This window comes from Xyrauchen texanus, chromosome 7, assembly GCF_025860055.1.
Source record: "Xyrauchen texanus isolate HMW12.3.18 chromosome 7, RBS_HiC_50CHRs, whole genome shotgun sequence".
Taxonomy (NCBI): Eukaryota; Metazoa; Chordata; class Actinopteri; order Cypriniformes; family Catostomidae; genus Xyrauchen; species Xyrauchen texanus.
The window spans coordinates 38,216,988-38,338,883 of NC_068282.1; the positions used below are offsets into that span (position 1 = coordinate 38,216,988).

At 38.4% G+C, this 121,896-nt stretch overlaps 2 protein-coding genes across 4 annotated transcripts; both read left to right on the forward strand.

Moving 5' to 3' along the window:
* The first annotated feature begins 38,600 nt into the window (after positions 1 to 38,600).
* Positions 38,601 to 76,187, forward strand: mylkb (myosin light chain kinase b). The gene is made up of 17 exons (XM_052130817.1): positions 38,601 to 39,468; positions 40,798 to 40,914; positions 41,017 to 41,082; positions 44,903 to 44,944; positions 45,301 to 45,428; positions 53,473 to 53,629; positions 55,623 to 55,928; positions 56,031 to 56,066; positions 56,513 to 56,603; positions 56,727 to 56,930; positions 60,453 to 60,670; positions 60,761 to 60,884; positions 61,556 to 61,708; positions 65,492 to 65,615; positions 65,821 to 65,911; positions 66,426 to 66,560; positions 74,480 to 76,187. The coding sequence occupies exons 1-17, from the start codon at positions 38,808 to 38,810 to the stop codon at positions 74,746 to 74,748; spliced, it is 2,922 nt and encodes a 973-aa protein (XP_051986777.1). The 5' UTR covers positions 38,601 to 38,807; the 3' UTR covers positions 74,749 to 76,187.
* Positions 76,188 to 80,268: 4,081 nt separating this feature from the next.
* On the forward strand, positions 80,269 to 118,511 carry fmnl2b (formin-like 2b). 3 transcript variants are annotated; one of them, XM_052130814.1, is made up of 28 exons: positions 80,269 to 80,791; positions 82,847 to 82,930; positions 86,192 to 86,272; positions 90,479 to 90,555; positions 90,667 to 90,750; positions 93,092 to 93,241; positions 93,339 to 93,447; positions 93,729 to 93,805; positions 94,530 to 94,623; positions 95,553 to 95,627; positions 95,737 to 95,847; positions 96,190 to 96,339; positions 96,619 to 96,720; positions 96,866 to 97,208; positions 100,565 to 100,756; positions 105,653 to 105,673; positions 105,846 to 105,970; positions 106,375 to 106,577; positions 110,386 to 110,620; positions 110,837 to 110,905; positions 110,994 to 111,074; positions 111,179 to 111,308; positions 112,189 to 112,352; positions 112,544 to 112,645; positions 112,764 to 112,865; positions 115,347 to 115,470; positions 115,724 to 115,839; positions 117,024 to 118,511. In XM_052130814.1, the coding sequence occupies exons 1-27, from the start codon at positions 80,672 to 80,674 to the stop codon at positions 115,813 to 115,815; spliced, it is 3,297 nt and encodes a 1,098-aa protein (XP_051986774.1). In that variant the 5' UTR covers positions 80,269 to 80,671; the 3' UTR covers positions 115,816 to 115,839; positions 117,024 to 118,511. The 3 variants fall into 3 exon arrangements, with proteins under 3 accessions (XP_051986774.1, XP_051986776.1, XP_051986775.1); XM_052130816.1 differs by lacking the exon at positions 105,653 to 105,673; XM_052130815.1 differs by lacking the exon at positions 117,024 to 118,511 and having other exon boundaries at positions 115,724 to 116,570.
* Positions 118,512 to 121,896: the final 3,385 nt, after the last annotated feature.

Here is a 121,896-nt window from a genome sequence, read left to right on the forward strand (position 1 = left end):
TAAGCTACTTACGCAATAGGAGAGACCTCTCGAGAGGGAATCACTTTTAACATTGTCAAATTATGATGCAGTTCACTGTTCAATACGATTAAATACTTAATAACTTAATAACGCTGTTTATATCCCATCAGTTTTATTATTCAGTTTTACCCACCTTTGTGGCACGGAGGTTGGACGCAGAGCGCAGATCCTGCAGCACGTCAGGATCAGGACTACTCAAGTGCAGATCTTAAGTGCCGTGGCCTGGTGGACTTCATCATCCAGCTCAGTGGGTCCGAGGGAGTAGTCAGACTGGCCGTGAGGCGAGCCGCACTGACCTCAAGCCTGGACGGAAGTCAACGAGCATGCCGGGGTGGAGGGCGGTTGATGGGGATCTACACTGTGAAACCGAGTCCGCTGCCATCTCCAAATCGCCTCCATCGCCAGCCGGGTCACCCTCAATCCCGTGGGAAGAAGGACCGATGCTGGGGGTGGCTTTCCTTTTTAGGAAGGAAAGCCGCGACTGCAATGTTGCCATGGTTAAGTTCTTGCAGTGAGAACAAGAACCATCCACAAACGCTGCCTCAGTGTGATCATGGCCCAGACACACGAGGCAGCATCTATGACCGTCAGGAGCGGGAGAATATAACCGTAAGTCCAGGGGAGGGACATGCAAATTCTGTCTGCCAATTTCTCATTGGCCTTTTCTCAAGTTCAGAGGTGACCAAGGCCTTCAAGAAAGTTCCCTAGTGTCGCTTCATTTGACACAAAGTCAAGTGAGCGACAGCCAGGGAACTCAGTTGTACCCTTGTTCAATCAATGCTAAGTTGTTTCATTTCACCCATTTCCTACAGAAAAGCGGAAGTGTTTGTACTGCATTCACACCCACTGCTCCACCCACTATGACGTATCTGCAGTTCTGTTCTGGCCGTCTGTCTCGGATGAAACTTACAAAATAAAAGACTGTTAGGTGTGCGCAGGGCATCGACTGGAAGTTTTGTGGTGTGCACTTGGTCGACTTTTGTACAATACTGAGTGCTTATCCAGATGTTCCATATTTAGGTCAAGCAAGCAGTCATTAAATACAAATTACAATTCTGTCCTTGTGATATTCAGCCATTGTTGACAGATAACAGAAAACACATCTTAATGCTTTCTCTCTTGTAGGCTACCCCTTTTAAATGATAAAGAAAACAGTTGGGTCAAATGAGACCACAAATGGCAGGCCTAGTCTTTTTATTCAGGAAGCGCAATCTTCATTCCGTAGTCATGTTTCATAGATTCTGTGGCTATGTGTGCTTTATAAAACAATGGCAAATAACTTTGAACTATTGTTGAACATCATGCATAAACCTCGATGCGCGATTGGTTTGAAAGGTGCTGATTGATCTGCAGGTCTCCATGGACATATAAGGTTCTGGTGTCACAAGAAGAAAGACCACACAGGCTGTTCTGTAAACAGTGCCTTCCCTAAATGAGAGCCTTTCCATTCTCAGACACAAAGTGTATAGCAGCGTTTCTTTGACACTGCTCTGTGGACATGAACATTCAGGGATGTCCTCTCTCCTGTCACACCCACTGTTATTTTACTGTCTGTTTCAGAGTGTAAATGAAGGTATTAAAATCATAATTAATCATACAACAGAAAGGAGGAAATTTGGAAAGTAAAATGTGTTAAATAATGTTAAAAGAAATGTGTGACTTGTGTGCTTCTATCCAGGGCATCACTGAGACTTGAGAGCAGGGCCGGCTCTGTAAATCTGGGGGCCCTAAGCAGGAAATTTTGGGGCCCTGCCTTGCAGTGAATAATGGAGTTTTGCCACCGCAAACCAGTAACTGTATACAATCTAACCCCAATTTAACAAATCTTCAATAAAGTTGTTGCATATACTACAGGTGTTGCTGGAGTCTCGATCTTTGAACTTCTTTTCCCTTTTCCACACTTTAAAAAGAGGGAGAAGTTAGACCAGTAATTTCTTTGCTTCCTTCTAAAGTGATTTAAACATTCTTGCATTGATGTATCAAAGAGATTACAAATTCTACAAAAGATTCAAGTTTGAGTTGGTATTTATTTTTTATATATTCCAACTACAAAAACACTATTTCAGCGAACAATCATTAGCCAAATAAATGTGCATATAAAATGCAATGAATGATAAATTAATTAATCAAATAAATAAGCAAATAATATAAATAAGAAAAAAGGAAGAAAATAAGTCTAAACCCCCCCAAAAAACACAAACTTTCACTTCACCCCATCTGCTTTTTATTCCCTGTTCCTTCTAATGAATTTTTCTCTCAGAATGTGTGTCTTCTTGCTTTTTCAGATGCAAAGTCCTCTATAATGTCATCATAGGACATCTTGCTTCCAACCTGGTGGTTGACACTGATGATTGACAGACCACTGAGGCGTTCTTGTGCCATGGAGGACCTTAGGTACGTTTTTATAAGCTTCAGCTTCAGCAACATTATCCATTGTGGTATGCCGCTCGCTGTGCTCTACTGAAACAGCAGTAGAGTCACCTCCTCCAGCTGTTGAGATTATAATATAATCATTAATACAGTATGCAGATTAGATAAAACACATTCATCTTAAATTAATATAGAAGTACAATAAGACAACATATTGAATTGTGATTATAAAACAAAAAATTGTATTGGCTAGAGGACAATTAGCTATGTTGAAGTTGCACACAAAACTATTCAAAAGAAAGGTAGTGGGACATATTTACTTGTGTCATCTCTGGTGTCAGCCTCCTGAGATGTTTCTCCACGACCACCAAAATATTTAAGAATGGCTCCTCCTGAGAAAGTGAAATTTAGTTTTTTACATTGTGAGCAGAAAATAATGTTAAAAGTAAATTAAAAGAAATCAAAGGTTAAATGATATTATTTAATTATTGGTTGATTAACTCTTATTTCATAAGTTCATATTTTAAACCTTCACAGCATGGATTGAGACATTTTTCACCTTTTATGATTACATACAGTAATACATTCTTACCTAAAATGTACCACAAATCCATTTTGCTTTTAGATATCTTGTATCGATCATCATTCAATAATGTTTCAGAGAGGACACAGAGTGCTTTAGCTTAACAATATATAAAATATTTCATATTAGTATATAGATTAATGTTTATTAATAATCTTTAATTACATATTCAATAAAGACCAGAAGAAAAAGCTTGTATTTAACCGCTTTATTTTAAACTTCATTTTGATTTTGACTGTCAAATTATTGCCCTTTCTCTTCTTTTTTACTTTCTTTTTCTCTAATGTTTAATAATCAAACTATTTTTATTGTAATAAGTGTCTATTGAGACAAGTTTTTTTCTTTCCCAGAACTAGTGTAGGTGGGTCATGTAACGTTAACTGTTAAAAAGAAAATGCATTCATAGGAGCTGGGTCTGTCTCTTCGCGGTCTGTAGCCCAGAGCTGGGCCTGACGGCTGGACTGGACCATAACGTTACTGCAAGCAAGCAATGTTGATTCAGCATAATTGACGGACAGCTACCGACTTTTTTCATTAGTTACTCTGTCTGTATTACAGTAATGACTAAACATCAACTTGCAAATTAAATAATAATAAATAATAACTAACAGTTTAAGGACGTGTCCGTTATTATTAGGCCTGAGTCGCCTGGTGTAACGTTACCAAGCCTTAACTTAAATTACATTATTAAAAATGACCTTACCTTGCATATGTCTCTTCTCATCATCATCCTTCTTCTTTTTCCTTTTTTCTGCACCCGATGGATAGACTCGTTTCATTTTTCAAAGTTCATTCGGTCAAATTTCAAAGTTCAGGGAAGACAACGATTTGACAGTTGGTTGTTGACTTAAACCCTTCTTTTACTGTCTATGCTTAAACCGCGGCGACGCCGGCGACTACCATCTGTAGTTAGGGGGCCCCCTAGTGGTGGCGGGGCCCTAAGCAGCCGCTTAGTTCGCTTATAGGGAGAGCCGGCTCTGCTTGAGAGGCCTGTATGGTTATGTTTACAGTAGATTTAAAGGGATAGTTCACCCAAAAATGTATTTACTCACCCTCGTGCCATCCCAGATGTGTATGACTTTCTTTCTTCTGCAGAACACAAAGATTTTTTATAGAATATTCCAGCTCTGTATGTCCATACAATGAAAGAGAATGGTGGCCTGAACTTTGAAGATCCAAAAAACACATAAAGGCAGCATAAAAGTAATTAAGTAATTAATTATGACTCCAGCTGTTAAATTTATGTCTTCTGAAGCAATATGATAAGTGTGTGCGAAACAGATCAATATTTTTTCCCAGTTATTCCTTAGATGCAAGAGTTACCTTATAACCAGAACATGTAATGAAAGTCCTAAAGATTTTATGTGGTGGCTTTGAAATAACCTATTGAAAATGCAGATTTCTTAATGTTGGTGGAATGAAAACTGTGATGAAAATGTGGAAATGTTATGTTTATGTTCTTCAGGCACCATCTTTTGTCCCGTTAGCTCTTATTATTGTGTTTGTCATCTGGGTGCTCTCAAATGAAAGATGAATCAACTCTGGCCTGCTTTTTAACAAATCATTATTTTGTACATTTAGCAAAACTGATTGCAAAAAAATCAACAGATAACTAGTTTACAAGTTAGTGGCCTGTGCAAAAAGTGTGTGTGTGTGCGTGTGCGTGTGCATGTATTTATCACTTTGTGTGGACCAAATGTCCCCATAAGTATAGTCAAACCTGAAATTTTTTATGGTTTTAAATCATACTAAATTATGTTTTTGAAAATGTAAAAATGCAGAAACTTTTCTTTGAGGGTGAGGTTTAGGGGATAGAATATAAAGTTTGTACAGTATAAAACCCATTATGTCTATGGAAAGTCCCCATAAAACATGGAAACCCAACGTGTGTGTGTGTGTGTGTGTGTGTGTGTGTGTGTGTGTGTGTGTGTGTTGGGGTATGTGGTTTACATGGACAACACACCAGACTTTTCACCTGGGCTACCCGGACCTAAGGGTAATACGAGGACTATGCCAAAGTCCTCATAAATCAAAGAGTGTAACTGCATGTGTTAGTGTCTAAACAACATAAATTCTCTTTTTCTTTGAAAGTCCTTACCACTTGACCTGATTTTGAGTGTATCCCAGTGTATCAGAACAGCGACCCCCCGCTGGGTTCTATATTGCAGTTTCATACACATTTCTGATACACACGGTGCATTTTGGCGGGACATCTTGTGATTGGCTGGTTTACGCACGTGGGTGGTACCAAACGGAAGTCGACTGGAAGGTCCGCCCAGAGCATGGCCCAGAGACGTCGCGCTAATTAAAGTCTTTAATGGACCACACCTTGGAATTGTCAGCTCGACGTCATGAATTTACTGGATTAAATACATACAGGTAATATTTATATTTGTAAATATAGTTGCATTTTTGCATGAATAAGAATTTCCTTTTCGCAAGAAATTGTAACTTGTAAGTTAACGTTACTGTAAAATGCTATATATTTACTGCAATGTTAGCTGAGCTAGCTTGAGTGGCTATCAACATGTACTGCTGATTAAGCCTCAGGCTAAAGAGGTGGAGGACAGTAGGTAGAGATGAGGACAGAAGAAACATTGTCAGCAGGTCAAATTTGGTAGTTTTGTTTTTTTTTAATGAAAGCTAACTAACGTTAGGTTAAGTTGAGCTGTACAGCTCATGGCTTAACGAGCAGGGTGTAACGTTAGCCTCATGGCCGCGTTTACGTGATGTGGATCATGCCTGCAGAGAGGAGGACTAGTTGGAAGCTCTTTTTTTTTGTGGAATTGGAACAAAAAAGAACTAAGAGGATGTATTGATATCATCTTTGGTTTCCCTGGTCTGTAAGTCCTAAGTTGATTAACAAGTTTATGTAACGTTAACTGCCAGTCTGTAACTTATCCACCTGTAGCTTTTATAATTGCTGAGGTCTAGACCTGGAAGCCTTTTAACTTTTACTACAGTTATTGTGTTTTTTTTAGATAATTAAATTATTTCTTAGTAGCCCTACATTATTTTGTTTAAATATGAAGATGCAGTGGCATAGGAAGGCTGGAAAAGATCTCATTAATATGAGTACTTTCAGGCCATTTAATAAATGTAATGTTTATGATGTTCTGTTGGTGTACTAAACCTGTAAGATAAATTAATTGGGACCTTTAGTAACCGACCACAATGATCAATATACAAAACATGAGGGGTAACAGACCTGACATGTATCTGGTGCAGCATGAAGAGTTTTTTATATATATATATATATATATATATAAATAAGTTAAAAACCGTGTTTACTGTTAATATAGATCTTTACACTTTCATTTAGTTTGCTGAGTAGAGAAGCAGTAGTCCCATGGTTTCTATGCCAGCACATACTTACTGAGCCTCCTGCAAATGTCTGGGTTTATACTACTTTCCAAAGATATGACTATGTTGAATCTAGTAAACTTGTAGAGGGGATGGGACTGCCTTTTCTCTAAAACAGCCTTTACTAATTCTAAAACCGATCTAATGCCAGAAGCATCACAGTGATAACATTTCATGCCCTGGTACTTTTTAATGTCATAATATCTGTAATTCATATTGATCAAAGAAACCAAATTTAAAAGGACTTTGCACAATGTGAAACACAATGTGAAATCCATTACTGTTACATGAAGAAAGATAATATGTAGAGAGTAAGATATAAAGAAAAGAGAATATGACAAAATATGTATCAATTTAAGATTTTATCCTGGAAAACTAGACAACACTTCTGTTAGTTAAAACTTTTTTCTTGCTACCTGTCTGTTATTTTTTGATAATAACACTGAGCTATATGGTCTATGAAGCCTACTAGAGATTCGCTCGATTTGTTTTTTTGATTAGAGAGATTATCTTGGTAAGTGACTTTGTACAATCAGAAAACCAAGTCAGTTGGAGGCAGGATGAAATTTAGTCTGAATGTGGTCCAGCACAGCTGGAGATTAAAGCAACTGTCATCCTCCTGTTATGTAGTACAGACTCCCAACAGCCTGTTTCTTTGTGAGAAATATGTTGTTACACTTTTTAATGTTTTCTTAAAAGAATCAATAAAATATGCATGGTGCAGTTATTAGCACATCATTTGGCTTCTGTACAGATACATAATAATGTACATTACTAATTTACCCAGACTTTTGTTTTCTGATCATGCTTGTCCCAGTGAACATTGTAATCCTGACAATAACTTTTGGTAATTTAGGCTGTGATACTTGAAAACAGTAAACATGCAGCGGCGTAGACGCATTAATCCAAAGGATGATGCAAGATTTTATGTTACTGCTGAAAGTGACAAAGTGGGACTTGACATCAAGTACATCAATGCTGAAAAAGGTAAGTTGAATCTTCTGATTGTTTAATCATGATTCAACTTTAATATTTATCACTAGGGATGCACCGATATGAACATTTTGGCCGATACGATAACCGATAATTCTTTACATTTGAAAGCCGATAACCGGTATATTGGCCGATAAATCTAAATTAAAATTTTGATATACTTTGATAGCCTGTATACAATATCAAAAGGCTCACCATTAAAAGCCTTGTCTCAAACACTTTTATATATACAAGTACAACATATACAATACAGTATAGTTTGAACAAGATTCCTTAACTTTTAAAATTAATTTTACACTCCTATGGGCAACTTTCTTCATTAAAAAATGGTAAAACTTTATAATAAGGGTTAATTTTGTTAGCATTAGTTAGCATGGACCAACAATTAATGAACACTTCTACAGCTTTTAGTAATCTTAGTTAATGTTAAGCTCAACATTTTATAAGACATTTTTAAGAAAGTTGTATCTGTTAACATTAGTCAATGCACTGTGAACTAACATGAACACACATATTTTATTAACTAACAATAACAAAGGCTATTGCTCTCTGTTAGTTCATGTTAGTTAATGCATTAACAAATGAGACCTTATTGTAAAGTGTTGCCTAAAAAAAAATCTATTGCCTAACAAAAAATAAAATACCTAAATAATGCAAATAAGTCATTGGATAACATTGGGATGCATATAGCCTAAAGAAACAAAATGCTTGTGCCATCGATCAATAAAATGGAATCGCCTCCGCAAGGACAATAAGGAAATTATTTTAATCAAACCATATCGTTGATGAAAATAATACGAGAACAAAATAATGTTAGTTATTAATTATAACACAATGTTTTTGAAAAAAAATAAACATTTTTAATATTACAGTAATAGTAAACATCTTTAATAGCATGCTTAGTTACTGTTTCAAATGACATTGATGTATGAGCTGCGCGCGCTGAAGCTGAAGAGAACGAACGTTATCGAATCGCTTTGCTAGAAGGTTAATCAACTCAGCGGTTGGTGAAGAATGCAAACCCAAAGAATTTACAAATTTATTAAAATAGTGAATACAATTATAATCATATGACAGTCCCAATCATAGCTTTTAATATGTTGCATTGTTGTTTAATCTGCGCGCGCTGAAGAGAACGAGCACCGGGAAACTGAAGAACTTTTCATGCAGGTTGTTTAAATCCACGAAACGCATCATATGTGAGATTAATCAGATATTTATATTACATCAGCTTTATATTACGACTTATCTGCACAAAATGACTTGAATGCACAATCGAACTTGTGCTGGTCATAATGTGTAGGTAAATCACTGCGGTCAAGTGGGCCGCGCGTTGAAAATACACGGTCAAGCCAGCCGCACATCTTTTTTTAGTATGCGCGTCTAATCGTGTCCTTACGGTATGGGTGCTGAAAGAGGTCAAACTTGATTTTTTTGACTCTATTTTCTGCTATTTTCCATCTTATTAGGGCACAAATAATTTTTTTTTTTTTTTTACTATTTTAATGTTTGTATGCCTAAATATGATTAACATTAATTATTACATAATTTATTCATGTTCATATTCATTTTAATTATCATACATCCTTAATATTTTTACATTTTTATTTTTAATGTTTATATATATATATATATATATATATATATTATGTATACATTAATTATTATAATATATTTATTAATGCTAATGAAATCTGTAATATTGATGTTAATTATCATACAATTATTTTACATTTGTATTGTTGATTTTAATGTTTGTGTATATATAAAGTATACATTTAATTATTATACATCATGTATAAATGTTTATTTATTTATTTAATTTTTTCATGTTAATGTAAATGATTAATATGATACAACAGGCTTTTGAAACACAAATGATATTTAAAACACAAGCACACACACACACACACACACACAATTTATATATACAAGTATGTTATATTACTGTATAGTTTTGGAGGAAAGGCAAACTCACCTCACACATCAAAGTGCATTCTATCACTTACACCATGTCCCATGTTCAAGCACTCATAAAAAGTGTTCCTTCAAAGGTTTGCTCATTCTTTCAATATATTCCTGTTCAGAGTGACTCTGACTATTACTGTAATTATTTTCAAGTCATTTTACTGTATAGTTTTGGAGGAAAGTAAAGGCAAACTCACCCCAATCATCAAAGTGCATTCTTGCACTTACACCATGTCCCATGTTCAAACACTCATAAAAAGTGTTCCTTCATAGGTTTGCTCATTCTTTCAATATATTCATGTTCAGAGTGACTCCTAATATTACTGTAATTACTTTCAAGTCATTTTACAGTATAGTTTTGGAGGAAAGTAAAGGCAAACTCACCCCAATCATCAAAGTGCATTCTTGCACTTACACCATGTCCCATGTTCAAACACTCATAAAAAGTGTTCCGTCATAGGTTTGCTCATTCTTTCAATATATTCCTGTTCAGAGTGACTCCTAATATTACTGTAATTACTTTCAAGTCATTTTACAGTATAGTTTTGGAGGAAAGTAAAGGCAAACTCACCCCAATCATCAAAGTGCATTCTTGCACTTACACCATGTCCCATGTTCAAACACTCATAAAAAGTGTTCCTTCATAGGTTTGCTCATTCTTTCAATATATTCCTGTTCAGAGTGACACTGACTATTACTGTAATTATTTTCACGGTAATTTTACTATGTAGTTTTGGAGAAAAGTAAAGGCAAACTCACCCCAATCATCAAAGTGCATTCTTGCACTTGACACCATGTCCCATTTTCAAACACTCATAAAAAGTGTTCCTTCATAGGTTTGCTCATTCTTTCAATATATCCATGTTCAGAGTGACTCCTAATATTACTGTAATTACTTTCAAGTCATTTTACTGTATAGTTTTGGAGGAAAGTAAAGGCAAACTCACCCCAATCATCAAAGTGCATTCTTGCACTTACACCATGTCCCATGTTCAAACACTCATAAAAAGTGTTCCTTCATAGGTTTGCTCATTCTTTCAATATATTCCTGTTCAGAGTGACTCTGACTATTACTGTAATTATTTTCAGGTAATTTTACAGTGTAGTTTTGGAGGAAAGTAAAGGCAGACTCACCCCAATCATCAAAGTGCATTCTAGCACTTGACACCATGTCCCATGTTCAAACACTCATAAAAAGTGTTCCTTCATAGGTTTGCTCATTCTTTCAATATATTCCTGTTCAGAGTGACTCTTAATATTACTGTAATTATTGTCAAGTCATTTTACTGTGTAGTTTTGGAGAAAAGTAAAGGCAAACTCACCCCAATCATGAAACTGCATTCTAGCACTTACACCACGTCCCATGTTCAAGCACTCATAAAAAAGTGTTCCTTCATAGGTTTGCTCATTCTTTCAATATATTCCTGTTCAGAGTGACGCTGACTATTACTGTAATTATTTTCAGGTAATTTTACTGTGTAGTTTTGGAGAAAAGTAAAGGCAAACTCACCCCAATCATCAAAGTGCATTCTTGCACTTGACACCATGACCCATATTCAAACACTCATAAAAAGTGTTCCTTCATAGGTTTGCTCATTCTTTCAATATATAATATATTCCTGTTCAGAGTGACTCTTAATATTACTGTAATTACTTTCAAGTTATTTTACTGTATAGTTTTGGAGGAAAGTAAAGGCAAACTCACCCCAATCATCAAAGTGCATTCTTGCACTTACACCATGTCCCATGTTCAAGCACTCATAAAAAGTGTTCCTTCATAGGTTTGCTCATTCTTTCAATATATTCCTGTTCAGAGTGACTCTGACTATTACTGTAATTATTTTCAGGTAATTTTACTGTGTAGTTTTGGAGGAAAGTAAAGGCAGACTCACCCCAATCATCAAAGTGCATTCTTGCACTTACACCATGTCCCATGTTCAAACACTCATAAAAAGTGTTCCTTCATAGGTTTGCTCATTCTTTCAATATATTCCTGTTCAGAGTGACTCTTAATATTACTGTAATTATTGTCAAGTCATTTTACTGTGTAGTTTTGGAGAAAAGTAAAGGCAAACACCCCAATCATGAAACTGCATTCTAGCACTTACACCACGTCCCATGTTCAAGCACTCATAAAAAAGTGTTCCTTCATAGGTTTGCTCATTCTTTCAATATATTCCTGTTCAGAGTGACGCTGACTATTACTGTAAATATTTTCAGGTAATTTTACTGTGTAGTTTTGGAGAAAAGTAAAGGCAAACTCACCCCAATCATCAAAGTGCATTCTTGCACTTGACACCATGACCCATTTTCAAACACTCATAAAAAGTGTTCCTTCATAGGTTTGCTCATTCTTTCAATATATTCCTGTTCAGAGTGATGCTGACTATTACTGTAATTATTTTCAGGTAATTTTACTGTGTAGTTTTGGAGGAAAGTAAAGGCACAATCAACCCAAAAAGTGCATTCTTACAGCGTATTTATTGATGAAATATAAAATAATTTTCAGAATTACGTTTATACAATAACGTTTATACAAAAAAATCTTGATCTCCGTTTTGTAATTAAAAAAATAAATAAGGATCTGGATTTCACTTTTATTTAGGTAGTAAAAACAAACTAGAATGTACATTTCCTTAAGAAAATGTGAGTGGTGCTTGCCGTGGCAAAACTCGTCAAATAGCATTTTGTAACTGCTGAGATATGTGTTTTTTTACTCGGTTGATAGGGTACCCCCATCTGGTTGCTAGGCAGTTACCATAGTGATATTTATCAAGTGTTCTTGCTATCCTGAGTAAAATCAGTCAACCCGGAAGTCTGTACGATGTTCTGATCCAGAGATATGTGATTTGTTTCTTGGTTGCTAGGGTAACCCCTCCTTGTTGCTAGGCAGTTACCATAGTGATTCTAATCAAGTATCTTTGCCATCCTGATTGAAATAAACCAACCCAGAAGTCTGTACGTTTTTGTAATGCAGAGATATGTGATTTGTTAGTTGGTTGCTAGGGTAACCCCATCTGGTTGCTAGGTAGTTACCATAGTGATACTTATCAAGTCTCCTTGCCATCCTGATTGAAATAAATCAACCCAGAAGTCTCTCTGATTTTCTGGTGCAGAGATATGTGATTTGTTAGTTGGTTGCTAGGGTAACCCCATCTGGTTGCTAGGCAATTACAATAGTGATACTAATCAAGTCTCCTTGCCATCCTGATTGAAATAAATCAACCCAGAAGTCTGTACTATTTTCTGGTGCAGAGACATGTGATTTGTTACTCGGTTGCTAGGGTAACCCCATGTGGTTGCTAGGCAGTTACCATAGTGATACTAATGAAGTCTCCTTGCCATCCTGATTGAAATAAGTTAACCCGGAAGTCTCTCTGATTTTCTGGTGCAGAGATATGTGTTTTGTTACTCGGTTGGTAGGGTACTCTGTTTAGTTGCTAGGAAGTGGCTTGGCAGCTGCCAATCATGAAACTCCAAAGGCTGCTTGTCAGTATGAATGATATAAACCAACTCCCATGCCTCTGTTACATTCAGAATGGATGATATCCCTCTATGGATTTTGGTTGCTAAGGTGCTCGACAATGGTTGCTAGGGAGGGGCTAGGAAGTGTTGAGGTGATTCATGATTGGTTGTTTGTTGTCCCGAGTCAAACGAGACCACCCTTGTGTTTCTATGACACTTCTATCCGGAGATATCCCTTTGATGTCTTTCATTAGAATTCTATAGGACTTGTTGCTAAGGTGCTTTAAATTGTTGCTAGGGCGTGGCTTGATAGCTTCACAATGATCCCGAGAGACTGATTGGTTGTCTGAGTAAAATGAGCCCGCCCCTTGTCTCTATGACACTGTGATCCAGAGCTATGTTCAATACAATATCCCTATGCAATGTCATTTCATGGGCCGTCCTACACCATTGTAAGTCAATGGGGCAACTTTGGGCAGCTCCTGCCCCCAGGGTGCAACTTTTACCCCATATTGAGGTATGCTCTACAGAGCCTGCCAGCCTCTTCAAATGTGGCAAATCACACGTTTCTCATGAAATTCTCGCTCGGAGCTGTGACTCGTCAAAGTTTGTCGCAATGTTAAGTCTATGGGATTTTTTCGGCCGCTTTTTTGCCCCTGGGGCAAATACCGTACCCGATCAAGCTTATAAAAGTCATTCCACACCTCTCCTCAATAGGCCGCATAATTTGACGCCTCACTCAGGGTGTGTGACAAAGCTGCGGGACAAGTTACGCCTGAACTTTTGTGTGGAAGAATAATTATTATTATTATTAATAATAATAATAATAAGTATGGCGAATAACAATAGTGATGCCTTGCCTTTGGCAAGCACCACTAAAAATAAGTATGTGAGATTACAATAGTGATGCTTTGCAAGCACCACTAAAATAAGTATGTGAGATTACAATAGTGATGCTTTGCAAGCACCACTAATAATAATAAGAAAAATAAGTATGTGAGATTACAATAGTGATGCTTTGCAAGCACCACTAATAATAAGTATGGCGAATAACAATAGTGATGCTTTGCAAGCACCACTAATAAGTATGTGAGATTACAATAGTGATGCTTTGCAAGCACCACTAATAATAATAAGAAAAATAAGTATGTGAGATTACAATAGTGATGCTTTACAAGCACCACTAATAAGTTTAAATAGGATTTCAGTAAGTTGGCTCTCACAAGCCAACTTAATAAGTTTAAGTAGGATTTCAGTAAGTTGGCTCTCACAAGCCAACTTAATAAGTTTAAGTAGGATTTCAGTAAGTTGGCTCTCACAAGCCAACTTAATAATAAGTATGTGAGATTACAATAGTGATGCTTTGCAAGCACCACTAATAAAAATAAAAATAATAAGTATGTGAGATTACAAGTGATGCTTTGCAAGCACCACTAATAATAAGTATGGTGAATAACAATAGTGATGCCTTGCCTTTGGCAAGCACCACTAATAAGTATGGCGAATAACAATAGTGATGCCTTGCCTTTGGCAAGCACCACTAATAAGTATGCAAGAGAACAATAGTGATGCTCTGCCTTTGGCAAGCACCACTAATAATAATAAGTTTAAATAGGATTTCAGTAAGTTGGCTCTCACAAGCCAACTTAATAATCATACATTTTATTTATAGGCACCTTTAATACTCAATGACACCTAACAAGCACAGTATCGAATGGTTATCAGAAGACTGCAGTAGGCTACAACCTAATGAAATTTAAACAAGAGTTTTATAAACAGAATTACAGAAATATGGTGTGATAGGTATTATGTATCCTGTGTTATGACATTTCACAATAGATACAAATGCAAAAATGTAATTTTAAGTAATAAAACAAAAACCTAATATGAGAAGATTATTTTAGGTGTGTGCATTAGTGTGCAGCAGCCAGTCAATGCCCGCAGGTGCCAAAGCCACAGTAGACACTTGCAGTCTGATGGGTTGTACATGAGTACAACAGCATGCCGAAAGTGGTGTTGCAAGATGGACATAGTTGTTTTCTGAAATAAGAAAAGCAAATAATTAATAAAAATGTGATCATATTCAAGGACAAGGACATGACACTGCATAAGTATAATTTTTCTTTGTGTTATCAACTCTTTCTCCTTATCTCTATGATGTGACACTTGCTGTATATGGATTTTCATTTAGAAAGATCATTTTAAAGTTCATCTCAATGCCATATGTTTGTAATGATTCTGTCAAGGAGGAGGGAAATGACAAATTCCAGTTGAGCAGATTCAATAGACTGCAGATTAAGGTAAACATAAAAAAAACAGTTTTGCAGACTTAATCATCAGAAACAAAGAAAAACACCAACAACAAAAGAAACATAGACATAAGGATATAAAACGTAGACATAAGAAACTAAAGGTGAGGTTGTAACCATTAACCAAAAGAAATTACTTCTCAAACGGATGATGAACATAATCATTTCTTATAGTTAAAAACAAGGTTTTCACTAAATTAAAATGACAATAATACGTAAAATGCAAGAAGACATTGTGTATATGCTGTATTTCCATGTAAATTTGTCCACTACTGTATATTAAATACTGTAAGTTAATTATGAATACAAAATAAGCATGGTATGTTTGCACAACAATGACTTCAAAAATGAAAATAATTTAGTGTTTAACAATGGCACAATTAAATGAAAATTGATACAGTAATAGTCAGGGTCACTCTGAACAGGAATCCATTGAAAGAATGAGCAAACCTATGAAGGAACACTTTTTATGAGTGTTTGAACATGGGACATGGTGTAAGTGCAAGAATGCACTTTGATGATTGGGGTGAGTTTGCCATTACTTTTCTCCAAAACTATACAGTAAAATGACTTGAAAATAATTACAGTAATATTCAGAGTCACTCTGAACATTAATCAAATGTAAGAATGGGCAAACCTATGAAGGAACACTTTTTATGAGTGTTTGAACATGGGACATGGTGTCAAGTGCTAGAATGCACTTTGATGATTGGGGTGAGTCTGCCTTTACTTTTCTCCAAAACTATACTGTAAAATGACTTGAAAATAATTACAGTAATAGTCAGAGTCACTCTGAACAGGAATATATTGAAAGAATGAGCAAACCTATGAAGGAACACTTTTTATGAGTGCTTGAACATGGGACATGGTGTAAGTGATAGAATGCACTTTGATGATTGGGGTGAGTTTGCCTTTACTTTTCTCCAAAACTACACAGTAAAATTACCTGAAAATAATTACAGTAATATTCAGAGTCACTCTGAACAGGAATATATTGAAAGAATGAGCAAACCTATGAAGGAACACTTTTTATGAGTGTTTGAAAATGGGTCATGGTGTCAAGTGCAAGAATGCACTTTGATGATTGGGGTGAGTCTGCCTTTACTTTTCTCCAAAACTATACAGTAAAATGACTTGAAAATAATTACAGTAATAGTCAGAGTCACTCTGAACAGGAATATATTGAAAGAATGAGCAAACCTTTGAAGGAACACTTTTTATGAGTGCTTGAACATGGGACATGGTGTAAGTGATAGAATGCACTTTGATGTGTGAGGTGAGTTTGCCTTTCCTCCAAAACTATACAGTAATATAACATACTTGTATATATAAATTGTGTGTGTGTGTGTGTGTGTGTGTGTGTGTGTGTGTGTGTGTGTGTGTGTGTGTGTGTGTGTGTGCTTGTGTTTTAAATATCATTTGTGTTTCAAAAGCCTGTTGTATCATATTAATAATTTACATTAACATGAAAAAATTAAATAAATAAACATTTATACATGATGTATAATAATTAAATGTATACTTTATATATACACAAACATTAAAATCAACAATACAAATGTAAAATAAATGTATGATAATTAACATCAATATTACAGATTTCATTAGCATTAATAAATATATTATAATAATTCATGTATACTAATATATATATATATATATATATATATATATATATATATATATATATATATATATATATATATATATATAAAATGTAAAAATATTAAGGATGTATGATAATTAAAATGAATATGAACATGAATAAATTATGTAATAATTAATGTTAATCATATTTAGGCATACAAACATTAAAATAGTAAAAAAAAAAAATTATTTGTGCCCTAATAAGATGGAAAATAGCAGAAAATAGAGTCAAAAAAATCAAGTTTGACCTCTTTCAGCACCCATACCGTAAGGACACGATTAGACGCGCATACTAAAAAAAGATGTGCGGCTGGCTTGACCGTGTATTTTCAACGCGCGGCCCACTTGACCGCAGTGGTTAATCTCCCTGTTCTGGACGCGCTATTCCACAACAACGCGCTGAAACGGCAACTAAACCCAGAGAAATCACAACGTTTTATTACAATAGTGTTCTCATTATAATGGCATGTATATGACAGTCCCAATTATAGTTATGAATGTGCATTGCTGTTTGAGCTGCGCACGCTAAAGATAAAGATGATCACAATGAAGCGCTACTGCATCGTTTATTAACTCAACCAAACGCATCCTATATATATATATATATATATATATATATATATATATATATATATATATATATACACACACACACACACACAAAATAAACATATTACAACTTACAATGGCACAGAATGCTGCGAATGCTCAAGAGAACCTGACTGTGCTCGTCATGAAGGCTTAACTCCATAGACGCGCTCTTTCCGACACAACGCGCTCGCGCTGAAACACTGGCGAACAAGAATTCACAACATTCTTTTGCAGGCGTGCTCTTATTATAATGTTATGAAGCTTATGTGACAGATTTGTGCTGCACATGTTGCACTGAACTGTATTCTTCCTTTTCGAAGTGAATCCAATCATTCAGAATCATCATGGCGAACAGCGGCATCTCTCAACTGAAGTAAATAATCTATTATTTATCAGCTTTGATATATCGGCCCAATTTTCTTATCGGATGGATAACGATAATGTCAGAAAAGACCATGTATCGGCCGATATCGATATGTGGTCGATATATCGTGCATCCCTATTTATCACTTTTTGCCTCTTATTTGTTGTTTTGTCTTTGATGAATTAGGTCGCGGCATCTTCACCTCTGTACCATTTGAAAAAGGAGACTTTCTATTGGAATACAGAGGTGATCTAATAAACAAGCAAGAATGTGAGAGGAGACAGAGAATTTACCATGACCATCTCAAAGTGTTTATGTTCGAGTTCCATTTTAATGGAAAACTGTGGTGGTACGTATATGTCACTGGTTAATCTAATCACAATTATGAGTCTTTTTCTCTTTTCTCACGTCAGGTTAATTTACATTGCATTAGTATAAAACTGATATTTTTGAAAATGTTACTTGTGTTTTTGTAGTGTTGATGCAGCAAAAGAGGATTCGTCACTTTGCAGGCTTGTGAATGACAGCCATATAAACCCTAATGCCAAGATGAAGTACCTCACTGTGCAAGGGAAGCCCCATCTCTGTTTGTTTGCAGTTCAAGACATAAGTCCAGGAGAGGAGATCACCTATAATTATGGTGACTCAGACTGGCCATGGAGATGCAAGGTGGTCCAAATTTGATTTTGTGAAATTGATAGTTCTCATATTAGAAATGCTTTAACCATAGAACATTTCACATACCAAAATACTGTACATTTTCCATCTAGCTTCAGGTGGAACATGATTGTTATAGCTTTTGTTAGCAGTTTGTTAGCACCACCTACCCAGCACACCATAGCAAAGATGATACTGACCATTACAGACTGGTTGAACAAAAACAATGAAGTCATCAAATGCTGTGTTCATCAGAGTATATTTTTCATAGTCCACAGTCTACAATATATATTTGTTCCCCTTTTTACAGGGCCTTGATGATGAAATGGCTCCCAAGATTTGTGGTATCACAAATGATACTGAAGAGGTATATCTTCACAAAAGATAACTTTTAATAAATATCTTACTCTGTTAATATCAGAAAAGGTGTCAGTGAGTTTTAAAGCAAGGTTTCTTTCTGTCAACAGTAGAAAGGGTTATTTTTTTTATTCAGATGTCAAATATCCTCTCTAGTATCACGTTCCCAGGACTTTCTCTTTATTGTCCTTTGTCTCTGCTTCATCTTCTACAGCCGACCACTGAGAGCAAGTGCATCCATACAGCCGTCAGCCACCCTAATCAGACTAGTCCAGAGCTCGGCCCACTCACCAAGGTTGGAGAGGTAAATTAAATCTGATGTACAACGTAATGAAGTAACTTGTGGCAAAATGTTAAATCTACCAACCTATTTCACTGTGTGTGTGTGTGTGTGTGTGTGTGTGTGTGTGTGTGTGTGTGTGTGTGTGTGTGTGTGTGTGTGTGTGTGTGTGTGTGTGTGTGTGTGTGTGTGTGTGTGGTCGCCTGAGTAGAACATGCTTTATGTGGACAATGAAATGGAAGGACATTGTCTAAACATGCTTTCAAGCTTCAGTCAGTTTAATATCTGAGTGTATGTGTATCAAACAGTGAACCCCACCCAAATATGACTTGGGAGGTCCTTACAGTTTAGAGGGTCTTTTCACCAGAGTCATCACTTTGGTTTTTAAGAACAATTGGATTGTCTGCATTGGATCTGTATGTTAGTTTAATGTGAATGCTAAGTTGTTTGGTTACTTGTAATTGATAGGCACCCTATTAGTTATACTCTGGCACCGAGGCTAACCACAAATTCCCCATATACATTTAAAACATTTGAAGAAGGTATATCTTAATATAGGATATGCTATAAATAAGCTGCATATAATAAGATGTGCTATAAATAACAAAATACAATGCAATAATATGTGGTATAAATAAATACTACAATTAAATTTTTCGCCAACAGTGTCAAAAACACCGCCTTGTGTGCGCAACAGTATCCTCCTTGGACAAGTGTGTTCATTGTGTGGGACCCGTATCTTCCTTCAAGTGGCTTGGCTATCGATGCACAGGTTAGATATTTAGTGAATTAGTATAGAGTGTACATGTGTTGTGCTCTAACCACTTAAATAGACCTGCAGTGTTAACATTATTTTACACAAAATGTGTTACAGTTTGTTCAAGGGTCTGGCATAAATCCTGCCTCAAGCAAATTAAAAGAGATGACTTTAACAGCACAGCACAGGTGAGTATCTACTGAGTGAGTGTTGAACTTGATCTATAAGATTCAATCACCATGTAAAATAATGTGCTTTCTCACCAATTCAGGCGCAGCAGTCTCCTAAGACTTCTGATGATGATCTGCTGTCAGATCAGCACACAATTCCACACCCAGAATTGGACCAAATATCATCTGATGATGCTGAGGACATGTCTGACAAGGAATACATACCTGACTCTGAGTCAGAATATGATGATGAATATGATTCAGATGCCAGCATACCCTTACAGTCAAGTCAGGCAAGAGCTTCACATATTCAAGTAAAACCAGTAATACCTGATGTTGGAACATCTTATGGGTCAGACACAGGCACCCCAGTTGTGCCCAGTATATCAAAATGTTGGCCACCCCTTAAAAATAAGATGATTCCCAATACTGCTGACACATCTAATTCAGAGAATTCCATCAAAGACTCAGAGGAAAAGCTAGCGGATGAAGCTGTGACTCATGAACAAGAATTACCACATCTGATTATGAGTAAGAAAAATTACTGTTATGTTTGTGGTAAGCCACAAAGCAAAATTTCCCGCCACCTGAAAACACACAAGACACAAACTGAAATTGTCCAAGCATTTTCCCTTCCTGAGGACTCAAAAGAGCGCAAGATATTATTAGAAAAAATGAGGAATAAGGGAAATTTTAAACATAACATGGCAGTTTTGCAAGATGGAACAGGATCACTGAAAGTGAAGAGAAAGCCCAAAGCTAAAGCACTGGCAGGAAAGTTTATTCACTGTATGTATTGTCAAGGGATGTACATACGTTAGGAGCTTTGGAGACATGTCCGCAGATGCCCCTTTAAGCCAGAAAACGAAGATTTGAATGACATACCTGGGAGAACCAAAGTACTAGGCTTGGCTGTAGCTCTGGAGTCTACATTGTGTCAGCAGATCTCAAGTGGAGTGTGGAAGCTCCTTAGTGTCATGAAACAAGATGAGGTGGCCTCAGTTGTGCGAAATGACTTCTCTATTATTCAGTTTGCCCAGTCACTCTACAACAAACATGGACAAGACCCTACAAAATATGAATACATTCGACAGAAGCTCCGTGATGTGGGCGTTTGTTGTTATGCCTGCGTACAGAATTCTCGGTACATAACCTAGAGGACGCTGTTAAACCTGCTAACTTCCAGAGAGTTGTGCAAGCAGTAAAGAAAGTTTCAGGTTTTGATGAAGAAAAACACTCGTACCAGAAACCAAGCCTTGCGCTGAAACTCGGGCATACACTGAATAAAATCGCAGACATTATTCATTGTAGGGCACTCATGGCAGAAGATGAAGTACTGATCAAGTCCGCTGACGTATTCAAGAAGTTGTACACCTCCAGGTGGTCTGAGTTGGTGTCACACAGTGCCCTGAACACACTGAGTGATGCTAAATACAACAAAGCATCAACATTGCCCTTCACTGAAGATGTTCAGATCTTTCATAAATACCTTGAGAAATCTGCAGAAAGTGCCTTCTGCAGCTTGAAGGAAGAGGCCACCACTCAGAACTATGCTCAACTTGCAAAACTCACACTTGCACAAATCATTGTTTTCAATCGAAGACGTGCTGGGGAAGTTTCAAAAATGCGCCTCAAAAGTTTTCACGAAAGGGACAACACAAAGCTCCATGAGGATGTTGCACTGGGGTTGTCGAAGACTGAACAGAAGCTCTGTAACTATTTCAGCCGAATTGAAATCATGGGGAAAAGAGGCAGAAAGGTTGCAGTTCTGCTCACACCAAGTGTGGTGGATGCTTTGTCACTACTTGCCAGTAGAAGAACCGAATGTAGCGTTTGTGCCACAAATGTTTTCCTGTTTGCAAGACCAACGTCAATGAGCCACTACAGAGGACAGGACTGTTTGCGTGTTCATGCAAGCCAGTGTGGAGCAAAGCACCCTGAGTACCTCAGGTCAACACAACTCAGGAAACATGTGGCTACACTTTCACAAGTCCTTAATTTAAAACACAATGAACTTGATCAGGTTGCAGATTTCCTGGGTCACGACATCCGTGTTCACCGCGACTTCTACAGATTGCCAGTTCCCACAACACAACTGGCTAAGATTTCCAAACTCCTTTTGTCAATGGAGAAAGGAAACCTTTCCAGCATGCAGGGAAGTCACTGGATGAGATTGAAATTGAAGGTTTGTACAGAAATTAGCCCTTGTAGATATTATCTGAGTTTTTGTTTTTTCCTTTGAATGTGAATTTATCTAGACTTGGAGTAGTAAGGATCCTTTTCCAAGAAAAAAAAAACCCTTTCATGTCCAAATATGAGTCAAGGACTACCATTTAGAAATATAAACTTAAGTTTACAGTATGGCTGAACAGTAATTAGGGCCCGAGCACCGATGGTTTATGGACCCTCTTGGAATTGCTCTGTTTATTCAAAATTATGTTTGTGTAGGTGCAGTCGTATTACATTAAATATTAACATATATTGTGTAATCGTTTTACATGGATTGTTTTTCTTATGTGCTAATGGACCACATTAAACAAACAGGTATAATAGCTAAAAAAAAAAAGTTACTTTGCAAAAAGTGGAATGTACAAAACCACAGGCCTACTATTTTTTCCCTAGGTCTTTTTATTTGATGTGGCTATTTCAACCATTGTGGCTATTTTCGTGAGTTTTATCAGAGCTGTAAATTATTTGAGTAAATGTAATAAGTTATTACTTACTGTACTTAAGTATCTTTTTTGGCTACTTTGTAGTTGTACTGAGTACCAAAGATATTAGCTACTTTTACTCTACTTGACTTCATTTAGAATAAGTAAATGTACTTTTTACTCCAATACATTTGTGATGAGCAATGCAATGTACATTTTGCACGACACCTAACTTTTTCCGCAGCAGTCTGTTTCTGCTATAAAGAAGTGATATTTCCATCCAAGTGGCATTGACTGAACTATGTTGTGCGTTTTGGTGCTTAATCACTCAAACTTGTCAACAAGTTTACTTTACGTGAATGCGAGTGCATTAGTAGGTGCTAAATTGCAGACGTTTGGTTTAGGCGATGAGGTCATGACTGCAGCCAGTGATGAGTCCAAAACCAGCACATCCAGTGCAAGTAGACTTTGACTATTTAATTTTACTTAACATTATTTCATTTGTCCACTATATTGACAAGGCCTTTTTGAATGATATTGTTTTATGTGCGGCCTTTTTGTGCACTTGAGCTTACCTGAGACTTGAGAGTTTGTAGAGTTCTTAAAGAGAGTTCTTAAAAGAGATGGTTCACCCAAAAATGAAAATTCTGTCGTTTACTCACCTGTTCCAAACTTGTCTTTGTTCTACTGTACTAGTCAATGGCTGGCGAGATCTGCTTGGTTACAAAAATATATAAAATAACTTTGTGTACAGCAGAAAAAAGAAATGTATATAGGTATGGAACAACTCTACATGAAGACAGAATTTTCATTTTTTGATGAACTATCCCTTTAAGAGGCTGTTGTGTCGATAGCCGCGTAGCGCCACGTCTTTAAAATTCGAACACATTATTCTCTGAGGGTGCACACACCGGCGGCACCATTCGCCGTCTGTCCGCTCAGGAACTTGTTCAAAATCCAGCCAAGCCATTTACATAGTTTTATATTAAATTTACATTTATTTGTCTCAAATCGTCATTGTGTATATACTGACTTCACCCTGTGCTGCAATATACATTTAGTTTTACATTAATTTGCAGAAATCAGTTGCTTGAATGAAAATTGCTGATGTTATTGGATTTTCAGGTGATATTCTCAATTCATTCAGTTAACATTCAGATAAAGTGTTCAGACTGCAGACTTAGCAACATTTGTATTTAATTGTACAGTACAATCATAACATAGTACAGACATTATCTTAATTCCATAATGTCATTAAACTAGGGGTGTAACAGTTCACCAATTTCCCGGTTCAATACGATACAGTGATGTCATGGTTCGGTACGTTTTCGTTACAGCAAAAAGAAAGAAATGCCAGAGAAATTTCCAATTTATTAAAAGAAAAATTATTTTTAAATAAGTGTGACTTTTCCTACATCTTGAAACTTTTAGTTTTATAAATAAGGGTAATCTTTGAAGGATGAACAAATAATGTTTTGGTCATCACATAAAAAATAAAAATAATTTTATGTGATAATATTTGAGTTTTAAAGTGCTAGAAAGATGTGTGATGTACTTGCATTTGACCATTTCTGCCAAACTTCCATGATTACAAGTTGTTCATTCATCGAACAATGTTTCTCCTGGTTTCCACGTCAGTGCTGTTTGATCCGTTAATAGCCGAGAAATTTGAATGCTTCTCACAAGATCTCGCGGCGATGTTATTACTTCAGTGGCGAATTAAAATGCTTTGTTTATTGGATCTCTTAGCGCTTTGTAGTAACAGTGTCCCTTGATCAAGATCGGCTTGCGCTGCACTGACATTGGTCCAAACTGATAGTGATAAATGGTCCGTGAAGCACAAAAAAATTATTAGCGCAGTTTCGTTTCGCTTTCATTACGTTTGCCATTTGATGTTGCGCAACTTTTGTAGTGGTCTCGCCAGCGGGGATTTTGGCCGGCAGGAAAAATGGTCCAATGAATCGTTCGGTTTGTAATGGGTACCGAACCGAAAGCCTCGCACCGAACGGTTCAATACGCATACATGTATCGTTACACCCCTACCTTAAACATAACAATATTGCTGGCCATAAACTGAGAAAGTGCGCGTCCGGTGTGCGATACCTTGATTTGTCCTAGACGCGGCGCTGTGCTTCTCTTCCGGTGTGCGACCCCCTTAAGACTTTTACAGTAATTTTTGCTGCAAGGTATCTGTGCTTTTACTCAAGTATGTTTTTAAGGTACTCTTTACACCTCTGAGTTTTACTAATTCTATTTTCCAGATGAGATTGCGTTAAGTGACGTTGAAGACAGTGGGAGCGAATCTGATAACAGCAACACAGATGTCACAGCATCAGAGTTTGGAACTGTGGAGACTATGGATTTTGACTCTACAACCACAGAGCAAGACCATGACATGAGAGGCTTTGGTATGTTAACTCACTTCATAGTCACTGTTGATAAAATGTATTTTTTCCTGTGACAAAAGTATCTTGTTACATTGTGTGTTCAACAGGATCAGTGTCATCCACAGTAAAAGAGAGTGTACCTCCCTCTGAAGGTAAGATTCAGATTCAAGAGGTTTATTGTCTGCACAGAAGAGAAACAGTGGTTTATACCGTACAATGAAATTCTTACTTTGCCCAACTCCCTTAACAGAACAGTTCATTTAGACAAATACACAGCACAAATAGAATAAAGTAAAAAAAAAAATAATAATAATTTTATATATATATATATATATATATATATATATATATATATATATATACACAAATACATACATACATTTAGTGCCGATAGCCATTCAGACAAGTCACAGTATCCTCCTTTGGGAGGGGCACGATGGAGGTGGATTTAAAGCAGGTGGGGACCGAGTGGTGACAGTCGTGTGTCCAGTATGCCCTTGTTGGCCATAGTACCTCCCTTTCAGCTGGTGTTGAGGGCTTCGAAGTGAGCTGTTTGTTTTCTGTTTGCAGTCTGTGATATGTTGCAGACCTTGCCACATGCTCCCAGGATCAGCAGTGGTGTAATATCCCTCAAGCTTCAGTCTGTATGGTTTCTTGGCCTGTCTCTTTGATCTACGCATGTCATATCTGGCCTTTTTCTAGTCATCAGTGTCACCCAAGACACATGCAGCAGAGCGCGCACATAGCATGAACCACACTTCAGTTAATCCAGGATTTGTCATTGGGGTAGGTCTTGCAGCGTTTAGTGGGGATAATTTTCTCAGTGTATTTGTGAATGTAGCCAGTTACAGCTGCAGCATATTCCTTTATGTCCACAGTAGGGCTGGGCGGTATGGCCAAAAAAATCATATCTCGGTATTTTTTGGTTAAATAGCGATATACAATATATATCTCGGTACTTTCTACGTTTTTCTATTTGGATAAACAAAATCTGTATTTATTTAAAAAAAAAAAAATATTTCACATCCTGCTCAATGATATCCAAACAATGTTGATATATTGAAGGATATTATGGATACAAATATAGTGAATGTAATGTAGGCTATGCAATATATTATGTGCAAAAAGGTGGTTAAAATCACATTACATTCTAACATTGTAACATTACAATCTAAAAACAAAAATAATGCTTTTGTTTTTAAAATAACTAAAGGCTAAACTAAAAATGAAAATAAAAACAAAAGCACAAACTAATTATATTAGCCTGCATTTGATTACCCCATTATAATGGTCACTTTCATAAAAATATACTTGTAGGTTTAAAATTCCACATATGGCACATTTATTGTCTACAACAACAAATATTTTAGCAATATGTATATTTTAGTCAGAATTATTGCGCTACTTATATTGTGCTGCGTTTGTTTGGCGCGCATGCGCACGACGGCGCTCGTTCACGGAAGCTTGAATTTTAGCCGAGATTCCCTTGCAGCTCGTCCTCCTGACATTGAAATGGACATATTTGTTTGACTTTCTAACATTTACAGATGGAGAATATACCTGTGAAATGTAAGTTAAGCACTGAGGAAAGCACCACATCTCAAACGCATTAAACAGCGGCAGTATTATATGTCAGTCAGTATCTGTTGAGCATCTGACAGGACAAGCTGCTTTAAACTTGTTAAATATCTTACCAGTTATTTTGAAGCCCTTAATATAAGCTTGTGTCATGTTTAGGACAAATTGTACTATGTACTTTCACTGCAGCAGCTCCTCCGCTATTTTTCTTATGTGCTCGTATCAAACTACTGTATCGATATAAACGGTATTGCCTCATTCCATATCATTTAAAAAAATAAATCGATATATTGTACAAACTCGATATACCGCCCAGCCCTAGTCCACAGTACAGTCCCCTCTCAGAGAAGGAGTTTTGAACACACCCCGGTTTGTACTGTTAAAGGGGAATTTCGGTCAATTTCAACATTTAGCTGTTGTTTGTAACTTTGGAGTGCTGTCAGTAAAGATAAAAATGACAACAATCAGTGTTGACTACAGTGTTATCTTCCTTTTAAAATTTGCACACAGTTGATTGAAACAGGGCAAGTAAAGAGGCTAAAAGCATTTTTAAAACCTCTTCGAAATGTCATTACAAGTGCACAGCCATGTGAAGTGATTCCTTCCACGTGAACACAGTAGAGCTTAGATTCTCTGCCCGAGCCTGACCCGACCCGCGGGCCAGGCCGGGCCGATATTTCCCGCCACTATGCTCGGGTCGGGTCGGGCCCTTGATTAGGGATGCAGCGATTACCGGATTTCACAATTAACCGCGCTTTAAAACGTCACGGTTAATTAATCGTAAAGACTATGCTACACCGAGTGTTTTGCACGGAACGGAACTTTTGCAACTAACACAAAACGAAAACAAAGTTACACCAGCGGTGCACCAGCTTAAAGTGCCGTGCTCATCAGCCACTATGGCAGAGGGACTAAGCAGCGACGCTCTATTTCCACCGAAAAAACGCCTTAAGGGCCCGTTCACAGATCGCGTCTTTTGCGCACTCAAGTTCGTTATTTCAAATGTAGGCGCGCGGTATGGTATACGCGCTCATGGAAGCGACGCGCTCGTTTTTCCAAGCTCGTCCGGCGCCGCATCGAGATAAAAACATCTCTACTTTTCAGAATGCCGCAAGCGCACCGTAGGTCAAGTGACAAGAACCAACAGAGCAACGACAGACGCCTCCGGAGCGCAACCGCCCTAGCGCTTTGGAAAAAGGAGAACGCGGCGAGCAACTTTCAGCTTTCAATGGAACGTAAAAAAACAACAACAAAAAAACAGCGGAATGTTTTGGTTACGTAAGTCTGTGGAAAACAAAATGTTACGTGCTCTCAAGAGTTTCAGTCAGTGAACATTTAACTTAATATCCTATTGCTTTCTCCTGTCTGTGTTGAGTAGCCTAAATAGGCTTTGTAGTTTTAATATGCCCGGTGTAAAACACTAACATAAGATCAGGGCCGTGTAGACTTCTAGGACTACCAATTAACGGCATTTCAGTTATTAATAACACTGCATGAGAGGTTCTCAGTTTCTTTCTATAATTTTTACTTAAACTTCAAACAAACAAACCAAAATAATGAGATTATAATAGGCTAGATGATTTTCTAAAGGCACATGTAAAATTTGGATTAATAATTAAAAAAAGAGTATTAAAATAAGTACAATAATAATGGAGCTATGGTGTGGATAACAAATATTGACTATATTTGTTTTCTTTTAAAAGAAATGTATAGTTAATATTTAGATTACATTTAATTCAATAGAGCCAATTATTTTGTATATTCTTATTTTCATTGGGATTTATTATCCCTTTAGTATTATTTGTGTTTTTATGTCAAAGACCAACAAGATATTGTTTTCATGTTTTCAAGTTTTCTACCTCAGGTTGAAAATAAATTTTGAACAAACTAAACACTTAATAATTTTGTGATCTATTTCAATCAAAGAGCCCTGCAGCCTTTGGCTTAATTTGTTATTTTTAAAAGAAAAATGCTGGATGTTTACAAAGCACTTCTCTTTAATTCCAAAGGAAGAGATTGATTATTGTTTGTCATTTTATAATTTTGTACTGTGTTGTGGCAGCAATAAATAACACATTAAAATCTAGTGTTGAGTGTTCATGTGATATTATACATTAGTAGTGTTGTGAAATTAATTGATGCATAATAATCGTGATAATCGTTAAATCGTGATTATTTCTCAGACAATAATCGTACTTACAACATCTGTAATCGTTGCATCCCTACCCTTGATCAAGCACGTCACGCGCAGCGTCTCGTCCACTCGCAGCGTCTCGTCCACTCGCACGCTGTATTGTGCAAAGGAACAGCCGGTGTCTGTTCCTGTTCCTGTGCCTGAGCCGGTGTCTGTTCCTGTTCCTGTGCCTGAGCCGGTGTCTGTTCCTGTTCAGGTGTCTGTTCCTGTTCCTGTTCCTGAGCCGGTGTCTGTTCCTGTGCCTGAGCCGGTGTCTGTTCCTGTTCCTGTGCCTGAGCCGGTGTCTGTTCCTGTTCCTGTGCCTGAGCCGGTGTCTGTTCCTGTGCCTGAGCCGGTGTCTGTTCCTGTGCCTGAGCGGGTTCCTGTTCCTGTGCCGGTGTCTGTTCCTGTTCCTGTGCCTGAGCCGGTGTCTGTTCCTGTGCCTGTGCCTGAGCCGGTGTCTGTTCCTGTGCCTGAGTCTGTCAATCATTGTTCATTGCACTCAGCTGTTTCCCGTCACCTTGTTAGTGTCTGTGTATATATACCCTGTCTGTTTCAGTGTTTGTCACGGAGTCTTGTATATTGTCCCCACACTTCCGTTGTGCTTTCGAGTCTGTTTTATAGTGTTTGTATTTCATGTTTTTGGATTGCCTTTTTGGATTTCGACCCTTGCCTGGACTAGTTGTGAGTACGGATTACCCCAATAAATTAACTGCACTTGGATCTCTCTCTCTCCTGTGTGGGTTTCGTGACAGTGTCGGGCTCGGATACAACGTGCACGGGCTCAGGTCGGGTCGGGCTTGATTTTTTTGGGCCCGATCTAAGCTCTAGAACACAGGGAATCTGACTGCAGTAGATGTGAAAGAAATGCATATAAGTGATGTTAATTCAGCCAGCGCACTTACCTTCATTTACCACTGGAAAAACAGGAGGTAAAAAACAGGAGAAGTCCAAACTAGTCGACATACCTCATTAACTGCTTACAGAAGGGAGGATTCAAAGGAAACATCAACAACTCTTCCATTTAAGAAGAGTTGTTCTCATTCTTTAAGCTTCGCTTGTGTGCTAGTTGCGTTTGTGAGTGAAACCGCATTATGCAGTGTATGCGATTTTGCGTCTGTTTATAACTTCCGGTTAAACAGTTCTGCCATAATAGGCTCTATGCATGAATGCTGCTGACGTATTTCCGGTAGAATCTCAGCCAGCGTCTTTACTTCCGCATAGCGCACTCTATAGCGAAGTGTACTAGCGGCAAAACTTTAATAAAATTAATTTCCACAGAAACGAGACAACGATTTTAGAAACTGATTCGCTAGTTGGATTTTGCATGATATATGAGAATACTCTCCCTCAAAGTTGATGTAGCTCGAAATATATAATTTAAAGCCCTTCTCTTTCTTACTATTATGTGTGAAAGCTAACTGCCTCACGATATTGTTAACATCATTCACGGTAACCGTGGGAAGTTCTTGTAAACAGCGAGTGTAATTTGCCATTATCTCCACCTAATGCAAAAAAACGACTACTGACGCAGCACCGGATGTAACTGGGCGGGCCAAGACAGAACGCGGAAGCGATCGTGCATACAGCCTATTAGTTCCGCCTAGTCAACGGTAACATATGACCATATTTGGACATCCGCTACAATTTGCGCTGGCTGAATTAACATCACTTTTATGCATTTCTTTCACATCTACTGCAGTCAGATTCACTCTTCACGCGGAAGGATTCATGTGCCAGGTGAAGTGATTGTGTGTGTGTCTATGTGTGAAGCCATGTGAAATGTTTAATGACATTTCGAAGATGTTTAAACTAGGGCTGTGCAATGATTAATCGTGATTAATTGCATCCAAAATAAAAGTTTATTTTACATATATATCTGTGTATGTGTACTGTGTATAATTATTTTGTATGTATAAATACACACATGCATGTATATAGTTAGGAAAAGTGTGTTATTTAAATATAACGTTTATATATAATACAAATTTTATATATATATATATATATATATATATATATATATATATATATATATATATATACATATATACACACACAGTGGGTACGGAAAGTATTCAGACCCCCTTAAATTTTTCACTCCTTGTTATATTGCAGCCATTTGCTATCATTTAAGTTCATTTTTTTTTCCTCATTATTGTACACACAGCACCCCATATTGACAGAAAAACACAGAATTATTGACATTTTTGCACATTTATTAAAAAAGAAAAACTGAAATATCACATGGTCCTAAGTATTCAGACCCTTTGCTGTGACACTCATATATTTAACTCAGGTGCTGTCCATTTCTTCTGATCATCCTTGAGATGGTTCTACACCTTCAATTGAGTCCAGCTGTGTTTGATTATACTGATTGGACTTGATTAGGAAAGCCACACACCTGTCTATATAAGACCTTACAGCTCACAGTGCATGTCACAGCAAATGAGAATCATGAGGTCAAAGGAACTGCCTGAAGAGCTCAGAGACAGAATTGTGGCATGGCACAGATCTGGCCAAGGTTACAAAAAAATTTCTGCTGCCCTTAAGGTTCATAAGAGCACAGTGGCCTCCATAATCCTTAAATGGAAGACGTTTGGGACGACCAGAACCCTTCCTAGAGCTGGCCGTCCGGCCAAACTGAGCTATCGGGGGAGAAGAGCCTTGGTGAGAGAGGTAAAGAAGAACCCAAAGATCACTGTGGCTGAGCTCCAGAGATGCAGTCGGGAGATGGGAGAAAGTTGTAGTAAGTCAACCATCACTGCAGCCATCCACCAGTCGGAGCTTTATGGCAGAGTGGCCCGACGGAAAGCCTCTCCTCAGTGCAAGACACATGAAAGCCCGCATGGAGTTTGCTAAAAAAAAACACCTGAAGGACTCCAAGATGGTGATAAATAAGATTCTCTGGTCTGATGAGACCAAGATAGAACTTTTTGGCCTTAATTCTAAGCTGTATGTGTGGAGAAAACCAGGCACTGCTCATCACCTGTCTAATACAGTCTCAACAGTGAAGCATGGTGGTGGCAGCATCATGCTGTGGGGGTGTTTTTCAGCTGCAGGGACAGGACGACTGGTTGCAATCGAGGGAAAGATGAATGCGGCCAAGTACAGGGATATCCTGGACGAAAACCTTCTCCAGAGTGCTCTGGACCTCAGACTGGGCCGAAGGTTCACCTTCCAACAAGACAATGACCCTAAGCACACCGCTAAAATAACGAAGGAGTGGCTTCACAACAACTCCGTGACTGTTCTTGAATGGCCCAGCCAGAGCCCTGACTTAAACCCAATTGAGCATCTCTGGAGAGACCTGAAAATGGCTGTCCACCAGTGTTTACCATCCAACCTGACAGAACTGGAGAGGATCTGCAAGGAGGAATGGCAGAGGATACCCAAATCCAGATGTGAAAAACTTGTTGCATCTTTCCCAAAAAGACTCATGGCTGTATTAGATCAAAAGGGTGCTTCTACTAAATACTGAACAAAGGGTCTGAATACTTAGGACAATGTGATATTTCAGTTTTTCTTTTTTAATAAATGTGCAAAAATGTCAACAATTCTGTGTTTTTCTGTCAATATGGGGTGCTGTGTGTACAATAATGAGGGAAAAAAATGAACTTAAATGATTTTAGCAAATGGCTGCAATATAACAAAGAGTGAAAAATGTAAGGGGGTCTGAATATTTTCCGTACCCACTGTATATACCGTAATTTCCGGACTATTGAGCGCACCTGAATATAAGCCGCACCCACTGATTTTTAAATAAAATATTATTTTGAACATAAATAAGCCGCACCTGTCTATAAGCCGCAGGTGCCTACCGGTACATTGAAACAAATGAACTTTACTCAGGCTTTAACGAAACACGGTGTGGCAGCGGGGGCGTGGTCAAGCGCCCGTCCGGGAGAGAAAAGCGGTAAGGGCGCTTACACCTGAGCTAAATTATGTCTAACACCGGTGTCTAATTTCAGTAAGCATGGGGAGAGCGGCATAAAAAGGCAGCAGCCACAGAGCTGAGAGAGTGACACACGTCAGTCTAGTGTTGGCGCATAGAAGAATTGAGAAACTTTATAAAATTGATTAAACATTGCTGTGGCCATTAAAAGCCTTACCTGGAACGTCAAGTGCCCTGCTGAAAACTGTCACACTGGTGCCCGTGTGACAGTTTTCCCAAGAAGGACACGTGAAGCAGGGCACTTGAAATTAGACACCGGTGTTAGACATAATTTAGCGCAGGTGTAAGCGCCCTTACAGCTTTTCTTTCCCGGACGGGCGCTTGACCACGCCCCCGCTGCCACACACGGCTTGTAATAAAACATTTGCAGTAAATAGTAGCCTACCAAGTCATTGGTCACTATCTTCCTCGTCCTGTGCACTGAAACCACTGAAGTCATCTCCTTCGGTGTCGGAGTATAGCCTCAGATTTAGTTGTCTTTTTGCACTGAGTCAATTCCTCACGCTGCTGTTTCCAACGTCTTATCATCGACTCATTAAGACCAAGCTCCCGTGCAGCAGCTCTATTTCCTTTTCAACAGCCAGATCAATCGCCTTCAACTTGAAAGCAGCATCATATGCGTTTCTCCATGTCTTTGCCATGGTGAGGGTGACAAAATGACTACCGTAGGCCTAATCAGAATGATGGGAAGTTTGAGCCGCTCGATTTAATCTAAACTGTAAACAAAAAAGTTGTTTTGACCTTAACCCTTCGGCAATTTCATTGGTCTAATGAAAGCTTCACGCGCCAAAAAACTGAGCACGTCACAGAATGTTTTTTTTTTTTTAATAAAATTTGAAAGCGGGAAAAATCCATATATTAGCCGCGTCATTGTATAAGCCGCGAGGTTCAAGGCGTGGGAAAAAAGTTGCGGCTTATAGTCCGGAAATTACGGTATGTATATATATACATACATACATACATGCAAATATTTCTTAAATATACATGCATGTGTGTGTATTTATTTATATATATATATATATACAAAATAATTATACACAGTACATACACATATATTATGTAAAATAAACTTTTATTTTGGATGCGATTAATCACGATTAATCATTGCACAGCCCTAGTTTCAACATGCTTTTAGCCTCTTTACTTGCCCTGTTTCAGTCAACTGGGTGCAAATGGTCCTGTAGCTCAGCCTAGCATGTAGCCCACCTCTCTTGCCTCGTCCCCGCTGTGGGCGCACCGGTGTTGCTGTGTCCTGTCGGCTGGAGTTGGCTTGGTCCAGGCATATGAGAAAGTAAAAGTTCAAGAGGGGGTGTTGTAAGCTCGTATTGAACATTGCCAATGTGCAGAAGTTCTTCCCTGCTGTATCTTAATGTTGCGCACACACAAGCTGTGCGTGTAAGATGGACGATAATGAAATAAAAAATTACGTCAGTGTCAGGAGAGTGAAGCAAACACCAAGTCCACTGTGGGCACCATGTTGAATTGGGAAGCACCTTAATGTGCTTTGCAAATACACATCATCTTTTCATGCCTGGCCTTAAAAAAAAAAAGGATATGTCTTATTCAGTGTATTCTACACATGCCACAAAACTGCAAAACTTGTGATGTTTCCAGTCTCAAATTTTCAACTATCAAAATGCAAGAGTAATCTTAAAGAAATGGATATAAATAAAGCACCCTAAATTTAACTGTACTACATTTGTGCAAAACATCTTGTCTGCAAGGGAGCATATACACTTACTTTATTATCAGGAAATGTATACTTAGATAAAAGTAAAGTTACCTCCTTCAATGTTCTCTTGATTGACCATGAGTACGTTCTATTAATTCTCTTTTTAGCAAGTTGGTTAAAAGACTAAAAATGAATTGGTCTGAATGAGTCACAAAATACCGCAAAATCTGGAAGATTAAGAGGTTAAAATTAGTATTAGCCTGATTATTACGTACTGTTTAAATATCAAGACTAAACTTTCAGACCAAGTTCCTACACTATTTAGCTAACCCTATGAAATCAGATTTAACCTGAGAATCAGACCTTAAACCCCATACAGGTGAAACTCGGAAAATTAGAATATCATGCAAAAGTTAATGTATTTCAGTATCAAATTAAAAGGTGAAACTAATATATTTTGTATATACAACTATATACATATGCATGATTATACTTTTCAGAGGGCCGACATTTGATGGCCGACAGATGTTTAAAATCCTTCTTTTAATTGTTTTTATGTAATATTCAAATTTTCTGAGATTTTGAATTTGGGGTTTTCATAAGCTGTAAGCCATAATCATCAAAATTATAACTTTTGCACGATATTCAAATTTTTAAAATGCGGTGTGTTGAAGTACAATGCCAAAATAACTTAAGACATGTTACTAATTGTTGTATTAATAACTACTTAAATTAATTTAAATAGCAAAATGTTTAGCCACATAAATAGATGAACAGCAAAGACATTCTAAAAATGTTTTAATGCTGATGACTTTAATACACTCCATATTGTCCACGCTCTAATGTGGGCTAATATAGTTGGTGAAATCACATTGAGTGAGCAATCAACTGATACCCAAAATAAATTAAGAAAAGTAAACTGCAATTTCTTGTCAACTGTGGCATTAACTGAACTCATGTTTTGATGGCTTCAACTGTACCACACATTTTGTTTGTGATATTTTTTTCTTCCAGGGAATTATGCTGATAAAGAACAGTCCAGAAGCGTGCCGAAGAAAGGGTGGTCTAAGGCTGAGGTTGCCGCAGTGATGCGACACTTCAGAGATCATGTAAGCAGGGGAAAACTGCAAACTGGTGGAAGACCCCGTGTTGGCACAGCGAACAGTGCAAAATATAAGGGACTTTGTTCGAAATAGAGGAATAGCAGCAAAGAGGCAATCAGAAAAGAGAAGATTTAAATGCACAGAGTTGTGGTGTTATTGTTTTAAAAAATGTGGCTCGTGTTACAAGTTGTCTGGCTGTTATAGGTTGCAATAATTTTCAGTACAAAAATAGAAGTTCAAACTGTACTTCTGACAAACTATAACAAAACTTTTATTTTTTTCTTAGTTTACATTTTATTAATTTATTTTTGTTATGAGCAACCATGGGTCTTCTGAAGTTAAGTAAAGGACAACTAAAGGAGTAAAGGAGTTGTCCTTTAAGTTAGAATGAGAATTGAGCAAAAAAGCTATAATAAATTATTGTCATAGCACTTGTATTATGACAATCTATTGTTCAGCTGTTATTCAGTGTCACCAACTAACAATGGTGATGTTTGTTGTACATTAAAATAATAAAGTCCCATTAATGCTTGGTGGTGTCAGGTTAATCTGTATTTATGTTAATGAGCAATTATTTAAGTGACGTCATTGTCCCTTTAAAGTCCCCATGATGTTTTTTGGACCTTATAAGTCACATATTCTTCAAAAGGGGAACTGTCTCTATAAACCACAATAGTTTTAGGGTGGTGTGTATCACGCTCTGAAGGGTGTATCTGAAGTCTAAAGTGTCCTGAATTTTTTTCAGATTTTTTTGAGTGTTATAATCAAACTCCCATAGCTATAGGACCTCAAGAAAGGGTAGTCCATCTAAACCACCACCGGGCCTGTTTGGAGAAAAAGTCCAGCTAATCCACATAAACCAGTATGTGTGTGTATGTGTCAGCGTGTATTTATCACTTTGTGGGGACCAAATGTCCCCATAAGGATAGTAAAACCCGAAATTTTTGACCTTGTGGGGACATTTTGTCAGTCCCCATGAGGAAAACAGCTTATAAATCATACTAAATTATGTTTTTTGAAAATGTAAAAATGCAGAAAGTTTTCTGTGAGGGTTAGGTTTAGGGTAGGGTTAGGTTTAGGGATAGAATATAAAGTTTGTACAGTATAAAAAACATTATGTCTATGGAAAGTCCCCATAAAACATGGAAACACAACGTGTGTGTGTGTGTGTGTGTAAACTTGTGTTTACTTATAAAGTTTAATAAAGATCATGTAATATATTAGGGTAGCTGACATAAAATAATTTTGAAAAGTTTAAATAGCATTTTGAAAATTATTTTAAAATTACTGCATTTTTGCCTTAATATTAATTGAGAGACTATGGAATATTGGTGTTTTAAGAATTAATTTCTTACACTGCAGGACCATTTAAAATAAAATACAATTATTGGGGGGCAAAACCATTTTTATTAAATGAATGAACATAATGTGGCCTCTTACAGGACTAATTGTATTTATTTATTCATTTATAATTTAACCTAAAATCATCATGCTGATGAACAAAAAGTACATACATTTGCAGCCGCTACTCATCAGCATTAAATATAACTATTAACATTTTCAGCATATTCATGATTCCATCCCAATTTTAAAGATTTATTTTTTCTTTCTTTCTTTCTTTCTTTCTTTCTTATGTATTACCTTTTATACTTGGTTATATTTAGCACAGTAAGGAATTTGTTTTTAAAATGATTACAAAGTTTATTTGTCTTCTTCCTTTGATTACACTTTAGGAAACCTTACAAGGACACGTGAGCCTAAATTCCAAGCCAAGAGAGAAGTTTACAGCGGAGTTAAGCGTTGGAAAAGATTGAGGAATACATGCATACGAGTAGCAGTTAAAAATGTGATCCTCACTCTCTGTTTGCTCCTAATAAGTCTGCTTAATGTTCCTGCAGGCTACGCCAAATATATACTCCCAAAAAAAGAGCAGAATGAAGAGGTCTTTTCTTGATGTAGGCTTTAACGATTGTTTCATTATTTACAACAGAATTAGGATTTTAGCTGACTATAGTTTCAAACCCACACAATGATATTGAGTTGTTCAGTTTTGTGCCTTAACAGAATGAGACTCAAATTTGCTATTTGAAACTGGGATTTGCGTTTTCCCCTGATGGTTCATCAGATTATGCAGATCTTCCATTAACACTTATGACATCACATGCAAAAAGATTGTAGAGTATACTACAGTTGACCTTACATGAAAATCTCATCATTATGGTTGTCTTTTTTCCAGGATTGGATTCTCACAGAATGTAAAGGAGATCAATTGAAAAGCTCTTGTGATGTTTTTTCAAGCCAGCAACACTGGAAAGTTATTCACCTTTTTGCCTAAGCAAAAACAGCACAGGATGAAACTATTTAATCGAAGAGACACTCTCGTGTTGCATCCATCCTCCACACGCACACACACACAAAAACACGCACAGAGCAGCAGAGTAACAGAGAGTTTCATGGCCATATAAGGCCGCCCATGTAACATTTTAACATAAACTGTGGGAGACATGCAACTCTGATCAGTGAAATGCATCTTTGAAATGGTCCAATAATGGGGCCTCATTTCTTGAGAGGTCAAAAGGTTAGGCACATCCAAACAAACACCCACATAATAGCTAGAACACTTATTTTCTGGTTTCTCTCCAAGTACAAAGCACAACAGTGCTTAAAATGTGCAGGAGCCTGAGATTGCATTGCTCTCTGTTCTCTCTCCATCTACCTTAATTGTCTCTTGATTAAAAATAAGCTTAATAAAATTTTTGACAAGGGACATTCTCGCCATTTAATGAGGTTATTTTCAAATCAGGAACTGATTAAAGCCTGATCTGTTGCTGATTTTAGATTTTTAACACTGTTTGCATCACTAACAGATAATTAATCAGATTTTGATGCTATGTGTTTACCTCCAAGCTCTGTTCTGGTGTATTGATGCCCGTGCACTGGAAGTGTTTCCCTAATATGGCAATGGCAGTCCACGCCTCTGATGCCACACAGATATGAAATGTGTCCCTGTCTCCAATTACCCTATTATAGAGTGGAGTCTTAAAAAGCTTAACCATCCCCACCCTCACACATCTTTCTCTTTCCATCTGTATGTGCTCTCAATTCTGTTTTCTCTCTTTCTCTCCTCCCTCTTTCTTTCTTTCTGGTCCAAGGGGGTTGTGCCAGGAGTGGGTTGAGTGGGGAGGACAGAGAGTTGCTCAGTGACGGGAAACCACAGATAGAGCAGGACCACCACAGAGTCACTGGATCAGTGGGATCTTGAAGAGACAGAGAGGGTACCTGTATCCATTTAAAGGCTTGTAAAAACGCAAGAAATCCTTGCCAAGGAGAGACTGAGGAAAGACACTTTCCTATATTTGTTATTATTTTATAGAGATTAGCAGAGGAAGACAGATGACAGACTTTAGGGCAGCTCTAAAGCCCAGTTCTGGGCCTAAGCCAGGGTCTGAGATCAAGACTAACACCCCAGCAAAGGTCGATTTCAGATCATTGCTCAACAAAAAAGATGGTTCACCCAGAGCACCTGCTGCAACCCCACCCCCAAGCAGCACACCTTTAGATTTCAGGTCTGCCCTGAACAAGAAGAAAGCACCAGAACCAGAGAAGAATGAGGCAAATGAGCAGAGCTCGAAACCAGTGTCTAAGACACCCCAGAAGGACAAGCAGAGTGGTATCAATGGTGTTAATGGTGGAGCAATAGACAAAAAGGCTAACGCAACAGAGAAAGCAACAACAGAGAAAAACAGCAGCAGCACCGATGCAGGAAGGCCCACTGAAAAAAGTGATATAGCTCCTGAGAAAGCCAGCCAGGAGAAGAAGAGAGACAATGGAGAGATAGCAGAGACTAACAACAAGGTGAAAGCTATAAATGGAGGAAATAACAATGCAGGAAAACCACCTGTGATCTTAAAGCCTCTCTGTGACATCACTGTGGTGGATGGAGAGAAGCTGATGTTAGAGTGTCAGGTGACCTCTGACCCCCAAGCTGTCATCACCTGGATACTTGATGGGAAAGTGGTGAAGCCATCCAAGTTCATTGTCTTATCACAGGAAGGTACAAATACAGAATCTATTTGCATGTCATAGCTAGATTTTTTGGAGACACTGATCTAAAGTGTTTTAAGCGCAGAGTGTTGCTCTAATGTAGGTAAGGTCACTGGCTCTATTCCCAAGGAATGCATGTATTGATAAAATGCATATTTTATATGTGTGTATATATATATATATATATATATATATATATATATATATATATATATATATATATATATATACAGTGTGTGTGTGTGTGTGTGTGTGTGTGTAGCCCTTTGTAGCCCATATGTATCCGAGAGGGTAGAGATAAATTGACCACATTGTTATTAGAATAACAATACAGAAATCAACATTGGATCCAATTTTATCAGAAAGATCTGACCAGAATTTAATGTTAAGAGAGTTGTAAAGCTTGTTTGTGCTACAGAAATACCTCCCAAACCCTTAAATGTTAATTCTGCCTTTTGATTAAGTTAAACACATATTTAAATGTGTCCAACAAGTGTAATGTGGTGTGGTAACCTTGAGTTCTGTTTAGTTATTCAGTGAAGAGGACAATTTGTCCTAAACCTATTGTCCTAAACATACTGCATTAGGGCTTTGAGCTTAGATGTGCTGTAAATCACAGACTGAGATGTCTGATCATACAGTTGAGGTTGTTTCATGGTCAACTGGAGCACCCAGTGAGTGTTATCTTCGGTCTTTGGGATCTTTCACATTAGGTTATTCGATCTGAGGGTTTATGGTGTCTCTAACTCCTTCCATTGAGATGAGATGGTATGATGAGCTGGGTCACAATTAGAAAGTTCTAAAATAGCAAAAGAGGGTTCCCTTCTGTCTGAATCACATGGGGATTTGGGGGGTGCTTATGTGTTTTGAAAAGCCCTTTGTTTTTCTTGTGGAAATGTTTTTTCTCAAGCATTTGTGATGATTTACTCAGAAGAAGAATTTTTGATATTAGAATAATTTGCTCTTAAAATAAATTGCACATGGAACCACTTCAGCGTTTGAAACTTTTGAATAATATGGAATAATATTCCTCTTTTAGCATTCACCTTAAGAATAGATTCTTGGAATCAAGGATCCACTTTGTCTGGGAGATTCATTCAAAATGTATTGCTAAAAGAATTGTAGAGCTTTTTTGTGCTAAAAGGACATAAATATATTTTTATGTTGTCATAATAGCTAGCATTAGAGTTTTAGTCCTTTCAAGATAGGAGGCAAGGTTTGCCCATAAAATAGGGAGATAAGTAAGAATTTACAAAAAAGATTTTAATTGAAAGATTAACACGTACTACTTACTAGCTAAGCTAATAACTTTTTATTTCTAACTTTTGTTTGGCATCAGGTGAAAAGTGCTCGCTTTCTATCGATAAGGCTCTACCAGAGGATGAGGGGCGCTACACATGCAGAGCAGAGAATGCAGGCGGTAAAGCAGATTGTTCTTGTATGGTCATTGTTGAAGGTAAGTGTCCTGCCTTATCATTTAGTGATAGCACAACAATACCAAATTCCTCCCAGAACTGAATGACAAAAACAATTACGAATACTTTTTGCATTTCTCTAGATCCTTTAGACCCATCTGCAGATAAGAAAAACAAGAAAAGCACTTCTGCTACTCCAACTACAGAAAGTGAGTCTGTTGGAACACCTGTTGTGGCCTGTTCACTGCTTGAGCTGTTACTTTGGATAAAGACACTTAGTGTAACAGCCCTCAACCTTATACCCCTCTTTGAAGCGAACCATCTGTAACCTCTTAGAAATATTAATAATTAAACATTAATACCCAGTTTGTTGTCCTTCCCTCTGCAAGCACATGATCAGCTGGAATTAGAGCTAGACCGTGAGGGCTTTGGCCTAACAGAGAAGTTTTTAGTCCAGTCCTAAATACTTGAATCTGTTGCTGAAGCATAAGACATTTAGTCCAGATTTTTCTTTCAAAATATCTGTCATTTGAGATGATGACACCAGTGATAGTACAACAATCATCATAGGTGCTCTGTATAAACAGTCACAAGGCCTGCCAACAGTACCAGATAATCAGGGGTGTAAAGTAAAAATTCTTAAGTAATATACTTAAATATTATTTGTTGGGATTTGTACTTTACTCAAGTGCAATTTAAATAGAATACTTGAACATTTACTTAATTACATTTCCAAAGAAACAAATAGTACTTTTTACTCTTTACAAAACTTTATTTAAACTTGAAAAGTACATTTTTGCAGATCATTTTCTTTCATCTTACTGGACTGAAGTCGCCTTTTCACTGCAGCTGACAAACCAGAGGTCAGTCACTTTCAAAGTGTGGAGTTCTGACCATCTGCAGAGGTGGAATTTCGGATCTGATTTGAGCTTCGGACATGCTTTGAATGAATACATCACATTCAGTTGTGCGGTCACATACAACACATATTTGTTTGACTAGACTGACCTATGTGACCGCACAACTGAATGTGATGTATTCATTCAAAACTATGAGCACAAAGTGTGAAACACTGACAGTTTTAGTCCTAAACTAAATGCCTTTTTTTCACCTATGTCTCAAGGGGCTGGGTGCTCTGACATTGCAATTTGTGAGGCCCTCTCGAGTTTAAAGAACATTGTGTGACTGGCAACCTTTTGGCCAAAAATAAATGAGGTTCATTACACATCTCAAGGCAGTTCCGAAAGGAAATGTCCATTGTGTGGTGCTAAAAGTGTGTGAAATGTTCTTCTGAACAGATGAGGTTTTTAAGTTTAATGTTCTGTCAAGATTTAAATTAGCAAAACCTACCTCCCTACCCGAAACATTAAACCTAAATCTAACCGATAGTGTCATAAAAACCAAACATGAGATGAAAAACACATAATTGCATCATTTTGTGGTGCTTCTATGACACTTTTGGTTCACGTGTCTATTAAAAAGCTCTTCAGGACTTGTGCCCCAGTCCTTTGTATTGCATATGCAACACTCTATCAGCTAATTTGATCACATTCGAACAAGCTTGTAAATGTAGTTGCTTATGTAAAAGCAAACATTAAAATTAGTCATGCGCTATCGTAAAAGTGATTATATGTCATAAGATAGCATTGTGTGAGGAACAGAGCGAAAAGTACGTGACTATTAACTGATAATGTGCTGTTTTACTCGTGATTTGTGGGAAAGAGAATAAAAGTTGTTGTAGAGCCTCTAGAGTTCATTTCACCAGGATATTGCTATGTTACGTACAACAGGCCACATAAAAATAATTTAGCAAAAATGTAGTTATTGTAAAAGAATTCTTTGACCAGGTTACGAATGCCACAGGGGAGAAATAGTAGAAGACAGTAAAAAGGCGACTTAACAAATCAATCCTATTTAACAACATCATCTCTCACACATTCTCCTCTCTTGACAAATTCTAGGACAAAGGTTACTTTTAAAATTTGTAATACTTATGTACAATTTATTGTGAACACTTTTTTACTTTTACTCAAGTATTTTTTTAGCTAGAATATACAAAATATACAATATTCACTCAGTATCCATACTTTCACTTAAGTTTTTTCACTTACTTTTTATGCCCCTGCACATAATACAAAATGATCTTGTATTTGATGGAACACTGTTGCACTTCATATTAGATCCATACGGGACCCCTCTTGAGTCTAAGAAAGCTTCACTATTTAGCCTATTGCATTTTTAATCAGTGTGGCATTCAAGTAGCAATGTTAAAAATTACAGATTGTTTGACAAGCAGTTACAAATATTTGAGAGCTGTTGATTGTAGCTATGGTACACAGATGCTAGACTTGGATGGGAGTAATGTTGTGGGACACTTTAGTATGACAATAAAATTCATTTATTTTTACAATAGATGATCAGTAAGCCAAAACCAAAGTGATTGCATCTCAAATGCATTTAAGCACTTTATTCCGTAATGCAGGGACTGATATATTTATACACATACATACAGTAGCTGGGGGCAGATACTGGGGCAATAGTGTTTCGTTTTTGTTGACAACATGGTCAGTTGTGACCTGCTACTATTGGATTACTTTAATCTCAAATGGCGAATGTGGTAGAAAGAATTTGATAGAGTGAACAAAAAGAGTGTCCTTTATTTTTAGGTTGGAATCCTAACCGTCACCCTTCTATAGAAGTCAAATGGCCTGTTTGTTATTTTGTTCCAGCTTTTCACATAACAGTCACACTAAACCTTGACTATTAATCTGTGTGGTCAAAGGTTGAGAAGAAAATAAACTCAGCCAATGGTGTTTTGGAACATTAGGCCACCAGATGTACTGCTGCATTTGTGCCACTAGGATTTCATACACATAGCACATACACATTTATTTACAGCTTGGTGAACAAAAGGCACCAAATTACTGACAAATACCAAGACAGGCTATTCTAGTAGTGCGTAAAAAAAGCTCCGGTGTGTTAGAGCCTCAGAAGGGAAATGAAATATGGGAAAGAAGCATGTGAGATGAAAGCAGAAGACAAGGCCTAAAATGGTAGATTTCTGTGTGCTGAAATACATACAGATCTGACTTTCCTCTCTGTCTTCCTTTCCACTGTTCTCCCCCTCTCTCTGTTTGGACTGTGCAAGAGTATTAGTTGGGTTTACATGTTGCATTGTTTCTTGACGGTGATCAAAACTTAAATAAATAGTGGAGAGAGAGAGAGCCACAGCTTCCTGGATCTTTGAGACCCTATATTTAGCATGCCCCTATAAGGGGAATTCCAGCAAGCAGAGTCAACCCAGGGATGCTGATCAGCAGCGGCCGTCTCACTGTCAATTCCCCCATGTGCCAACAGATAAATATTGACAAGCTATTTCATTTTATATGGTGTTAGATATAGAGCAGCACTTCTGTCAACAAGGATGATAGGAGGACTGTTTAGCACTAGTGTATGAATGGAGAATGTAAAACATGTTATTCGTCTAGTTTAAGTTGAGGTACAACAAGTGTAGGCAAAAATAAAAATTAAACTGGGTATTTGTTTGTTTTTTTCGTATTGTGACCAATTTCTACTTTTGAAATATGTCAATTGGGTTGTGTCTTATTTAACATGAAGAACTGTACATATTGTGCCTAAAACAAAAGTAATTTTGTTAAAGTACTTTTATTTTTATTTTTAATTTAGTCATAAAACTCATAGGTTGGTCAAACCTTTCTGTCAAAAGGTTGTTTATTTAGTAAAATATTTAATCAATTACTTTGTGGATGTAAATCACATGCCCTTGCCCTTTTTTACGATATAATAGACCATAGCACTGGGGATCTGTACATGAGGAAAATGTCACTTTTAGTACAGATGCTAATATAATTGAAGGTTATATAATATCATAAAATATCCATCTAAAATCATTTTATGCTTGTTGTACCTCCCCTAAAGCAACGTTTCCTTTAATCAAGATGGATCTCTCATAAATGTAGATTCTGTTTTCTTAACCATACCTCAATACATGTTTTATGTGTTCTGCAGATGAAGCCAGAATAAAGAAGAAACCAGCTCCCACCAAACAGGGTAAGAATTCCTTCCCGCTATCCCTTACATAATCATACTCAGGCCATGTACAGAGACACTTTCTTGTGTACTGAGCTGTCTTGCAGGATTCTGATAGTAGACAGACATAGAAAGAGAGAGAGAGAGAATATTCCTGATGAAAAGCATTGATGCACACCAGCTTATTTTGTGTTTTGGGTGCTGGTCCCCCAGCAAGGGATGCTGGCGTACTGGTGACACTACCTGGCTTTTAAACTAACAGTGTTGAGGGTGAAAAGCATGGGAAATGCATGCTGGTTGAGCTGATCTTTGTAGCAGTGATATGATAACCCTTCTCTGTAAAAAATATTGAGTATGAACTCCATGCTTCCATGCAGGTTCACCACCTCAGTTCCTGCAGTTCCCTGGAGATCAGAAGATCAGGGCAGGAGAGAAGGTGGAGCTGTTGTGCAATTTTGGAGGGATGGCACCAATAACTTGCACCTGGCTCAAGTTTAAAAAGCCGGTAGGAAGGGGTGGAAAGATATTGTGGAAGGGGATAGATGGTGAAATGAGTGTGGGAGAATGACGGTGGAGTTACTGCTACCTACTGTAAAATGCTTAAAGGCTGCTTCTAATCCACAACTGTTTTTGTCAGGCCTCGTGTTTATTAAGTTGAATACCTTGGAATGAGAGTTTGCCATGTTGGTCTGACTTCACAAGATTTCTTAGATCTGTTGCCAGTTAACAAAGTAAATATATTGACACTGAACCACGTTTTAGAAAGGCTTTATTATTTTCTATTAATTCAGTCAATTGTTTAAATTTCCTTTAAGACCTTCAATGCTCTGAACTGAATGGTTAAACAAATTACGGGTGATAATTTAGTATCACCCAACCTAGATTACACTATTCAGTGTAGGAACTCAAACTGAATAGTTAACAAGACAATATCTTTACAGAAATACCAGTAAAGCCTTATAAAGTGTCAATTTCTTGAATTACAAATTATTACACATGTTAGGGCACACTTTCGGGTGAAACAATACACTTTGAAAGCAGACAAACACGGTAGTGGCACCCTACACAAACACAAAACCACATGTCAGCATTTTCATCATGGGCATTCAAGCTCCATTTCACGAAAATCTAAGATAACATACACATGATAATGCTCCTCATCCACATTTGTTTAGCACATACACACTACATCAACAACTTACCGAACTCTTTTATAAAGACTTCGTAATGCTGGTCACGTGCATCGATCAAATATATCCGGTCATCTCGAACTCTAACCACAAAATACACATTATACACACAGGATAAAACGAACACAGCCTATTACACCAGATCAAATGATGATTATTATCTTTACTCACCTAGAACATCGATTAAATCAAGGATGATAATCACTCGACACACAACTGAACTAGTCTCTCATGCACTGCTTTAGCTGTCTTTCTCTGTATCGCGCTATTAACACGTCATCAACAGGGACCGCTTTTCTAAAAGGGAAGTACTCGCTTTCTTTCTTATAAGTTCAAATACCACCCGGCTACATTCTCCCCTGCTGACATGTCAACGCCCTCGGTGACAGCGTAAGACTGTCTCAGCTCTTTAACTGCTTCTCGGAAGAATATGGTACCCAGATTAGCTATCATTTGAGAAACAGCATTATGATTTAGGGCTGATCTAGGCTCATGGTGTAGATTTGAATGTTGACCCACATTAGATCTGGTACTCCTTCGAAGTGTGGGCAAACTAGAAACCCCATCTTCCTCCTGAAACCCTTCCCCAAGTTCTATTCCAGCCGGAACCTCGGGATCACATGAAGAAACCTCTGGAGCTTTCACCTCATTTTCAGCTTCAGTTTCAGTCCGTACCAGACTTTCAACCACACTTGGGCCAGTACATTCCAAAAGCACTACACCCTCCTCTAAACTCTCATCATCCACATCCCCTGTTGAAGCCTCATCCACTTCCACATTAGGCTCAACATTCCCCTTGCGGGCCACTGGAGTAGAGACATGCACACAAGGTCTGAGATCCACCCGATTCACTCTTTTGATGGGCCCTCCCTCCACAGGCTCCACCGTATAAGTGGTCCCTTGAATCTCTATCACCCGGTATTGGGTCGAATGCCAAGCGTCCTGGATTTTATTCCTTCCCAGGGTCGATTCCTCAGGTATACGATCTGGCCAACCTCAATGGATGGACAATACACTTTATCCTGAGAATGCTTAATTCGCTCTGCTGCTTTTTTCTCAGCATAGACCTTGGCACGTTCATGAGCCTCCTTCAGCCGTCTCTGATGCACCACTAACCAGTCATGAGTAGGTTTTGCCCCTGATTCTCGTCCCACAAGTGCATCCACAGGCAAATGAGGCTCCACACCGAACAACAGATAGAAAGGAGAATACCCTGTTGTCGAATCGCGGGGTAACATTATACGCATAGACCAGCTCGGCTAGATGTTCAGGCCACCGTCTTTTGGTCTCAGGAGGAAGTGTTCGCAGCAGCTCATGTAGAGTGCGATTAAAGCGCTCGCACTGGGCGTTTCCAGTCGGATGATAGGGAGTGGTACGGCTTTTCTTAACCCCATACAGCTTGCACAATTCTGCGATTACCTCGCTTTCAAAATTAGCCCCTGGTCTGCATGTAGCCATTCTGGGACTCCGAATTTCATGAACCACTCCCTCAGGAGAACTTTAGCTGTGGTGTCAGCTTTCTGGTCCCGCGTTACGAAAGCTTGCGTGAACTTCGTGAACACATCAGTGACAACTAAGACGTTCTCCCTTCCATCAGTGGCTGGCTCCAATAAAGTGAAATCTACGGCCACCACCTCTAAAGGTCGGCTAGCAAGGAATGATTTCATGGGTGGGTGTACTTTAGGCTGAGGCATTTTAGTGAGAACACAGCGCTGACAGTTCTTTATCCACTGCTCAACATCCCCATACATTCCCACCCAGTAACATCTTGGCCTCAGCAGTTGCAGTGTCCTTTCAATTCCCTGATGCCCCATACCAGCATGCACGGCCTCAAGCACCTGGGTTTTCAAGCAGGTGGGGACTACCAGTTGGAAGCACTCTCCATGACGCACATCCTCCACAACACGGTACAACAATCCCACCTTTTCCCTTAGTCGGCTCCACTGCTTCAGTAATGATCGTACGGATTTTGATAGGGTTTTAACTTCCAAGCCTGCAGGTTTACGTTTCTGGTCCCAAAAGATCCTGAACTCCTTCAGCACTGGATCTTGAGTTTGAAACGTGGCCAACTGCTCTTTAGAATAACCAGGCCAAATAGCAGTACTCCCCTTTTCCTCAGTGCTCGCCAGCACACGCGTTTCCAAGGCGCGCATTTGACGGACCTCGTACCTCTCTATTCCAGCTTGAATCAATTCAACGTTCAGAGCAGTCCCACGTTGTGCCAGGCTACAAATAGTCACACAGTCATCATACTCGGCATCTTCCTCCCCTGCCAAGGGCTGCCTAGACAATGCATCCGCGGCTTGATTACACCGACCAGGTCGGTATTGGACATCAAAGTCAAATGCCGCTAACTGTGCCACCCATCTCTGTTCTAGGGCTCCTAATTTGGCAGTGTTTAGGTGACATAGTGGATTATTATCCGTGATCACGGTAAATTTAGAACCCAGCAAGTAGCCCCTGAATTTGTCAGTTACTGCCCACTTGAGACTCAGCAGCTCCAATTTCATGCTGCTATAATTTTTGTCATTCCTTTCAGCATTCCGCAATCTTCGGCTTGCATAAGAGATCACTCTTTTCTTTCCCTCTTGCTGCTGTAGAAGAACGGCTCCTAAGCCCTGATTGCTTGCGTCAGTCTCAAGGATAAATGGGGCAGAGAAATCAGCAAATCCGAGCACGGAGCACTAGTTAGTTTCTCCTTCAAAACATCAAAGGATGCCTGACACTCAGGACTCCAACCATTGATAACCTTTTGATTAACTTTTGCCGGAGGTCCCTCGTTTAGACACTGGTTGACTAAATCATGCAGCTGCCCTGCGATTTTTGAGAAGCCAGGGACAAATCTCCTGTAGTACCCGCAGAAACCGAGGAATGACCTCAGAGCTTTCAGAGTAGTAGGTACCGCCCACTGCTTCACAGCAGAGATCTTGTTAGGGTCGGTGGCTATACCCTCAGGGGATATCTGATGTCCCAAAAACGTCACTGTAGACTGTAGGAAGTGACATTTCCCTACTTTGACTTTAAGTCCGGTCTCCTGCAGCCTTAACAACACAGTCCGCAACCTCTCCAAATGCTCGGAAACGTTTTTGAGAACACCAAGATGTCGTCCAAATATACGAGCATAATCTGAAAAATTAGATCACTCATGGTGGTTTGCATTAATCTTTGGAAAGTGGCGGGCCCATTGCACACCCCCATCGGCATTCTCAGATGTTCGTACAGCCCAAATGGTGTGGTAAAGGCTGTCTTAGGCCGATCCTTTTCTGCAACAGCCACCTGGTGATACCCACTGGCCAGGTCGATGCTTGAGAAAAACTGGGCACCTCTTAACACATCGAAACTCTCATCCACTCGTGGCAGTGGGAAAGCATCCCGTTTGGTTTTCAGATTTAGCTTGCGGTAGTCCACGCACAACCTAATACTACCGTCGGTCTTTCTCACCAGCACCACTGGAGATGCATAGGCGCATGAACTCTCCTGGATAACACCCTTTCTTAATAGCTGCGCTGTGTTCCCTGACCTCTTTGTACTGGTTTGGCGGAACTCTGCGATATGGCAGGTTGATCGGTACATCATCCACCAGGTTAATCTCATGTTGTACTCTGTCTGTAAATCCGAGCTCCTCATCCCCTATGGCAAACACATCGGCATATTCGGCGAGTAATGCTTTCAACTCAGCTTGCTGCTCCACCGTACCTCCAATGTCCAGCTGGGATATCACTTTAGACCACTGCTCTTGTCTTGATGGTGATTTAGCCCCCATGGAGATCTCTTCTGCATTCGCAGAAATCCGTTGGAATGTTACCTCGTGTCCTGGGTCATTATCCACTAAATTCACTTTCGACAAAACTCCAATGCGAGTCCTAGGGTGCAACCACACATCTTCACCAGACAGGTTAATAACTTGGACTGAGCCCTGTGAGCTTAACACAGTCGGCATAACCAGCACACCTCCTGGCAACGCTAAATGTGCTGGCTCTAACAGCCACTCGCTTTCACCTTTCGCACTCACCGACCAACCTTTTGCCATTACTGTCGATATAGAGCCCGCTGGCACATGCACCATACTTCCCCCTGCTAAACGGGCCACCCGACTCTTAGGAACATCACAGGTCTGTGCTTGCTGGAACACGTTCCTCCAATCAGTCTCTAGCCCCCCTTCCAATGGAGCCTCGAATTCAGACTGCACTATCTGCCGGCACTGACTAATGATGTTCATCCCCACAATACAGGAAACAACTTTTGAGGAGAGCGGAGGATCCTTTACTACTAAGAAACCGCAATTTGGAATTTTCCTGCCCATCGTCTCTACCTCTAACTCGAGATATCCTAAGTACGGGATGTCCAGCCCATTTGCGGCAGTAAGCTTGAGCCATCCAGCAGTCGAAAGCATGTCTTCATCATCACCCCCAAATGCTGTCGAAAGAAACTTTCAGATATCGTACTCACTTGGCTGCCTGTGTCCAGGAGACAGGATACTTCTACGCCCAGAACCTTAATATCTACTTGAGGACATGTCCCCACTGCCCGCTTCAACAGTTCTTCTTGACTTGAGTCTACAGGTTGGCCCCGGATTGCTTGACTCACAGCAACCCGGCGTCACATTTCCCGACTCCATGGGACGGGATGCAGGTTTCTTAGAGTTTTGTTTCTGGGGACAATTTCTGCAATATGTCCGGCTTGTTGACATTTCAGGCATATGGGCTTACCATCCTCAGTGAATCGTAACTGGGTTCGTGGGTTATGCCGCAGGCCCCCAGCCCCTGTTGTTGTGTCATCAAACTATTAACGGCCTGTGTAAGCTCAAGGATCTGCCTGCCCTGTTCAGTGACTACATCCATTACTTTGGATAAAGTGACTGGGTTATGGCCCATGGCTTTCACTTCTGCACAGTGTGCACTTTCACGGTAGGAGCCATAAGTACCACTTCGACTTTTAGTGGTCCGAACCCTCCCAGACTGCTCCTCCCAACCCCATAGATAAGCTTCCTCCCTCACTTCCACCATAGAAGACCCAGGCTTGTCTCTTACATACCGTCGCAGTTCCCGTCTAAGTCGCGGGGTCTCGGATGCCCTCTACAAACTGGTCTCTTAACATCGTCTTTTCATCTCCCACGGCCTCTGGTGCACGCTTAGTAATCTGACTGAGAGCTTGAGCGAGTGCATGAGAGAAATCACGAACATCCTCCCCCTCTTTCTGCTTACGACTATAAAAGTCCTGGAGGAGCTGGGCACTGCTACGCCTATCAGTGAAAGCCTCTCTAAGGTAAGTAAGCATATCAGTGGCTGCATCTGTGTCTACATCGCATCGCAGTCGAACCTCTTCTAATGCAGCACCTCGCAGCAACAACATAACAAAATCACACTCATCATTTGGTGTCAAGTTTCTGGCTCTTAAAGCACGCCCAACCTCATCTACAAACTCATCTACTGTTTTCCCATCTTTTTCAATGTCCCCTGTGAATGGGCTGATGTGACGTTCTCGAGGCACATACACGTAAGTCTTATTAAGCCCACCCTTCAAAGACTCAAGCGTGGCCATTGCTTCATCGTGCTTTTGACTCAGTTCTCTTAACCTTAGGCGAATGTCGTCCTCTTCACCATCTGAATGGTCAGACATGTTGACAGTCAAAGTCTTGAGCGTGGTAACTAAAAGGGTCCGTCCGTGCCTACTTCAGAAATCCAAGGGAAACGCACGTCACCACTCCGTCTGCTCCGTCACGACCTGGCCAATTCCCACGACCCGTCACTATTCTGCGTCGAACACTCCGTCCGGTGATCGCTGGCTCCTCCTATGCAAGATGCTTCTCTTCACCACTACCGTGTTTGCTCACCCGTGTGCCACTAACACTTAACTGACACTGGCAAATCGATTTATAAAAGGACCCCACTTCTGGTACCAAATTTTGTTGCCAGTTAACAAAGTAAATATATTGACACTGAACCACGTTTTAGAAAGGCTTTATTATTTTCTATTAATTCAGTCAATTGTTTAAATTTCCTTTAAGACCTTCAATGCTCTGAACTGAATGGTTAAACAAATTACGGGTGATAATTTAGTATCACCCAACCTAGATTACACTATTCAGTGTAGGAACTCAAACTGAATAGTTAACAAGACAATATCTTTACAGAAATACCAGTAAAGCCTTATAAAGTGTCAATTTCTTGAATTACAAATTATTACACATGTTAGGGCACACTTTCGGGGTGAAACAATACACTTTGAAAGCAGACAAACACGGTAGTGGCACCCTACACAAACACAAAACCACATGTCAGCATTTTCATCATGGGCATTCAAGCTCCATTTCACGAAAATCTAAGATAACATACACATGATAATGCTCCTCATCCACATTTGTTTAGCACATACACACTACATCAACAACTTACCGAACTCTTTTATAAAGACTTCGTAATGCTGGTCACGTGCATCGATCAAATATATCCGGTCATCTCGAACTCTAACCACAAAATACACATTATACACACAGGATAAAACGAACACAGCCTATTACACCAGATCAAAAATGATGATTATTATCTTTACTCACCTAGAACATCGATTAAATCAAGGATGATAATCACTCGACACACAACTGAACTAGTCTCTCATGCACTGCTTTAGCTGTCTTTCTCTGTATCGCGCTATTAACACGTCATCAACAGGGACCGCTTTTCTAAAAGGGGAAGTACTCGCTTTCTTTCTTATAAGTTCAAATACCACCCGGCTACAGATCTTTTAAGCATCTGTCAATTTAACTACTGTAACATAAACTCACTTAGCCCTTTATTAGGAACACTATGGTCCTAATAAAAAGCCTGACAGTCTTCTGCTGTTGTAGACCTTCCGCCTCAAGGTTATCTGAGTTACCGTAGCCTTTCTCTCAGACTGTTGTGTGTGAAAATCCCAGGAGATCAGCTGTTACAGAAATACACAAACCAGCCAGTCTGGCACCCATGTCAAGATAAAAGATTTCCCCATTCTGATGGTTGATGTGAACAGTACCACCTGACTCATATCTGAATGATTTTATGTATTGCACTGCTGCCACACGATTGGCTGATTAGATAATCGCATGAATAAGTAGGTGTATAGGTGTTCCTAATAAAATGCAGTGAGTATAAAATGGGGGATTGTCTTTCTGGGATACAAGTGGTAAGTCAGTAACTTAATAGTGAATACACAATTGCAAAAAATTATGCTTTGGAAAAACTCATAAAATTAGTCTTATCCAATATACTGTACATAAAAACACATATCCTACTCTCATATCTTCACACAAAGTTGAACAACTGTTCTACGAATTTCCCAGTTTACTATCCTCTAACTTTAGTTATCATTGTTCCTGTTTAGATCCAGGCAGGAAGTGGGGGCATTTCCATAGAAACCACAGAGAACAGCAGTCAGTTGACAATCACAGCAAGTGACCAGGATCACAGTGGTTGCTACACGCTGGAGTTGCAGAATAAATTTGGCACCAAGCAGTCCTCACTCAACCTCACTGTCGTAGGTATGGAAGTAAACAAAGACAGGAAGTGACGGACTCTGAGAGAAGGGAAGGAGGCTGATAGGATTATTAGAGACTGTACCATATGATTGCGTGTGCAATATTTGTTATTTGTACAAAGCTCATTTTGTGTTTATGGCATTTTATGATTCTGAGCTCTGAGACTGTATTTCTTGATTTAGCTCATGACTGTTGTCATTTTAACCCTAAAATGCCCATGCATGGGTAACAGATGGGTTTATCAAGGAAATCAATTTACAGTATAGCAGATTGTTTAGGGAATTGATTTATAGTATATTTATTACAGTGACAGCACTCTGGAAGAATCTGATTGTATCTAATTTTGTCATTTTTTCCTTTTTATTTTTTTTGCATTCTAGGGCTGACGTGTTTAAGAATCATAAAGCTTTTATCCTAATTTGACAACTTTAGAGAATCTTCCTCTAAAATAACTTTTTTTTTAAATGTATGCTTTGTTGCTGTCTCAAATTAAGAACAAGGTTAAGAACATGAGCCAGACTGATCTTGCTGGAAATTGTTCTCTGCTTTTAGAATTTTCAAATTGCTTAGTGGCCAGAGCTGGAACTACAGCTGAAAGTATGCGCACACCTTCACGCCATACATTGCGCAAGTGCGAAATATGAGCAAACATCCAAATGAAAATTTGAGTACTGATTACATTAATGTACACCTAATTCTCCTGACCCTAAAGGCTTAGATTCACTCACAGCAAAGTTCTTATTTATTCATCGCTCAGAACAGGAGGGTCAAAACTGAGCAAGGGTGTACTGTTTGGGAATATTCGAACACTGTCTAAGCCGCTGGGGCCAGTATTTAGAGGAGATTTAAATATTAGACACATGCTGTCCTAACAACAGTTGTAGAACATTAACCAATGTGACATTAAAATATGTTATCATTATTAATTTGTACTACATACGTTTGTTTTTAATTACTCCCCCCCAGGACGGATGGCTCCCCGGCCTGAATTGGGCGATGGGGGTATATGGTGAGCAGGGCGTGGCCGGGCTATAATGATGGACGGCTGGGGGAGAATTATCGCTGATTGGAGAGAGATTAGGCAGCAGCCAGAGTTGCAGCGGGAGATAGAGAGCGACACGCAAAGCTGTCTGTGTGTTGAATGTTCGCCTGAAAAACCTATTGTGTTTGAGTGTATTTATGTAGATGCTGAAAAGCATACCGTAGTATGTGTAAAATAAATGTCTTACTTTTGTATGTTTACCCGGCTCCCGCTTCCTCCTTGAGTTGAGAGCAAGAGATCTGCCACAACTTGAGATCAGTGAATGAAGCTATTGGAATAACTCAGTGATGATTTAAAGTAATATAGATCCAGTAGATAATGTGTAATTCTTTAATAATGTGTGTTTACATTCTGCGTTTGTGGTACTAATGCTAATGCTAACATGCTATATGTAGCAATAATATACACCGGTTACCACCAGTTAATTTATTGTTATTATTGTTATTATTATTGTTGCCGTCAAAGTAGGAAGAGCACCGAGACCAAAGTTTTAATGATAGTTTGAGCTGGCAAGCTGTTTCAAACCACTGCATAAAACTCAAAAGCACCTTGTTTAGGGCCATTTTCTGTCAAATTACGTCACACCCGTTCTTTCTTATATGTCACTAGAAGTATATGGGCACCTTAACCCTAACAGTTCTGAGACCAAAACAGCGTTCTTTCTTTCTTACCTATTTATAAATGTAGAATATCGCTAGCCAAACATCAAAAGTGGTTTGATGTCAAAGTCATAGGGAGGCTGATTAATATGGCATGAACATACACTGCATGGTGGTGCTTGTCCGGAATCACATCTGGTCCCAAATTTGGTGAAACATTTTTTTTTAACTAACATGCCGATTTCCAGCGAGATCATGTGCATGTTGCATTAACTTTTAGATATCTTCTTGAGCAGTACCTATAATAACTATAGTAGTGGTGAGCTGACCTCTCCTATTTAAACCTGTCTCCCAGATAAGCCGGATCCCCCAGCTGGCATCCCTGCTGTCTCCGACATTCGCAAGTCCTCACTCACCCTCTCCTGGTACGGTCCCACTTATGATGGAGGCAGCATCGTCCAGTCCTACAACCTGGAGATATGGAACTCAATGGAAAACACGTGGAATGACCTCACATCCTGTAACAGCACCTCCTACCACGTCCAGAACCTTCTTGCCGATCGTCAGTATAAGTTCCGCGTTCGAGCTGTTAATATGTATGGTGTTGGAGAGCCCAGTGCAGAATCTGAGCCTATCACAGTGGGGGTGGAGGAGGTTACAGGTGAGAATGAACATCTGCTTCATAATGAGAGTTAAATTGAGAAAATGGAAAAGATATGACAACCACAATGAGATGTTTCAAACAATGTATATTCTTCTTCAGAAAAAAAGGAAGAGGAGGAAGCTGGAGCTGATGATGGTATACAGTACAGTCAACAAGCCTACCCAACCTTCCTTCCTTCATTGATGCTATGCAGTGGTTCTTAAACATTTCAGGCCAAGTTCCACCTTTGATCAATTCAGAACATCAAAGATCACCTAGTCACTTCAATGTTCTCTCTAATTTTTACAGAAACTCCTCCTAATTTTTGGAACTTCTCTGGTAATATTACTGGTGCCATGCTGAAAATGTATTATTGAATCCAGTGTTTCTGAGTCAAAAATTGTCTGCTCTTAAAGCTTTCCCTCATAAAAACAAGCATCTAGATGTAGCTAAATGTCATTTTTTTTACTGTACATTTCCAGTGTAGGCCTACCAGAGTTTGATAACCACTGATATACTGAATTCAGAAGAGGACTGAATTCAGAACTTACTAAAATGATTCTCAAATGCTCAGTTTGATACATTTCCTGTTCATTTCACAGATGAGGAGAAAGAACCAGAGTACCGAGATGTGGCCATTAAGAAAGACTGCAGCGTCAAGGACTTCTATGATATAGAGGACCGCTTAGGAACGTAAGAGAGTGGAGCTGTCCATTATATCCATTATAAATAAAAAATGTGGGACTCTTGCCATTTCTGATTTATCTATTTGTAAATCTGTATTCCTATTTCTGTCTCAATGTCTTCTACAACAAGGGGTAAATTTGGTCAGGTCTTCAAGCTAGTGGAGAAGTCTAACAAAAAGGTGTGGGCAGGGAAGTTCATCAAGGCATTCTCACAAAAGGATAAGGAGAATGTGAGGCAGGAGATCGGTGTCATGAACAGCCTCCACCACCCCAAACTGGTGCAGTGTGTGGATGCCTTTGAGGGGAAGTCTGATATTGTCATGGTCATGGAGATGTAAGTTCTAAACCTCTCCTGTATCTTTGTTTATTTTGAATCTAAACGTTTTTGTGAAGGCCATAGGACAGACAGTGGGGTGTGAAAGTCTATGATATTGAGAACCTTTTTTTTTTTATTTTGTCTTTTCATTTAACCCTGGAAATAAACTGAAAGTTCTAGGATTTAGAAAAATGTTAGACAAAGAAAATAAATGGAAGGAAAATTAAGCAGCATTTTTAGAGATTCTAGGTTAATAATCAAATGCGAGCAAATGAGTGAAAAATTAACATGTTAACTCTTTTGAACAAAAGTTCAGATTTCCACTGAAGCACACAATATGCTCTTTGGAACTTTTTCATATTTGATGGGATAACATGGATCAGCTTGACAAGTGCATGCTGTCATTAAAGCAAAAGGGTGAAATTCATGTAAATTTTTCCACTCAGATTGTTAATTACTATCTTGTAATGATGATTATTTTTATTATTATTATTATAAAAAATGCAGTCTAGAAGCATTTTCACTAATATTCTAGGACTTTTGGACCTCACTGTATTCTAGGGTGGGAGCGGTGAATATATTAAACTAGCCTGTGCTCCCTGGTGGTGTGAATATAGTCTCTTTGAACAGGCTGAGATGTTTTAGAGTTGTTTTTTCAACACACTTAAATCATTTAAACCAGTTTATCTTTTTAGCGCAAGGTTGGAATGCAAAAGCCAGCAACCTGTGAATTAGAGAAGTGTGTGTCACATGTCCTTATATAAAGGGGGGGGCATGGACACTCTGCTTCAGCTTGGCAGCCATGATGGAAAATAGCCCAGATTTAAATCTCCCTGACTGTAAAAGAATTGTTTAGCACTCAAGGCACAGACTCAATTCATATGATTGTTCAATGGAAAGTCCACATGCCATTCTAATGCATTAATGACATAAAGCTGTTCAGTCATGACGTCAGTTTGTAGGCAGACCCGGAAGGCTAATTTACCATGAGTTCCCTCATGGCCTAATGAATGGCCCCTTTATGAATGTCAGAAGGCCCCTATCTCCAATTACCTCAGAGCACCAGCTTTGGAATAGTACAAGTAGTATAAGAATGATCCAAATGGACCATTCAATAAATTTGAAATAAGGTATGTAAACTGGAAGTAGATGGTCATTTGAATAATCAGAATAATTTTGTGAAATTCTAATCTTTAAATCTTCTTCTGTATTATCAACACAAATAACTAAAATATTATTTGCTAGACAATGGATAAATAGGTTATGCAATTTGAAGAACATTAGATAAACATAAGATGGTAATATACACTAATGCTAAGGTCACTGAAATGAAATTTGTGTAGTGATATTTACGTTCTGCTTGATTGAGTGATGTGCAAGGTGATAGCAAAGTCTTCAACTGGTTGTATTGGGGTGCGTTGCAGTGGGGAAAGAGGTGGATTCGATTTCAACAGCCTTGAACATTAAGCACTGAGGAATGCTTATCTCTTGGTGCACAGAGAGGGTTCTTACAATGTGGAACATGCAGTTGAAGCCCTGATGTTGGTGCAGAAGTTCCGTAATCTGGAACACTTAGATGCAGGAAACTTGAAGTCACGGTTTGCTCGTGAGAGCGGAAAGGATTAGTTCACCCAAAAATGATAATTCTCTCATGATTTACTCACCTTTAGGCCATCCCAGATGTGTATGTCTTTCCTTCTTTATCAGAATCAAAATTAAGGTTTTTATAAGCACATTTCAGCTCTGTTTGTCCATACAAAAGAAGTGAATGTCTACCGTGAGGCTGCTTGCTGTTTGATGGTCCAAAAGGCATATTTAGGTAGCATAAAAGTAGTCAATAAGACTCCAGTCGATCAATGAATGTCTTTTGAAGCAAATTGATAGGTTTTTGCCAGAAAAAAAATTATAATTAAAAAGTTTTAACTTTAAATCATTGCTTCCGCCCACCGCTGTATTGCTGTTTGAAATGACCTAACTGCATGATGTTTCTTCACTGTGGAATGCCATATTGTTCATTCTTCACTACACACTTTTGGTAGTTTTTACTGTATTAAGCAACTTTTTTGCAACCAAACATGAAAATATGTTCAAGTTGTGGTAATCACAGACCTGTTTTACTAAAACATTTAACCCATAGGAAATTCCAGAGGGAACTGAGATCTTGAAAATGCTAATTTTCTTTTGTGTTTAAGGGCTACAAACTGAACAGCTCTTTTGCTGTATCAGTCTGACTGTGTCTTCTTCCAAACTCATGTACTTTAAGAGAATGTACTGAATTTAACTTATTTCTCAACCACTGATGAAGTAAGTGCTTTAGAAATGTAGGTGTATAGTACAAATATATTCCCTGACATCTTCCCGGACACTATATCCACATATTTTCACATTGTCCTTTGACCTGTACGTTCTTTGATCCAGATGTGGTTCTAGGTCAGTGGATATTAAGGGCTTAGCCTAGACCTCTGTGGATACAGATGTGGCCATCCTATGATTAAAATAAAGGAATATAATTCATTTTATAATAAAAGTTTATATGTTACATCTGTGGTTGTCATTTATAAAGTTAATCTTTAAATATTACTAAAACAAAAGCTAAAATGACCCACCAACTTTTGTCTCAGCCTCAGATATGCTTCAATATCAGAAGTAAAAAAACTTAAACAAAAAAAAAAACATAATTTTCGTCCCTTTTGGTTTTCCATATGCACACTGTAAACAATCGATTTTTTATATTTGATATGTTTGATATGACAAGTGTTTTATGTTAGTTTAGAATTTAGCAGAATGTAAATAGGCTAAAATAGGTGATTATGACACAAAATTATTGTGGCGAGATTTGCCAAAGTTTGTGAGGTTAATGGCATAGTTTCTTAAATAAAAGATTTTTGCAGATGTCTTGGCTTGTGACATAAGTTTGCAAATTACTTGAGCACATCTGTATATAATATTCTTTGTTTTCAGGGTTAAATATCTCAATATTTGGTACTTACTGCATCTGGATGGACCAACTCAATGCAGTTTGTAATATCTTACTAAGACAGACAGGCATTTTGATCGTTCACACACACAGCCGCAATCGCAAGTCACAAGTGCTCTTTTTGGTTGCGTGCACATATGCATGAGTGCTGTAAAGCAGCTGCCAATGTGATAGCACGTGGGTACTAAATTGAGTCAGTATTTGGTGTTATCAATACCGCTTTGACCTACAATATACTAACAAAAATGAAAAGATTCATTATATAGCGCTTACACTTGAAAAGTGTTCCCATTCTTAAAGTTATTTACCTTCACTTACTGCCTGTTTACTTATTTGACATACTGTTTTTTTTTTTTTTTTTTGCATACTGTGAAGCAGCATGCACATATTCAGACATTGTTTGAGTTCGGAATTGCACACTACCCATACTTCTTGTACTACTTCTGCCATATCTATCTATGACAGAAATAGTAAGAGTAGTATGGTTGTATGCAATGGTGATCCCATTCTAATTAGTTGGTGCCACTCACTGATGATGTCATTACGGTTCCCATTGATTGCAGGATCTCTGGCGGTGAGTTGTTTGAGAGAATCGTTGATGAGGATTTTGAACTGAGTGAGAGAGAGGTGATCAAGTACATGCTGCAGATCATAGATGGTGTCCAGTTTATCCACAAGCAAGGCATTGTCCACCTCGACCTCAAACCTGAAAACATCATGTGCGTCAACAAAACAGGAAGCAAGATCAAGCTCATCGACTTTGGTCTTGCCCGAAGAATAGGTAAACAAGTGTTGACAACTGCAGAAAAACCAATTGGTTCTGGTAACCTTGAACAGCTGATCAACTGTTGTGATTTGTCTGTGTTTACAGAGGATTCTGGTTCACTCAAGGTTCTTTTTGGAACCCCTGAGTTTGTTGCTCCTGAAGTGATCAACTATGAGGTTATCAGCTATCCAACAGACATGTGGAGCATTGGTGTCATCTGTTACATTCTGTGAGTGACAAACCAGTGTCTACATCAGTGTTAATTCTTCAGCTGTTGTTAAAAACTGTGACCAGGACAAATTAATTAATGCTGAGGACTGGAAACATGACCTTTGAAAATACCATTAAATCAAAATTTTGGTTTTGTCCATGCCAGCTTGCTTTGAAGCCATCTATAAGTTTGCAGAATTGTCTTTTAGCATATATACACATTTAAAATTCCAGGAACATTTATCAAAAATATTGATGATTCATCTTGCACTCCAATAAAATACTTTCAAGAATGGGAATGTCCTTCCACTAATACCACCTGACTAGCAATAGTGAATAGGAATTCATGGTTCATAGCTGTGATGTAAGTAATGGCTATTCATTGTATTATATTTTTTTAAAGAAAGAGCCCTCAGATATGCCCCACCTCAACTTCCTGTTTCAATATGAAGTTGGTCAACACAAGACAGCTGTGCTTGACAAGCAATTTCATGGTGTCTTTAAGGCCATAGTGTTATTCCAAGCATAATCTTTTCAATGTTGCATGTTAACAAAATGTTGAATTCTTTGAAGTAGTGTAAATATATTTCAACTGACTTTCTTTTATATTTAAACATTTTATTTTGGTTGAATATGCATTAACCGTATTAAATGTTATCATTTTATACCCCTCTTCTAATTCATCCTCAGGGTGAGTGGTCTTTCTCCATTCATGGGAGATAATGACAATGAGACCCTCGCTAACGTCACCTCAGCCACCTGGGATTTTGAAGATGAGGCATTTGATGATATTTCAGATCAGGCTAAAGACTTCATCAGCAGTCTCCTAAAGAAGGACATGAAGTAAGCTGAACGCTTAATATATTTTTTTTTTATTAATGTTTGAATGTGAAACTTTATAATTTGTTTCTCTTGGATCTGTTTACAAATGGAAATAACAACATTCCCTGCTAAAAAAAGACCACTTTAACCAGCATGTATTCCCAAGATTTGGTTCTGGTCTAGCAGGTGGACCAGCTAGGTGGCCCTTTCCCACCAACAGTCCTGGTTCTTTTCCCTTAGTAACTTTCTAGATGAGAACTTTTATGAGGAACGCCACACCCATGGAGACTTTTCTACTTTTGCATTCCGACTCACAGATGTATCCCCCATAGTCATGTCCTCTAGTATCGAACATTTTTCTTATTATGCTGCTTGCACATGTGATTCAATAGCAGCAGCATAAATTACTGTACTGAAATATTCACTAATTTACAAAAAATTACATCTTGATATAAGTTAACTATGCAATAACAGTCACGCTATACATCCCTCATGTAAATTAGATTTCATGACTATTTAGTTTATGATAAAGTAACTATTACCCAACTCTCGATAAACATCTGATTATGGGTCATCCCAGGAACATTTTATGTAGTAATCCAGAAATCACTTTATTTTCTGTATAGTCACACAATCAGTACAGATGCAAACTCAAAGAGTGTCTCACACACATAATTCACATATAATGGTTGGTTTTATTTTATTTCTGTTAAGGGAATTGAAAAATGAGCGCAATCCTGAGTAGCATGCTAGCAGCTAGTTTGTTTTTCAAATGGCTGTGGACTCCTCTCCTTTCATCATAGGTTTTTGACCAATCACAGGCTGCACATGGTTCTTACAGCTTTTTAAGAGTGAAATTCAAGCACTTTTCAAGCATTTTCAAGGTACCTTAATCATTTTTTTCAAACACCTCGAAGCTTTAAATTTTATCCAATTCTAAATGTTAACTGACATAAATGCAATGATAACAACGTATACTTCTGTGCTTTCAAACATTGCCCAATCTATTAAAATGAAAGTTTCAAGAATTCCTTAAAACCCAAAGACAGCGAAGACTGGAATCCTTAATATGATAACAACCAAAGTCTTGCATTAACACACAGATAGATTTGGCATCAGTTATCTATAGGCCATGAATTACCATGGCGTCCTGTAGTTACTTATTCATTATCATGTGGAAAATTAAAAGAAATGTCAAATAAATTTAGATTTGGCCATTTTTAAAGAAAGTTTGTGTGGGTGTGTGTTTTTCACTTCAAATAAAAGCTAAAATTCTACAACTGATATTTTGTCCCCAGCTATTTGAATGAAGGCTTAAAGAAGACTGCTCTGAAAAATACAAGCTATTTAGTGACAAGATATGTGACGCATGTGAATCTCACCTCTGAAGCAGAAATACAATTTGTGTGATGGGATTGTTTTCCCCCATACCAGTATAACATGTGACTGCAAATATCAGACCAATTTGAGGAATAGTATGCTGTTATTAATATTCTGAGTCATTTCAGCTGCTCTAACAGCTAAAATATGCAAGGGATAATTGTACAGCCAGGCTAGCGCACACATTCAACAAGACCTTAGAACAAGTAACACTGCTTATCAAACAGGGTTTCTGCAAGTTGACATATAAAATGAGTTCATGAAAGAATAATATTCATCATAAATATAAATTTGTATTAATCATATTAAAATTGGTAAATGTACCAACATATCAATACACAGCCAATGAATAAACAACAATGTTTACCTACAAATTACACAAAATTATTTAACATAAATCATCATGGAGTGAATCGGGGAAGTTCGAGAAATGTATTGATTATCTGGAGTCTGTTAACCCGCAAGCGAACAACGTAGATTTGGAACATGTTTGGGAAAAGCTGGAACACCTTGAAAATCGAAACAACATCCAAATTGTTGGAATTCCTGAGCATGAGGAAGGCAGAGATAAGGTAAAATTCCTAGATGAGCTCATTCCAAGTCTGCTCAAAATAACAGGCCATAAGCTGGAAATCGAGCGAGCTCACAGATTTCTGGATCGGAGATCCGCAGAAGGAGACGTGGCGAGGTGTAAAGGAAGCCTTTCTTGAAAGAACCACAACATTTTCTTGTTCCCAGACTTTGCAAATTCAACAAGAGAGAAACGTGATCAATTCAAGGAATGCAAGAAACTCTTACATCAACAGAAGGTTGGCCAAATTGAGAATAGATTCTAAGGATGGCCGCAAAATCTTTACATGCCCACAGCAAGCATTGTCCTTCATAGAGACGAATGGAGTAATTCGTTTGGTGAGTTTCATGTTGCTGCCCAGTGACTCACTGAACATTCACTTGACTGTCTGAGGAAGCTGAGCGCCTTTTTTGTTTCTTTTTGTGTTGGTTCCGCCTAGTGGCTGGAGCTTGTTTTGTGGAATTGATACTCCTTCGGGACAGTTGTGGATGAATTTACTTTTTTTTGCACTTAGACATATGATTTGCTTTTTGTTGATTGCTCCTCCACATAAAGATACTGCACTCTTTGAAACTGCACTCCAGCATGTTGATTGAAGCAGGAGATGCAGGTATAATTTCTTTGGCGCCAATTTACCATAGTGGAGACATACAATTCTCCTGTGTGTGCGACATCAAAGCATGAGAGAAAGATGCAGAGCTGCGCATATGCACTCCCGTGCTCACGAGACACCACAGACATAACGACTATATAATATCTTTTTCAAATTTGAAATAATTTTAGATAGTTTGTAACAGTCAACAACCAAAGGAAAAAATTAAGCATTTTAAAGGAACATATTAAAAATTCAAGTATATTTCAAAATTTGAAAACCTAACTGTGAAAATCAAGCATTTTTCAAACTTTCAAGACTCTCTATGAGCCCTGGCTGCAGCACCTCCCACAGTCTCTGTACACCCCAAAAGTACCTACCCCAGAGTTGGAGCTAAAAATATCCCCTTCGAGTACCTATAGTTCCTCGTCCCAGGGAAAAGTACCTAAAACAGGCTATAGTACCTGCAGCAAAACCTTGCTGGTCAATCTGGTTGACCAGCAAGGACTTTCTGATGAAGCAAGATCATTTAAAAGCCTGGTGCAGACATCAGCACACCAGCATCCATGCAGGGGGACCAGTAGCCAAAAGCTGGTAACCAGCAATGCTCGTCTTTTCTGCAGGGTTGTGCCAAGCTAACCAAACATCCTTGTAAAGCACTCTGTAGATGCACAGTTGTCACATTTCTTGAACAGCACATATTGAACTCTTTTGGCCTAGATTCCATGGTTCAAAATTAGATTTCTTTTATTTTAGTCCATCTTTATTATCTTTCAAGCCATCTATATGCTAGTGTACTCCTAAAAGTTGACAAAATGAACCTTATATACAGAGATACAGAAATACACATCTAAAATGTACAGTCTTTTTCTTCTGGGAAATATTGATGATCTTGCACAATTGAGATTTTTGTCCAATCAACTGCTCTCTAGAATGAGTATTTTCTTCCAACAAATACCACCTGTAACTGACTACCAAGTAGCTAATCGTAGTTCATGGCAGTGTTAATGGATGCAACAACAGCCTATTGGACTCCTAAAAAAGGCACAAGAGTTTGATATGTCTTGCCTTAACAGCCTGTTTCAGAATGAAATATATAAACACCATTTCATGAGGTCTTTTACATCTTATATAGAAGCCACATTATTGTAAAGGGATGAGAATGGATAAGGTAAATTATCACACAGAATGCTAAATGTTGAGAAGGGGATTTTAAGCATTCGATTTTGATTCTTTGACCCCTATAATTGCCATTCTGCAGGGCCAGACTGACCTGTGCGCAGTGTTTGGGGCACTCCTGGCTCAAGCAGGACACCAGAAATATGGAGGCAAAACAGCTGTCCAAAGAGAGGATGAAGAAGTACATCCTGAGACGGCGCTGGCAGGTGAGTGGAGCAGTCTTTGGATAACATTTGTTATTTGTTATAACAGTTTTTATTTGAATTCTCATTTAAACAAATAATTCATTTCTTGAAAGAATTAATTTCATGGGTTAAGAATGGCAAACTGTTTCCTTGGGGGCATGGGACATATCTTAAACTTCATGTTTGTGAGTGTCAGGATCTGAGCAAATGTGTGTTTTAACTGCAGAAAACAGGAAATGCAGTGCGAGCCATCTCCAGGTTCAGTTCTATGGGAATGTTAGGAGGCATTGGCCCAAAGAAAGGTTCTCCGACTGAAGGTAGTGTGCCAGCAAACAAATTCATATTGTTGTTGCACATTGGCAGTGCACTGAAAAACACAATAAATACCATGTTAAAATGTATTTGATATGTATTAAGCATCACACATGTATGTACTACCAGTCAAATGTTTGGACACTCTTGGGTCAATTTATGTTTCTCATAATCTTAAAAACACTTTGCAGCGAACAAGTACCCAGTGTACATGGGACCTTCTTCAATACTGTTTAAAAGGCATCACAAGTGGACGCCTTATAAGAAGTTGGTTGAGAGAATTCCTAGAGAGCGTGGAGCTGTAATCTAGATGAATGGTGGATAAATTCAAAAAGTTAAAATTCAAGATTTTGTTTATAGTTTTGTTTAAAATCCCCAAGCTTCCCTTTGTGTTATTTCGTAGTTTTAATAGCTTTACTATTAAAATAGTAATAAAAAAGTAGGAGGAGAGTCCAAACTTTTAACTGGTACAGTAGATATTTTATACATATTAAACATCATAAAAATGTGTGTGTTTAGAAGAACCTACTGCACCATTCCTTGAGTGTATCGAGGATGAAAACCACACCCCTGCGGCCCCCACATTCACCTCTGTCATAAAGGATGTGGAAGTGGTGGAAGGCAGTGCTGCCCGCTTTGACTGCAAGATAGTGGGTAATGATGACCTTTGAACTCAAAGACTTTTACATAATAAGCTCCTTTAAAGAAATGTAAATGCTTCATTAAACTTTTAGGGTCAAAAGTGAAATGTGTATTTTTTTTAATGTTATTAACCATTCAATATTAAGCTGGGATAAGTCCCAGCTTAATATTCAGGGACAACTATAAGGAAGCTATTTGTTGGCTTAAACACTGTGGCCCTGTGGCATTCTCAAAAAAATGTGTGGTGAGTGGAGGCTTAAAAGTTCCAAGCTTAAAATTTAGGCTGGAAGCTATTGAAATCAAGAGGACTCACAGGTTTGTTATACCAGTGAAGATAAGAGGCAGGGTCTTCCACAGTAAAATGCATTTTATTCAGAGTCGCTACTACACGTGTAAAACAGGATTCTACCCCATAAAAATTACAAATACATACATTTTACATACTGACACATTTGCACATTCAGACAATAAATAACTATTAATAGCTCTGGAAGGCAGGAGCAGACCACCAGGGAGGCAACCCACACTAGAGGAGGCCTGGAAATGCCAATTGTCATGCCCACCCTAGTACCCACACTGCAACATCCTAGTGAATTAGGACTCAAGTGCAAACAATTACAGCAAACGGTGAGAGTGGACCACAATACCCAGTAACCAGCCTCCCTGGGGCAGGCCCACAGCACTTCCTGAAAGGAATAAATATTAAAAGCAGAGAATACTCTGTACCATGGCAGTTAGTTAATTCATACAAGTTAATAAAATCAAAAACAGAGACAAAACAGCAGCACAGCCCAGGTCCACGTTTACCCACCGGCACACAAGTTACCACAGACGAGTAGGGGACAGATCCTAACTCACATACATGCAGTGAAGAGCAGGTATCAATAAAATAGAAAATACAAACAGATATCACATCTCTCCAGTTCAAGTTCATACTTAACGGTACCAGCTCCGTGAAAGTGAGTGAAACAGGTACTGTTAAAGGGGTCATGAAATGCTCTTTTTTATAGTTTTATCATCTTCCCTGAGGTCCAATGATAATGTTAGTAAAACATTTTTTGCATTAAAAAAACATCAAACTTCAGCAATATATGTTAATTTTGCACACTGTCTCTGGCCCTCTGTCTGAAACGCTCAGTTCTGACCTAAGCACCTCCTTTAAACTTTAACGTTAATGGCCTCTGTTATGATTGGCTAACATTGTGCAGCCCCTCAAATAGAGCCATTTTTAAACTCAATCGGCAGAAAATGAATAAGCACCAAAACATTATAAAACTGAATGTCAGAGTATACACATAATGCACATCCAACACATTGCATCCGAATATATTGAACTGTTCATCTCAAGCAAAACTGTTAACACTCACACCCTGTCTACACCAGAAACAAGATTCACGTGAAAAGCAATAGAACCCATTATAAGCAATAATGCTCTCTACCATGGAAGCGTCCGTGTAACAAAGTTACGGGAAGGGTGATCAAGGAGGACACAGGAAACGGGGTTCGATACAGAAGGTAGGCTTTTTAATTGCCGTTTTCTACTTAACAAATTACAACAACATACAGCACACTGGGTTGCTTTTTTGGGCTCTCTCTCTCCGACTGGAGGCTCGGAGTCTGCTTTTATGCCGCTCTCCTCGTGCTCACTGGAATTAGAGACAGGTGTTAGGCATAATTTAGCTCAGGTGTAAGCGCCCTTACCGCTTTCCTCTCCCGGACGGGCGTTGACCACGCCCCCGCTGCCACATACCCCCACCGCCCGACTCAGGCCGGGGCGCCATCCGGCCTGCCTACCACTCCCCCCCATTTCTGGAGAGAAAGTCGGCGACAGCCATCTGCACCCCCAGTCTGTGGACCACCTTGAATTTAAAGGGCTGGAGAGCCAGATACCAACGGGTGATCCGGGCGTTCGTATCCATCATGCGGGGAAGCCACTGGAGTGGGCCGTGATCCGAGCAGAGGGTGAAGGCCCGCCCCAGCAGGTAATACCAGAGGGTGAGGACCGCCCACTTGATGGCCAGACACTCCTTCTCTACGGTGCTGTACTTAGTCTCCCTCAAAGAGAGCTTCCGACTAATGTACAGCACCGGGCGCTCCTCCCCCTCCACCACCTGCAAGAGTATGTCCCCCAGCCCTCTGTCTGAAGCGTCCGTCTGCAAAAAAAAAGGGACGGAGAAGTCAGGTGCATGCAAAAGCGGCCCCCCACAAAGTGCAACTTTAATCTGTGTAAACGCCTGTTGGCACTGCTCCGACCATTGGACCGGATCTGGAGCCCCCTTTTTAGTGAGGTCAGTCAGCGGGCTGGTGACATCAGCATAATTGGGCACAAACCTTCTGTAATAGCCAGCCAGCCTCAGGAACTGCCTCACCCCCTTCTTGGTCTTAGGTCTAGGGCAAGTCACAATTGCCGCGGTCTTGTCAATTTGGGGATGCACCTGGCCATGACCCAAGTGGAACCCCAGATACCGTACCTCCACACGCCCAACCGAGCACTTTTTCGGGTTTGCCGTGAGCCCCGCCCGCCGCAGCGATCTCAGGACGGCCCTCAGATGTTGCATGTGCCACTGCCAATCGTTGCTATAAATGATGATATTGTCTTGATAGGCAGCGGCATAAGCAGTGTGCGGTCTGAGGATCCTATCCATGAGACGGTGAAATGTGGCTGGTGCCCCGAACAAACCGAAAGGAAGTGTCACGAATTGGTGTAATCCAAACGGCGTGGTGAAGGCCATTTTTTCACGGGATATTGGTGTCATGGGGATCTGCCAATAACCCTTCGTTAGATCCAAGGTCGAATAAAACCGAGCAGTACCTAACCGATCGAGCAGTTCATCAACACGGGGCAGTTGGGTACGCGTCAAATTTAGACACCGCGTTGACTTTTCTGTAATCCACACAGAATCGCACAGACCCATCGCTCTTGGGAACAAGGACGACCGGGCTGGACCAATCGCTGTGGGATTCTTCTATTACTCCCATCTCAAGCATCGCGTCCAATTCTTCCCGAACTATTTTCTTTTTATGTTCAGGCAAGCGATAGGGCCGGCTCGGTTTCGATGTGGTGTTGTATGATGTTCGTATGGCCCGGTAGCGGAGAAAACACATCTGCAAATTCTTTTTGCAACTCGTAAACCTCTGCGAGCTGGCACGGAGAGAGGTGGTCTCCACAAGTAACCGGGGTGTTGAGATTGCGGGCTTTGTTTACCTCCGGCCCGAGCTCCGCCCTCTCCGGAACTACCGTTGCCAACGTCACAGAGGCCGCCCCTTCTCTCCACAATTTGAGGAGTTTGAGGTGATATATTTGACATGCGCCCCCTCTATCGGTACGTTTAACGTCATAATCGAGATCCCCTACTCGCGTGTGACCTCAAAGGGTCCTTGCCACTTGGCGAGCAATTTAGAGCTTGATGTTGGTAGCAAGACGAGTACCTTATCTCCCGGTGCAAATTCCCGTAGCTGGGTACCCCTGTCATACAGCCGGCATTGGCATTCTTGAGCCTGGAGCAAATTCCCCTGTGTTAATTGCCCCAGTGTGTGGAGTTTTGCTCTAAGATCAAGAACGTACTGAATTTCGTTTTTGCTATCCGAAGGTCCCTCCTCCCAAGTTTCACGGATGACGTCAAGGACCTCGCGTGGGCGTCGCCCATAAAGCAGCTCAAATGGGGAGAACCCCGTGGAGGCTTGCGGACCTCTCATACTGCAAACAACAGGAGGTCCAACCACTTATCCCAATTCCTAGCGTCTTCGTGCATGACTTTACGAATCATATTTTTTAGCGTCTTATTAAATCGTTCCACTAGGCCATCTGTCTGTGGATGGTACATGCTAATGCAAATCGACTTAATGCCCAACAGTTCGTAAAGTTCGCGAAGTTTACATGACATAAAAGTCGTGCCTTGGTCGGTGAGGATTTCTTTCGGAACCCCCACCCGGGAGATTATCCTGAAGAGTGCCCCTGCAACACTACGTGCTGAGATGTTGCTTAGAGGCACTGCTTCCGGATATCGCGTTGCGTAATCCACCAGGACTAACACAAAGCGATGTCCGTGTGCTGTCCGTTCTAATGGCCCGACTAGGTCCATTCCAATTCTCTCGAAGGGGACCTCAATCAATAGAAGGGGGCGCAATGGTGCTTTTGGGGTGGCCGGTGGGTTTACAAGCTGACATTCGTGGCACGCCGCACACCATCTGTGGATGTCACCGCCAATGCCCGGCCAGTAGAAACGGGCTATTAGACGGAGAAGTGTCTTCCTTTCCCCTAGGTGACCGGCCATAGGATTATAGTGAGCCGCCTGGAAAATAATTTCCCGGCGGCTCCGTGGAATCAATAATTGTGTCACTTCCTCTGTTGTTTGAGTGTCCTGGGTCACTCTATATAGCCGATCTTTAATCAAGGCAAAATATGGGTATGAAATGGCGATGCCCGGCCGGAGCTGTTGACCATCAATTACCCTCACTTGGTCAAGAGCATGTTTAAGGGTTTCGTCCCGCGACTGCTCTAGAGGAAAGTCCCCCTCAGGGAACTCCCTGAGAGGAGGGGCGGCCACCTCGCCCCTTCCCTCGTCATTCAGAGCAGCCGAGGACGGCCCCGGCTCCGCCTCCCCTGCCAAAGCATCGCACACCGCACACCTCTTTATGCAGGACCCATCCGCGCAAATACCCTCTAAAATATCTCTAAAATCCGGCCAATCAGTACCCAAGATTAGCGGATGAGTGAGGCGGGAACTAACCGCTGCCTCCACACTATGGTTTCTTCCCCTGAATTTAATTGCCAAAGTCACCATGGGATACTTGTGAACATCCCCATGCACACACCTCACCACTTTAGCTAAACCCAAAGCCCCGGGTTGAACCAAGCGTTGGTGGATGGTGGTCTGATTGCAGCCGGTATCCAGCAAAGCTTGGTAAATACCCCCCCTGATCCTTACCGGAATCCGGTACGCTCCAGCCCGATCGGGGGCAGCCTGCTGGGCGTCGGAGAGCCGCACCACCATCCCCACCTATATCAGCGGACACTGATCCCGGAAGTGGTCCGGGTCCCCGCACCTCCAAAAGGCCAGCCCAGGCATTACGCCCGCACTTGTGCTGGCGGGCATCCCCACCTGAGGAGGAGAGCGGCTGAAGGACGGGGAAGAGGAAGGAGCATTCTCCCAAGGCCGGGAAGCAGGTCGCAGATACCCTCCACGCCTGCGCGGGGCAGGAACGGGCCCTGGGGAGAGAGCAGAGCGAGAGAACACAGGGGATGGGGAGGAGGGGGGTGCAGAGACAGGGGAAGGGGTGAGAGAGAGAGAAGAAGAAGAAGGCTCGTCCGCCCTCAGGATCGCCGCCAAATGGTCCTCCGCCAGCCGAACAGCTTCCTCCAGCGACGCCGGGCGGTGGCACTGGACCCACTCCGCCGTTCTCTTGGGCAGCCGTTGCGCGAATTGCTCCAGCACCACCTGATCGATGACTCCCTCGACGTCGCGGTCCCCCACGAGCAGCCAACAGGCGTCCCGGAGCCGTTGAGCAAACGCGAACGGCCGATCGGACTTCTCTAACTTCATGCCCCGGAAGAGCTGGCGATTCTCTTCCGGGCTCCGACCGACCCGTTGCAGAATGGCCCTCTTCAGGTCAGAGTAAGCCAGGAGGTTTGTCGCCGGCAGTTGTTGGGCCGCGAGTTGAGCTTCCCCGGACAGGAGAGGAATTAGGCGGGCTGCCCACTGTTCAGGCGGCCAGCCCCAGATTTCTGCCGTCTGCTCGAACAAGTCGAGGAAGGCCTCAGGATCATCTGCTGCCCCCATCTTCTAACGTGGGCGGGCGTAGCGTAGCGCGGGTGTCCGTGGTCGTGGCTGTGGCCGACGCAGTCTCCTGGCTGAGGAGGCTCCGGATGGCGAGCCGGTCCTCTGCCTTAGCCCGCTTGATCTCGAAAAACCGTCGATCTTGGTCCTGCCAGAGCTCAAGCAGGGATTACTGGTGGCTCTGATGTAACGTCGCGAGGGACTGGAGGACCTCCGCCAGCTGGGAGGACTCTATGGGGCGACCTTGCTCCATGCTTGGACGTGCTTGAAAAGGAATTTCCCGGGTTTCGGCACCAGTGTAACAAAGTTACAGGAAGGGTGATCAAGGAGGACACAGGAAACGGGGTTCGATACAGAAGGTAGGTTTTTTAATTGCCGTTTTCTACTTAACAATAACCACAACATACAGCACACTGGGTTGCTTTTTTGGGCTCTCTCTCTCCGACTGGAGGCTCGGAGTCTGCTTTTATGCTGCTCTCCTCATGCTCACTGGAATTAGAGACAGGTGTTAGGCATAATTTAGCTCAGGTGTAAGCGCCCTTACCGCTTTCCTCTCCCGGACGGGCGCTTGACCACGCCCCCGCTGCCACAGTCCGTTGTGGTGCATTGCATTGCACCGAAAATAAACAGATGTCCCATTCCATTTTGTACTGCATGCGGTGGCTTAACAACTGCCAACACCACAAATAAACATTTTAGAAAGTTTGTGTCGATGCGCCCAGTGTAGACAGCCTCAAGTCGTTGCATCGCATCAATGGACGTGCATCATAAACCATCACACAGTCATGACATATGAAATATTCATGAAAGAAACTGTTTACTCGCCATTTTTGCGATTATGTCCAAGTGTTTTTAACTGCCCCATCCTTCAATAGCAGTTGAAAGCAAAAGCTTGAATCGTATTATGACTTGAATGATATGAGCCGAGCATACAATCCACTCTAAAATTAGCTGAAGACAAATCCAAATTCCAGTATCAGTCCAATATGTTTTCATACACTAACAACTAAAATTATTGCAGATGGGCGAAAGAATGTGAGAGCTTCTCATCTTCAGAGTTGTAACTTCACACCGTGTCATTTAAAAGCGGCCCGAGCTATGTATCAAGCGGTCAAAGACGTCTGTATGTGCATATTTATTTAGAAAAACATTTCAATCCAGACAGTCACGTGAAGGTGTCCAGTGCAAGTCCACTTTGGAAGAATCTCCAATGACAGGCCCCAGCTCTCTCCTCTTCATTTGTGTGATTGACTGAGCACCAGTGGGCAGGGCCAAGGGTGTAATGATGGAAAAATAGGCGTTGAATATGCAGATGTATTTGGTCCCTGTGATGTCACAAGTTACACAAATTCCAAATGAGGTTTAAATTATCTCTTATATGTCAAAAGATCAATGAAAATTTGACCCCTTTAAACAATCAGGCAAAATTCCAGCTGCAAGATGCAGGCTAATGTTACAAATGTGAAAAAATTGGATGAGTGCAAAACACATTTCACTCACATACCTCTATATACTACAAGGGGAAAGAAGAAAATAAAAACCAGGCTGCACGACACCAATAGGCCCACTCTGGGAATGCCAGAGTTGATGAAGGGGTGCCACACACACCAGAATTTTATACTGGCAACTACTTATGATGGGCTTATTTTGCCTTTGCAATCAACCTAATTAGCAGAAGCACAGGTAATAACAATGAGTGGCGTTTCATTGAAGCAACACCACTCAACGAAGGAACAAGAGCTGTGCTTCCTGCTACAATCACATCAACTAGTGCATCAGTTTGGGCCTGGACTTGCCTGGACTATCTGTTGGTCCAACCAATGGAAGATAAGGAGAAAGTTTCGGGAAACCTATTTGAAAACAATCATAATTTTCGCAGTTCTGTTTGGTGATGCTGACTAGCAGCTCAAAAATGACACACTAAACTTTAATTCTTCTGTTCTTTAAGAAATGTAAAACCTTCATTAAAGAAATGTTCTGTGTTCAATACAAATTAAACTTAATCGACAGAATTTATGGCATAATGATGATTTTCCTCATTATTTTGATTCATCCTTCATTTATTTAAGATCAGAATGTGTCTTTCATTTACTCAGCATCTTTATGATTCAGCACATGTACTCATTTTTACTGGGTTTTTTTCTAAACATGAAGGCTGCCCAGACCCTGAGGTTGTGTGGTACAAGGACGAGCAACCTATAAAGGAGACCCGCCACTTCCAGATTGACTATGAAGAGGATGGTCACTGTAGCCTTGTGATCTCAGAGGTTTGCCCTGACGATGACTCCAAGTACACTTGCAAAGCCGTCAATAGCCTGGGAGAAGCCAGCTGCACCGCTGAACTGATGGTTGAGTTTATGCAGGAGGAGGAGGGAGAGGGGGACGGTGAAGGTGAAGGTGAGGAGGAGGAACAACAGGAGTGAATAATGATGGATGAGCGATGGTGTTAGAAAGAGATGCCAAAGAAACTATGAATCTCTGAAACATCTACACACTTTTAATGCTTTTTTTCTTACAGACACAGACTGTCTTTCACCAATGCAAATGTTTGTACACAATCTTTGTGTTTCTTCATACTGTCTAGCATACTTTGCAAAGAGAAAACCTTTTTTTGTGTGTGAACACTCTTTGCCAAGATCAAAGACATTCCAGCTTGTGCCTTTCTGTCCAGACAATTACCCCAACTGATTTACCAAAATGAACAAAAAATAATAAATAAAAACATTGATGTTGGGGCATTTGGCCTTCCAAAGAATTCTATCACTCTATTTGGCTTATTACATTATTTCAAACCATCCACGTAAGTAATTTTTTTGTGTGGCATGAAACTTTTGTGTGCACATTTTTAGTCTGCACTGTTGTGCAATCTAGCAGTAACAAAATTACATTGCTTTTTTACACTGATCTAGTTTACCACAGCGTTTTAATATCAATATGAAGCCATGAATATTATTTAAATACTGTTGGAGACCTTACTGTATAAAGATACGAATTATTAGCATTTTTTAAATATAATGAGTGTATTGGCAATAGTTAGTTAATAGCTACCAGAATTAATGTTTATCCTAAATGACTGAATGTAGTTAATGATGAAAGTGACCCACATAAGTACCTTAAATTGTACACCATTATTCTCTGTCATGGCTAGAAATTTGAAAGATAGATAGTAAAATCCTGAATTATCTGTGCTTCTTCTGCTTTGAGTTCAAAATGCTTTTGTGGAGTGAACCTGCTTGCATTACAGAGCAATGAGGTGAATGTTGGGCAGCAATCTTTAATACCACCCCATATTTATAGCATGTGGGGTGGTACTCAAACCTTTTTTTTGTTTGTTTGTTTTTTGACTTTTTCACTTAACCTATTTTGGCTTATTTCCCTTCACATCCCAAGCTTCTGTTGAAGTAGTGTATTACAAATAGGCTAAAGTGAACTGAAGACTACCCAACAAGAAGAGTGTAGAAAACAGATGTGTAGATCATGTTATATAATAAGTACATCTAAAGAGCTCTGTATGTTAATTTAGGTTTATTCAGCATAAATTGCAATGATTATCTGAACACTGGTAAAGCACCATGTTTGCTGTTACTTGTCAGAATTCCAGCCACAATGGTTAATATAAATGGGTGTTTCTTCAACTCTCATTAGTTTATTTAATGTGTCTACTAACAATATTCAACAGTTTATGTACATGCACCACATGAGATTTATATCATTTTTGTCATTTTTTCAGAAGGTCATGAAAATTCCCACCACAGTATAATTTCCACCACAAATTCTACATAGTGTTTAATTCCGTGATGGAAATGATGGTGATGGAAATTACATTGTTAATGTTTTTTTAAAATAAAATGGTAGACTCCTTTGTCTAAGGCTGGTTTTTATAGTTAACATTTGATGTACCTAAATACACATAATGAAATAATATGTTCACACTTTTTGCATAATTTGGCAAAATTACAGCTTGATTGGAAATAATATTTGATTAAAATATTCAGCTCACATGTGATATATATTGATTGTTCTTTTTTTTCTTCAAACATCACTTGTCTCATATTTTATCTCAAGCACTTCACAATCACTATTGTCAGTTTGGTTAACAATAACACTAACATTTGAAATAACTGCATCAAGTGCAATATTGTGTGGTGTGGTTAAAATGATGCCAAAACTTTTTTTTTTTTTAATTGACAGAAATCCTTTTCACACAAATCAATAAACCTTTAAATTGTTTATGTTTATTTTATCCTTTGTTTAGATTATTGCATATTTAAACATGTATTTTAGGACCAAAGCTTTATATAGACCAAAGGCTTATAACTCTACAAATTGACAAAGCTGAGACACTCAGCCTAAGAAACTGCTGAATAATCACACACACAAAAATATTATTATTATTTTTCTGATTTAGCATTATTTATTTTGGGGGTGCAAATAAGGTAGCTCTGAAAAAAATTGTTTTGCTCCCAATCATGTAAAAACTGGATACACATTCAAATACAACAATGACCAATGGTATGCTTTCAAAGGCATGCAGGCATGAGTAACGAGATCTCATTCAGTTCTATTCTGTGTCATTTGTGTCATCGAGTCTTTGTTATGTACTTGGCACCATCTGATCTTGGGCATACTGTATGTAATTAGAGTGAACAATCCTCTCTGCCTATATCTGAATAACTTCCACCTCTGGTTGCAGCGATCGGAATCCTAATACGATTGGTTTAGCGTTCCATGACTCTGGACAAAGAAACACACAATTTTGATAAAGTCATCTGATCCAGGAAAGCTAACGTATTTTTAGCCAGATACCACGCAACCCAGTCTCACACCATGTGCCATGTGTACATTGTGTTTTGTGTGGATTATCTAATGATCTATCCATCTGATTACCTTGTGTGTGGGCTCATTTTAACAGGAATCTCCTCCTCTAAGTATGTGATATTTATGTTCTTTTTATTTTTCTTAAAGTTATAAGTGAAAACACAGCTTATAAGCAACACCTGTTTGTGTAACATGCATGTCATGCATAACATGCATGTCAAAGACATGTACTTAACCATTACTCTATTTATTAACTATTTTTGTCTGGGAGTAAAACAAATCAGCTGGTTGTATTCTGCTCTTTATGAGCTTTTTATCGATATATGACAGATGGCTATTTGATCAGTGTAATGTTTTTAACGATAACAAAACTATGTACAGTGCTTATTTATTAAATAATCAAAACGGAACACTTCAGAATTTGACTACAAATTTTAAAGCACTTTTTCAGTTTTGGTCATAATGCCTACATGTACCATGTAATCTTTTAAACAATACCTGTTTTGTGTTGGTCAAGACTGTAGTTAATAATATTTTGATAATTATTTGTTGTGCCTTGTCTCGGTCTGGGACAGGCTAAAACAATCAGGCTAAAACAATCAAATCTATACATAAAATAGATTTTTAAGGTGACTTTGAAAGAAAAAGTTTGAAATATGTCTAAATAAAAATCAGTCCCTATAGGCATTCAATTGCCTGAAGTTGAAGAAACAATATGCATATTTTGACCATATTGGTATTTTTAATAACATCTTAACATGCTGTAAAAAACATAAAAACATAACAGTATTTAACTTACTAATTTAATACATTTATTTTTTGATAATAATTATTTTTAGATTGTTTTTAGAAGCCCTTTGCCTCTTTTATATGTGGTATTTTTTAATTAATATTTTTTTTTATTTCTTAATGTGTGTAGAGTTACCTGCTCACAGTGTTTCAGCAGCAAACACTGTTAACACAGTGAACAATAAAATATACAAATTGATTAGATTTATGTTTTTCGTGATCTTAAAAATTTTTAAAGATAGGTGTATGCTAGTTAGTTTTGTAGACAAATATCAAATGTATTATTATTATTACAAAACAATTTGTAAAATGTAAATACATTTTTCAATGGATGAGGCCTGGAGGTTGGAGTAAAAATTGTCAGCAAGAGCCTAGGCTAAAGTTGCTTGAGAGAATGCTAAGAGTGTGCACAACTGTTATCAAGGCAAAGGGTGACAGCTTTGAAGCATGGGTGTAGCAATCATTTTAAAAGTGAAGGGGATGGAATGTTTGGTGCAAGATGAACATAAGTATATAAGATATATATTTTTATATTAATTAAAGGGATAATTCACCAACATTTTTTTTCACTCATCATTTACTCACCATCATGATATCTAAGATTTGTCTGACTTTCTTTATTATGCTGAACACAAACAAAGGTTTTTAGAAAAATACCTCAGGTCCATACAATGCAAGAGAATTGTGATTAGGTATTTGAAGCTCCAAAAAGGAGATAAATTTAGCATTAAAGTAATTCACATGACTCCAGTGGTTTAATGATTGTCTTCTAAAGTGATCCAGATGGTTTTGTGTGAGAGCAGACTAAAATATATCTAAGAGTGCTAGATGGTGCCATAGGAATTGTAATCGAGCTTGTAATCATGATCGCCAATGAGACTGCTATCAAAATGTACAGTGAAAAGGAGTTACATTTTGATATGTTCTCACCCAAAACCAGCTAGATCACTTCAGAAGACATTAATTAACCCACTGATGTTTGATGGATTATGTTTATGCTGACTGTATCTCATTTTTGTAGCTTAACATTTTTTGTCACTGTTGCATTGTATGGACCTACAGAGTTGGCATATTCTTCTAAAAATATGTGTTTGTGTGCTGCAGAATAAAGAAATGTATACACATCTGAGAAGGCATGAGGGTGAGTAAATTATTTTTGGGTGAACTAACCATTTAAGTCCAGAATCAACTTTATGCTGTTTTAATAAACCAATACTAGGTCAAATTAAAAGTGAGTACATGGAATTTACTAATTTCATTTAACAGAAAGCTTTAGATTTCATTTAGCCTATAAAAGGGGTAATTCTTGCATTTAGGATATATTTGTACCTGATCTAAAAAAAAAAAATTTAAACAAAAAAAAACTTTTGTGGGTATAACTTCATATAATCCGGTTGATTTAATCATATTAAAGGTGCACTCAGTAGTGTTTGTCTTTGTGTCATCTTGGACTTACACTGACACTTAGCGGCTTGGATGCAGAATCATTTCAAATCAATAGTTTTCAGTTTCAGATGCCATTGTAGAAATTTGTGGTAACAGACAGCCATGATTACTTATCAGTTAGTGAAAGTGTCAAATAACAGGACGGTTACTCAGATTAAGCCAGAAGAATTCGGCTGGTCATGTGATTCTAATATGGCAGCCCCCATGTGCGGACCCTCTCCATGTAAAACAAATCAGCTTTTATAAGGTTACTGAAAAGACTGCAGTCTTCATTTTAATGTGAGTTGTCATGATTCCCTACATATATTGCAAAATTACAATTCATGTCTTTAGGAGTTCAACTTTTTTAATGAGGAACAATTACTTATTTACTTTTAAATTATATTTTTCATTTTAAAAGCAGTTCATTTAAATGTTACCACACGAAGCACATTTTTACCTAACACAAGCTACCTGACAAAATGTTTATATGGATTGGTAAAAAATTAAACAACCATTCTTTGAATAATCTAAAATGTAAAATAAGATGGTTTAACATTTTTGGTCACTACATAATTCCAATATTTGTGACATATTTTTGATTACTATCATTCTAAAATGTTTAATAATACAGATTGAGTGGGTGTATCAAAATGATTGACTGGTAGTAGGCTATAAACAGAAAAAATAAATATCATAGTAAATATGTTTAGTTTCTGAATAAGATTTTGGGACGTTACCATACATTTAGAATGTTGCTTGTTATGTGCAAAAAATTGCATATCACAATAGAAGATACTCGCACTTTCTAAACTACAAATACCAGCATGCAACAGAACAAAACATTGCCTCCCCCTCGACTCCTCAGCATGGCTTTTTGGCACTCCCCAGCGGGGGATTGGTGCTGAAAGACTTCATTGTGTCGGGGATTGAATGGGGGAGTTTGCGTTAAATCGAAGTCCGTCTGTTATCATCACCACATCACGGATTAACTGGAGCTCGAGCCATGCCGCAAAACACCAGCGGTGCATTTATTGTGCGTGAATCTGATAAATACGCTTTGCTTGTAACACGCTGCCGTTGAGAAATGTACGGAGGGCCCGGACAGAAACGGAATTACAATGTAGGGATGCTATTGTCGAAGTCTTGCATCTGATCCAGTGCTCTGTGGGTTTGCATCGATGGAGAGGGCGTCTAGTCGCCTATAAAATCTTTTTGCTTGCTTTTTGGCTCTTGGTTATATTTTGGAGTTCGTTATATTTTTCGAAAGGGTTAACCGTCGCTGGGCATCAAAATCAGGAGCAGACAAAAAACATGGGGAACGCAGAGAGTATGGATGCTCAGCTCACAGATTTCAGGGCGAGAGGCAACAAACCCCCCAAACTGCCCTTGCCGGACCCCGCCGAACTGGAGGAGAGATTTGCAATCGCATTGGTAATTTTCACTTCTCACATTATATGTTGTGATTCCCAGGAAAAAAAAAACCGTATCATGTGCACAACTAGTATGGAAGCTGGCAGCCCACGCCAGCACACACGCCTCTATTGTGTGGGGTTGGCAGCGAGCAATGCTTTGATGCTGTTTGCGCGTGCATGATAGCTACTAATTGTAGACGCGCGGCTCTTTTATTATGAAATGCTTTGGTTTTTAAATCTATTTTTGGGCGTACCAAAATTATGATCTTTGAGGTTTTAGTTAATTCTTATAGCGGTGATTATGCTTTAATGTATGATTTTAAGGAGTCTGTCCTTATTCCAGCCAGCGCTGCGTGCTGCTCTGTAGGCCACTGTATTCACTGCATTTGCTTTTAAATAGGGATTGCTCTTTGGTGCTTTATTTAACAGGATGAATGAAAAGTCCCTGTATTTAAATGCATTAGACTACGTAGCACTAAAGTGGCACTATGATCTTGTTAGATGAAATTGTACAACCTGTCTGATTGTTGTCTGTATTGCCTGGGACCTGCATCATTTTGAGAGTTTGTCCTGCTGAAGGTTTCATTTGATCTTGCTTGGGTTATTTCGGCTGTCCTTTGCTTAAAATGTTCTATCATTAGAATCCAAAGTCTAAATAAATAGTAGTATGAGGTGGTGTAAATTTCCCCCCAGAGACACTAAATTACCATCTGAGATCAATAAGGTGTATCTATGACTCTGTTATTGTCTGTATTCTACCAATGACTTTGATTAGACCCATTTTGGTGTTATTCATGTAACTACAATACTTTGATTAGCCTGACATTCAAAACCACATTCTTGACAAGCTTTGGTGGTTCAAACTTAAAGGGTCTTTAATCAATATGCTTTGATTGGGTCATCAGTTACTTATCTCCCTGATTTGATTTGCAGTGTACTCAAAGGGTCACATGTCATTTGCTTAGGTTAGAGACCTGCACTGTCAAAATCAAATCAGTGCATTGAGAATCCAACTCAAAGTGTGCAAATTTGCATAACCGCTTCATGTGTGGTCATTTGTGTTTGTATCTGCATTTGTGCATCTGAGTGAAGAAATGGGGGGATGCTACCATGTTTTCACAGATTTGCATCATAAATTCTACCCCAGTATTGACTTCCACTGGAATCAGAGGATTTTCTCCCATTAAGCAAGGTGTTGTATTATTCCCAAATAGGGCAGAAAGTAAGAAAACCCTTTGTTCATATGGAACTTGGGTATGTTTCTGTCAGGTGTCTTCCAACCCTGGTTTTGCACATGGGACTCAATTCAATTCTCCATACGTATTCTATTAATCCATCACACTGCATAATATTTGTACCTTATAAGCTTAGTGCATAACTTATGTGTAACAACCATTATAGAGGGGTAATGGAGAAGTTGGCATGTCTTGCAGTGTCACATGCTGTACTCAATCTATAACTATTTTAAATATAATTTTGCCCTTTCTGTTATAATTATCATGCATGGCATTTTTATGACCTCATGTTACTACACATGTAATGGTACTGTTAAACATTCGTTTATCACACTGCAGGGCCATTATAATTGAACTAGTGAAGGCAAAAAATTTACAATGGTGGAAACACTTGAATGGTGAAAGAAATTGTGACCAGTCACAGCACCTAAAATATATACCCACACAACTTTTCACCTAAAATCTTAATGTTGATTCAAAAAATGTAATGGACATATTATGCATCAATTGCACAAAGGCATTTCTAACTGGCTCTCACTTTGTAAAATGTTTTTGGGATAGAAGGAAATTTGAATGCTGTTGACGTGGTTCTGTATAAAGCACTTATTAGAGGAGAATGTGGTTGTTTTGAAGATGCTTAAGCCATTTGAGAAAATCATACACTGCGGGGTGATTACTTTTTGAGTAAGTAAAGATGAAAAATTTATGGTGTCTCAGGAATTCATTTCAAGGATGTTTTGATGAGCATGTTATGTACAGAATGAAGACATGCATGAGGTAGATAAATGGATTGAGTTGTAGAAGAAGGTTAACTCTCTCTTACTCTCTTTCTGCCTCAGAACTCTATGAACCTTCCTCCAGATAAAGTGAGGCTACTTCGACAGTATGACAACGAAAAGAAATGGGAGCTGATCTGTGATCAGGTGAGATTAACTGTTTACACCCATTTTGCATAAGCATTATAATCTGTCCATAATGTTCATGAAAAACCCTGCTCTAACCATTCCAGTGGTCTAATTATTCTCTTAAAAGGAACAAAATAATTAGCAGAAATCTCATAGCTGTTGCATAATCATATCTTAGTCCAGTGGTCCTCTACTCTTTTGATTTAAAGCCCATGTTTACATTAGATGTCTAGTGGCCACCAAATACAGTACCAAATTTACTGAACAAAATAAATAATTGTCATTTAAATCAGTCATGAAATGTATTAACATTATGATGAATGCATACACCTATGAGCCAAAAAATTATGACCACTCACAGGTGAAGCAAATCATTTAGATTATCTCCTAACAAGGCCACATGTCAAGGTCTGGGTAGATTAGATGGTAAGAGAACAAACAGTTCTCATAGTCAACATGTTGAATGCAGGAGAAATTGGCAGGAGTAAGACCTGAGTAACTTTGAAAGGGCAGAATTGTTATGAACCACTGGGTCAGAGCATCTCTGAAACGGTTGGGCTTGTGGGGTTCTCCCGGTCAGCAGTGGTGAGTATCTACTGACAGTGGTCAGAGGAGGGACAAACCAGCAACAGGGTGTTGGGTGCCCAAGGCTCATCGATGCGCAAGGGCAGCGAAGGTTACCCTGTCTGGTCTGAACTGACAGAAGGTCTACTCTGGCAAAAGTCACAATTTTAATGATGGTAACGGGTGGAATGTGTCACAACACACAGTGCATCACACCCTGCTGTGTATGAGGTTGCGTAGCCGCAGACCAGTCAGAGTTACCATGATTACCCCTGTCCACCATCGAAAGCTCCTACAATGGGCACGCTATCGTCAGAACTGGACCTTGGAGTAGTGGAAGAAGTTCACCTGGTCCGATGAGTTCCTTTTACCTGGGGAAGTGATGTCACCAGGATGAACTGTGGGAAGATGACAAGCCGGTGGAAAGAGTGTGATGCTCTGGGTAATGTTCTGCTGGGAAATCCTGGGAGTATCTGTACGATGTGCTTGATCAACAAGTCCAATCCATGGCAGCTCCACCTTGCAACTTGCAGACTTATGACAGATTTTAAAGTTTTATTGGATGTACAGCCTTTGACATCAACAACAAAAGATATGGGAAGCACTGTCTCCTCCCTTTTAAAAGTTGATAAGCCAATTTAAATTATATATATTGAAGGTGAATCTTTGGCCCAGTCTGAGGTCCTGAGTGCTCTGGAACAGTTTTTATTAGGGATATCTCTGTATTTTGCTGTGTTCAGCTTTCCTTCAACTCTGACCAGTCCCCCAGTGCCTGCCACTGAAAAACACCCCTGCAGCATGAATCTACCAACACCATACTTCACCATTGGGATGGTATTGTGCAGGTGATGAGTGGTGCCTGGTTTCCTCCAGACAGGACACTTGGAATTGAGGTCAAATCTTTGTTTCATCAGACCAGAGAATCTTGTTTCTCACAGTCCTTTAGGTGCTTTTTTGCATATCTTGTACTGAGGAAAGTCTTCCGTCTGACCACTTTGTCATAAATCCCAGATTGGTGGATTGTTGCAGTGATGGCTGTCTTTGTGCAAGTTTCTTCCATCTCCACACATGATCTCCGGAGCTCAAACAGTGACCATGGGGTTCTTGGTCACCTCTCTTGCCAAGGCCCTTCTCCCTTGACTGCTCAGTTTGGCTGGGCGGCCAGCTCTAGGAAGAGTTCTGGTTGTTCCAAGCTTCTTCCATTTAAGAATTATGGAGGCCACTGTGCTCTTGAGAACCTTCAATGCTGCCAAATTTTTTTTGTAGCCTTCCCCAGATCTGTGCCTCGACACAATCCTGTCTCTGAGCTCTGCAGGCAGTTCCTTTGACCTCATGGCTTGGTTTTTGCTCTGATATGCATTTTCAGCTGTGAGACCTTATACAGACAGGTGCATGGCTTTCCAAATCATATCCAATCAATTGAATTTGCCACAGGTGGACTCCAATCAAAGTGTAGAAACATCTCAAAGATGATTTAGAGAAATGGGATGCACCTGAACTAAATTTCATGTGTCATAGCAAAGGGTCTGAATACTTATGTCATTGTGACATTTAATTTTTTCTTTTTAATAAATATGGTTTTTGCTTTATCATTATGGGGTATGGAGTGTAGATTGATGTGAAGGAAAAAATAATTAATCATTTTAGCATAGTGCTGCAACATAACAAAATGTGAAGAAAAAAAAATTAAGGGGGTCTGAATTATACCTGTCAACACTCCTGTTTTTCCTAGGAGCCTCCCGTATTTCACACCCATCTCCTGCCCCCCTCCTATTTTGTTATTTCTCCCGGGAAACTCCCGTAATTTGTATGGCCCAAACCTCGTTATAGGAATAATCACATCAATATATTATTCCAAGGTTGTCCCGTTGCCAGATCTTGTATACAACACAACCTACTCACACAATCTACTCATCATACAAATTTTAACCCATTTGTGGCCTCAACCTGGCAACCTACAACCATTTGCGCTGTTGATATTTGCGCCGGTAGTAGATGCAGGAAGTTGAATCAAGCATCACTGGTTGATGGGAGGAGAAGACTCCAGTGGTGCTCCGGCGAAAAAAACAAAATATACATTTAACAACAGCTGGACGGAAGAATTTAATTTCATATCTCTAAGCTATGTTGACAAAGCCCACGCCTTTTGCAATGTGTTTCGCACTGATTTTAATATCGGACATGGTGGGAAAAATTACATTACTCAGCATATTAAATCAAAACGGCACAATTTGTATGTATTTAGCCTGCCTCTGCCATCCAGCACTCCAGATATAAAGGCCTTAAAGTGCAGAGGAAAGTTCCTTTATCAACAACCACCACTAAGTAAACAGATCCTTTATTAAAAAGTTCTCTCTACATCCACCCTATCATCTCACCATGGCTACACTGACGTAAAAGAAGAGGGCATGCCTGGTGAAATGTTTGTTGAGGTGAAAGAGTGTGAAATGCCTGCCGTCTAAATAATGAATGATCATATCTCCGTGATTGCCAAGACTGAAATGTGGTTTAGAAGTGATTGGCTGAAAGTGAAACTCTATTTGTGTGGAGCTGAATGATTGGGAATTACAACAGATGATATGACTGAAAAAAAAAAAAAGAATGTTCTCTCAGTAAATGTTTCATGTTGATGTTGGTGAGGGAGGTTTTGAACTTGCTTCAAGAGAAGTGTTAAATATAATGTAAATTAAATATAGCTTAATTTGTGTCTAACAGGAACGGTTCCAAGTGAAGAATCCTCCTCATACGTATATCCAGAAGCTCAGAAGCTTTCTGGACCCTGCCGTCACCAGGAAGGTGAGTTCCTATACATATGCATACCGTCTCTATGGCATTTCATCTGCTCTATTATTAGATCACTAAGATCTGGGCCAGTAACTCAAATGATGTAGGTTCAAACCCTGCATGGGTGATCACCATTGTGCACTTGAGCAAGTCACTTAAGCCAAGGTTGCTCCAAGATTACTCTTTTTGTAACTTAGCAGGGTATCCACGGTTCATTAAAAAGTATTTAAAGATATTAAATCAGTTTGGTGAAAATTAAGGCCATTAAAAGGTATTAAAAAGTCTTAAATTACAAACCTGAGGTATTATTTTTGGGTTGTTCTAATATTTCTCTGCTTGGGTCATACGGTTGAATGAAAATCTTTCACATCTTGCAGATAGCGGTGAATAGAGTGGTTTTCACGTGTGTGCTCAGTGTACATATGCGCTCTAATCCCATGAGTGCTGCTCCGGGGCTCGAGATATTCCCCATTAATTTTCTCCATTGTCATTTCAACATTAACAGACTGGGCGATTACATGAGAGAAGACACATTTCAGTAAATTGTACTGTATCTTTCAACATACACTCAGAAGTTCATTCATGCTTTTTGCGTGCTATAAGTTGGAGAGAGAGCGTGCAGTGCCCCGCTCTGTTTGAATGGCCAGCTACCGCAATCTGTCACATGCACCATTAAAGAGTATAAATACCAGGAACTAAAAACTAAATGTTTTTCATTTTGGTTCGTTCTGACCAAAAATGGTTCAGAAGTTCTGCAGCCTCCTTTCCAGAATATTACCGGTTAGAATAAAATAAGAGAACGGTTAATAACATTCTTTTTAAAATGACAGTACTCTGTGCTATAAGGGTTGGATGACATACCACTTGTAGTGTTGCCAGATCTGGCAAGAAAAACAAGCTCAAAATTAGACACTTGCCTCACCAAAATAAGCGAAAAATAAGCTTTTTTTTTTTCATGTGTGGAGGATTTATCGGCACAGAAATCATAAGCAGTTAATTAACAGATAAGTATATTAAGCATCAAATCTGTATTAATGCATCATATCTAACAGTAATTCAGTAAAGACTTGGAAACAACTGAGAAATGTACCTCTAATAATGTTTTCCTTGTATATGGATTAGCCTTGCAAGGCTAATATGTAGTAATTAGACATCGTTGTTAAAAAGGTCTTCATTCAGAGAATGCGACATCCACAATGGGCAATTAGGCAAAGAAATGTGTGATGCAGAAGTTTCCTTCAGGATCAAAGCACATGTTTCATGTAGTGGTGTAGTTCCAATAATTTACTGTGATAAACCCTTTGGCCTTTGCTTTCATTAAATAATTATCCGAACAAAATGAACCTGTTATAACCATTTACCTGCATTTATAACTAACTTTTTAACTCCGCAGCTACTAAAAATCACTTTGTTCCTGATAAATACAACATTTATTGTTTGAATTTTGAGATAACAGTCACGTGATTTAAAAGCTTAAACTAAAATAGTGGTTCTCCAAAATTACATCTGAAATGGAGTGTGACACAATTTGTGCATCTGTAGCTGTAACTGACACTGTCCTGTGCTTTTAGTGTGTGTGTGTGTGTGTGTATAATGAGATGAGATGCCGGTGACATCATTTTTCAAAATAAAAGTCCCACATTGAATTAACTCATTTTGAAATTAATATGAACATGAATTATTATTATATAAATTAGAATTAGTAAAATATTTTACAACACAGTTTATTTTAGTATATCACACGATATGGTGAAATTAACTATATTCAAAAGCTTTTTATTAAAAAAATACAAATAATTCAAAATGAGCATTAATCTCTGCTACATAGATAATGGTAAAACTATACATATCAAGCACAGTCTATATGCAGTTTGGAACAAAAGACAGCTATGTTTGTGATATCTGGGGGAAGAGCTCTCCACCACTGAGGAACAGAGAATATGAATGATCAGAAGAGCGACTTTGTGACACATTGCAATGGAACCTCCAGGCATCGCTCATTCTTAGATCGCAGGGAGCGAGAGGGGGCATAGACCTGGAGGAGTGAGTTGAAGTAAGAGGGTGCTGTTCCTTCGGCTGTCCTGAAGGCCAGAGTCAAAGCCAAGTTATTACACAAATCTAAAAGCATGACACAGTATCACTCAAACAGGTTCCAAAAAAGCGAGTGCAATTGTAATTTTTGCACTGACTGTTAATTCACCAAAATGTTTTAGTAAAAATATATGTTGGTAATTACTGCTTTTTATAAGGCCAACTGAATTTCTTTATTTGTGCAAATAAATAAACAGCAACTGATTCATTGCAGACTGAAGTTATGTGGTGTCTCAGAACAGTGGTAAAGCACCACTCATTCAGATTGAACAAAGATATTTGCCAGCTTTTTCAAACAATGTTCCCAGATATGGCAAAAATATAGCTCGGATAAAGCAAAAAGTTTCACATGTGGCATGACAGCATATATAATTTGATTTGGTCTTGTTCAAGGAGAAGCTTGTTGGTAGTGTCAATAATGCAGGGCCATTTGTGCACATGTTTGACAAGAGCCTCAGTGAGTACATGGAAAAACTAAAACAAATGGATGTTTAAGATTATTGGAATGACAGCTAGTCAAGGTACCTTGTGTATAGTAATGAACTTTAATAACTACTGTAGATGTCTGCATAAAACTACACACACTAGGCATACAGTATCAAACCAGCCCTTTACTCTCGCATTAGCAACATTTCATTTTAATATGTGACTTCATGTTGCATCTAGTGGTGGGTAAGTATATGCATTAACCCAGATAGTGATTGAAGTAATGAAAAGGTTTTGAAAAGGTTATTAAAAAGTATTAAATTGCATGAGCTGATACCTGCAGATACCCTGTTTAAGCAAGTACATCTACTGTTTAGAAGGATATACCAGGCTGGCGGAAAATGCAAATGGAATATTTTAGAGTGAAGCAAACCAACTAATAAAACAAAACATTACAGAATTCATCAAATCTATTGCTTATAGAGCTGTTGATTCAGGACGTCAATTTGTAGGCCATTCCGGAAGGCTAATTTGCCATATGTTCCCTCAGGAATTTCTAATGAGCTTTTTGAAAGGTTCAGGGAGAGATCATCTGTGTTTGAAGGCATAATTACTAACAAAAAATTATAATTAAGCTTGTTGCAATCAGTATTTTGGTTTGATTAATCTTTATTGATTTTACATAGAAAATATTCTCACTGACTGCAACTGCTACACTCATAGCCTTGTGGTAGTTTTAGGCCTTATTTAGCAACTTGTTGGCAACTTAACATTTTACACGTTTAATTTGTAATTTATCTTGTAGAACAAAACATTAAATTCTCTTAAGTAATCTTAATAACATGTAATGTTTAATTACTTGTTGCTTATTTTCTCATAAATTGAAAACTACCATTCTAAAAATCCATAGGATCTTATGGCTCAAATTTCAAATTCTTTTACAGGTTTTAAGACCACAGACTGATGTTTGTGCTATTGTTTTTCCAGCGGAAATTATTTAACTTGGAAAATCTTAGAAAGAAATGGACTTCTGTTAGTTACATAAATTATATATATATATATATATATATATATATATATATATATATATATATATATATATATATATATATATATGCAATTTTTGAGACCTTACAGACATCAAAGCTGATTTTCTGTAAGGCTGCTTTGGAAAAATGTGTATTGGGAAAAGCACAAATAAAAAACTACAACTATAAAAATTATTTGACTTGGTTTTACTTTTGTCACATTGGGTTTTTTCTACTTTGCAACAACATCTTAATGTTCTTTATTCTACCTGATGTAGTTTTGTTGGCATTTCTCCCAAAGACAAACTGTACTGTGATCGGCGCATGTTCTTTGTCAAATGACTCCGTACACCAAAGGTTTAACCCTTTACTGACAGCCCAGAGTCTCCTGAAGTGAGATCAGTTGGTTTAAATTAAATTATGCGTTGCATCAGAGGTGCAAAAACCATATATGCAATGTATGCAATGCGTAGTGATGCCATATTAAGGGCGCATCAGCGACACACCAAGGGGGCACAATTGGGACAAATTAAGGAAAAAATGTTCAAGGGGGACACAAAACCAACTTAACATCCCATCCAGAATGTATTGTAACACAAAGGAAAAACTAATCTGTGTCTCATATTCCATCAGAAGTAGGCATCTCTCTCTCTCTCTCTCTTTTTCTTCTCAGAAATTTAGAAGGCGAGTTCAAGAGTCAACTCAGGTGCTCAGAGAACTTGAGATATCTCTTAGGACCAATCACATCGGGTGAGTCACGAATTAGGTTATTTTTGCTGTGAAAGGCTTAATTTGAGGTACTCCATAGGCAAAATGCTTTTAAGTTAGTTACTGTTTTAAGATGTTTTGTTGTTTGCTTAGGTGGGTGAGAGAGTTTCTCAATGAGGAGAATAAAGGACTTGATGTACTAGTGGAGTACCTGTCCTTTGCCCAGTATGCTGTCACGTAAGTAGTTGTTTTTCCTGCCTATCTTTATTTCTCTCGTTTTTGCTTTCTTTTTTACTTCTATATTAAATGTATGTTCTGATTAATCAAGAGTAGTTGCCCACTTACTGCCTCAAAACATCTTCATAATGTAAGAGGATATCACAACTAACTACTGTTATTGTAAACATTTTGCCCATCCTCTTTCTGGGTCCGTAACACTCACTTCATAGAAATGGAAGAAGGGTTGATCAATTAAATTCCTCAGACATTGTATTACATTTTTTTTTTTAAACAAATTAAAATAAACAGTAGTGGGGAAAAAAGAAGAAGAAATCCCTGCACAGAATTAGTGCGTCAGGATTAAAAGCTGACTATGGGGATTTAACTATATGCTTGGCTTAACAGAAGAGTCTTAAGTCTAGACTTAGAGTGTGTGCCTAAGTTCTGTGCTAGGAAGGCCATTCCAAAGCTTTGTAGCTATTTACGAAAATGCTCTTCCTCTTGTGGATTTAGTTGTTCTTAAGTTGGCACTATCAACATACCCTTTCGTACCCTTAATGGGTGTGAGGGGTAGTAAGGTGGTAGGAGGTCTCAGCATTTTTTAACTGATATGGATTATTACAGTTAAAAAGTTTAGAGATGAAATTGGTGGACTGACACGATCATTTTATTTTGTTTTTATTGAGCAGCAGCTCATTAAGGGAGACAGTGGGGTGGAGCTGTTTTTTTTCAACCAGTGGCAGAAGGTGCCATTGTTTTTGCAATTCCATTTGGTGACGCTAGTGGCATCAAAATGAAACACTTTGAAACACATAATGGTCGCTTTTGGCTGGCTCTCTGGGGGTGTAAAGACAAATAATATTTTTGAGGCATAACATATAATCATGTTTTTCCTCTAACCGTACAATGAAGACTTTAAGACATTACAGCCTCGTTTTCTGTTACAGCATAATTTTCTGTAAAGCTGCTTTGAAAGGATGTGTGTATTGTTAAAAGCGCAATACAAATAAAAACTTACTTAAGAGTGGAGCCATCAGACAAAGATTGTAGATAAACAGCTAATTTCTAGAAGCCCAATAAAGAAATCTTATATATGGCCATATATGAATGTATTTATAACAATATAGTTCATTGATTTAGGCATATATTAAAATTACACTGAATTGGGAAAATATGTTACATATATGAAAACAGGTATTGTACATGAACATGCATATTATGTGTGTTTTACTTCCATTTTATCAGTATTTAGCATAAGAAAATGCTAGACATCTATAAATGTCCTTAATGTAATCCACCAACTTCGAAAACTGAAAATTCTTCCAGTCTTGAGGAAATACACAGATGTTTGTTGTCTGCAAACAAATGAAAGCAAATGCCATTTTCCCTAATAAAATCACTTGAAGGGAGCATGTGAAAGGAGAACAATAAAGGGCCTAAGACTGAGCCTTGCAGCACAACAAACTGCCTGACTAATTCATAGTTTTGTCAGGCAGTTATTCATTTACACACACAAAGTGATAGCAATGTGACCAGTTGGATCTTAACCATCTTAACAAACATCTAAATAATGTGATAGTATCAATAGCAAGTCATTTGTTATTTTAAGTATAGTCTTGGTACTGTGATGTACCAAACACTTTTTGAATTCCTTTTCTGACCAAGAAGCTTCAGTATTTTTGACAAAGATTTGTGTAAGATTTGAAATTAACTGTACAATTCACAAGTGCCAAGATGAGATGTAAATGAGGCTAACAACTGAAAATCGGTTAGTTTGCAACAAGTTTTGCAGACACAAGCACACCAGCCTTGGCCAGGGCGTCTTTAACATAGAATCACTATGTCACTACTTGTAAAATGACGTGGGAGTGAGGTTTAGGCATGTGACAAGACAGGACTTAAAAAAAGCTCTCAAATCAAACCATGGATCAACTCCCAACAGCAGCAGCTTTATCAAATATGGTTACTACAGTGCTGGTTGGACGTCAGTTACATCAATCACTGGTACAAACTTTACATCATTGGTTCTTGTGTGTCTCCTGACCAAACATCATGACATCAAACCTGAACAATACTTGCAATATTTGATTTTGGTATTTATCATTGCTTTTATTTGAGTGAATAAACACAAACATGTAAATATCAGTAAGTGATTGTGTGGCTTCAGAAGACTTGAAAGTGCTCGAGTTTATTACTTTTACTGTGGGTTTTATCTTTTTTTTTTTTGGAGGTTGACAGTCACTGTTCCCTTTCAGAATATATGAGATAATGATGACAGAACTGTTTTTATTTATCTCTTTAAATGGATTATGTTCAGATGTGTATTGTTTATGCTTTAAACTCTTATTTCTTCTTTCAGGTTCGATGGAGACATAACCGAGAGCACCACAGGTGAGGCTTCTGTGGAGACCCCCTGGAGCAGGTCTATAGAAGATCTCCATGGCGACAGTAATCTTCCCTCACCGGTCAGCGGTAGCAGCATACCACGATCCACACGAAACTCCTTAAGGTAAAAACACACATACAAACAAAAGCACATACATGTTCACTATGAAAGTCGCAACGTATCTCACGAGACACCCCTTAATATTGTGATATTTGCTTAGGTCAAATACTTTGCCTAGTCGCAGAACATTGAAGAATTCCCGTCTGGTGTGTAAAAAGGATGATGTTCATGTCTGTATCATGTGTCTCAGAGCCATTATGAACTACCAGGTAAACAGGTTGCTGAATTATTTACCCTACCATACACTTACACTGTACTGAATTTATGTTTCTTAGTTTTGTAGACCAATATAAATATAAATTTTGGTGACTTAAAATCTGGAAAATAGTAATGTGTGTCCAAACTTTTGGCTGCAATTGTATATGAATAAAAGTCTCCATGCTTAATGTTTCTTCAGAGTATCCTTCATTTTATTCTGCAGGTTTTTCAAATGTATTTGAATATTTTTTTGTATGTGTTTTTGTGTTTCTCTCACTCACTCCTCCTTTAGTATGGCTTCAATATGGTCATGTCCCATCCCCATGCTGTCAATGAAATTGCTTTGAGCCTTAACAACAAAAATCCCAGGTAATAACACAATCTTTCTTTTAGCCCTCATGTTCTGTTGAGATGTCTGGTATACATTGTAGAAGCTTTGTTTTATGGAGTACGCTTGAAACGTGTTGTTAAGTTGACATTTTGTGTGTAATCGATTCTATTAAGATTAGGAGATGATCAAGGCAACAATATTTTTCCAGCTATTAAAAATGTATTTGGATTTGAAATGGAACATTAGGGTTAACCAGTATCTATGTGAATACTTAATAATTGCCCTCATATGTTTCTCCAGTTTCTGTATTTAAACCTCTCAAATGGTTAATGAGAGCTCTCTTATCTGTCAAGGCTTTTATCCAAACTCTGCTATTGCATTTGATCCAAGCCCTTTTTTGGGAGGAACATTCTGGGTAACTTTAGCTATAAATAGAACAATTGTCTGTCAGCTGAGCTGATTAAGGTCAATAGGAGATAACACTTTGTAACAGATGGTTTTCTGAGAGAAAACCTTTCAAAGCCAGTAACAAAACTTTTATGAATGGCTCCTTTTCTATGTGAGATAATACGTCTGTAATTTGTCAGCCATAAACCAATAGGACCATTTGACCTGCCCCTTGAATTTTTCTTGATTTGTTAAGAGTTGTACATGGAATCCTTAATTTGTGCTTGGGATGTTTTATCAAAGCTTTTAGCACTCGTATTTTGTGCAGGTTTGGTTTGTTTTTTGACATAGTGTCCTTTTGACTTTGTTGTGCAGGACCAAAGCCCTTGTCCTAGAGCTGCTGGCCGCTGTGTGTCTGGTCAGAGGAGGACACGAGATCATCCTTGCTGCTTTTGACCATTTCAAAGAGGTAAACAAATATCCTGTTTTCGATAGTTTTTGCATTTTTTAAAATATTTTATAATAATTAGAATTCTTGTATTTAAAGCTGTCAAAGTTAATGTGTAAACACATAATTTTTTACGCCATTTAAAAAAATATAGTGTAAAATTCATTTATACTGTTTTATTCACTAATTGCAATTAATTCCATTTTAAATATTTAATGTTTATTTGTTTTTGATATGTTTAAAAAGCCATATTTTAATAGATACTGTGACATTGTATTTAAATCATTGTTTCTTCTTGTCTCAAAACAAGAGATAAATTGCAAAAGAGCAAACTTTCAGAATCCAAAATGCACTTCACTCGCTAAACACTTTATTAGGAACACTATGGTCCTAATAAAGTGCCAGATGTTGTCTTCTGTTATCCCATCTGCCTCAAGGTTCGATGTGTTGTGCAGTCTATGTTATTCTGCTCATTACAATTGTACAGAGCGGTTATCTGAGTTACTGTAGCTTTTCTGTCAACTCGACCCATTTTGGCCATTCTCCGTTGACCTCTCTCATCAACAAGGCATTTCTGTCCGAAGAACTGCCACATGCTGGATGGTATTTGTTTTTGGCAAAATTCTGAGTAAACTCTAGAGACTGTTGTGCGTGAAAATCCGAGGATATCAGCAGTTACAAAAATACTCAAACCAGCCCATCTGGCACCAACAATCATTCCATGGTCGAAATCACTGAGATACATTTTTTTTCCCCATTCTGATGGTTGATGTTAATATTAACTGAAGCTCCTGACTCATATCTGCATGATTTTATGCATTTCACAGCTGCCACACTGAATTGATAATCGCATGAATATGTACGTGTACAGGTGTTCCTGATAAAATGCTCAGTGAGTGTATTTTGCTTGTGTGTTATTAAAATGCCTTTGCCTTCTTTGAATTTTTCAGGTCTGCTCGGAATCCCAAAGGTTTGAGAAATTGATGGAACACTTCAAAAATGAAGACAACAATATTGATTTCATGGTTGGTCTATATTAGAGAGTTTCCTTTTATACTGACATGACTTTCTGAGTGTGCTCTCTCTCCACTACTGATGTCACATCTCATCATCATTATTCTGTATGTGACTCAGGTGGCGTGTATGCAGTTCATCAATATTGTTGTCCACTCAGTAGAGGACATGAACTTCAGAGTTCATCTCCAGTATGACTTCACCAAGCTCGCTTTGGATGACTATCTAGAGGTATGAAAGATAGAAAGATAATCCAAAATGTACCAGCCATCAATTAATCTTACAGGTTTTGCATTATTTATTTATTTAAAATATACATTTTAAGGCAAACAAAATTTTAAAAATACTTCTAAAAAAGTAATTAGAAGACGTGCATATATTTTCTTTAGTAGAAATTTTACTTAAAGTTTGATTAAACCATGTATTATGTTGCAGTTCCTTATAAATTTACCAGCCACACTTACTGAGTGTTAATTTTGGACCCTGCTTCTTACCTTTCAAAGTATTCAAAGTATCAGTGTCCTCACTTACTCAAACTCATGTCATCTGATAAGTGTGTTTTCATGTGCACAGAGACTAAAACACACTGAGAGTGATAAACTCAAAGTGCAGATCCAGGCCTATTTGGATAATCTGTTTGACGTGGGGACGCTTTTAGAGGATGCTGAGACCAAAAACGCTGCCTTGGAACGTGTGGAAGAACTGGAGGAGTCTCTCTCACACGTAAGGGAAAAACACAGACAACTTTTTCAACTTTTGTATTTTTTAAAACAGATTCCTCTTCCACAAAATTTGAGAACAAGAACAAATGTTTACAATCATTTAAAATTATATAATATGTCGCATCAGTAGTCTAATAACATCTGTTTTTGAGATTACATACTGTAACAGACAAAAACTACGAAGACTTTTACCTTCAGCTCGAACTCCAGAACTGAATGCTGCTTGAACTTTCTATCTTTCCTATATTTCTCATTGTATTGATTTCTCATGTATTGACAGATGAATGATAAGCTCTTGGAAACAGAGAATGAGGCCATGTCTAAAATTGTGGAGCTTGAGAAGCAGTTGATGCAGAAGAACAAAGAGTTGGATGCCGTACGGGTCAGTCAAACATCACACTTTATAGTAACCCACCAACCTACACATCATTGTAAATGATTCACAGTTAAACTAAAATAAAACTATTTGAACTTGTGCTAAGATCATATTAACCTGCTGGACTGTGTTTATGCTTTGTGTAATTCAGACTGTGTACCGGGATGCCAGCTCGCAGGTACATTCGCTCCGGCGGATGGTTCGTGAGAAAGATGAGGCCATTCAGAAGCAGACCACACTGGAGAAGAAGATCCATGAGCTGGAGCGCCGAGGTAGTCTCCAGATCCAGGTGAGGGGTGAGGGAGACGGGGAAGGAGATGTGTCCCCCCTGCCATCACCTCCTCAGCCCATGCCTCTTTCTCCTTGCCCTGATGCCATGGCTGGAGCCTGTGTTAGTGTAGCGTACAGCTCTGGCAGCATTTCCCACACTGGCACTCTTCGGGCAATGGCCACACCGCCACCACCTCCACCACCACCGATGCCAGATTCCTCTGGTGAGTAATGCCTTTAATGAATCTGATGGCTCACAGCAGACATTTAATGGAGAAATAATGAAAATGATTATGAATGATTAATATTATGGGTCACAGTGTGACAGCCTTAATTACATTTGATTTTGGTGGATGTAGCCTAGTATTTAAAGATCTGTGCTTGAAGGTTAAAACCCTGCAAGGGTCGGCCCATGAACAATCTGGATTATGTGACACTTGCTTAACTAGGGCTGTCCCTGTAAAAAGTAAACCAAAGCATAGGATGCACTGAAAAGGGTAGTTACCCTCAAGCCATCTTAGTTGTCTAAGACTTTCTTTCTTCTGCTGAAAGCAATCAAACATTTTAGAAGAATATTTCAGCTCTGCAGGCCTGTGCAATGCAAGTGAATGGTGGTCAGAACTTTGAAGGTTCAAAAAGCATATAAAGGCAGCATAAAAGTAATCCATATGACATATGAATCCATATGTAATCCATGGTATCTGAGGGTCCTTAAAAAGTCTTAAATTTACTTTTAAAATGTAAGGCCTTAAAAAGTCTTACATTTTCGTTTGCTGAGGTCTTAAATTTGGGGGCTTCAATAGAGGAGATGCTTAAAACAGCAGAATCTGCGCAGCTAGCATTTAGCAGCTGAAGCTTGAGTTTAGTGTGAGCACGTGCAGGGAAGCACATTTTTACATTTTGATGTTACACATGTATAAACCTGTTAATCCGAAATGCAAATGGCGTTATTTTGCGCGTCTAACACTGTCGCTCCTGCTTATAATCGACAAAGTGGTCAACATTACAATTTGCAAGCACGCACTCTCAGCTGCAGAGTTACACCTGTTATATTTCTCATCTTCATTTCGCTAGATCTAGGGCTGCCAATGCAATTGACACTGTTCTCACGCCGCACATCCCTTTACGCACGCAGTAAAAATGTCGTGGAGCAAAGAGGACACTGACAGCGCACGGACTGCATGATGCTGCTAGTTATTCAGACTAATCAGGGGGAAAGCAGCAGCACAGCATCTCTCCCTCTCCTCTTTCATAATTTAATCGGTTAACATTTACAATACATACAAACGGCCATTTTTAAGGTAACTGATGAGTTTTTATTTGAGAGATTTCACTCAAAAATTAAAGTTGTCATCACTTACCTTCATGCTTCATGCAAACCTGCAAAATGACTTTCTTATTTCAGTGGATATCAAAAGGAGGTATTAGGGAGTTTCAGTCACCATTCACTTACATTGAATGAAAAACAAGATGCAGTGACCGTGAATTGAGACTGAGACAAAGTTTTGCTTAACATCTTATTTTTTGTTCCATGGCAGAGAAAAAATCATTCAGATTTAAGAGTGAACAGTGATGACAGAAATTACATTTTGAAATGAACTGTCCTTTAACTTCCTGTTAAAGTATTTGTTAAAGGTATCTGCCAAGAAAACAAATATAAATGATATTCAGCACATGCTAGACCTTATTCACAGCAGCGGTATCTTGAATTTTTAATGACAACAAGACTGTGCAGGATAGACAAACAGTCTCTTCGATAAGATTTACTGCAGTTTAAAGTGTTTTTGGATCATTCTGTGTACAACGTTTTTTACAGAGCTTTTTACAGATTTACACCTTGCATACCATTGAAGAAATGGTAAGTCTATCCCTCACAGCCTCGTTTCCATTCCCATTCAAAATCAAACATGGCACTACTGTGAATAAGGTCAATAGACCAATCCTCTTATTTAAAAAAATGTCAGCACATGGTGGTAAGTGGTGGCAGAAAGCCTACTGACTGTTGTGTTAAATTTGACAGATTAGAGGATTAAACTAATGTATGACACAAAACCATCATAAATACAAACATATTCTTAGCGATACTATAATGATATGAGTTAATAACAAACATGTTATCATGTTCGCTATACATTTTTGCTGCAAAGTTGTGAGTTGAAATGATCTCAGTCCAGTCAGCTCTGTTGATGATCTTGAAGCCACAGCAGTCAACGAGAGCCCTCGGAATAATTTTTTAACAATATAATACAATAAAAGTGTACTTTTTTGCATGGTTTTTGCCACCACTTCCGTGTTTGACATAAGCTGTGACATTGCCGAAGCTTTGGTCTAATGCGTCATGTCTTGCTAGAAAGCAAGTGACTAAAGAGAAGGGTCACAATATAGGCTACATGCATTCTTAATTAATTCATTTAGACTTTTAATGTTGTATTAACTTATTAACACATGTTAAAAAAACATGTCCAGAGACATTCAAGTAGCCTTTTGTATTTACCAGCTAATTAATTAGTGTTTTTTCTTTTATTTGGCCGTAAAAAGTCTTAAATTTCATTCTTTCGAACCTGTAATCTATGTCTTCAGAAGTGATATGATAGGCGTGAGTGAGAAACACATCAATATTTAAGTCCTTTTTTTACTATAAATGTCAGTTTTTACAATATTTTAAAAGGTTTTGGAGCTTAGATGTTATTGTAGTGTATGTATTGCCATCTGATGGAAGGACGTGCATAATCACTTCAATGGTTATTCCAAACAAAGTCTAATTCAAAAGAAATCCTTTTTGGTTTTCAGTTTTAGGCCCAGTGTCAGAATTTATGGTTTCTGCCTAGAATTTTCATTTGGGTGCATCACAAGTGTAACACCATGCCCTGTGCAGCACAGCACGATAAAAGCCATCTCTTATGTAAATCTAAGTTGTTGTCGCAGACAATCGTGATCATTTTGTCAGTCGCATTGTTTCTAATTCTGTTGCGTTGGTCCAAAATCCTTTTGCGCTTAAATGTGCATATATTAAACATCAAATATTTTCTGATTGGCTGTTATTGTGCTGTGTCGCTTTTAGTGTGGACAAATAACATTACTTATTCTGTTAAGCCTGGTTAGGACATGGTGTACTGTAGTTGCTTATGATAAAAAGAGGCAACTAAATGACAAACTACCTACTAGTTTGTCATTTAGTTGCCTCTTTTATCCAAAGCAACTACAGTGTTTGATGTTACATGCTGTAATTCTGTTAAAGGATGTGTAAAGTTAACCCTAAAATGAAAATTCTGTCATTATTTATTCATCCTCATGTCATTCCAACCCCAAATTAAACAAATTTTTATGCAGAATACAAAATTCTACAAATAGAATATTGTTGTAAAGTGTCACCAGCACTAAATGCCAGACTTTTTTTTTTTTCTTTCTTTTTTCCCCCCGCATAATAGAGAAAATCATTTTGAAATGAAATGAAACTGAGTGAATTATAACAGAATATTCACTTTTGGATTGATAAGTGGATATAGATTTGCTCAAAAGTTTTGTCTTCAATAAATGATTTAATTTATTTTGGCCTCTATGGCTCATCTCTCCCCTCTAGTTCCTAACGGACCTTCGGCAGCTCTCACACCTCCTCCACCTCCTCCTCCCCCACCACCACCTCCTCCTCCACCACCCCCTCCTGGGCATTCAATCGAGATCTCTGCTCCCTTACCCCCACCTCCACCTCCCTGTGCTCCTCCCCTCCCAGGCTGCGGCACGCCCACTGTCATATTCAACTCTGGCTTGACAGGTATGTATGTGTGTGTGTGTGTGTGTGTGTGTGTGTGTGTGTGTGTACACATCGGTGTTTCAATATGGGTGTGTCATTGGCCACGTACACACTGCAAAGTTTTGGGAGTGACAACCACATTTAAATGCTGGAGTGAATACCCTAAATGATCATTTGTGAGTGTACGGAATACAGGAGTCACTCCCAAAATTTAGGTGGTTGACATAACTATAGCTACATTTTGTTCCAGTTTCAATACAAGTTAAGCTCAATCAACAGCATTTGTGGTATAATGTTGATTTTACTATTAAAAAAATATATATTTTGACTCCTCCACTTATTAAAATAAAAAAATTGCAGTAAGGCGCTTGAAATGGAAGTGAATAGAGCCAGTCCATAAACATGCATAAAAATAAACACTGTTTCAGAAGTATAGCCACAAGACATAAATATTATGAGGCAGATTCACTAAAGTGTTGCGCCACTTTTGAGCATGATATTTCAGCGCGAATGACTGCGTATTATTCACTTACCACCCACAATCACATTTAGCGAGCACAATTAGCACTGAAATTGCGCTCCGTGTTCAATTTTTAAATTAAGTCATTGTCATTCCTTTCTGCGCCAACACGCATCATTTCTATGTAAATTTGTCTCGTTAAAGATTGCACTTCATTCACAAAACTCCATGCAATTTGCCCTGTGCAATTTACATCGCATTATTACCGCCAAATGAAAGTAGGCCGTAAAATTAATTTTATTTAAAAGAGATGCTTGTGAACATTTTCAACCAATCATTTCAGCAGTAATTAATCAAATACTCCTCAAACGATGTTGAGTGTTATAACCTTGCATTTATCCAGATATGCGGTGTCGTCAAGCGCACGTTATGCATTTTTACCATCGTCTGATCTGCATAATTCCTTTAGTGTATCGGCCTCTAAACAAGCGCTGTTAGCACATGCAAAAAAAATGGCAATTTTTGTGGGTGCAATTCATCCTTGGTAAATTTGCCCCTATGTGTTAAAGGTAACTTTTGTCTTTGTGTCATCTTGGACTGATATGGCTTGGATGCAACATAATTTAAAATCAGTAGGTTTCAGTTTCAGATGCCATTGTTGAAATTCACTATTCACCATCAGCTGTGATTACTTTAATCAATTAATGAAAGTGTCAAATAACAGGACTGTTACTGAGATTAAGCATGATGTATTCAGCAGGTCATGTGATTCTAACATGGCAGCCCCCATGTGCAGACCCTCTCATGTAAAATAAAACAGCTTTTATTAGGTTGCTGATATGAATGCAGTCATTTTAATGTGAGTTTTCATGATTTCCTACATATATTGCAAAATTACAATTAATGCCTTAAAGAGTTAAACATTTTTAATGAGGGAAAAAAATTCTGAGTGCACCTTTTAATATGATTTTAGTGTGATAAAATCTTAAAAAACCTTTAAAAAAAAAAACATATCTATGTAAAGTTATATCCAATATTCAAACTTTGTTGTCATGACAATTTCATGGTAAACCCTTTAATCTGTTAAACATAGTAAAGATGGTAAATCCCTGATTTTATTTTAATACGTATAATATTTATGTAATGTGGCTATTCTTTTGAAACTATGTATTTTTGCATTTAAGGACAGGCCCTTTTCACTTCAATTGTTACTACCTAGCTGTAACCGTGTTTTTATAATAAACAAGGGACAAGTTGAAATAATTTTTTTAGATATGAGCTTAACTTGTATTGAACCTGGAACACTACTTTAACCTGTTTGGTGTTGTCTGTTTTTGACAAAATAAATATAAGCTATCAGTATTAACTGTCAGTATTAACAGTATTAAAATCAATATGACTATATATACTTGCATTCTTTATTATTTAACGCAGGCTACATTCAATTAGTCCTAACAAGTGCTACATTTTCCATGCATACTCTGGTGTCCAAAAGTTTGGAATAATGGAGATTTTGCTGTTTTGGAAGGAAATTGGCACTTTGATTCACCAAAGTGGCATTCAACTGATCACAAAGTATAGTCAGGACATTACTGATGTAAAAAGAAACTGCATCATCACTGTTTGAAAAATAGTGACAGGCCCCATTTCCAGCTGCCATCACTCCAACAGCTTATCCTTGTAAATCATGCTAAGTAATGCTAATTGCTAATTTGGTACTAGAAAATCACTTGCCATTATATCAAACACAGTTTAAAGCTATTTGGTTTGTTTAATGAACATTGTCTTTGTGTTTGTTTTTGAGTTGCCACATTATGCTATAGACTGGCATGTCTTAAAGGGCACCTATTATGGCATTTAAAATGTTCCTAATATTGTTTTGGGAGTCCCCAACAACAGTTTTACATGCATGCAATGACAAAAAACACTTTTGTTGTCTTATAATATGCATTTATGTTTACGTGATTTGCTCACCGACTCCCAAATGATTCGTTCAATGACTAATTTTTCCAAACCCCTCCTTTGCGTGACGCTAATCTGCGGTGATTGGTCAGATGACCCAGTCAGTTGTGATTGGTATACTCTGTGCAGAGATTGTTGGAAACGGAACGCCCATCACCGCTTTGTAGTAAAAAAATCAAAATCAGAGAAGGAATTTGAGTTGATTTATGTTAGCGATCATAGCCCAAAGTTCGGTGGTAAACACCCAATCAGTTATTGTTTGCGTTAGCCCAACGCATAACCATATTGATAAAGCACTGCATTACTACAAGTTATTGCTCTATTCTTTATGACAACTCCAATAACATCGACAAACATTTCACATATTTCAAAAAAATTGACATTGGAGACCTAGAAGCTGCGCTGAGCATAACTTACACAACACACACAAATACTTATTAAGCATGCTAAAAAACACATAAAAGCAACAATTATTAATAATTCTTAAAGGTTGTGATTCGGAGGAGGAAGCTGATCCAAATAAACTTGGTACTGAACCTTCCTTCATTATCAACCGGCTCGCGAATCCACACTTGAAAGCATTCATGTTCGTAAAGCAATCGTCATTAAAATGACGCGAACACAGCACAAGGTTCGGGCTATATTGTGTGGTATAGTTGTAAATATAAACTCTAGACACTGATTCTTCACATGTTCGTCCCTGGGCAGTGAAAAAAAGGTCGCTTTTGATATGCACTTCAGAACACAGCATCTTGTTGTCGACATGATGTTTTCAAGTTTTCCCTGGTGTCTGCGCGCGCAATGAGTAGGCACGGCCAATTTGATCATTTTTCGTCTTGACATCAGAACGAAAAGGAAAATGACTCATTGGAAAATGATTCATTACATTGACTCAGAGTCAACTCCTACTTTTGAGAGACAATAACTTTTTTTTAATGGGGAACTTTCATATATAAAACTTTGCAGGATGTTTTTGTTCACTTAAATCTATGTTACACACTACATGAAAGGTAATTTTCAAAATTCCATAATAGGTGCCCTTTAAGGTCAATATAGGTAAAAAATGGTAAAAAAGAAACAGCTTTCTCTAGAAACTCATCATTCAATCATTGTTTTGAGGAATGAAGGCTATACAATGCTTGAAATTGCCAAAAAACTGAAGATTTCATACAAAGATGAAGTCTTCAAAGGCAAAGCACAACTGGCTCTAACAAGGACATAAAGATATTTGGAGGGTCAGATGTACAACTAAACAAGAGGATAAGTACAGCAGAATCTCTAGTTTGAGAAATAGACGCCTCACATGTCCTCAGCTGACAGCTTCATTGAATTATACCCGCTAAATACCAGTTTCATGTACAATAGTTTTATAACAGAAAAACAAAAATAAAAGGTTCGAGTGGGCAAAGAAACACAGACATTGGACAACAGATAATTGGAAAAGAGTGTTATGCATCTTAACCCCATTGAGTTTTGTGGGATCAGCTAGACTGTTAGGTGCATGAGAAATACCCAACAAGACAGCCACATCTATGGCAAGTGCTACAGGAAGCGTGGGGTCACCTGAGTATCTGGACAAACTGACAGTTAAAATGTCAAGAATCTGCAAAGCTGTCATTGCTGCATGTGGAGGAATTTTTGATGAGAATTCTTTGAAGTAGTTTAAGTATTTAAGTATTTTTTCACGTTATTAATTTCCTGACTATACATTGTGATCAGTTGAATGCCACTTTGGTGAATAAAAATACCAATTTCTTTCCATAAGAGCAAAATCTGTACATTATTCCAAAGTTTTGGCCGCCAGTGTAAATAAGAATCATGTCACTGTCGTACAAATATGCATGAATTTCAACAAGGACTTAGTTAATGCAGAAAAGAACGTACAGTAAGACAGTAATGGTCCGTATTTCTATTCCTCTAATGCATTGCGTACAGCCCATTAACACTTCTAAATTCAGAAATTCATTTATATTGATGTCAGTATACAGTATATTTATTTTGACGTCAATATACAGTATATTTATATTAATGCTTTGCGCATGCTATTTTGACAACCCACCAATGGCTAAGTATTAATGCATGCTTTCATGAAAATCCCATAAATTCATGGCCACTTATCGCATAGCAATGTTCTTAAAAAATAGTGGGCTTAAAATAGGGCCCTTAAGGTAAATTTGGCTGTCACTACCTGAATTTTTTGGATATAAATGCGGTTTTAGAATGCAGTTGTCATTCCTGTAAATAAACAAACTCAGAATGGGGTTTACCACTCAAGCGTGACAACCAAATTTAGCTGCAGTATCTATGTGGGCATTATGAATTTATATTACTTTAATTTTTGAATCCCAAATATTATTTCCACTCCTCAGTGGATCTTTGTTCAAAACGTAGTGCTTTTTAAGCATTTTCTGCTTTCTCTTTCTAAACTTTTGTGCTTCTATAACTCTTTCTAAATGTTTGTTTTTGTCTACTCCCTTTCTCTCCTGCATTCAAAGATGGACCAATCAAGCTCTTCTGTAGGTTTCCTGATATTTGTCATGACTATCATTTACTTGCTGTCATGATCAAGTTATATTGTGTGTTGGGTGTCTTTTGAATAAGTATTCCTGTGATTGTGTTCATTTTAACCTCATTTGATAAGTCATGTAGATGTTTTGGTAGTCACAGGCCTCTTTTCTTCCTTTGCAGCCGTGAAAATTAAAAAGCCAATTAAAACCAAGTTCCGCATGCCAGTGTTCAATTGGGTGGCTCTGAAGCCCAATCAGATCAACGGCACTGTCTTCAATGAAATTGATGACGAGAGGATCCTGGAGGTACTTGTCTTCAGTAGAGTTCATATTGTGAAATATGTGATCTGTGACACTTCTGAATGTATTACACTGCCTGTGCTGGACTTCTTCATTATCAGCAAAAATTAATTGGACCATAAGAAGTGTGTTACATACCAGAATGGAGTCAGGGGGTTGTAGGGGAGGAGTTAAAAAGTTAAAGTGATTCGTGACATCAGTCAAAAAATTAATATTGTTTGCTTTTGATAAAAGATTACAAATACAAACATGATTTTATTTGAAATAATGTGCACCAATGAATCATACATAATAAGACCAGGAAAATGAATTTAGAAAGTAAAATAGGGTTGATTTTCATTTCAGGTTGATTTTAAAATGACTCAAGTGGTGCTGCGGATTAGAGCTTTAAAATAACTTTTGATTTGTAGGATTTGAACGTGGATGAGTTTGAGGAAATGTTTAAGACCAAAGCCCAAGGCCCTGCTGTCGATATGACAATGCAAAAGCAGAAGGCTCCTCAGAAGGGCCCCAATAAAGTGTCACTACTGGAAGCCAACAGGGCCAAAAACCTCGCCATCACACTCCGCAAGGCAGGGAAAAGTCCGGAGGAGATCTGCAAAGCCATCCAGACGTAAGTTCCCACTTTGCCTTTAGGCTCATTATAAAGATGCATTGTTAACCATTATATATGCATACAGCTATACATTATATTCAGTACTCGATGCTGCATTATATTACCACATATATAGCTATTTGTTCTGCCATAAGTCAAGATAAAGTTAGTTCTTGGTACAACCCCAATTCCCAAAACTTGGGACAGTATGATAAATTCTAATAAAAACAAAAAGTAGTGATTTGTAAATTATATTCACCCTTTGCTATATTGAAAACACTACAACTAAATATTATATGATGTTTTACCTTGTGAATTTCAACGTTTTTTTTAATGTCCTGTAATTTCAAATCAGATGATTGCAACATGCTCCAAAAAAATTGAGACATGGGCAATTTAAGACTAATAACAATGTGACAAGTGTGAAACAGGAGATGTTAAACAGGTGAGGCAATTGTGTCATAGTATATAATAGAGTTGGGGTACTCTAGTTTGGACTCAAGCCTGAGTCACGTCCAGTTTTAATGGACTTGGACTTGTCACATTTTTACTCTGACTTGTAAACTTTACTCGCTTGCGCTCCAAGTCATCCTGTCAGTCAGTGCAAATAGTCATAATAATGGAAAAATGCATTTTCAACAACGTACTGAAAGAATCTGATCCATGCATTCGTGCAACACGTGAATGACGTGTAAGCAGGGTCTTTTCTGAATGTTATTTTTCCCCACAAGCATGGAGGTAAATCAGACAAGTGTCACTTTCAGACAGCAAAACTGCACTTTTTAAATAGTACAAGTGCTTAAAGGAATATTCTGGGTTCAATTCAAGTTAAGCTCAATCGACAGCATTTGTGGCTTGATGTTGATTACCACAAAAATACATTTTGACTCGTCCCTCCTTTAAAAAAATAAATAAAAAAAAAAGCAAAAATCTGGGTTACAGTGAGGCAATTCAAATGGAAGTGAATGGGGGCCAATTTGTGAACATTTAAAATACTCACTTTTTTAAAAGTATAGCAACAAGACATAAAGGATATGTGTGTAAACATTATTGTAGTGTGATAAAATCACTTACTAACCTTATCTTTGTAAATTTATAAGCAATTTTACAACTTCTTTACCACGATGATGTAATGCCAACAAACCCTAAAATTACTAAAAATTAAAATTTAACAACTTCACAGCTGGAATTTGTAATGTAAAAAAGCTAAAATGTGGTTAAATAGTGAAAACCAAAATAGAAAATAAAATATACATTTTCACAAATTCACACTTTCATACCCCTTTTGTTTTAGGCCTATACATCATCTTTTCTTTTTTGTGATTTTTCCTCCCAATTTGGAATGCTTCATTCCCAATGCGCTCTAAGTCCTCATGGTGGCGTAGTGACTCTCCTCAATCTGGGTGGCGGAGGACAAATCTCAGTTGCCTCCGCATCTGAGACCGTCAATCCGCACATCTTATCGCGTGGCTTGTTGAGCATGTTACTGTTGAGACATAGCTTGTGTGGCGGCTTCACACTATTCTCCGTGGCATTCACGCACAACTCGACATGCGCCCCACCAAGAGCGAGGACCACATTATAGTGACCACGAGGAGGTTACCCCATGTGACTCTACCCTCTCTAGCAACCAGGCCAATTTGGTTACTTAGGAGACCTGGCTGGAGTCACTTAGCAAGCCCTGGATTCGTTCTCCCGACTCCAGGGTTGGTAGTCAGCGTCTTTACACGCTGAGCTACCCAGGCCCCCCTAATGTGTTGCCTTCTTGAGCATCAATAAATGTTTGCACCTTTTAATAGTTGTGTATGTGTCTATCAGTTGTCCTAAATGTCAAAAGCTGGATGAATATATAATTTAGCCACTGTTGGGAAGAACTCAAATGTGCAGAAGAGGCTAGGAAACCAAAGAATAGAGTTTCATTTAATGATGCATAAGGGCAAGACTAAAACCACTTTTGAATGCATGTGATCTCTGATCCCTCAGACATCACTGTCTTAAAAAACAGAATTCATCTGAAATGGAAATCATGAACATGGGCTTGGGATTACTTTAGTAAACCTTTGTTGGTCAACACCATTTGCCACTGCATCCACAGATGCATGTTAAGACTTTACTATGCTAAGCAGAAGCCCTACATCAACACTGTCCAGAAGCACTGCACACCCGTTGTGTTCTCCGTGCCAAAGAGGAAAAGGACCATCCAAGCTGTTATCAGCGTCAGGTCCAAAAGCCAGTGTCTGTATGGGCCAGGGGTGTGTCAGTGTCCATGACATGGGTAACTCACACATCTGTGAGGGCACAATTATTGCGGACAAATATGTACAAATTTTGGAGCAGTATATACTGGCATCCAGCACCGTCTTTTCCAGGGAAGTCCCGGCATTTTCAGCAGGAAAACTTCATACCACATACTGGCCGAATAAGCAGAGAGTTCAGGTGCTAGATTGGCCTGCCTGCAGTCCTGACCATCTCCAATTGAAAATGTGTAGTGCATTATGAAGCACACAATACAGCAACAAAGACCCCATACAATTGTGCAGATGAAGACCCGCATAATGGATGAATAGGGGAAAATTCCACTTTTTAAACTTGTCTTCATTGTCTAAATCCTTAAGTGTTATTAGAAGAAATTGTGATGTTTCACAGTGGTAAACACTCGACTGTCCCAACTTTTTTGGAGCGTGCAATCAACTGATTTGTATATATAAAATAAACGTTGAAATTCACAAGGTAAAACATCATATAATGTTTAGTGCTTTCAATATAGCAAAGGGTGAATACTGTCCCTACTTTTTTGGAATTGGGATGTACTTAAATTAAATAAGTACTAAATTAACCCTTAAATGCTTCGGAATTTCACCATACACTTACTTATTCGGGTGTTTAGAGATCCGGTCTACAAAATGCCCAGATAGTGTAAAATTTTCAAAATATTTTCAAGACAATGAGAAAATGATGAGAAAATGAAAATATATGTTGATGTTTTATTTTTCATATATCAGAGATAATGCAACAAAGCAGGACAAATCTAAAATAGGATTCATTACTTTCACACTGAAATTTCATGAGATGCAACTGGATGTCAAACACATAGTGAGCCTTAAGTAAATGAGCCTAATTGAGTCTGAATAGTTGCACAATTTACATAATTTTAGTAGTACATGCAAATGACAGTAGTCATATCATATCGTTCATGTGTTACACTTGCTATAGTTTACTTCCATGTTGTTTCTTCATCAAATAGCAATATCAAATGTAAATAGAGTCAATCACTGAAACAACAGCGCCACCTTGAGTAACAAACAGCATGTATAATATGTATGTGTACATGCATATGGGATACTGATAATTGTTGCACAGAAAATCAACATAATAAAATATTTATTTGAATGAATATAGTACTTATTTCTCTTGTAATAAACAAATATTTATCATGTGATGGTTAACTTAAATAGATATTAATTAATCATAAAAATATAATTTATGGAATTGCAAAAACAAAACAACACTATTACGTACCTATGGTCTTTAATGACCCTAAAGTGTACACGTTTGGTATTTAAGCCATTGTAAAAATTAATTTTTTTGCAATTTTGGCTTTTTATTTTATTTTTACTCTATTTATAATAGAAAGCTGAATACTTAAAAAGGGATGAGGTACAGGGGATTGAATGAGATCCCGGGTCACTAAAAACCTGAGGTATGCATTTAAGGGTTAAATGAACTACATGAATGGATAATGTTAGATTAAGAAATTCGATTTTAAAATTCGATTAAAATAAAATGCTCCTGAATGTGAAAGGACTGGTCTGTCTCTCTCCCTTAGGTTTGACCTGCGTACAGTGCCACTGGATTTTGTGGAGTGTTTGATGCGGTTCATGCCCACTGAGGGTGAAGTAAAGATGCTCCGCCAGTATGAGCGGGAACGGCGGGCAATGGATGGGCTTACTGATGAGGACCGGTTCATGATGCTCTTCAGCAAAATCGAGAGGCTGCCACAGAGGATGACCATAATGGCCTTTATGGGAAACTATAGTGACAGCCTGCAGATGCTCACACCGGTAAGATAGGTGGTAAAAGGGAGTGCATGGGAGTTGAGGAACCGTTTAACAAAAACATAATGTAATGTAACAGATAATGGGATATCTTTATCATTTTGAGAATAATTATCTAATTATTTCTACTTGTGTATGCATTTTGTGTCTTTCATGCATGAGCTTATTTTTGTCCATTAATTCTCTTATTTACTCTGTTTGCTTTTTTGTTTTTTTTCACAGCAACTTCATGCAATCATAGCAGCATCTGTATCCATAAAATCATCACAGAAGTTAAAGAAAATCCTAGAGGTAAGACTCTAAAGTGAATGTTAAATAGTCCTGTGCCTTATTAGTCTTGCAATTAATCCGTCCCTTCCTGTGACCTCTCTCATCCCAGATCATTTTGGCCCTGGGGAACTATATGAACAGCAGTAAGAGAGGAGCTGTTTATGGCTTTAAGCTTCAGAGCCTGGATCTGGTAACTTCTATATCATAACTCTTTGTGAAGCTGCTTTTTTAAATCCTTTTTTCTGAGACATTTTTTCAGTTAAATCATATTACTAAAAAATTCCATTCCTTCAGCTGTTGGAGACCAAGTCCACAGACAGGAAGCAGACACTTTTGCACTACATAGCCAATGTGGTAAAGGAGAAATATCCAGTTGTAAGCATTTTCTACAACGAGCTGCACTACATTGAGAAAGCTGCTGCAGGTTAGAGTCATTCTGAGGCTCCTCCTCCTACTCCTGACCTATTTAGAATATCATTTACATATTGCATAGTGTCATGCTGTTTGTAAATGCATACATAATGTTAATTATTTACATTTATCTTTTTTCACATTAACAGGACATTGTTTATTTAATAACACTTTACATTAAGGTTCAATTTGTTAGCATTAGTTAACATGAACTTGCAATTAACAATATTTTTACAGTATTTATTCATCTTGGTTAATGGTAATGATAATGTCAACATATAGTAATACATTTTTAAAATCAAAAGATAACTATGTTAACATTAGTTAATGTACTAGCCGCTTACATGAAATACCAGTGAACAATTGTATTTTTATTACCTAACATTAACAAAGATTAATAAATGATGTAAAAAATATATTGTTCATTGTTAGTTCATGAAACCTAAAGCATTAACTAATGTTAATGAATGGAAACTTATTGTAAAGTGTTACCCTTTACACCTAGAAATATATGTTAAAGAGAGAATTCATCCAAAAATAAAAAATGCTGTCATTTATGTTGTTCCACAAACATATCACTTGCTTTCTTCACCATCAAACACAAAAGCAGATGTTAGGCAGAATGATATCCACAGTCTCAATTCACTTTAATTATATGGAGAGAAAACAATTCAATAAAAGTGAGTGGTAAATTTGTATGTATTCCATAGAAGAAAGTAAATCATACAGCTTTTGAAAAACATAACTTTAATTAAATGATGACAGAATTTTCAGTTTTGGGTAAACTATCCCCTAAAACAGCATGACTATAGTTTTTTGTCCTTTAATGTGCATGTTATCTGGTGAAACTAAGTTTGTTTTTATGGGTTGATCTCATTAATCCTATTTTGCAGTCTCTCTTGAGAATGTTCTTTTGGATGTGAAGGAGCTACAGAGAGGAATGGATCTGACCAGAAGAGAGTTCAGCATGCATGGCCACAATTCTCTGCTCAAAGACTTCATCCATCATAATGAAGCCAGGCTTAAGAAACTCCTGGATGATGCTAGAATTGCACAAGTAAGTATGAAACATTCGTGAGGTGTTGTGTTGTGATAGTTAAAGATCTGAGCTGGTTAAAGAAATGTTGTACGTTCAAACTTCGTAAGGGCCATCCATTAATTATCTGCAATGAGTTTTCCCACAATGTACTCAATTTATTATAATATATTGTTTGGCAGTGTGGTCATATGACTTACATGTTTTTACAGGATGCCTATGACGATGTTGTCAAGTTCTTCGGGGAGAGCGCCAAGACCATGTCACCCTCTGTGTTCTTCCCTGTGTTTGTCCGCTTCATCAAGTCTTATAGGGTGAGTTTTTATACTGCCGAAGTACCACGGATCCCCCTTTGGTTCACACAAGCCTATATCTAATTACTAAATTGAATTAGCCTATATCTAATTACTAAATTTTTGCTGTCATTCTCAGCAAGCGAATGAAGAGAATGAGCAGAAGAAGAGGCAGGAGCAGCTGATGATGGAGAAACTTCTAGAGCAGGAGGCCATGATGGAAGAGCATGAGAATCAGCAGGTAGAATGCATTGGAGGAAACATTAATGAAGAATTGTAGATGTTTTGGGGCAACTTCTGTTAAACTGTTAACCTACTCATAATTTCAAGTTTTATGAGTAGCTTTGCTATTATGACTCTGAATGAAAATGTAATTTAATCTTTTAACTGGTTCATTAAATTCTGAATTGTCAGAATGAACAGATTTGCTCAAATCAATCAGACTTGAGAAAGAGAAGATAGTTTAGGGGAGTATGTTTGTTGCATCAGCTCACTCAGTTGTAATGCTTTGCGTACGGTACAGTGTGTTTTGTCGTGGGACACAACTACTTGTTGGGAAAAAACTGCTTGATCCTGGAAAAGCTAGACTTGACTATTTGGTAAACAACTGAGTTACTACTGTTACTAAAAATATGTAGTTAAGTTAATGGTGATGTTAGTTACTCTCATAAACAGATAGTTATTATTTAAAGCTCCTTGAAATCACTTGATGAGCAGTTGACTTTATTTTGTTGACATTTTGTATGTAAACATGTTGTAGTGGGACATACTGAATGGTTCATCCCCTTTTTTTTTTAACTTTTTTTTTATTTTTATAAATGGCCAGTTGGCTTTAGTTTATGTCATAGCCATGATCTGTTAACATACTATTGCTAGTCTGAAGTTCTGGACATTCTTATTTCAAAGTGTATTTGATTGGACAAAAATGTGGATATGTCAGTGAGTGCAGGATGAGTCATCAGTATTTTAGTCCATTTACCCTGAAGAGAACTCTACTGTAGATTATCTGCTATAAAAAAAATAGTTTGTTACCACTTTCTATGATTCCCATATTTAAAATGCATTGTAGAGGCATTATAATGCATTCACAATGTCTCATAATATACCTAATAATATGTTTTAACTTCCCATAAATAATTGTTACTACAGTGATAATACAGGATAATGCTTAGCCTGTTCATAGTTATTCCTTAAAGATTATAGTGCATTATAATACAATCAATATCATATTGTATTTGCAGAAGTTGTAATATAATGTATATTAGGGAATCGTGCATGTTCTGCCATGCAAAAGCAACATTGTTTAGACAGTCAAAAGGCTTTTGAGATGTGATCATATAGCATTATAAAGGTCTTTTGGTTGTTTTAAGTAAAGTTACAAAAGCAATGTCTTCTTAAAAACAGCCAAAACATGAATTTCAAACATACAATACAAGTCAAACTTGTATAGTGTAAGTATAAAAATGCGAAAACATACAAGAAATAAGAAAACAAAGGAAGACACATACACAATGTCAAATTTGAAACGTTTAGAAATGTCCCATGTACTCTTGTATAACAGGGTTTAATTTAAGTGGAATATAACTAGAATATAAAAATAAAATTGGGGGAGGGGGGTTTGCAGTGTGTTTTGTATAAGTAACAAACATTCGGCTGTGTATGATAAACATGCATATTTATTGAGAGCTACTAATATTTTTTAACCTTGTAGCTTGTGTTTTTTTTTTCTTTGTGTCTCAAATTTACATTGAATGTGAGAAGAAAGTTGGGGGACCAAGTATATTGAGTCTTAAACCACTGTTAATCAACAATTAAAACACTGATGTTTTTCACTGATTCCCACAGGATCACAGCTGTCCGAAAGCAACACTAATCTCACTCAGGGTAACAAAAAAATAACCCCTATTCATATTTGAAACTAAACTGAACTCGAAACATACCATAACTAATATTACTTTTAAATGTTAGTTGATAAAAAACCCAAACTGACACAGACCTACCTCATTATTTATGCAATCACAACAGCCAATAAAACAGCAGATGTTCATAATAAAAACAATCCTCCAGAGTCCAACTACAATGTGATATGATGCATAGATCTTAAAATAATCTTGGATAAAATGCAATATCTATTCTGTCAACTTGGGGGATGGGCTCTGGTTACAAAGCGGACCTGTCATGGCTGTTGACTTATTCGTTGACGTGGCGCATTGTTACGTTTTTGGAGTGGTGCACATCAGATCACAGCGTAAACTACGCTGTAGGTTCAATGCAAGTATAACTTGGCCTTTTCCCTTAACCCTAATCCCTGACCCTACTCCTAAACCTATCCCCCATATTGTATGGATTTAATGTTAGTAAAAATAACTTGAGTAAAGTGGGACCCAACTATGAAAAGGAAAGTATTTTTATGTATTGTAATTGTGGTAATAAAAATAAATAAATGAGAGGTTATAGCGTATTATGGGACAATACAAATGCATTGTTACGGATTAATAATGCATTATAAATATGGGCTTCATAGAAAGTGTTACTGTTCGTTTATTGTTGTTGTTTCAACTTTTAGGAGTTCACTGCATATAGATGGCTTCAAAATTAATAGACAAGAACTACAAGCCACAAAAATTTTCTCCCCAGTTTTGAGATCATGGGGACTTTTTTAAACACTATCCTAAACAAATGTCCCTCTTTTACCTTTCTAACTTGCTCACACAAATACCAGTCGCCATCTCATAAGGGCAAGCGGCAGCAGCAGGAGCTGATCTCTGAATTAAGGAAGAGACAAGGCAAAGACAGCCGTCACGTCTACGAAGGCAAAGATGGAGCAATTGAGGACATCATTACAGGCAAGAAAGCTTCTGAACGCAAAAAACACTTTGAGATTCATTTGGTTTTACTTCTGACAAATGAATCGGTTTAGTGAAGTATGTATTAGTCCTGTTTCTTTCAATAGTACCAGTATACATTGCAGTAGACGTCATGCTGTTTTAGTCTTAGTGAAGTTTAGAGGCTGTATGTATGTATGTCTGATTCTATGCTGTTTCTAGTGCTTCTAGCTTTGGTGTTTCTGTGTTGTGATTGGCTATTATTTTGCTGCAGTGCTGAAGACCGTCCCCTTTACCGCACGATCAGCCAAACGTGGCTCGCGGTTCTTCTGTGACCCCGCCCTCTCCGAGGACTTCCATTACTAAACTAAATTCTCTCCCCTCAGAAAGGTGCCTTTAAGTCTGTCTCCTCTTCACTCGTCCCCTAGTCATTCCCTCCATCCTTCTCTTTATCTGTCTCTTTTATTATCTGTTTCTCTTTACTTGCATAAGGGCTTTAAATGTGGTATTGAAACAAGTGAATTCTCTGCATTAAAATGCATGCTTTCCTTCCAATACTTCATCCATTCTGCATGGTTTTAATTTATAATGTTAAGTTTTTGTTACTTTATGGGCTGGTTTTCTCACTAATCACACATAACAAAAATCTCTAGAACAGTTTCCAATCATTGTGTAGTTCTTTTACAGTATTAATAAGTGTAGTCAATAAAAAATGAAAATCCATCCGGGGTAGCTCAGCGAATAAAGACGCTGACTACGACCTCTGTAGTCGTGAGTTCGAATCCAGGGTGTGCTGAGTGACTCCAGCCAGGTCTCTTAAGGAAACAAATTGGCTTGGTTGCTTGGGAATGTAGAGTCACATGGGTAACCTCCTCGCGGTCTCTATAATGTGTAGTTCTCACTCTCGGTGGTGCACGTGGTGAGTTGTGTGTGGATGCCGCGTAGAATAGCGTGAAGCCTCCACACGTGCTACATCTCTGTGGTGCGCTCAACAATCCACGTGATAAGATGTGCAGATTGACGGTCTCAGACACAGAGGCAACTGAGATTCGTCCTCTGCCACCCGGATTGAGGCAAGCCACTACGAGGACTTGGAGCACATTGGGAATTGGCCATTCCAAATTGGGGAGAAAAGAAAAAACTAATTTTAAAAACATTTGAAAATCCATTTACTCAACCTGATGTTGTTCAAAGCCTAATGGGTTTCTTTCTTCTATGGAACTTAAAAGGAGATGTTAGGCAGTATATTAGTCTCAGTCACCATTTGGTTTCATTGCATCTTTTTTCCATAAAATAAAATTGAATGCTGACTGAGACTGTCAGTCCTTAAACTTCTGGCCTAAAATCTCCTTTTGTTTGGGTTTGGAACAACATTAGGGAAATACATTATGACAGAATTTTCAGTAAAGGAAAATTCCCTTCAATATATCATACAGATCTAGACTAATCCGAAACTAACCAAACATCCAGACACCTGCCTGCTTTGTACCCATCTTTGGCCTTGACTCATCCATATCCTCAGGCCCAGACTGTAAATGTGTTCCATATCTAACTGTGTACCTGTTTGTATTCAGACCTGCGCAGTCAGCCCTTCCGACGGGCCGATGCCCTGAGGAGAAGTGGGAGGAGGAATTTGGAGGCACAACACCATCAGCTGCTCAACATGGAAATCACCACCTGCTAGTCAAGCTTGTTCAGCCTTGAGGACAGAGGGTGGGCCAATTCTATGAATTCAAAAAAAAAGAATGAAAATAGCACAAAAATCTTTACATCTGTATTAGAACTATAGAAGATCAATCTTGGTGTTTTTCTAAGGGAAATTTCTGCTTTATGAAGTGGGATTAGTTCACACTGGATTTAATGGACTAAACTGTTCAAAAGAAAGATGGAGAGGATTGGAAGTGTAGATAGTAAATTAACCTCAAATGCTGGACCAACACAGTCGTTGGTTGTGGACTCTTCAAATGGACGTTGTGAAGGAAGGTGTAGTGATGTATTTTGGTGCCGTCTTTTGTGTTTCACACTGTTCAGAGATTGTGTATTAAATACAAGAATGGAACAGATACAGGAAGAGCAGAAATGGCGAACGAAGTCCTTGAATTGGCCCTCTTGATTACTGTACCACACCTCTAGTTTAACAGGCTTTGTGGTACAAACTTCATGCTGAGCAGCTTTTTCTTTGGACAATTTATGAAATGCACTTTTAATTTTTTAATATTGATCTTTGATCATCTTAAAAAACTTTGATTAAAAAACAAGGATTTTGAGCGCAAGGGAGATTTTAACATAAGCTTGACTTGATACTCTAATGCTATCAAGAATGGCCCTTCTCTGTGGACTGAAACATCCCATGATGTGTTGAGATAAAATGTTTACTACTAAGCATTCACAGCCAGTATGATATTTCATATCTACATCTCATTTTAAACATTTCCTCTCCCACTGGTTTTAACTCATGTGACATTTGTAAGCTGTGGATGAAAAAAAAATTTTTTTTTTTTTCTTTTTTTTTAAGTGTACAGATATTTTGCTACAAAATTGAGCCTCTTATTTTTTACATTCTTCATCCATTGTGGTGCTGTACATATTGTTCAAACAAACCAATATTTCTGCAATGTCACTGAAATGTTATTAACTTTTTTGTTGTTTTAGTATGACAGTATTATTTAATTTGATGGTGAAGACAGTGAATCAACTTACTCTGTGACCATAATTGCTCTCTCATTTCTATTGTTGCTTATGGTAAATGTCTGTGGTTGCACGTAACACTTGAAAGTTTGAACAGACACTAGTGGCACATATAACTTTTCTACTTTGATCTCTTGAAACAAACTGGAATCAATGGTTGTGTGTAAATAAAGCAATGACACCAGCACCGTTAAAAAAAACAGTAGTGCTTTTGTGTAGTCAATGTGAAATTTAGATGTACTGTGAATTCTTGCAATCGATTTTTATTGATCTAGATTGGAAAATGAGAATGCTCAATGATGGATGTGATGTTTGAGCTTTATTATTAAGTCCAAACTATGAAATAACACTGCAGAATGGTTAAGAAACCATTTCCAAACTATCTAAACAAAATTGTATTAAGTAGCTAACCTTGCCCTGCATACTCTCGAGGTAGTCACTTAGGATACCTTTGCAACCCAGAAATAAATACATATTTTTTCTTTTTAAAAGGTCACAGATAAATATGCACAATTTTATATATATATATATATATATATATATATATATATATATATAGAAGACCCAGCCTCAACCCATCTTCAATGCTCTAACTGAGGGAAGGAGGTTGTTCCCCAAAATCTCGCAATACATGGCCCCAGTCATCCTCTCCTTAATACAGTGCAGTCAGCCCTGTCCCATGTGCAGAAAAACACCCCCAAAGCATGATGCTACCACCCCATGCTTCACAGTAGGGATGGTGTTCTTGGGATGGTACTCATCATTCTTCTTCCTCCAAACACGGTTAGTGGAATTATGACCAAAAAGTTCTATTTTGGTCTCATCTGACCACATGACTTTCTCCCATGACTCCTCTGGATCATCCAAATGGTCATTGGCAAACTTAAGACGGGCCTTGACATGTGCTGGTTTAAGCAGAGGAACCTTCCGTGCCATGCATGATTTCAAACCATGACGCCTTAGTGTATTACCAACAGTAACCTTGGAAACGGTGGTCCCAGCTCTTTTCAGGTCATTGACCAGCTCCTCCCGTGTAGTTCTGGGCTGATTTCTCACCTTTCCTGTATATATATGTGCAAAGCATTTAAAGGTGCACTCGGTAGCTTTTGTCTTTGTGTCAGCTTGGACTTATACTGTCGCCTATTGGCTTGGATGCAGCATAATTTAAAATCAATAGTTTTCCAATTCAGATGCCACTTTTATTTGAAATGTATGTGAAATTTAGTATTCACAGACAGCCATGATTTACTTTAATCAATGAGTGAAAGTGTCAAATAACAGGATGGTTACTGAGATTAAGCGTGTAGTATTCAGCTGGTCATGTGATTCTAACATGGAATCCCCCATGTGCGGACCTTCTCCACATAGAATAAAACTGCTTTTATAAGGTTAATGATATGACTGGAGTCTCCATTTTAATGTGAGTGGTAATGATTTCCTACATGTATTCCAAAATTCCAATTCATGTCTTTAGGAGTTAAAAAAAATTTAAAGAGGAAATTTTTTTTTAACCTTTTAAGACTTCAGATCAAATGTAGTCATATGTATCCAGAGTTTTGACTGTAAGTGTACAGTACATGAAAATACAATATAATGTATTTAATTACTGGCTCGCCCGCTGAGCCTGGTTTCTCCCAAGGTTTTTTCCTCCATTAACTAATATCTTAAGGAGTTTTGGGTTCCTTGCCACAGTTGCCTTTGGCTTGCTCAAAGGTGGCCTTAAGACACCATTTTTTAAAACATGATTTTCTATCAAATTATCATTTAAACTGCTCAAGGAAGACTGTAAGACATTATATACAGTATCTCACAAAAGAGAGTACACCCCTCACATTTGTGTAAATATTTGATTATATCTTTTCATGTGACAACACTAAAGAAATGACACTGCTACAATGTAAAGTAGTGAGTGTACAGCTTGTATAACAGTGTAAATTTGCTGTCCCCTCAAAATGACTCAACACACAGCTATTAATGTCTAAACTGCTGGCAACAAAAGTGAGTACACCCCTAAGTGAAAATGTCCAAATTGGGCCCAAAGTGTCAATATTTTGTGTGGCCACCATTATTTTCCAGCACTGCTTTAACCCTCTTGGGCATGGAGTTCATGAGAGCTTCCCAGGTTGCCACTGGAGTCCTCTTCCACTCCTCCATGATGACATCACTGAGCTGGTGGATGTTAGAGACCTTGTGCTCCTCCACCTTCCATTTGAGGATGCCCCACATATGCTCAATAGGGTTTAGGTCTGGAGACATGCTTGGCCAGTCCATCACCTTCACCCTCAGCTTCTTTAGCAAGGCAGTGGTCATCTTAGAGGTGTGTTTGGGGTCGTTATCATGCTGGAATACTACTCTGCGGCCCCTGAAGGGAGGGGATCATACTCTGCTTCAGTATGTCACAGTACATGTTGGCATTCATGGTTCCCTCAATGAACTGTAGCTCCCCAGTGCCGGCAGCACTCATGCAGACATGACACTCCCACCACCATGCTTGACTGTAGGCAAGACACACTTGTACTCACCTGGTTTCTGCCACACACACTTGACACCATCTGAACCAAATAAGTTTATCTTGGTCTCATCAGACCACAGGACATGGTTCCAGTAATCCATGTCCTTAGTCTGCTTGTCTGCAGCAAACTGTTTGCGGGCTTTCTTGTGCATCATCTTTAGAAGAGGCTTCCTTCTGGGACGACAGCCATGCAGACCAATTTGATGCAGTGTTCGGCATATGGTCTGAGCACTGACAGGCTGACCCCCCATCCCTTCAACCTCTGCAGCCATGCTGGCAGCACTCATACATCTATTTTCCAAAGACAACCTCTGGATATGACGCTGAGCACGTGCACTCAACTTCTTTGGTCGACCATGGCGAGGCCTGTTCTGAGTGGAACCTGTCCTGTTAAACTGCTGTATGGTCTTTGACACCCTGCTGCAGCTCAGTGTCAGGGTCTTGGCAATCTTATAGCCTAGGCCATCTTTATGTAGAGCAACAATTATTTTTTTCAGATTCTCAGAGTTCTCTGCCATGACGTGCCGTGTTGAACTTCCAGTGACCAGTATGAGGGAGTGTGAGAGCGATGACACCAAATTTAACACACCAGCTCCCCATTTACACCAGAGACCTTGTAACATTAACGAGTCACATGACACCAGCTAATTGGGCCTAATTTTGACATTTTCACTTACGGGTGTACTCACTTTTGTTGCCAGCGGTTTAGACATTAATGGCTGTGTGTTTAGTTATTTTGAGGGGACAGCAAATTTACACCGTTATACAAGCTGTACACACTACATTGTAGCAAAGTGTCATTTCTTCAGTGTTGTCACATGAAAAGATATAATCAAATATTTACAAAAATGTGAGGGGTTTCCTCCCTTTTGTGAGATACTGTACATTACAGCATTTTTCTTACAGCATCATTTTTTGTAAAACTGCTTTGAAGTTATGTGTGCAGTGAAAAGAAATATATATATGATGAATTTACTGCCTAATATCTCCTTTTAAGTTCCGTTGAAGAAAGAAACCCATTAGGGTTTGAACAACATCATTGTGAGTAAATGGATTTAAAATGTCTTTTTTCTTTTCTCCCCAATTTGGAATGGCCAATTTCCAATGCGCTCCAAGTCCTCGTAGTGGACTAAAAATGACTTGACCTAAAGGGATAGTTAACCCAAAAATTAAAATTCTCTCATCATTTGCTCCACATAATGCCATCCCAGATGTGACTTTCTTTTTTCTGCTTAACTCAAACAAGA

Coding starts and splice junctions, on each gene's coding strand:
- mylkb (XM_052130817.1), top strand. CDS start 38,808: ATGACAGACTTTAGGGCAGCTCTAAAGCCCAGTTCTGGGCCTAAGCCA. Junction 60,671..60,760: donor TGGTCTTGCCCGAAGAATAG/GTAAACAAGTGT, acceptor CTGTGTTTACAG/AGGATTCTGGTTCACTCAAG. Junction 66,561..74,479: donor CTTTGACTGCAAGATAGTGG/GTAATGATGACC, acceptor CTAAACATGAAG/GCTGCCCAGACCCTGAGGTT.
- fmnl2b (XM_052130814.1), top strand. CDS start 80,672: ATGGGGAACGCAGAGAGTATGGATGCTCAGCTCACAGATTTCAGGGCG. Junction 105,971..106,374: donor ATGACGAGAGGATCCTGGAG/GTACTTGTCTTC, acceptor TTTGATTTGTAG/GATTTGAACGTGGATGAGTT. Junction 110,906..110,993: donor AGTTAAAGAAAATCCTAGAG/GTAAGACTCTAA, acceptor CTCTCATCCCAG/ATCATTTTGGCCCTGGGGAA.